This window comes from Ictidomys tridecemlineatus, chromosome 1 (genome assembly GCF_052094955.1).
Source record: "Ictidomys tridecemlineatus isolate mIctTri1 chromosome 1, mIctTri1.hap1, whole genome shotgun sequence".
NCBI classification, from domain to species: Eukaryota; Metazoa; Chordata; class Mammalia; order Rodentia; family Sciuridae; genus Ictidomys; species Ictidomys tridecemlineatus.
In genome coordinates this window covers 150659353-150803193 of record NC_135477.1, presented here as the reverse complement: position 1 = coordinate 150803193, position 143841 = coordinate 150659353, and the positions used below count along the sequence as shown (strand labels likewise).

General features: G+C 42.0%; 2 protein-coding genes, 3 long non-coding RNA genes, 1 other non-coding gene and 2 pseudogenes across 12 annotated transcripts; 6 read left to right on the top strand and 2 right to left on the bottom strand.

Annotated features, from left to right (window-relative positions):
• The first annotated feature begins 39287 nt into the window (after positions 1-39287).
• On the top strand, positions 39288-91806 carry Znf346 (zinc finger protein 346). 6 transcript variants are annotated; one of them, XR_013438723.1, is made up of 9 exons: positions 39288-39531; positions 61102-61205; positions 61977-62069; positions 63778-63922; positions 67903-68136; positions 71785-71817; positions 79465-79543; positions 88764-88857; positions 91521-91561. XR_013438723.1 is itself a non-coding variant. In XM_021731586.3 (7 exons), exons 1-7 carry the CDS (start codon positions 39357-39359, stop codon positions 91606-91608), a joined length of 933 nt encoding a protein of 310 aa, XP_021587261.1. In that variant the 5' UTR covers positions 39288-39356; the 3' UTR covers positions 91609-91806. The 6 variants fall into 6 exon arrangements, 4 of the variants coding, with proteins under 4 accessions (XP_021587261.1, XP_040128442.1, XP_077905524.1 ...); XR_002484791.3 differs by lacking the exon at positions 71785-71817; XM_021731586.3 differs by lacking the exons at positions 71785-71817; positions 79465-79543 and having other exon boundaries at positions 91521-91806.
• On the top strand, positions 42072-45081 carry LOC144377708 (uncharacterized). The gene is made up of 2 exons (XR_013438725.1): positions 42072-43024; positions 43151-45081. It is a non-coding gene; the product is annotated as an uncharacterized LOC144377708 (long non-coding RNA).
• LOC144377709 (uncharacterized) lies at positions 54110-60672 on the bottom strand. The gene is made up of 2 exons (XR_013438727.1): positions 60598-60672; positions 54110-56748 (listed from the first exon to the last, which is right to left on the bottom strand). It is a non-coding gene; the product is annotated as an uncharacterized LOC144377709 (long non-coding RNA).
• LOC144366037 (PR domain zinc finger protein 10 pseudogene) lies at positions 73101-79458 on the top strand (annotated as a pseudogene).
• Positions 74668-74774, top strand: LOC120886057 (U6 spliceosomal RNA). The gene has a single exon (XR_005728830.2). It is a non-coding gene; the product is annotated as a U6 spliceosomal RNA (small nuclear RNA).
• Positions 91807-91833: 27 nt separating the features above from the next.
• LOC110598908 (uncharacterized) lies at positions 91834-94072 on the top strand. Its single transcript, XR_002484792.3, has 2 exons — positions 91834-93153; positions 93881-94072. It is a non-coding gene; the product is annotated as an uncharacterized LOC110598908 (long non-coding RNA).
• Positions 94073-113345: 19273 nt separating this feature from the next.
• Positions 113346-125524, top strand: Fgfr4 (fibroblast growth factor receptor 4). Of its 2 annotated transcripts, none has more exons than XM_021731587.3 (18): positions 113346-113577; positions 116130-116273; positions 116950-117213; positions 117303-117383; positions 117498-117664; positions 118203-118326; positions 119057-119247; positions 119376-119514; positions 119926-120119; positions 120204-120349; positions 120430-120551; positions 121815-121925; positions 122190-122380; positions 122786-122908; positions 123000-123070; positions 124235-124372; positions 124634-124739; positions 124861-125524. In XM_021731587.3, exons 2-18 carry the CDS (start codon positions 116183-116185, stop codon positions 125005-125007), a joined length of 2406 nt encoding a protein of 801 aa, XP_021587262.1. In that variant the 5' UTR covers positions 113346-113577; positions 116130-116182; the 3' UTR covers positions 125008-125524. The 2 variants fall into 2 exon arrangements, with proteins under 2 accessions (XP_021587262.1, XP_077905502.1); XM_078049376.1 differs by lacking the exon at positions 113346-113577 and adding an exon at positions 113948-114131.
• Positions 125525-140319: 14795 nt separating this feature from the next.
• Positions 140320-140420, bottom strand: LOC120885942 (U6 spliceosomal RNA; annotated as a pseudogene).
• Between the last annotated feature and the right edge of the window lie 3421 nt (positions 140421-143841).

Genomic DNA, 143841 nt, shown 5'->3' with positions numbered 1-143841 from the left:
TGGTAGCACTTAGGGAGTTGTGATGGGATTTAAGGTTTTAACATACCTTCAGGGATGTGAGGCAGTCTTTTGTTCTTTTCAGGCCAATATCTAGCTTCTTACCTCCTCCCTTCCATCCTCTGGCTTTTTATAATTAAATTTAAAACACTCGGAATTTTTAAAAATCAAATCTAATCATAGCAAAAAAAAAAAAAAGAGACAAACTCAAACTGAAGGACACTGTACAAAATAACTAGTCTGTGTCAGTTACATCAATACACTAATGACAGAAACTGAGAAATTCTTCCATATTAAAGAAAAACAAAAGGACATGACAATAGCATAAAAGACATGGTCTAGAATCTTTTTTCTTTTCCTTTTTTTATTTTTTAACATGATGCTAAGAATCAAATCCAAGGCCTTAAACATGTTAGCAAGCTCTCTACCACTGATCTATACACCCAGCCCTGGTTTAGAATTTTCTTTTGCTAAAAATGGCATTATTGAAATCATTAACATTTGAATAAATTCTATAGATTAGGTAATATTGTGTTAATGCTAATTTTTACTTTGATAATTTTACTGTGCTTATATATACAAATGCCCTTGTTTTTAAGAAATATACATTAAGGCAACCCCCCCATTGGGTCCCCTCTCACCCTGTGGGAGCTGTCTCTCTTCTCATTTGAATAAATCATACTCTTTTATGCTAAAAGGAAAAGGAGAAGGAGGAGGAGGAGAAGAAATAATACACATCAAAGCTGGGCAAGGCAGCCAGAGCATGGTAATGCCAGTAATCCCAGTGTCCTGGGAGGCTGAGGCAGGAGGATCACAAGTTCAAAGCCAGCCTCAGCTACTTAGCGAGGCCCTAACAAACTTAACAAGACTCTGTCTCTAAATAAAATCATAAAAAGGGACTAGGGATGTAGCTCAATAGTAAAGTGCCCCTGGTTTCCATCCCTAGCAACACACACACACACAGGAAGGAAGAAAAGAAAGAAAAGGAAATATACATTCAAATATTTGTAGTGGCAAAATGACATCATGCAAATATGAAGGAGATACCAGACCTGATTATAAAATTAAATTATATGAATATTACATGGGCTTGGGTTGTGGCACAGTGGTAGTGCGCTTGCCTAGCATGTGTGAGACACTGGGTTCGATTCTCAGCACCACATACAAATAAATAAAATAAAGGTCCATCAACAACTAATTTAAAAAAAAAGAAAAGAAAGAAAGAACATTATGATGAAGAACCAATGCCTAGGGAAAGGGTTAATTTTCCCATACTTTGTAACTTTCTGGACTGTAGAAATGTAGCTACATCTCTTAATTGCTAGGCCTATTAACTGCCTTCTAAACTATGACCTTGTAGGGTTTGTTCTTAGAACTATAGCTCTTAGAGAACAAAACTCAAGTTATCTTGAGTTACTGCTGCCTGTGGTGAAGGCCACTTTGCAATAATACTTGGAGATGTTTTACTGTCTTTGTTCTACACCTGTGAACTACTTATTGTAAATTCCCTGTGCATGGTCTTTAGTCACATAGGCCAAGAATTCAAACCCGCCAATGTTGTAATGGTTAATAAATGATGTCAGACCAGTGAAACTCCACATCATGTACAACCACAAGAATGGGAAGTTATACTCCACAAATGTATGATATATCAAAATACATTCTACTGTCATGTAGAACAAATAAACAAAAAGAACAAATAAATTTTTAAAAAAAGAAAAGGAAATGTCCTGTTTTAGAGATACATATTATATTTCACAGTGAAATTTCATATCTGTATTTAACTTTAAAAAAATTTTTAGGGGCTGGGATTGTGGCTCAGTGGTAGAGTGCTCGCCTAGCACGGGCGGGACCCGGGTTCGATTCTCAGCACCACATAAAAATAAAGGCATTGTGTTGTGTCCATCTACAGCTAAAAAAATAAATATTTTAAAAAAATTTTAAATATTTTTCTTTAGTTGTAGTTGGACACAATACCTTTATTTTATTTATTTATTTTTATGTGGTGCTGAGGATCAAACCCAGCACCTCGCACATACTAGGTGAGCTCTTTATCACTGAGCTATAAACCCAGCCCCTGTATTAAATTTTTAAAAAATCAGTTAAAACAAATATAGCAAAATGTTAAAAGTTATTAAAGTTATGTAATGACAAAAAAAGAAACAATATCAAATTTCCTATAAAAGCCCCAAGTAACCTCAGCTCAGGGGCCAGAACTTCAGAGCACTAACTCATCTGGGTCCACTCTATGAAAATGAACCTGATTTCTCCATACTTCTGAGGGACAAAAGTGACACTTGGTCTCTTGCTGAGCATGATTTCCATAACATTTCATGGAGGCCACCCCCCCACACCAGAGATTCTAACCATGCAGGCCTATGGAGCTGCTGCTTTGGAGTTTTGCCCCACAGGAGGAAGGGAGAGCCAAGATGGATGGGAGAGCACACGGATGGTTTTCCAGGTTCCCTTCAGCTGGCTCTCCAGACCCCCAAAACTGCTGAGCCCCAAGCAGACCCAGAAGAGGAATGAGCCAACTCACCAAGAACCATGGACCACAAGATAAGGGAGGTATCAGGACAAAGTCAAGTATACCCTGTGGAAAGAAGAGTGTGATCAACTCTTAGAGTAGCTCCAGTATATTCCATAGCAGTTTGGAATGGAAACTGCACCTCTAAAGAAGAAAAGGGAAGAAAAGAGTTTGAGTACAGGCTGAACTTCCAGGAAAGGGGACACAAGGGAAGCACTGTTAAAATTCTTAAAAGTAACACGTAAATTCCTGAACGTATGTGTGAGTGAGTGTCAAACTATATGTGGCTCCATAGTGTGTGCTATGGAGTCCAAGTAAGCCCTAACCTGCAGTTCTGTGGTGACTTCATATGGCATAATGGTGATTCACATCCTATAATGGGACCGCTGACCAGGCCCAGGGTTTATACAGGTATGCCTTCAGCCAAGAAGCCCCTAACCTTCCTTCAGAAATGCAGCCAGGTGAGCATTTTGTTTGACCTTCTGTGGAGAGTGGCAAATGAATCCTGATTCTTAAACAGAGGTGACACCTCCCTTGGGAATTTCTCAGTGCAAAGGCACCAAGCAAAAACTGCCCATTTGTATGGTGATGCCTTGTTCAAAGGGAAATTTCTTGCTAGCCAAGGAATTTTATTAGTTCACAACCTTGGGTTCAAACTTCTGCTGCCTGGAGGTAGAGAGTTATGGGGGCAAGGTGGTAAGTTCTAATTGACTGCTTTTATCCTCAGCTTGGTCTTGAAGAATCTTTCTCACAATAAATCCTTTTGATGTTTAAACCTATATAGTAAACTTGCCAAGCTTTCTCGTGTTCAGTCTTCCTCCACCAGAGACAGACTGAACCACCAAGCCCCAGCTTTTTCTCTACTTTTGTGTCTGTTTGTTTTTTTTTCCTAATCCCCTCATCAACAGCTTAGCCCTGAATAAACTGTCATGCAAGATGTGACAACCCTCCTCCTCTTCTCTGTCTTGGGACACTGACACTGGGCTGAAGAGGAAAAGATAAGTGTCACTTTAAATCCAAGCTGCTGTGGGACATAGAAGACTATTTTCTCTTTTCTTATATTCTAGGATTCTGTTCTTTCGATAAGTTCCCCGCTAAATGATTTTCTCTTCTCTCTACATGGGCACTGGGAAGAAAAATAGAAAGATCCCAAATGTGCAAGTTTTCATTTTCTTAAAAACCTTTCCTCTGCCAGGCACAGTGGCATACATCTGTAATCCCAGCAGCTTGGGATGCTGAGCCAGGAGGATCATGAGTTCAAAGCCAACTTCAGCAATGGCAAGGTGCTAAGCAACTTAGTGAGACCCTGTCTCTAAATAAAGTACAAAAAAGGGCTGGGGATGTGGCTCAGTTGGCAAATGCCCCTGAGTTTAATCCCCAGTACCAAGGGTGAGTTAGGGGGAGCCTTTAGTATTTTGACTCAAACTTTAGGCCTCCTTTAGGCCAACACTCCTGGACTTCTGACTCCAGAATGTAAACAATGAGAGGAAAAGAGAATTTGAGCAGGCTGTAGTGGTTCCCACCTCCTTGAATCCTTCACTATCCGAGCTAAGGAAAATTTGTACATGCAAGTTTGTCTGTTTTAAAGGTTTCCACTGTCAGTCCTGGTTTAGTGATCCTCTTGTCTGTTTTTTGTATCTATTACTGGCCCTTTAAGACATGGGCCATACTACATTGATCTTACCGGTAGTCTCTTAAAAATATCTTGGCTGGGGCTGGGGTTGTAGCTCAGTGGTAGAGTGCCTGGCAGGTGTGAGGTAGTGGGTTCAGTTCTCAGCACCACATATAAATAAATTAAATAAAGGTCCATCAACAACTAAAAATAAATTTTAAAAAATCATGGCTGAGTGGGCCCCTTATAGGTATGAGCCTAAGAGAGAGATGTTTCACTATTTGGCCTTTAAATGGTTTTCTGGAAAATTATACACTCTTACGTTAGAGTTGTTCTGTTAGAAGAAAATTATATAGAAGGTTCTGTATGTAGAGATATTTTATACGGTTATATGATAAGGAGTCTGAATAGTCAGAAACTATGCTGAAGGTGCCAAAAGGCACTGCCTCTCATATGCAAAGACAGCAGGACACCAAAAGAAAGGGTTACAAAGAGGTTAAATCCTTTCAACCCAGTGCTGGCAGTCCCAGCACTATTTCTAAGCCTGGCCCTAGGCAGCTACAGATCACCTCACTGGGGTCTCCTTCAATGAATATTGAATATCAATATGCCTAGTTTAAGAAAACGACCCAAAAGAGAAATTCAGGGTATAAATGACAGTGGAAAAACTCACTTAAAGTTGATGACATTATGATAATGATAAGAGAGACAGGTCAGGCTCAAAATATCCTGGGCTCTAACCCTTTGGGTACAATCTCTGAAAAAAAATCATAGTACAGTTTTTGTATATGCTAGACTGACTGATCCTGGGATGAAATTTGTTGTGTAAAATAAATGCATAGATTGCTGAGGGCCATTACCAAGTAGGAATGACGCATCGAAATTTCCTTGCCAAGCGTACCCCATGCTGCTTAGAGGACATTTGATGGAACATTGCATGCATGCTTTAATAAGGTGACCTTGCTCAAGGACCAAGGCGGATTCGGGTTTAGAGCTGATCAGGTTTGAGGAAGTAACCGGCTCCTTGAGTTTAAGGCATTGCCAGTTTAAGATAATGGGTTTTAGGGAAGTTGGCGGTTGAAGATTATTGCCGGGATTAGGGTGTTCCTGCTGCTTGTTCCCGTTGAGTTCTCCTGAGATAAAAATGGGATTGGGAGAGAGCCTCGTGGAGTAGGTGGTTGGTGTGGGAGACAGGAGAACGCGATTGCCCCTGGACCTGTGTGGAGGCGGTGTGAGAGCGGGAATAAAGAATTGCTGTTTGAACCTACAAAGCTGTGAGTGCCTCGTGATTCTGGTGCCAAGCCGAGACATTGGCATTGGCATTATGGTGGCCCGTACTTGGGATGTCTGAAGCTTGGGGGTAAGTGAATTTGCTTGATCCTGAAGGAGAGCAAAAAAATGGGTGACCATTTCAAAAAACAACGTGTTCTTGTTTTGATTTATTTTGTTTTTATTTCAAGTTGCCTGTTCCTAGAACTTTCTCAGGCAAACTGGGGAAAATGGTTGACTCGAGGTTTGAAGTTGTTTGCCTCCAAGGAAGAGAAATTGTTAGAGGAAGGAGGCACCCCAGTGAGACCAAGAACAGCTAGGGCATATGTTGATACAATACAAAAATGTAGCCCATGGCTTTTTAAAGACGGGTTATTAAGTATATCAATGGGACCATCATGGTATCCTGTAGAAGGATTTTTCTTCAACAAGAAAGAGATGGCTAGTTCTGTTTACTATACTTGTCTAAGATCTTGGTTTTTAGAGACATCTGATTAATTTGAAAAGCTACAGTGTTAAAATATCAACCACTAAATATGAAATCAAGTACTCTTTACTTATTAAGTTCCATAAGGTAATATATTTAAACATTATGTGTGTTTTCATAAATTGGTGAATGGAAAAAGGTTTAATATTGCTTTGGTCTGTGTCTTTGCTGAAACAAGGTTACTAAGTGTTAAGATTCTATCATGTGTAATTTATATACAAAGAGTATAAGAAGTTTCAGTTGGGTTTCAATTACAGTATAATAGTACCTTAGAAAACATAAAAGTATTTCATCTTATTAAAGTGGAGTAATTTTATAAGGGTTGTTTCAGAATGTGATTTTATAAAAAGCGTTAACGGTTAAAAAAGGGATATAAAAAGGTTCAAGATGTGGAAATATATTTTAATATAAAAGGTTAAAGGTTAAATAAATGTTTCTAGATGAGATAATCTCTGTATGGTAAAGTAAAAAGTTGTAAATGCCATTTAAAAAGATTTTGAGGAAACTAGACTTACTTTAAAAGCTTGAGAAAGGAAGAAAGAAGAAAAAGGTATTTGTACATGGCAGATTGAGACAAAGCTTCTCAATGGAGTAAAAAAGGGCCTTTGGTTGAAGGGCAGCCATGTAAACTAACATTAAAGCAATTTATACAGAATCTAAGCCTCGTTTAAAAGAGTAAAGCGGTAGGTGGTGAAAAAGTACATTTAAAAGTACAGTATAGATGATAATTAATAGGCTTTAAAAGGTTAAATTGAAGGGGGTCGAGATACCTTCATGGCGGAAAAAAGATTGCTTTACTCATCAAACTATGTACTTATTAAACTAAAAAGAGGGAGATGAGATAATCTTTGTGTGGTAAAGTAAAAAGTTGTAAAATGTCTAAATAAGTTGCAAAAGGGTTTAAAAGGTCAAATTGAAGGTGGTTAAGATGCCTTCATGATGGAGAAAAAAATATAACCCATGAAAATGGGAAGATAATAAGATAAAAGATTTAGATAAAGAAGATTAAAAATTTGAAGTGGAAAACTTCAAAAACAGAAGTACAGGAAGGTAAAAAAAGAGAGAGAGAGAAGATGTAGAAAGATAAAAAAGATATAGGAAGATAAAAAAGATGTAGAAAGACAAGAATTTTAAACCCACAAAATAGGAAACAAAAGAAAACTAGGAGAGAAAAAAAAGCAACTAAGGGTAAATATAAAAACCTTAGAAGAAAAGTAGAAGATAGAAATAAGATAAAAAATGGTTGAAAATGTCAAGTAAAGGTATTTCAGATAGAAAATGCAAAAGGCTAAGACAACTATGGTTTAAAACCACATCTAAAAATTATAAGGACTAAAATAATTCTAAAAACTAAGGCAAAATGCTTTTGAAAGACTTAAATTTAAAAGGATCTTTAAGGGGTACATATCCCCCAAAGATAAACTTAAAATAACCCTTTTTACTCTAAACTTTCTAAATTTGGATTCATCAGGACTTAGTGCTGCGGAAAGACATATGTATCCGAAAAATGTACATAAGCCTAAGGTACTTTGGAAAGATATTCTAACAGGACAATGGAAAGGTCCCGACCCAGTTATTGTCTGGAGTCGGGGTTCCGTTTGTGTGTTCCCACAGGGAGAACAGCAGCCGATTTGGATTCCAGAGAGGTTAACCAAAACAATTTCTACAGAAAAAGAAGATGATTTGACTGAAATCCATAATAGCTGAAATCCAGAGCTCCAGCTTGGCTATTCTTACATCTGCGACAGTGATTAACCACGGTGCTTTTTTTCAATATCTATTTTATTATTGCTTTTTCCCACATCATAAAGTTCTATTTTATTTTTTGAGCTCATACAAACCTAGGTTAATGTTTTTCTGATCAGTTTTGTTTTTTGACTGTTTTTTATTTTTTGACTGTGGAGTTTTTAAACATTGCAATGGAGATTTTACCTAGGTAAAGCTACAAGGCCGTTATTATTGTCTTATATGTTGTATGTTATGTGTACCCTGTTTTGTGTTGCATGTCAGTATGTGTGTATGTCCATATTTTTATATGAGGAGCGCTCATGAAAAAATGGATCCGAATTTTTTTTTATTCACGTGATTTAAGTGGTTTAATCTAATTAGGTAAACAGCTGTTAATGATTGTTTTCAAAGGTGGTTAATAGATCTGTTTGCTTACTATTGTTTTTAAAGGTGATTAACAGATCTGTTTGTTTACTTTCACTTTTCCTTTTCATCATATTTAATAATTCTGTTCAGGATAATGTCTCTTTAACATCATTGCCAGAATTCCCATCTCCATCCCAGTGCCGGTGAAGACAAAGAAAACCAAACTACAGCTTCTATGATAGCTACCACAGTAAACTGTATAAACTGATGCATCAATGAATATAACTCAACAAGTAATGCTCAATCAAGGACTTGATTTACTTTGGGAGGAAATGGACATATTGATAGACTCCTCCGATTTGAACTGCCTGCAGAACTTGCCTGGACTATATATCAGTTGCATGCATTGTGAACTATCGTCTGGTGCAGCGAATTGTGGTACTGCTGGCATATTTTTGCTGATGGTGTCACCAGTGATGCAATTTCCTTGCCAGCGCACCCCATGTTAATTGTGGTAATGCTGACATCTTTGCTGATGGTGTCACCAGTGATGCAATTTTTCCAAAGGAGCCGTCAATTGGCTTGGTGTTGTGGCATTTCTGTATCTTCCTCCCTTCTACTAGTGATGGTCTAAAATTTGGGGGCCAACAGAGGTGAGGCAAGAACCTCACCCCCCCACTGGCACCAAGGTTAAATTTGGGGGCCAACAGAGGTGAGGCAAGAACCTCACCCCCCCACTGGTGCTTAGGCCTATCCACAAGCATGGCTGAATGCTGGACCGGTAGTCAGCGACGGGTTGATCTGATTGCAGTGGATTCAACCTAAGACAGGGGACTGACGCCTAGAGGTCAGTTCATCCGATGACGGGTAAGAACCATATGTTGAATTGGACAACCTACCAGGCACGGTCCTAAGCCGCATTGCTTGTTGTTTAATTAATCAGAAGGGGGGAGATGCTGAGGGCCATTACCAAGTAGGAATGACGCATCGAAATTTCCTTGCCAAGCGTACCCCATGCTGCTTAGAGGACATTTGATGGAACATTGCATGCATGCTTTAATAAGGTGACCTTGCTCAAGGACCAAGGCGGATTCGGGTTTAGAGCTGATCAGGTTTGAGGAAGTAACCGGCTCCTTGAGTTTAAGGCATTGCCAGTTTAAGATAATGGGTTTTAGGGAAGTTGGCGGTTGAAGATTATTGCCGGGATTAGGGTGTTCCTGCTGCTTGTTCCCGTTGAGTTCTCCTGAGATAAAAATGGGATTGGGAGAGAGCCTCGTGGAGTAGGTGGTTGGTGTGGGAGACAGGAGAACGCGATTGCCCCTGGACCTGTGTGGAGGCGGTGTGAGAGCGGGAATAAAGAATTGCTGTTTGAACCTACAAAGCTGTGAGTGCCTCGTGATTCTGGTGCCAAGCCGAGACATTGGCATTGGCAATAGATAACTTTTGATTCATGCAGGTTATGGATGATGAGTCCTGCTTCTTCACATGTTGAAGTTTGAACATTACAGAAGCACGCCAAGGCAATAGGGTTTATTTAAAAAGGGGTAACATAGACTTCTCCTGCAAGGGAGAAGGGGGCCATAGCTGGTATCCTAATGTTCTGCCCTTTTTATATATCCTAGGCTTCCTTTGTTCTCCTGCTCTCTTCCCCTTATCTCTCTCCTTCCTGAGTTCTTGACTAGCCCAGGAATGCTCAATGGGAAGGCCAAAAGGTGGGAAACAGGTGGGCTGAAGGGGGAAGGGCAGGATGGAGCAGCCAAAGACACATTAATTAACAACCTTATAGCTCCCTGTAGGGAGGGGAAATTCCTGGGACAGGTTACCTTGGCAATAGGTTAGAGCAGGGGCAGGTTCTTGATAAGATCCTTCAGGGGACAGTCTCCAACTTCCCAGACTCACTCAAATTGGCCTTCTAGATATGACCTGACTTGATTTACCTATCTACACTGACTGCCTGTCTAATTCTGGCTTCACGTTCATAAAGATTCTTTGAGAATATAAGTTTAAGAAAGGGATCCAAAACTAGAAAAGATGAAGGAAAGTTATAGGTGTGGGAATATATTTTTTATATGAAAAAATTATAGGATAAAGAAAATGTTTCTTGTTAAAAAGGTGTTTTTGGGCTGGGGATGTGGCTCAAGCGGTAGCACGCTCGCCTGGCATGCGCGCCGGCCCGGGTTCAATCCTCAGCACCACATACAAACAAAGATGTTGTGTCTGCCGAAAACTAAAAAATAAATAAATAAATAAATAAATAAATAAAATATTGAAAATTCTCTCTCTCTCTCTCTTTCAAAAAAAAAAAAAAGACTGTAGGGATGGGAATGGGGCTTTAAAAAAAAATGAAGGTGTTTTTGTCTGGCAAAGTGATGTAAAGGTCAGGCGAAAAGACCACCAAGAGACTGTCTCATGCAACAGCAAAGGGTTTATTGGAGGTCCAGCATGCTGGGGCTCAGAGCTCACTTCAGAGGAGCAGAGAACAAAGAGCCCCATGAACAGCTTAAACAGAGCTTATATACATTCTTTGGAAAGGGCAGGGACTTCATATACGTCATAACAATCATCACACGCCGCGGGAAAATCAAACAACAACTCTTAACTATGATTAGTACATTCACTGGCGGGTTCAAGTCGGGTAGGGGTGATTGGTCAGCACAAAGAAGGGTATACATTCAAACTGATTGGCTTAAGCCCTGAGGTGTATACGTGCTGGACTGCATGCTTTCTTTCTGGGAGGGTGGGTTGTTTTTACAGAACAACCAGATAGTCAGGGGAGATTTCAACATACATTTACTGGTCTCTCTGGGAGTTGTTTTAACTGCCATATGAATTTCAGGTTTCAAATGCAACTTAACAGAACTTAAAAACTTTACAGGTCTTGAAACAAACCTTATCCTTTACATTTCAATTTCTTTATCCTTTCAGTAATATTCTTGTGCAAAAGCCCAAGAGGAAAAAAACAGGGATGTAAACAAGTCATAGAACATCTACGTAAGTTACACAAGGTTTGTGGCAGGTAAATCTTAAAGGTTTGTGTGTGATTTAGTTGGCTATAATTAGCACAATTGGTGAAAGTTATTTAAGTTTTTCTTAAGGTCAAATATTAATGTACTGATATGAACCAGAATTTAATTCTTTATATGTTAGAGTAACAAGGATTTCTTGAAACATTGATCTGCTCTTATCTATCAGATAATTTTCTTGTATATCTTATGTATCTATTAGGGAAACTAAATCTTAAAGCAATTAGAGTTTTTACCTGTTTTAAGGTCTTTTAAATGACTGCTTTGTAACTGGTTAAATAAATATCTGTTATTTTAGATTATAACAATATAGTTATAATATAAATATATGTAACTAGGTATATGTATGCATCTGAGATCAATGTCTGTCTAAGCCTTATCTAAATGTTATAGAAAAGTTTATAAAATGAAAGTTTATGTAAGTTTGCCAGCAAGATAACCAATAAGTGTTCTCTTTTATTTTATTGTATCTGACATAGAAGGGCCACACTATCATTTGAAGACCTGACTGTTTGCTTGGACTAAGACTATTTCTGATCATTATCACTGTTTTCTAAATGTAAAAGAGATCTAAAGCTATTCTTTGATTTTTGCTAGTACTGCTAGCCCATGCATACCTGTGATTATAGTTATAGTACACTATAATTTCTAAATTGTACTGAAAAGATAAACTTAGTTAAATGTGAAGCTCAGGAGAGCACTTTATGAAGTTGGTGTTCTCCAAACTAAAATTACCTATAGCAAAAATATCCTTCAAATTGATATAGAAATAACAAATTTGTTTGGTATTTATTCAGGTCATTTAATAGTTTATAGCTGCATAAAGGTAACCTGTTGTCAATAAGTTCTATATAATTTTGTTACTTTTCACACTGGAATAGGAATTTAAATGTATTTTTGGAAAGTAATAAGTAAAGTCTGATCTGTGAGATTGTAAAATATGGAAGCATTTTGCCACATTTTCCACAAAAGAAAAATTAAAAACTCTCTTAGCCTTTGTTTGATTCATATTTCAGATATAATGATGTACTGTGTTGTAAAAAGCCCCACCTTATCTGAGATAAGGCTCTGCCTCTCATCTTACTCCATGTATAAATGGCTACAAAATAGGCTAGACTTCAGATCATTTAAAGTTGTGTACAAAAGATCAATTTTTGTTGTAAAATTACTATGATTTCAAACAGGGGATATAATATATAGCTAAGTAGAAATTTAAAATCATAAAAATAAGTTTTCTTGGTTCATAGCTATTACACAAATTGAATATGTTTTTATTCTTGTTAATTTTATTTTGTTGTTTCCATGTAAACTTTATAACTCTTGTCTATTAGTGCTTGCAGAAGTACATCTTCTAATATAACAACCTAAGTTAATTTAAGACAATAAGCCATCACCTATGGGACAGATGGGCTATAAGGCTGACTTTCAATACTAATACTGACTGACCCCAATTAAATGGAAGGAGTAAATAACTGTAAACCCCAGTACTCCTACTTTTAAGACTGGTAAAACTGCCTTGCTAGATGTTTAAAACCAAAATTTAGGAACTAAACTAAGGAAATAAAAGGGCCAAGGAAAAAATATCCAATAATTGGCTCTTGCCCTATGAGGTCAGCTCAAACTCAGGAGACAAGGGGACTTCTCTAAGGGTTTTACAATTCTGGGCCACATGACCTCCCAATCAGAGGGATCAATGAGACCCTAGAGAATAGAAAGCCAATCAGTGCAGATTCTGCAAAAAGGAGGGTCATTGGAAAGGGATATGTCCCTAATGCTTCCAAGGGAAGCCACATGTGGTCGGCAAGACCTTAATCCATCCAGGAAGATGGCACAACTGGTAAGATAAAGGAGCCAAGAGGCTTCTCCCAATCTCCCAAGAGCTGTCCTTAAGGAAACTCAGCTTACTCTTAACAATAGACAAAAACAAGGTCAGTGTTGAACAACTTAGTCTTAAACACCTGGCAGGAGACTGTGCCTAACCACATGGGCAAAAGGAAAAAAAATGTTTTTTTCAATGTAACTTAAGATGTACACTTGTGTCAGCTCCATCAAGAGTAAGTATGACTGAAGGATATAAAAGAAGGACTCTTAGATTTTTCATTTTAACTTAGAGGTGACACTCATGAAAAATCTGTATTATAAACTAGCTGGCTTTGGATGTTCACATTACAGCTCAGGGTGGCACTTGTGCCATTATCCTGACTAAATGTTGTGTTTATATTCCTAACCACTCTGACAATGGAACTAAACTCCTTAAAGATTTACATTTTCCAAAAGATGCTATGTCCTTGCCACTTTCATCATGGGATCAACTTTTTAGCTCATGATTTTCTGACACTTCCTGGTAGAAGAAACTGCTGATATCTATAGTCATTATCATATCATCAGCATATTTGGATGTTGCTGTGTCTATTGTTTATCAGTCTTTGTCCTCCTGTTTTGTTCATAGGGTATCTGCCTCCCAGATACCTTCACAATCTGTTTCTACTAAATCAGAGAATTACCATGACCCCCTGGATAGGCTTTACTAATAATTTGAAGCACTTCACTGGAAAATAACAAGAATTGGCGATTCCTACCCTATAGGTCTATACCCCTAATCATTAAGAAGTAGCTACTGATTGAACTTCATCACCCCTTATTCCCTGTATGATTCAGGGTCTCCAGTCTTTGAGGGAGAAATGTTAGAAGACAAATAGATAAGGATAGTGATATGAGGTTAATCCAATTTGTCGTGTCACATCTTAAAGTGATAAAATCTATGGGCATCAGATCTGCCATTTTAGGTTGGGAGCCATTTTATCTAGGAACTCCTAAGTTTTGATTTAGGAGCAATTTTATCTAGAGATTCTGAGGCAATGCTGCTTAGCTCCCCATAAGAACATGTGCCTGCTAAAAGGTCAAACCTACCCCAGCCCATAACACAACCCTTTTAGGGTTGTGTGCTTGTGAAATTCCCCTTGCAGGCTATAAAGCTGTTCTGTGAGTGCTAACATGCTGCAGCTCTCCTCAGAGGGATAGCCTTATCAGTTTGCTCCATGCTACTGACAATAAATTCCTTGCATGAGATTCTGGTGTGTGGTGTGGTCCTTGAACTTTGGTGGATTTTGCAAGTGTCCTTTCAGTCTTGACCTCTGAATCTATCCAACCCCACATAAGACAAATCTGTAAGGTTGAGGCCTTATATAAAAATAGGCAAGCTTCAAAAGTGGGAAATGTGACAGGGATACTAGAAATGATAAGAACATTATGATAAAGAACCAATGCCTGGGGAAAGGGTTAGTTTTCCTATACTTTGTAACTTTCTGAACTCTGTAGAAATGTAACTATATCACTTAAATGCTAGGCCAATTAACTGTTGTCTAAATTATAACCTGGTAGGCTTAGATATAGTTTTTAGAACTATATCTCTTAGGGAGGAAAACTCAAGTTCTTGAGTTACTGCTGCCATTTTGCAATAACACTCACAGATGTTTTCTTTTACAATATTTGTTCTACACCTTTGAGCTACTTATTGTAAAATCCCTGTGTATGGTCTTTAGTCATGGGCCAAGAATTCAAACACACCAATGTTGTAATGGTTAAGAAATAATGTCAAATTTCCTATAAAACTCCATGTAACGTCAGCTTGAGGCCCAGAACTTAGAGCACTAGCTCATCTGGGTCCACTCACATAAATAAACTTGAGTTCTCCAACCCTCAGAGTTATGCTTGGTCTCTTGCTGAGCATGATTTCCATAACACTACTACCAATTTTTTTTTCTTTCTGTGGTGCTGGGGATTGAACCCATGGCCTTGTACATGTGAGACAAGCACTCCACCAACTGAACAATATACCCAATGATGAACCCAGCCTAATTCCATCTTAAGTTTGGGAGCCATCTCGTCACAAAGTCATGAAAAGTTCATTTCTGTTTTTCTATAAAATACTAAGATTTCTATTTGGCCTGATCATACTCTGAAACTTGTTTGGAATTCCTGCCCGTGCTCTGAACTCACCCATGCCTGGCTCTCCTTGACCATATACAACCCTCCATAAAACCTAGTGACCCCTCAAAATTCTGGTTCTCCTTGACCAGATAACAACCCTCCCTAAAACCTCAGCCATGCCTCATAAATTCTGATGCTGGAATCTCAATTTACTCCCTACCTTGAAATGTTAAGCCATATAGATCATTAATCTGCTACCTGCCCTTGTATTACGCTCGCCAGAACCCTGTTAGCTGTAAGTTCCCAAGACACCCCACTTTGTAACTTTTTGTGCTATAAAAACCTTTTCTTCCCTGAGAGTTGACGCTGTTCTCTGGCCTGGCTTTCAGGTGAGACAGTTGCTGGCCCACTCTCTTGTGTACACAATATAAGCTTGCTTTAATTTGATTTAAAATTGGAGTTTTAAAATTGGAGTGGTCTTTTCTTTGCATTGTGGTTCGACACCCAGCCCACTATTTCCAATTTTTAACCCCAATGGTTGGGTTCTTTTTCAGCCTTGGAATTATGGAACCAATAATAAGACCAAGCTCCAACTGAACAGTGAACGAGATTTTATTCTTGGCCAACAATAAGAGAAATGCAAGATAAACCCATAAATCAATTTCCCTACCTGTTGAGTGTTGGGAGGTTATAGATATGGGGTAGGGGCTGGGGTTGTGGCTCAGTGGTAGAGCATTTGCCTAGCATGCATGAGGCACAGGGTTCAATTCTCAGCATCACATTAAAAATAAAATAAAGATGTTTTTAAAAGGAATATTTCACCTGTTCAAAATAAATTTTAAAAAATAGATATACGGTAAGAAATGAGGGGAGCCAGGTGTGGTGGTGCTTGCCTGTAATCCCAGAGGCTCAAGAGGCTAAGGCAGGAGGAACACTAGTTCAAAGCCAGCTTCAGCAATTTAGTGAGACCCTGTCTCAAAATTTAAAAAAATAAAAAGGGTTGGGATATGATGCAATGCTTAAGCTCCACTGGGTTTAATCTCTACTATCAAAAAAAATGAGTGGGAAGAATAGGCTAATCAAGATAAGTAATATTCATATAATCATGTTTTTTCTGGGAATTGGCAGGGTATAAATTCAGCTAAATTACTAAAACTGTACAAGATTAAAGCAGAGTAACAATGTATTCATCTTGATTTCAATGTTGCAAAACAATATATATGTATATAGATATGTATAAAGATATATATATATAAAGATATATATAGATATATAAAGATATATATATATAAAGATATGTATAAAGATATATATAGATATATAAGATATATATATAAAGATATATATATACATATATATATTTAAACATATTAAATGTACTGGGGCCTGGGGTTGTGGCTCAGTTGGTACAGTGCTTACCTCTCATGTGCGGGGCACTGGGTTCAATCCTCAGCACTGCATAAAAATAAATAAATAAAATAAAGGTATTATACCTATCTACAACTAAAAAAATATTTTTTTTAAAAAAGTAAATGTTGGGCTGGGGATGTGGCTCAAGCGGTAGCGCGCTCGCCTGGCACGCATGCGGCCCGGGTTTGATCCTCAGCACCACATACAAACAAAGATGTTGAGTCCGCCGAAAACTAAAAAATAAATAAATAAATATTTTTTAAAAAATAAAAAGAAATAAAAAAAGTAAATGTAGGGCTGGGGATGTGGCTCAAGTGGTAACGCGCTTGCCTGGCATGCGCGGGGCGCTGGGTTCAATCCTCAGCACCACATAAAAATAAAATAAAGATGTTGTGTCCCCTGAGAACTAAAAAAAAAAGAAATATCAAAAAAATTATCTCTCTCTCTCTCTCTCAAAAAAAAAAAAGTAAATGTACTACTTGAGAGGCTAAGGTAAGAAAATTGTAAGTTAGAGGCCAGCCTGGGCAATTTAGAAAGATCTTAACTTAAGATAAAATATAAAAAGAGCTGGGAGATGCAGATAAAGGGTAGAGACTGCTGAATTCAAACCCCAATACCAGAAAGAAAAAAAAGTAAATGTAGAAATAATAATAAAATCAACAGAAAAAACTGGGAACCTGGAAATTTTCATTTGGGAAATATGGACAAAGTATGTATGTGAATTCTTTATTCTGTCAACTTTAATGCAAGTCTAAAATTATTTTTTTTTTTTTTTTTTTTTTTTTTTTTTTTTTAAAGAGAGAGTGAGAGAGAGGGGGGGACAGAGAGAGAGAGAGAGAGAGAGAGAGAGAATTTTAACATTTATTTATTTTTTCTTAGTTCTCGGCAGACACAACATCTTTGTTGGTATGTGGTGCTGCTGAGGATCGAACCCGGGCCGCACGCATGCTAGGCGAGCGCGCTACCGCTTGAGCCACATCCCCAGCCCCAAGTCTAAAATTATGCCAAAATAAAAACTTAAACAAACAGGAGTTAACTACGTGATGATTCTGACTCAGGATTTCAATTTCCCAACTTAAAAATTCACCTTTATCTAGATTGCCTCATGGTTCTAATAATTGATTTTATAAATAACATAATTCTGAACTCTTAAAATAACTGTATTAATAATTACCACTTTATCTGTCTTAAACATTAAGAATCTATGTAGGTTCATGCTTGGGGGTTAAAAAAAAAAAAGGTTTTTTATTAAGCAGAGTAAACACTAAGCAGTCCACATTTTACAATTCAGTTTAAGAAACTGAATCACAGGGAGGAAAAGTAATTAGTGTCTTGCCCAAAGCTACACAGTTATAAACAAAGTAAGGATTGTCAAACATAGAATTAACCTACAAAAAAATTTCACTATAAGCAAGCACTAGAAAAAATGTGAAACTATCATTAATGATAAACACAAAAGTTCCACTGCACATTTATTAAATTAGCAAAAATGAATAAAACTGACGGAACTCAATGCTAGCAGGACTGTGAGAAAATAAATACACTTGTGCACTGAGAGTATACTATAAGCAAGTATAATCTTCCCCGAGAGAAACTTGGCAATAGCTGTCAAAAATCATGAAAATGATCATACTCTCAACCTGAGTAATACCACATTGGGGAACACATCTTATGAAGATCATTCAAAGGAGAAAGAACAAATTTGAACAAAGGTGATTATAGTTGAACAGTATGTTACAGCCAAAAACTAGAAACAATTCAAATATTCACCAAGGGGAGAATGGTTAACTTGAAATAGGCCATGTAGAGCAATATAACAACAAATTATTATATTACATTACCACAGGGAGTATCAACTATGTATGACAAGAATCCTATCAAGTAAGAATTAGCTAAAAACTGTGGAATCCCTAGAGACCCATACACAACATGGATGGGTTTATTATATAGGAGCCAAAGAAATCTAGAGTTTGTAATTAGTGATGATTTGGTGTTAGAGTTTTCTCTTTTTTTTTTTTTAATTTTTTTGAAGTTGTTGATGGACCTCTATTTTATTTATTTTTATGTGGTGCTAAGAATCAAATTGAGTGTCTCACACATGCTAGGCAAGCACTCTACCCCTGAACTACAGCTCCAGTCCCTAGAGTCTTCTTTAAAATATGAAATGGGAGGGCTGACTCCTGCCAAAAGCCAATGACTACAACCCCTCAATTCTGACACAACAATGTAAATCGTTCCTTTTTTAAGTAACAACTTAATTGAGAAGTAATTACTACACCATGAAATTTATCTATTTAGCAGATCAACCTCCAGCATGACAGTAGGAAGAATTTCACTGACCTATATTTCCAGTGGAACTAGTGAAAAATATTTTTTAGAAACAATCATTTAGAGCTTCTAGAAATAGCACTAATTAAAAGATGAAACAACTACTCAAGAAAGTCTATAAGCCAGGCCTAGTGGCACATGCATGTAGTCCCAGCTACTAAGGAGGCTGAGGCAGGAGGATCACTTGAGCTCATGAGCTTTGAGATCAGCCTGGGCAATGCAGCAAGACCCATGTCAAAAATGAAACAAAGCCAGGCACTGTGGTGCATACCTGTAATCCCAAAGGCTCAGGAGACTGAGGCAAAAGGATCACAAGTTCAAAGCCAGCCTCAGTAAAAAGCAAGGTCAGGGAGACCCTGTCTCTAAATAATAAAATAGGGCTAAAGATGTGGCTCAGTGGTCCAGTGCTCCTGAGTTTAATCCCCAGTACACACCCAAAATGAAATGAATGTGGAAAAAAAATTGAAATGAAATACAAAAATCACAAATAATTGATAAGAAAGATAAAAGTCTGTGGAATTTGGCTTTGTTTTTTGTATCTTCTTTGTGTCTTTGTTTTTATTCTATTTGTTTGTTTTGTGGCACTGGGGATCAAAACCAGGACCTTGCACATATTAGGAAGCAAGCACTCTGCCACTAACCCACATTCCCAGAAAGTCTATGGAATGTGAACAAATATCATTCCCTCCCAGCTCACTGAGGTGGAGATTCCACTCCAGATTGCTATAGATCAGAGGGCTCCCTCTCCCTCCAGTTCCCAGTTGAAAGGGTTTCTTCCAAGGAAACACAGGACATCAAAGTTCCTCATCCTGTCCCAAACTACCTATTACTAAGTCTAAGTTCCACACAAATGCAGGGCAGAAATGGGAGCTCCCTTCTTCCATCCAGCCCTCACTCATGAAATAGAGACTCTACTTTGGGTGTGGTGTGCTGAGAATACTAAGGCCCTGATCACCCTTGCCCCAACATCAGAAGTGGTAGTTCAACATCAGAATGAGCCAAGAAGACCTCAGGCTACTACTCACATACAGACCCCGAACTCTCAAACACTAAAATAGCTTGTCACTCAGAAAAAAGCTTGCTAACATTTCCATCCCCAGCTCCAAATTCCTGGCTTAGAAATTTTGTCTCAGGGCTAGGTGAGGTGGCACATGTCTGTAATCCCAGTAAGCTCAGGAGGCTGAGGTAGAAGGATTGCAAATGCAAAGCCAGACTCAGCGACTTAGCAAGCCTTTCAGAAACTTAGTGAAACCTTGTATTTAAATAAAATACAAAATACAGCCGGGGATGCGACTCAGTGGCTGAGTTCCCCTGAGTTCAATCCCTGGTAAAAAAAAAAAAAATTTTTTTTTTTCTTTCTCTCTCTCTCTCTCTCTCTCTCTCTTTCCTCTCTCAGTCTCTCTTAATAAAAAAAGAAAAAGAAAAAAAGGAAGAAAGAAAGAAAGAAGAAAGGAAGGAAGGAAGGAAGAAAGGAAGGAAGGAAGAGAGAGAAAGAGAGAAAGAAAGACAGAAAGTGAGAGAGAGAAAAAAAGAAAGAGAAAGAGAGAAAGAAAGAAAAAAAGAAAGAAAGAAGTTCCCCTGAGTTCAATCCCTGGTAAAAAAATTAAAAATTAAAAAGTGCTCCGGCTAGGGATGTGGCTCAAGCGGTAGCGCACTCGCCTGGAATGCATGCTGCCTGGGTTCCATCCTCACCACCACATACAAACAAAGATGTTGTGTCTACCTATAACTAAAAAATAAATATTAAAAAATTCTCTCTCTCTCTCTCTCTCTCTCTCTCCTCTCTCACTCTCTCTTAAAAAAAAGAAAGAAAAAGAAACAAGAAAGAAAGAAGAAAGAAAGAAAAAAAGGAGAAAGAAGAAAGAAAGAAAGAAAGAAAGAAGAGGGGCTGGGGATTTGGCTCAAGCCGTACTGCGCTCCTCTGGCATGCATATGGCCCGAGTTTGATCCTCAGCACCACACACCAACAAAGATGTTTTGTCGGGGAAAAAAAGAAAAGAAAACAAAAGAAAAGAAAGACAGAAAGAAGGAAAGAAAGAAAGAGAGAGAAAAAGAAAGAAAGAAAGAAAGAGAGAAAGAAAGAAAGAAGGAAAGAAAGAGACAAAGAGAGAAAGAAAGAGAGAAAAAGAGAAAGAAAGAAAGAGAAAAAGAAAGAAAGAAAGAAAGAAAGAAAGAAAGAAGAGGGGCTGGGGATGTGGCTCAAGCGGTAGCTCTCTCGCCTGGCATGCATGCAGCCCGGGTTCGATCCTCAGCACCACATACCAACAAAGATGTTGTGTCCCTCGAGAAGTAAAAAATAAATATTTGAAAAATTCTCTCTCTCTCTCTCTCTCTCTCTCTCTCTCTCTCTCTCTCTCTCTTTCCTCTCTCAGTCTCTCTTAATAAAAAAAGAAAAAGAAAAAAAGGAAGAAAGAAAGAAAGAAGAAAGGAAGGAAGGAAGGAAGAAAGGAAGGAAGGAAGAGAGAGAAAGAGAGAAAGAAAGACAGAAAGTGAGAGAGAGAAAGAAAGAAAAAAAGAAAGAGAAAGAGAGAAAGAAAGAAAGAAAGAAAGAAAGAAAGAAAGAAAGAAAGAAAGAAAGAAAGAAAGAAAGAAAGAAGAGGGGCTGGGGATGTGGCTCAAGCGGTAGCTCCCTGGCCTGGCATGCATTTGGCCCGGGTTCGATCCTTAGCACCACATAACAACAAAGATGTTGTGTGCGTCGAGAACTAAAAAATAAATATTTAAAAAATTCTCTCTCTCTCTCTCTCTCTCTCTCTCTCTCTCTCTCTCTCTCTCTCTCTCTCTCCTCTCTCACTATCTCTTAAAAAAAAGAAAAAAGAAAAAAGAAAGAAAGAATGAAGAAAGAAAGAAAGAAGAAAGAAAGAGAGAAAGAAAGAAAGAAAGAAGAAATAAAGAGAGAGAAAGAGAGAGAAAAGAAAGAAGAAAGAAAGAAAGAAAGAAAGAAAGAAAGAAAGAAAGAAAGAAAGAAAGAAAGAAAGAAAGAAAGAAAGAAAGAAAGAAAGAAAAAAGAGGGGCTGGGGATGTGGCTCAAGCGGTAGCTCTCTTGCCTGGCATGCATGCAGCCCGGGTTCGATCCTCAGCACCACATAACAACAAAGATGTTGTGTCCCTCGAGAACTAAAAAATCAATATTGAAAAAATTCTCTCTCTCTCTCTCTCTCTCTCTCTCTCTCTCTCTCTCTCTCTCCCTCTCTCTCTTTCCTCTTTCACTCTCTCTTAAAAAAAAGAAAGAGGAAAGAAACACAGAAGAAAGAAGAAAGAATGAAAGAAAGAAAAATGAAAAAAAAAGAAGAACGGAAAAAAGAAAGAAAGAAAGAAAGCAGAAAGAAAGAAAGAAGAGGAGCTGGGGATGTGGCTCAAAAGGTAGCTCGCTCGACTGGCATGCATGCGGCCCAGGTTCGATCCTCAGCACCACATACCAAAAACGATGTTGTATCCGCCGAGAACTGAAAAATAAATATTTTAAAAATTCTCTCTCTCTCTCTCTCTCTCTCTCTCCTCTCATGAAATAGGTATTCCTGATTTCTTCCCAAAGTAACTTCATTTGCAAGAGTCTCTAGAAGTTCAAACCTAAGGGTACTTGCAAGAACAATGTAGGTGGAGATGAAAAAGTGTTGAACTCTGACTCAAAGAAAAGACCACTGACTCCAATCTTCTTAAACATTTTTTAATATCTTTTATTTATTTATTTTTATGTGGTGCTGAGTATCGAATCCAGTGCCCCATGCATGAGAGGCAAGTGCTCAACCACTGAGCCAGAACCCCACAGCCCCCACTCCAATTTTATCTATTTATTTATTTAAAAATATTTATTAGTTGTAAATGCATCTTTTTATTTTATTTATTTATTTATATGCGGTGCTGAGGATTGACCCAGGACCTCACACATGCCAGGCAAGTGCTCTACCACTGAGCCTCAACTGCAGCCCCCCACTCCAATTTTATTTATTTATTTATTTATTTATTTTTGATTCTTTTTTTTTTTTATTGGTTGTTCACAACATTACAAAGCTCTTGACATATCATACTTCGAACAATAGTTTCAAGTGAGTTATGAACTCCCATTTTTACCCCAAATACAGATTGCAGAATCACATAGGTTACACATTCACATTTTTACATAATGCCATACTAGTGACTGATGTATTCTGCTACCTTTCCTATCCTCTACTATCCCCCTCCCCCCATCTTCTCTTTCTATCCCATCTACTGTAATTCATTTCTCTCCTTATTTTTCTTCCAATTCCCCTCACAACCTCTTTTATGTAGTTTTTTATAACAATGAGGGTCTCTTTCCATTTCCATGCAATTCCACTTTTCTCTCTCTTTCCTTCCCATCTCGTGCCTCTGTTTAATGTCAATCTTTTCTTCCTGCTCTTCCTCCCTACTCTATTCTTAGTTGCTCTCATTATATCAAAGAAGACATTTGGTATTTGTTTTTTAGGGATTGGCTAGCTTCACTGAGCATAATCTGCTCTAATGCCATCCATTTCCCTGCAAATTCCATGATTTTGTCATTTTTTAGTGCTGTGTAATACTCCATAGTGTATAAATGCCACATTTTTTAAATCCATTCATCCATTGAAGGGCATCTGGGTTGGTTCCACAGTCTAGCTATTGTGAATTGTGCTGCTGTGAACATCGATGTGGCAGTATCCCTGTAGTACGCTCTTTTAAGGTCTTCAGGGAATAGACCAAGAAGGGCAATAACTGGGTCAAATGGTGGTTCCATTCCTAGCTTTCCCAGGAATCTCCATACTGCTTTCCAAATTGGCCGAACCAATTTGCAGTCCCACCAGCAATGTATAAGAGTACCCTTTTCCCCACATCCTCGCCAGCACTTGTTATTATTTGACTTCATAATGGCTGCCAATCTTACTGGCCACTCCAATTTTAAATCAAATAAAGCAAGCTTGTATTGTGTACTTAAGAGCTGGCCAGGACTGTCTCACCTGAAACCTTGGGCCAGAGAACAGCTTCCCAGCTCTCTGGGAACAAGGTTTTATAGCACAAAACGTTGCAAAGGGGGGATGTCTTGAGAACTTACAGATAACAGGATTTTGACAAGCATAATACAAAGGCAGATAACAGGTTAATGATCTACATGGCATGATATTTCAAGGTAGGGTGTAAATTCAGGTTAATGATCTACATGGCATGATATTTCAAGGTAGGGTGTAAATTCAGATCCCAACATCAGGATTTATGAGGTATCACTGAGGTTTCAGAGAGGGTTGTTTCCTGGTCAGGGGGAGCCAGGATTTATGAGTTGCTACTAAGGTTTTAGACAGTGTTGTTATCTGGTCAAGAGAGCAAAGCAAGCGGGGCTCTGGGGTTGTGCCTCAATGGTAGAGCACTTGCCTAGCACATGCAAGGCCCTGGGTTCAATTCTTAGCACCACGTAAAAATAAATAAATAAAATAAAGGTATTATGTTCTACAACTAAAAAATAAATATTTTTAAAAATGGAGGGGGGGGCGAGTGGCCAGGCATGGGTGAGTTCAGAGCACAGGCAGGAATTCCAAACAAGTTTAGAAAGCTCAGTAATTTATAGTAAAACGGAAATGAACTTTTTATGACTTTGTGACAAGATGGCTCCCAATCTTAAAATGAAATTAAGTTGGGTTCATCAAAAGAACTGAGAGTTTTGTGTCAAAGAGGCATGAAATTTTCAATTTTCTTCATAAAAATAAAAACTGAGAGAATGTAGATACAGGCTAAATTATAAATCATCTTGTGTACAGGAGCTGAGTGGGGGTGGGGTGAGAAGCAGAGAATAAAATTGCTAGGAGAAGCCCTGCCAGAATTAGAAAAAATATGAAATATAACTTCAGGAACTATTATTTCAAAGGAACCAGAATTTGATTGCACAAGTATGTAGAGCAATTTATTCCTAGGGAATTGTTGAAAACGATAAAGAAATCAGCCCATAATTAGTGGAGTTTAACAGCTGGGTATGGTCAGTAAAAGAGAAAGAGATTGTTACTACCACTATTCTCCCAGGCTGAATTTGGGCATACCTAAACTAAAGCTTGGCCTCCTTGAGGCACAATATCACACTGGGGAAAGAAGAGAATAGATTTTACTGAAATAATACAATCTGTCATAAAGTAAATAAACAAGTAAATCACAGTAATAAGCCCTGGAAGGTTGAGTAGACCAGCATCCAGAGTACTATACATGTTTGGTTCATAGAACTGAGTACAAGGAATTGGCTCACACAATTATGGAGATGGAAAGTTCCAAGACCTTCAGAGTGATTCAGCAATCTTAGGAACTAGGAGAGCCAATGATTTACTACCAGCCCAAGTCTGAAGACCTGAGAACCAGGAGAACCAAGGATGTGTGTGTTCCTGTCTGAAGGCCAGTAGACTTAAGAACCAGGAAGAGCCCATATTGCAAGTCAAATCAGAGACAGGAAAAAAGTTGATGTCCTAGTTTCAAGATAGTCAGGTAGCAAGAATGCTTCTTTTATTTGGGGAAGGGTCAGCTTTTTTATTCTATTCAGGCCTCACACTGATTGACTGGATAGACCTGGCTGCATTAAGGAAGGCAATCTGCTTTACTTACTTGACTAATTTAAATGTAAATTTCAGTCAGGCACAAAGGTGCACTCCTATAATTCCAGCTACTCAAGAGACTGAGACAGGAGGATGGCAAATTCAAAAACCAGCTTTGGTAACTTAGTGAGATCCTGTCTGAAAATTAAAAAATAAAAGTAAAAAGGCTGGGGATGGAGCTCAGTGGTAGAGCATCCCTAGATTCAATACCCAGTACCATAAATAAATAAACATTTATCTCTTCAAAAAATCCCCCTCACAGAAATACCCAGAATAATATTTAACTCAGTACTCCATGGCCCATACATATTGATACAAAAAATTAACCATTACAGTCGTTATATTACAGAGAGCTGGTTGTGCTCTGCTCTGAGATACTCTATGATGTATAGAACAGCAGTGTTCAGGCTGTGCCTAAACTTTTGTTACTCCATTTTGTAAACAGTAGTTTGCTATAAGCTACTCCATTCTGAGTTTGAGGGGCTAAGAGAATGACTCCATGTCTTGTTTGTACGAGTAAACAACCACCATCTGTATGGCACAACCATGCATAAGCATAAACTAATAAATAAATTAATCATTCTGTGAATTTATCAAATTAATCAGAAGGACACGGACACAAGGGCATATGAAGCTCATATGGAAAAAACCTGGCCCATAGGCTTATCAAACACACCACATTACCAATGATGCAACCTCCTCACTTGAGACCACTAAAAGGAAGAGCACCCTGAGACTGGACATGGTGGCACCCTCACCCTGATCACTCAGCATGAGCCTTGCTCAGGAAAACCACCACAGTGACAAACCTCAAATCTCTGTAATAGGGATTTAGCAGAATGTAGTTTCTCCTACCCTTGAAAATCACACAAATCCAACTGTAAGATGATGTCTCAAGCTGACTCTGAAACTACTGCCATCCAGTCCTTGACCTAGAATAAGTTCCTGTGCTTTGACAGCTGAACAAGTTCTTCAGCTGGTTCATAATCTTGTCTGACCACCTATAGAGAGAGACCTCCAACTCATAGCTACTGTAGGCCTTTGTTCTGGGTTCAGCCTTCTGAACCTCTAGGGCTGTCTTAACCCTTTCTTAGCCTAGCATATATAACTATCCCAAGTATGATGTATGACCCGTGTGTTAGAGATATTAGAAATCAAGATTGGAATAAAAGAACCTGTGATTGCCCAGTTTATGACTATCAGATAACCCACAAGTATTCTGTGAACTGCCACTGATGAAAGTGGTGTAGCCTGTGAATTTATTGTTATTCAATAAATTTTGACATTGTGGAAAGACACAAATGTGTTTGGTCTATATTAATGACATAGTAGCCTCATGACATACATCATTTAAAATGTCCAATTTCCATAAGAAATTCAGAAACTTGCAAAGAAAGAGGAAAACATAATCTGTACACTGGCAAAAAATAATAATAACACAGACGCGTACCAAGTACAAATCCATAGGTTTGATCACCCCGCACTACAAAACATAAAAAAGAGCCAGGTGTGGTGGTGCATGTCTATAATCCTATTGGCTCAGGAGGCTGAGGCAGGAGGATTGCAAGTTCAAAGCCAGTATCAGCAACTTGGAGAGGCCCTAAGCAACTCAGTGACAGCCTGTCTCAAAATAAAATTTTAAAAAGGGGTGGGAATGTGGTTTAGTGGTTAAGAACCCCTGAGCTCAATCCCTAGTACCACAAAAATAAATAAATTAAATTAAGGGACTGGGATTGTGGCTCAGTGGTGGAGCGCTCACCTAGCACGGGCAGGACCTGGGTTCGATCCTCAGCATCACATAAAAATTTAAAAAATGCACTGTGTTGTGTCCATCTACAACAAAAAATAAACATTTAAAAAAATAAATTAAAAAGAAAGAAAGTAGAAAACAATTTAACAATTTAATCTTTCACTTAACATACTGGCAAAAGAAAAGCAAACTAAACCTAAACAAACAGAAGGAAGGACAAAATGAAGAATAAAGTAGAAGCAAGCCAGGTACAGTGGCTTGTGTCTACAATCTCAGCTATTCAGGAGACTGAGGAGAGAGGATAGCTTGAGGCAAGGAGTATGAGACCAGCCTGGGCACCAGAGAAAGACATTAGCTAAAACACACACACACAGAAGAATAGAGTAGAAATTAATCAAACAGAAAAATCAGAGAAAGAAACACACACACACACACACACACACACAGAGAAGAATAGAGTAGAAATTAATCAAACAGAGAAAAATCAATGAAATCAAATATTGTTTCTTTGAAAAAAAAACAAACTAGAGAATTTACATTTAGCTAGATTGACCATGATAAAGAGAGAGAATATTCAAATTTTCAAATTACTAGATTCAGAAATGAAAGAGGGGATATTACTACTGACCTTACAGAAATAAAGGGTCATAAAGAAATACAATGGGGCTGGGGATGTGGCTCAAGCGGTAGCGCGCTCGCCTGGCATGCGTGCGGCCCGGGTTTGATCCTCAACACCACATACCAACAAAGATGTTGTATCTGCCAAGAACTAAAAAAATAAATATTAAAAATTCTCTCTCCCTCTCTCCTCTCTCACTCTCTCTTTAAAAAAAAAAAAGAAATACAATGAATAATTGTATGTCAACAAATTTGATATATTAGATGAAACAAACTCCTAAAAAGACATAAACTAGCAAAACGGGTTCAACAGCCAAGCATGTCATCATACATCCACAATCCCAGCTACTTGAGATGAGACTGGAGGATCGAAAGTTCAAGGCCAGATTCAGTCATCAATTTACAAGACCCTGACTCAAAAGAAAAAAGAAAAAAGGGTAAGTGCCGGGTTTCTGTTCTCGAGACTAAAAGGCTCAGGGGTCACTCCAGTTAAACTGGGCTAACCGGGCTGCACGAAATAACCACACAAGAGACACAAATGCCTTTTTCTTTGGGGTCGCTGTGACGGCTCCTCTGACCTTAAGGGTCAGCAGAAAGAGAGAGAGAGAGAGCACATGCTGACCCCTTTTATTGAGAAGTTATTGAAATGAGGCAAGGGGTCAGGTTTCAGGGAGCTGAGTCTATCTTCATGATGTCCAAGAAGGTTGACTTTTTTTTTTTTAAATATTTATTCTTAAGTTTTAGGTGGACATAACATCTTTATTTTACATTTACGGGTTGCTGAGGATCAAACCCAGGGCCTCATGAATGCTAGGCGAGCACTCTACCACTGAGCCACAACCCCAGCCCAGCAGGTTGACTGACACCTGGGTAGGCCACACCCAAGGGCACAGTAAGAGAAGGGGACACACACAAGGCACTTCCATGGAAGATTCTATCCTAAATAGGGCAAGGGGTTATATTACAAAGGAACAGGTGAGCATAGCTTCACCCATGGGGCTATAGCAAGACATACCCATGCATGAGACTCCAACCCTCGAACCCAAGAAGGGTGGGGAAAGCTCTGCCACATTTCTGTGACTGAGCATCTCAGCACCCAGCCAGGGAGTGTGACTCAGTCACGTGTAAGGTTGGTCTCCCACAGGTAAGCATGGTAGAGTGCCTCTGCATTCAATCCCCATTGCCAAAAAAATAAAATAAAATAAAAACCAGGTCCATATGTCTTCATCACTGAATTTCACCAAAGATTTAAAGAGAATTTGTAAGAATTTCTTCATAAATTCTTCTCCAAAAACAGTAGAGAAAAGAATATTTCTCAACTCATTAAATAAGGCCAGTATGACCCTGATACCAAAAAAATACACAAAGATACCACAAAAAAACTATAGACTAATAACTCTTGTGAATATAAGTGAAAAATCCTCAGCAAATGAAATCCTGAATCTCAGAAAAAGAATTTTGCACCAGGACCACATGGTATTTTATTCCATTAATGCCAGGTTGGTTTAACATCTTTAAATCAACTAATACAATATGTCATATCAGTACAAAATGAAATATGATCCAGACATGATGGTGGATGCCTGTAGTCTCATTTACTCAGAAAGCTGAGGCAGGAGGATTACTTTCACTCAAGAGTTCAAGGCCAGCCTGGGCAACCCCATGAGACCCTATCTCAAAAAATTAATTAATTAATTAAAGCATGATCATCTTAACCAGCACCCAGATATCATATTTGTCCAATGTCCAAAAAGGGTGGCTTATATGTGTAAAAGGTATTATATTGACCCAGTGTCTTACTTATAGGACAATCTATTTTCATTCTTTTTTAAAATTTATTTTTTAGTTGTTGGTGGACCTTTATTTTAATCATTTATCTCTATGTGGTGCTGAGAATCGAACCCAGTGTCTCACGAATGTAAGGCAAGCGCTCTACCACTGAGCCACAACCCCAGTCCTATTTTCATTCTTAATGATAAGAAATATAAAAGCTCTAGATTATGATTTCCAGCACCTTTTAACGCACCCATGTTTATTTTGATGAAATATTGGGAGAATTTTAAACTTGGGGCTTATGGGTTAATAGACAAAGAAACAAAATTTTAAAATCATTTTCTTTTTGTTATGGTTAATCTTGGTTGTCAACTTGACTGGATTGAGATGCATAGAAAATTGGTAAAGCACCCTTCCTGGTGTCTCTGTGAAGGTGTTTTTAAAGACAACAGGCATGTGGGTCAGTGAATTGAGGGGGAAAGACCCACCCTAAATGTGGTTGGCAGCATCTGAGGGCCAGATGAAACAAAAAGCAGAAGGAGGAAGCTGGTCCTCAATGCAAAGGTTGATTTTTCTTCTTCTTCTTTTTTTTAATAAATGTTTTTTAGTTGTAGATGGACACAATACCTTTATTTTATTTGTTTATTTTTATGTGGTGCTGAGGATCAAACCCAGTGCCTCACACGTGTGAGGCAAGTGCTCTACCGCTGAGCCACAACCCCAGCCCCTTGATTTTTCTTAAGTAGGTGTGCTATTTGCTGCTGTCATCACCCATAAAACTCAGACTCTAACGTCTTCAGCCTTTGAACATGTAATAGCACCAAGGACTTTCCAGGAATCCACTGGTCCTTCAGCCTTGGACTGGGGCTGCAAATTGTTCTCTTTGTTCTGAAGCTTCCAGTTTCTTGGACTAAGCATCTACTTGTTTCCCCAGCTCCCCAGCTTGCAGACAGCCTGGGTAGGACTATCCAGCCTCTGATCACATAAGCAATCCCAAATCCCCTTTTATAATTATACACATGTTCTATTGGTTCTATTCCTCTAGACAATACACTTTCATGATGAAACAGTCAACAACAGAATATAGAGGATTTTTTTTCTTATCCTCTATGAAAAATCCATGGCTAATGTGCTTATCAGTAAATTAAAAAAAAAACTATGCTTTCTCTCTAAGATCTGGAATAATAAAACAAGGATGTCCAATCTTGCCTCTTTCATTCAACATTATACTGGAGGTTCTAATTAAATAAATTAGGCAAGAAAAATAAATGAAAGGCATCCAGACTGGGAAAGAAGAAGCAAAATTATCTTATTTGCAAAAGATATGATCTTACATATAGAAATTCCTAATGAATCCACTAAAAAACAATTAAAGGCAATAAGTGACCTTAGCAAGGTTATAACATATAAAACCAATATAAAGGTTGAGGAAGGGGGATCGAAAGTTCAAAGCCAGCCTTAGCAACTTAGTAAGACAGTAGGCAACTTAGTGAGACCCTGTCTCAAAATTTCAAAAAAGTTTTAAAAGGGTTGGGGATATAGCCCTGGATTGAGCATCCTGGGTTTAATCCCCAGCATCAAAAAATAAAATAATGAAATAAAATAAAACCAGTGTACAAAAATAAATTGTTGGGGTTGGGGATGTGACTCAAGAGGTAGTGCGCTCGAGTACCTGGCATGCACGGGGCACTGGGTTTGATCCTCAGCACCACATAAAAATAAAAAAATAAAGATGTTGTGTCTACCGAAAACTAAAAATATTAAAAAATTCTCCCCTTACCTCTCTCTCTCTCTCTTTAAAAAAAAATTGTGTTTGAATAACATATGAAAAGAAGCTCAACGTCATGCCATTAGGAGAATGCAAACCAAAATCACAATGAGCCAGATATGGTGACACATACTTCTGACTGCATTGGACTTAGAAGGCTGAGGCAGGAAGCTCACAAGTTCAAGGCCAGCCTCAGCAACTTAGTGAGTCCCTGTCTCAAAATGTAAAAAGAACTAGGAATATAGCTAAGTAAACACCATTGGGTTCAATCCCTAGTATGGGGTTGAGGGGAGGTGATATATCACCTCATCCCCATCAGGATGGCTGAAATTAAAAGAAGTGAAAATAGCAAGCGAGGAGGTACATGTATTGAAACTCCTGTTCACTGCTGGGAAGAATGTAAACAGGGATAGCCCTTATAGAACTATAAAATTTCCTCAAAAATTAGAAATAGAGGTCAGGTGTTTTGGTGCATACCTGTAATCCCTGTGATTTGGGAGGCTGAAGCAAGAGGATCACAAGTTTGAGGCCAGCCTCAGCAATTTAGTAAAACCCTAAGCAACTTAATGAGATCTGACCGCAAAACAAAAATTAAAAAGGACTAGGGGATATATCTCGGTGGTTAGGCACCCTTAGGTTCAATCCCCAATAACCCCCACTGCAAAAAATTAGAAATGAAATATAATCTAGACAATGCTATTTCTGGGTCTATACATATCCAAAAAAAAATCAAAGGAGGATCTCAAAGACATTTGCACACCCATATTTATCACATTATTCATAATAGCCACCAAGTGGAAGCAACCCAAACGTCTATTGATAGATGAAAGGATAAAATTAAAACCTAAGGAATAGGACTGGGCATGATAGCACATACCTTCAATTCCAGCAATTCAGGGGATTGAGGCAGGAGGGCAGGGTAACTTAGCAAGACATTGTCTCAAAAAAAAAAAAAAAAGAATTTACTCAAAGTATATAATTCAATTGTTTTTAGTGTATATATAAATTTGCACAACTATCACAAATCTTAGAATAGTCATTATCACAAAAAACTCTCACCCATTTGCAAGTATTTTAATTTTTTGTTTATTTATATATTCAATTTGATTAAAATATATAATTAGACAAAAATCAATACTATAATACATCAAGAGAAAGCCAAAGCCTAGAGAGGCAATGTATTCACTTCCTATGGCTGCTGCAAACAAATTTCCTCAGATCTAGTGGTTTAAAACAACACAGGGGCTGGGAGTGGGTAGCTCAGTGATAGAGCACTTACCTAGCATGCGTGAGGCCCTGGGCTCAGTCCTCAGTACTGCAATTAAAAAAAAAACACACACACACACACAAATCTATTAATTCATTTCTAGAGGTCAGAAGTCTGAAATCAGTTTCACTAGGTTAAAGTCAAAGTGTGGCAGAGTTGCTTCTTCTGGAGGCTTTCAGAACAGAATCCATTTCCTTACTTCTGGTGGCTGGCTTCATTCCTTGGCTTATAGCCTCTTCCTCCATCTTCAAAGTACAATAATTCAATTTCTTCTTCCATCATCACATCACTTTCTCTTTCTGACTGACTCTTCCTGCATCTCTCTTATAAAGATATAGGATTATTGTAATTACACTTGACTCACCCAGATAACCCAGTTTAGTAAGAGTCTCACTAAACAGCTAGAGGCTAGCTTTAAACTTGCAATCCTCCTGCCTCAGTCTCCGGAACCACTCAGATTGCAGGAATGTGCTACCATGTCTGGCTTGGAAAGACGTTTGAATCCACAATTCCTTTGCTTTTGCATTGGTTCAGGTCCGTATCATTTCACCCCGGGATACTATGATTTGCACACTACCACCAGTATGCAAAATACTGACCCTACCATTTTCCTGCATAAAATCCTACAAGTTCCCACTGCATAAACACAATCTTAATTTCCAAGTTTGGCTCCTACCAATTTTTAGAAAGTAGGCTCCAGCTACTATTCCTTAGTGTCACATATTCTGACACTTTACCATTGTTACAATTTTCTCAGTGTCTAGAACCAATTTTCTCTGCCCTTCCACATGCAGAATTCTTATTCATCCTCCAACGCTGTGAACCAGTGTCTTCTCTCTCTCTCTCTCTCTCTCTCTCCCTCTCCCCCCCATCCCTCCCCCCCCCCCTCTCTCTCTCTCTCTCTCTCTCTCTCTCTCTCTCTCTCTCTCTCTCTCTCTCTCTCTCTCTCTCTCTCTCTCTCTCGGCAGGATAAGAAGGAGTACTAGGGACTGAACTCAGGGGCACTAAGTATTTAGTTAGAGACAGGATCTCACTGGGTTGTTTAGCGCCTCGCTTTTGCTGAGGCTGGCTTTGAATTATAGGTTCTCCTGCCTCAGCTTCCTGAGCCGCTGGGATTTCAGGCGTGCACCACCCTTGCCTCGATAGTGTTTCCTCCTTGACTAGAACAGTGAGTCTCCATTCTAAAACATTGATTGTTTTTCTCAGTAATAACTGAGGGCCAACAATGTGTTTTAACACAAGGCAGTAAAGACACAGTAAATAAGATAGATCCAGGCCCTGCCACTTTAGTACGGAAGAAAAATAATACACAAATAATTACAAGCCTATTGAATGGCAATGAAAATGAAGTACAGAAACTATGGGATATAACCACAGAATTTTGCCAGGGGATATTAGGGAAGGCTTGCCTGAGGAAATACATTTAAGCTGAGAGCTGAAAGATAAGTAGGAGCCTAGGAGCAAAGACCAGTGTTCAACCATATTCATTTACCCAGCTAATGTTTATTGAGTGCCTAATGTGGACCAGGTTTATTTTAAATGTTTGGGATACACCAAAGAACACTCTCTTACCTTCTTAATGCTTATATTTCAGTGGTTACATTCCCCCTAGTTCCTTCATTCATTTACTCAAGAAATACCTATTGAATTTTCTCTGTCAGGCACTATGCCAAGTGGTAGGAACTAAAATATGAATAATCTCCTGTCCTTGCCTAAGCTGATTCTAAAATTTATATGGAATATAATTGCCAAGATTTGTGTGCGTGTGTGTGTGTGTGTGTGTGTGTGTGTGTGTGTGTGTGTATGTTACAGGAACTGAACCCAGGGGTACTCTACCACTGAGCTGTATCAAAGAGCTTTCAGATTAAACTTGCAACAGCTACTATTTATTAAGTGCCATGCAATGCACTAATTTAAGGAAATTATATTGGTTAATCTTCACCACAACTATCTGAGGTGGGTACTATTTCCCCTTTTTACAGATGAAGAAACAAGTTCTCAAACGTTAAGTAAAATCCTTAAGGAAACAGATTATGAGCGCAGAATGAAACAGTTGATGTCCAGCTGAGTACTTACAGCTTTAACTGATAGCCTGTTCATTTCTCAGCGATTAGTAGAGTTAATCCCCTCCTGCTTACCTCAGATACCATTAGAGTTCAAGACACCATGGCCACCCACTGTTCCCGGACTCTCTTCCCTGCATGACTCTGAGCATCCATCCCTCCAGCTAAAAGGGTAGGTAAGTAGGTAGCTGGAATCCCTGGCCCATCACTTGCAGTAGTGAGAAACAGCCTGTTTATACTAATGTACCATAAAGATTATGTTCATTTTCTAAGTGGGATGTAAGGTGGAAAAGCTGGGTTACATTATTGAATATAACCTTATCCTTCTCTTTCCTTGCCTTCTCAAAATGCTCTGGAAATCCCAGTCTATGACCAGCAATTTTCCTATACCCTCAAATCTGTCCTTGAAAAGTCTCTGAATTAAAACTGGCATCTCCTGATGATACTGCTTTCTTGCAGCCCAGAAAGCACTACAAAATTGTCCAGCCGGAGAAGTGAACAAGGATTGTAGCAAAAATGTGCACCCCAATCCCCCATGAGTGTGGTTTTTCCAGTTTTCCTCAAGGGCACTCTTGCTGTTTTGGATCAATCTCAGGTTGAGATTCAAACAATACTTCACATTCCATTAGTAAAAACTAATCTGCAGCTAGGCATGGTGAGGCATGCCTGTAATACTGGCTGCAATCTCAAGTTCGAGACCAGCCTGGGAAACTCAATGAGACTCTGTTACAAAATAAAAAATAAAAAAGGCTGGGGATGTAGTTCAATGCTAGAGTGCCCCTGAGTTCAATCCCTAGTATCACCAAAACAAATACAAAAGCCAAAAGCAAAAAACAACTAGAAAACAACATACCAGATCTGCAATCACCTCTAACAGTTACAGATGTACCTCCAATTAAGAAGTACAAAACACACTAGGAGTTATCATGATGTGGGGTTATCATCATGATCCCCACATTATGGATTCGTTTTCTGTCCCCATCCACTCTAGCCTTCATTGTTAACTCTATTATGGCAGTTAACATCTACCCCCTGATATATTTTTATGTGTTTTATTTTATTTTTTATTTTTTTAGTTGTAGATGGACATAATACCTTTATTTTGTTTATTTTTCTTTTTTTTTTTTGAAAGAGAATTTTAATATTTATTTTTTTAGCTTTCGGCGGACACAACATCTTTGTTTGTATGTGGTGCTGAGGATCGAACCCAGACCACACGCATGCCAGGTGAGCGCGCTACCGCTTGAGCCACATCCCCAGCCCTATTTTATTTATTTTTCTTTATGTAGTGCTGAGGATCAAAATCAGTGCCTCACACATGCTAGGCAAGCGCTCTACCACTGAGCTACAACCCCAGCCCTGATATTATATAGTTTATAAAAACTACAATGCCTAGATAGATATATTACAGTTAGACAAACTAGAGGATAGTTTCCCTGAAAACAGAAACTATATTTTAACTAAATGCTGTAGTGCAGGTTTGTGCCACACACACACACACACACAGACACACAGATGCACACACACAGACACACACACACACACACACACACACATTTATACAACTGAAATGTATGAACTGTACTCAGTTCTTATCCCTTGGTAAAGTCCTTTCTCTGTGATCATTCATCTCCAATGGCAAAAAAACAAAACAGCAGTATGTGCTGGGAAATGAGTCTCCTTTTTTACCCAGAAGAAATAAAAAGTCAGTCCCCAAAATATGAGGCATCACCTGCAATACCAGGTCCCAACAAGGAATCTGAGTCTGGGCCATTCTGGGAAACATGTACACAACGACAAAGCAAAAAACTGGTGACAATGAGGGCTGTTCAGATACTTAGTACTATAGCTCAAGACTCTGCCTCTGTGGCACAGGGGATGAGCCCCGACAGTATTTGTTTGGAGAACAGAAATTATTTTGAGCATCATTTGGATTAAGAGTAGAAGGAAAGTGGCGGGGAGAGTGGGAGGAAGGGTTCTATTTTAATATGCACAGCAATTTAAATATTTCCCTCCCAGGATTAGCTTCATATTGTTCAAAAGTATCCATGTGGGTTCTGGGACTTTGTAAAAAATATCCTTTGTCCCTTGGATATCCAGCTGAATAACTCTTGCTCTTCAAATATGGATAACTAGAACTCTTAAGATAAACAACAGAATACAAGATAAATAAGTATAACCATTGGCTTTTAGGCCAGGTATCTGGTGTTAGCAAAAGGACATGGGTTTGCAGTCAAAGGACTAGCATCCAAGCAAGAGCTCTGTAATTATCTAGGTATTTGACCCTGACAAAATCTTCACCTCTCACAGTCTGTTTTTTTATTGTCAAATATGAAAAAATCCCTCATAGGAGAAATTCCCTGAAGCTTAAAAATTATGATATATGGTAAAGGTCCTCTGTAAACTGTAAAGCACTGCACAAACATCAGTCATCTACTGTGTTGGAAAGTTTGGAGCCTAAGGCCTGACATAGAGCTGGTACTCAATATTGTTAGTATAGTAGTTCCCCTTTATCTGTGGTTTCACTTTTCATGATTTCAGTTGCCCAGGATCAACTATGGTCAGAAAATATTAAATGGGAAATTTCAAAAATAAATAATTCATAAGTTTTAAATAACGTTCATTACAGTATATAATTTTTCTATTCTATTATTATTTATTGTTATTAATCTCTTACTATGTCTAATTTATAAATTAAATTTTATGATAGTTACATAGAGGAAAAAACAGTATATACAGAATTCAGTATGATCTGCATTTTCCTACATTCATGGAACGTTTTGGAATATGTCCCCTGCAGATTAAGAGGGAATTATAAGGGGCTGGGGTTGTGGCTCAGTGGTAGAGTGCTTTCCTAGGTGGATGAGGCACTGGGTTCAAGCCTCAGTACCACATAAAAAAAGAAAAAGAAAGGCATTGTGTCCACCTACAATTTAAAAAAAAATATTTTTAAAAGAGGGAATTATGAATAAGACTTGTAGTGAAAATAGGTAAAGTACAGGGCTGGGGTTGTGGCACAGTGGTAGAGTGCTCACATAGCACGTGTGAAACACTGGGTTCGGTCCCCAGCACCACATTAATAAACAAAATAAAGGTATTGTGAAAATCTGCAACTGAAAATATTCTTTTTTAAAAAACGGGTCAGGTGCCTGTAATCCCAGCAGCTCCGGAGGATGCAGCAGGAGAAGCCAAAGTTCAAAGCCAGCCTCAGCAACCTTGAGGCACTAAGCAACTCAGTGAGACCTGTCTGTGGCTCGGTAGTCAAGGGCCCGAGTGCCCCCCCACCCCTACTGATCTGATGATTTGGGTGATTTCAGGCAAGATTAATCTCTGTCCTCTATGGCCTCCTTTGATACCATTTCCACCTTGGTTCACTAGGTTCCAACCATATTGTCTTTTTTACTGTTCTTCCAATACATTAAGCTCACTCCTGTCTGAGTGGCTTCCTGGAACACTCTTTCCTAGTTCTTCACATGACCATCCCTTTCTTCAAATCAAGTCTTAGCTCAACTGTTTTTCCATGAATATCCTAAGTACCATTCCTCGCTCATCATTTATCCAATATATTTTCTTGTTTTATCTTATTAGTTAATTTTATTATTCTTTCCTGCACTACAATAATTAAAAAAAAAAACTATTAGAGCTTCTGTCTTGTTCATCACAGTATTCCAATGCCCCAAACATATCATTATTCATAATAAATTCTCAATAAGTATTTGAATAAATGAGGTAATTAAAATGAGGTAATTATATTATAAGTTTCATTCATTCAAGAAATATTTTGTATGTACCTAGGAGAGTTCAGGATCTATTTCAAGATGCTGGGGATTCAGCTGTGAACAAAATAGACAAAAATCCCTGTTTTCCAGGGAGTGGGGAGGTAAAAAATAAACAAGATAAAAAGCAAAACATATAACATGTCTGATAAATGTTGAAGAGGAATAAAGGGGAGGAAAGGAGGACATGGAGTGTGTGGAGGGATAAGAAAAGGAAGTAAGAGACAGAACCATGAGAATACATGGGAAAAGTACACTCCAAAAGGTCACTGTAACTGGGAGGGGAATTACAGATTTGAGGATTGAATAATACAATAATAGCTAAGGTCAGAGAAGTTAAGAGAAGTCAGACTGAATAAGGCTTGTTGGTTAAAATAAGGACTTTGGATTTTACTAAGATAGAAAGCCACTGCAGGATTTGAGTATGAGAATGTCATGATCAGACTTGTAGGAGAGTCCCTGGGGCTACTATGCCGGGAACACCCGAGGGGCAAGACCAGGAGCTAGCAAGGATACAACTATAATAAATAACCTAAGAGATGGTGGCTCCGAAAGACTCGGGGAAGAAGCAGGTCAGAAATTGGAAGATAAAACTTGGGATTTGACAGTTACCTTTGGAAAAGCCTACCAAGACATAGGTCCAGAATTTAAAGGAAGGTCTGAACTAGGGGTTGCCACTTAGAATTCAACAAAAGGTAATATTATTAGCAGTAATCGAAACATAATGATGAAATCTAACACTACCACTTTCTTACTAGTAACAAATTTTTTAGGATCTGGATCTTAGTTTCCATAGCAAGACGAATTGAGAAGTGTCAACTGGTGATAGTGAGCAAGGTGAGGACCCTAAGCCAAGAACTGCACGAGCCCATCTCACGCGGGGAACCTTGCTGTGGAAACCGCGATCAGTTTGCGAAACTACCGCAAACACCCCAAACTCCCAAAGACTGCAAAAGGAAACGTGCTCCAGGTCCTACACCTCCTCGCGGTCTGCGGCGTCTAAGCCTCGCGAGATTTGTCAGCCGGGCCCAATTCACGCCCACCCACGTCTCGCGATACCGAGGTGCAGGAGCCGCTCTCGACCGGCGAGGGCTTGCAGGAAAGATGGAGAGTCCCATGTTGGGTACAGTGGAGACTGCGGATAGCGGAGGGGCCGGGCCTTGCACGAACTCGGAGGAGCGGGAGGGCCGGGAACCTGAGGGGGTGCGATTCGACCACGAGAGGGCGCGCCGCCTGTGGGAAGCAGTGTCCGGCACCCAGCCGGTGGGGAGGGAGGAAGGTGAGTCCCAGGTCTCACGGACTGGAAGCCCCTCACCCCTGCTCGGCTCTCAAGGAGTGGCGTAAGCGGCGGGCGGGCGGGACCTCGGACCGGCTCTGGGGTTCTCGTCACACCCACTGGCGCCCGGCCCGCCTCCTGGCGTGTTTCGCCGGAGCGCTCCAGGACTCGTGTCCGCAGCAGGACCCCATTGCACGGAGGTCCAGGACCCCTCACGCTCAGGCCCCGGGTCTTCCTCCCTCATTCCTCAGGCTCCCATCCTCCGTGTACCAGAGCGCACCTTTCCCCAAACTCTCAGAGACCCACAGAACCTTCCTTGCCAAATTCGTGGTCGGCCCAAGTACCATTTCTTATCGTCCCAGTCTCCGGCATTCCCCACTTGTAATGTCTCGTGCCTCCCTTTTTCTCTCAAGCCCTATACTTCTGAGACACGTAGAAGGTTTAACCCTCCCTGTGCCTCCTGCTACCTGAATCCTGGTTTACCCCTGTTTCTAAGGTGTGTGGCTTTTGTCGCCGGGACCTTATTGTTACATGAGGGATAGGAGCCTGAGAAACTGACCCACGTGTACTTTTTACCTCCAGCTTCTTTGTATTTCACACTCCATGCGAAGTTGTGTACCCAAGGCCACTTCAGAGGTCAGCTTGCTCTGTGTTTGACTGGGTAAGATGAGAGAAAGAGGAGGATAGAAGAGTTAGCCTGACCTGGTTGTGTGACTCCCTGCACAGTCCTTTCCAGAGAGGAACTGTATCTGGGCTTCTGTGCTAATTCTATCAGGTATCTTCAGGGAAATCATTTTTCTTTACTGGTTTGTTTGCTTACGGAGCAGACTACTCTTGGAAAGTCTAATATGTTTGTGAACTGAAAAGTCCAATTTTATGAATTTTACTGAATTTTAGTCATATCCAAGGAAGTTATTTGAGTGTATACTTTTCCAGTCTAACAATTAGTCTAGCCTGACTCCTAAATTAATATGTATACTGTTTCTGAGCCTCTCTCTTATACTTCTAAATATGTTTGTAACAAAGTTGCCTCCTCCCCCCAGTTTTCCTTTCATAATAATTCGACAGATGTTCACTGACTATTCCCCAAGACTGAGCATCAAAGTTACAGAGATGAGGAAGATATTTTCTTGCCCTGGAGGGTTTTTTGGTCTAATCCAGAAAACAGTATAAGGGATGGATGAAGGGGGTTGTGTAAGAATTGGGTATGCTGGCCAGGCACAGTGGCGCATGCTTATAATCCTAGTGACTCAAGAACCTGAGGCAGGAGGATACCAAATTTGAGGCTAGCCTGGGCAATTTAACAAGACTCTGTCTCAAAATAAAAAGAGCTGGGTGCTGTCACATATAACTGATTAGAACAAATAAATAAAAAAGGGAGTTGGGGATATAGCTTAGAGATAGAGCACCCCTGGGTTCAAGTTCAATCCCCAGTACCTTAAAAAAAAATGGAAAAAGGAAGTGACTGGGGGAGACAGGGAAGGTATGTCTTGAAGCAGAGAACATAGCAGCTATACTCTGAAGAGTGAGCCATCTGCTTATATGTGTATAAATATATGGTGTCCCTATTATGATCCAGTTCATTGTCCTAACTTCCTCATTTGTTCCATGTTTATATGAAGTCTGGGTAATATGTATACTGTTTCTGAGCCTCTCATACTTTTAAATATGTTTGTAACAAAGTTGCCTCCTCCCCCCAGTTTTCCTTTCATTAATTTGACAGATGTTCACTGACTGTTCCCCAAGACTGAGCATCAAAGTTACAGAGACACATAACACTTAAGTTCTGGCTTTTCTTTTCTCTCTCTCTCTTTCTCTTTCTCTCTCTCTCTCTCTCTCTCTCTCTCTCTCTCTCTTTATTTTAATATTTTTTGTAGTTGTAGATGGACATAATGCCTTTATTTTATTTCTTTATTTTTATGCAATGCTAAGAATCAAACCCAGGGTCTCACACATTTCAGACGAGCACAATGCCACTGAGCTGCAGCCCCAGCCACTGGCTTTCATTTTCTTATAGCACCCTCATTAAGTTATAATTTGTAACCATAATATCCAACCATTTAAAAGTATACCACTCAGTAATTTTTACTGAAAGTGTAGAGTTGTATAGCCATAAAGACAGTCCAATTTTAGAACATATCCATCACCCCCATTAGTTTCTTTGTGTTCCTTCACATTAAATCCTCACTCCCACCTCCTGACCTAATTAACCATTGATCTGTTTTCTGTCTCTTTAAATTTATCTTTTTGGACATTTCATATAAACAGAATCATACAATATGTTATCTTTTGAATTTGACTTCTTTTAGCATGTTTTTGAGGTTTAGCCAAGTCGCAGTATGTATTAGTACCTTATTTTTTTTATTACTAAATAGAATTTCACTGTATAAATACATATACCATATTTTATTTATCCATTCATTAGTTGTTTACATGTGGATTGTTTCCTTTTGGAACTCTTATGAATAATGCTGCTATGAACATTTGTGCTTAAGTGGTTTATTGTTGTTGTTGTTGTTATTTTGTTTTCAAGGTCCTGGGAATTGAGCTCAGGAGTGCTTTACCCCTGAACTACACTGCCAGTCCTTTTATTTTTTGAGAGAGAGTCCTACCAAGTTGCCAAGGCTGGCCTTGAACTTGTGATCCTCCTGCCTCAGCCTTCTGAGAAAACTGGGATTATAAGCATGTGCTACTTCATCTGGCTGTGCTCAATTTTTTGTGTGGGCAAACATTTCTCCCTAGGAATGTAATTGCTGGGTCATATGGTTATTGGCCTTGGTGTATTTAATTTTGGGGGGACCTGTCAAATCTTTTCCAAAATGGTTTTATCCTTTTACAGCTCTTCCATGAATGTATGAGGACTTCCCTTTCTTTATATCCCCCCAGATATTTGTTATTGTTTTATCTTTACCATTCCAGCGTGTAAAGAATTATCTGATTTTCTTTCTTTTTTTTTTTTTTTTTTTTTTTTTTGATGCTAGGAATTGAACCCAGGGACTTGTGCATGCTAGATAAGCACTCTGTGTAATTGGATTATTTGTCTTATTACTGAATCATAAGAGTTATTTTTATATTCTGAATACAAGTTCTTTATCAGGGATATGATTTAAATAAATTTCTTTTCTATGACTTTTTTTTTCTTCCAAACAGTGTCTTCTTTTTTTTTCTTTTGGTACTGTGTATTGAACCCAGGGACTTACACATGCTGGGCAATTACTCTACCACTGAGTTACATCCCCAGCCCTTTTTTATTTTGAGACAGGGTCTCCCTTAATGCCCAGGCTAATCTGGAATTTACATTGCTTTAGCCTCCTGAGGAGCATGTATCACCACACCTGGCTTCTATAAACTGTTTTGAGTTAATATTTTATGTATAGTATAGTGTAAGAATCTAAAATTTTTTTTTGCAGTTGTCTTAGCACAATTTGTTGGAAAGATTATCCTTATACCATTGAATCATCTTGATGCTTACAGTGAAAATCAATTGGCCATAAATGTAAGAGTTTATTTCTGGACTCTCAGTTTTATTCCTTCCATCTATATGCCTATCCTTGAGTCAATATCATACTATCTTGACTACTGTGACTATGTTAAGTTTTTTTTTTTAATATTTATTTTTTAGGTGTAGGTGGACACAACACAATACCTTTATTTTTATGTGGTGCTGAGGATGGAACCCGGGTCCTGCCCGCACTAGGCGAGCGCTCTACCACTGAGCCACAATCCCAGCCCCTATGTTAAGTTTTAATGTGTCAGTGTAAGTCCTCCAACTATGTTTCTTTCCCAAATTGTTTTGCCCATCCTTTTATATTTTTTTCCATTAAAAAATAAATTTTAGGATCAGCCTGTGAGTTTCTTTCTTTTTTCTTTCCCCTTCCTTCCTTGCTTCTTTCCTTCCATCCTTTTTTTTCCTTACAAGTTGGTGATCAAACCCAAGACCATGCTAGGCATGTCCTCAGCCCTTGAGTTCTATACAACCAGTTTGCAATTTCTGCTTTTAAAAGAATCTGCTTGGATTTATACAGAAGTTGCATTGAATTTATAGATCAATTTGCAAGAATTGCTATCAAGACAAAATTGAGTCTCTGATATCTGGAAATAGAATGTTTATTTTTTTATTAACATGTATTGTTACATATTAATGATGTTCAATGTGATATTTCAGCACATGCATGTAGCATGTAATGACCAAATCTAGCCTCCCTTTTTTCTACCTTCCCCCCAGACACCTTTCCTAACTTCTAGTTATCACTATTTCTACATTCAGGTCAACTTTTTTTTTTTAGCTTCCATATATGAGAGAAAAGATGCTGTGCTTATCTTTCTGTGCTTTGGTTATTTCACTTAAGACCTCAGTTCCATAAGTGTTGTCAAGATTTCATGACAAGATTTCATTCTTTTTATGGCTAAATAGTATTCCATTGAGTATATATACCATATTTTCTTTATTCATCTGTTGATGGACACTTAGGTTGTTGCCATTTCTTGGCTCTTGTGACTAGTGCTGCAAGCATACACAAGAGTACAGACATCTCTCCTATATATAATTTAATTTCTTTTGAATATATACCCAGAAGCAGGATTGCTGGATCATATGAAGGTTTTATTTTAATTTTTTGAGTACCACCTTACAGTTTTTCATAATGACTGTACTAATTTACATTCCCACCAACAGTGTACAGGAGTTCCTATGTATCCTCACCAGTACTTGTTAACTTGTTATCTGTTGTCTTTCTTTTTTCTTCTTCTCCTCTTCCTCCTCTTCCCCCCCCCTTCCCCTTCCATCTTCCTGGATTAAATAACAGGCCTCACACATGCTAAATAAGTACACTACCTCTGACCTACATCACCAAACCTTTAGTTTATTTTGAGACAGGGTCCAGGTTGCCCAGGCTGGTTTTCAATCTAATTGTGCCTCAGTCTCCTGAGTAGATAGAATTACAGAGTCTATCTTTGTATTTAGGGTTTGTTTTGTTTTGTTTTGTTTCATGAAGACACATTTATTTAGATCTTGAATTTTTTTAGTAGTATTTTATATTGTAATTAAAAAATTAAAATATATTGTACTGAAATTACATTGCAATTTCAATAGAAGTGGCTGGAGTGAACATTTTATCTCCAGGAAAGGTCATTTGGTCTTTCACCACTGAATATGTTAGCTCTGGCTTTTTCATAGGTGCCTTTATGAGGTTGACTCCTAAATATCAGTCCTCAGAAGAGTTAAGTAGTGTCCACCTTCATCCTCTTTCCTGTGAATTAATCTTCCCTGTTGGATGAGAAAATAAGGAAGAGACTCAAGACAATTGCATTCCTTCTGAAGGAACTTCCCTTGGTCAAATAAGGAAACTTTAGAGGAACAGCCCCTGCCACCATCATCACATACACCCCTCCCCCAACCCCTAGAACACTTTTGGGGAAAAGGATCAAGATATGAAGGGGCTGGGGATGTGGCTCAAGCGGTAGCGCGCTCGCCTGGTATGCGTGCGACCCGGGTTCGATCCTCAGCACCACATACAACAAAGATGTTGTGTCCGCTGAGAACTGAAAAATAAATATTAAAAATTCTCTCTCTCTCTCCTCTCTTACTCTCTCTTTAAAAAAAAAAAAAGATATGAGGGAAGGGTGGAATAGAGGACAGAAGAAGGTTAGTTTTGAGGTCTTTCAAACTGTCTGAACAGATTAGTGATTTGTATTATTCTTCAAATCACTTATTGTGTAGAAGTCACCAGTGAAGTGGAGTATGGTGGTGCATACATGTAATCCCAGCAACTGAGGAGACTGAGTCAGGAGGATCACAAGTTTGAGATCAGGCTCAGCAAGTGAGACCTTGTCCCAAAATAAAAAGGGCTGGGAATGTAGCTTAGTGGAATGTAGCCTTTGGGTTTAATCCCTAGTACTAAATAAATAAATAAATGGGGGCTGGGGTGTAGATCATGGTAGAGTGCTTGTCTAGCATGTGTGAGGCCCTGGGTTCACTCCCTAGTAATGGGGGGGGGGGCAATAAAAAGAAGTCACCAGTGAAGCTTCCTAGGCTTTTCTTTATAAGAAGATATTTAATTATTTATTCAATTTACTTACTTAAGTTTACAGTTGGCCCTTTGTATGTGGAGGTTCCATATCTGCAGATTCAACCAACTGCTAATGGAAAATATTTGGAAAAAAAACATTGTGTCTAGGGGATGGGGCTATAGCTCAGTGGTAGGGTGCTTACCTAGCAAAGGTGAGGCACTGGGCTCAATCCTCAGCACCACATAAAAAGTAAATAAAGTTATAAAAAAAAATTTAATTGTCTGTATTGAACACACAGACTTTTTTTTCTTTATTCCACAAATACGAGTATAACAACTGTTTACTTAGTATTTACATTGTATTAGGTATTATAAGTAATCTAGGAATGATTTAAAATATAAAGGAGAATACGAGTATTTACATTGTATTAGGTATTATAAGTAATCTAGGAATGATTTAAAATATAAAGGAGAATACGTTTCGGTTCTATGTAGATACAGCTGTTACCCAGACCTCTGCCAGGGACCTGACCCTGGGGGTCCCTGTGGACCAAATTAGGCCACCTACTACCTCAAAGAGAGAAAAGTGGTGATGTATGAAAAGAGTTTAATTCAGTGTGGGCCATATTGGGAAGATGGTGAAAGCTATATTCCCCATAATGACAATTGCTCCAGGATTATACAGGGCAAGGACAAAAGCGGGTCGGATGTGGGTGTGCTGTATACTCAGAATGTGGTCTGGTAGATCAGCTGGCACCAGGGAAGCTAGGGAAATTGTTACTGCTTGGGGTTGGGGGAGTTAGTTTCCATTCCAGCCTGCAGACCACTGGAAAGGAGAAATAACTTAAAAAGTGAGAACAGGTTGTAGGGACAAAATGGAGTCAATTAAAATAAGGACTGTGTCCTCCTTCATGAGGAGCAAAAGGCAATGGTATAGTTACACTATGCCATTTTATAAAAGGGACTTGAACATCTGAAGATTTTGGTATTCACCTCTGCAGTTCCTGGTTTGAATTTTGGTGGAGAGGGGCAGGTTTTGAAACTAGTCTTCTGAATACTGAAAAATGATTGTATTCAGATTTTTAAATTTCTTCTTGAGTATTTCTGGTCATTTGCAACTATCTAAAAATCTAAGTTGTCTGATATATTGGAAAAATTGTTCATAATATTCACTAACAATCCCTTAAATTTCTGCAGAATTGTTAGTAACATGCCCATTTTTTTTCCTGACTTTAATATTTATGTCTGTGTGTGTGTGTGTGTGTGTGTGTGTGTGTGTGTGTGTGTGAAGTGAACCCAGGGCCTGCCCCTGAGCACCCCCAGCTTTTGTGAGGGGTTTTTTTTTTTTTGATCATTGTCTTTGTAAATTTAGGTAAGGTTTGCAAGATTTGTTGATCTTTTCTAGTTTCTAAGGTGAAAGTTTGTTGCTAATTTGAGACCTTTCTTTTCTGGTATAGATGTGTAAAATGATAAATTCCTCTCTTAAGCACTTATGGTTTTCATTTATAGTTCCTTCACAGCTCCATTGACCCTTGTAATTTCCTAAGTGACTAAAGGAATAAGAACTGTCTTTGTCAAAATATTTGTCCTTTTGTCCTTGTTTCCTAAAATAGCTCCAGAGCTATAGAGGTGAAAAATACTCTTTTATTTATTTCAACTACATCTGAGTTTATGTTATTAAGGTGATTTTTGGAGAGTCCCTCGATAACCACAGGTTAAAGGACTAATTGCTAGGTGAACCAGCCATATACTCAGAGGGTTAGAATTCACAGCCCCTGCCATCCCCCAGGAAGGGAGAGAGGCTGAAAGTTGGCCAGTGATATAAATTAATCATGCCTACATAATGAAGCCTCCATAAAAACCCCAAAAGACTTTAGAGTTCAAGGGCATACAGGAAGGTGAACCAGAGCACATCCACATGCCAGAGGATGGCACACCCAACTCCACAGAAATGGAAGCTCTGGTGCTTAAGATCCTTTTAGGCTCCCTGTATGTCTTATCTGCCTGTTTATTTGGATCCTTTAAAATATCCCTTATAATTCACCAGTAAACAGTGAGTGTTTTGTGAGCTACCTGAGCAAATTAATCATATCTGAAGAAGGGGTTTGTAGGAATCCCAATTTGTAGTCCAAAGAACTGGTAAAACAACCTGGAGCTTGTGATAAATAGGAATCAGAAGGTGGGGGCATTCTGTAGTAGTACTGAGCCTTCAGTTTTCTGTGAGATATTGTTACCAAAAGCTCAGTCCTTGTCCCCAAGGCCAATCCAATAATGACACAGTTTTGAAAAAAATGAAAAAGATGGTTCATTGCTTTACTAGCAAAGAAGAAGCACTGGGGACTCCTGTTCCACAGGCTGAAATTCTGCTCTTAGGGGAACAGAGGGCTTTTAAAGCTCTTAAAAGGCTGTATTCCAAGTGTGCCCTAGGGTGGGGTGAGAGGGTGGGGTCATCCCAAGTGCACCCTGTTGGTATGTTAAAATTCCTTTGTTACTTTGAGAGATAATCACTTCCTGCATCTTCCTGTGGTGGGTGTGTGCTCAAGCACAGATAACTGAAGGTAATCTTATTCCTCACCCCCAGATTAGGGAGGGGAGAGGGAAAAGTGGAAAAGAAAAACATGTCCCTTTTAAGCAACAAGGGCTATATTTAAAAGGTAAAGTAGACCACTGTTACAATCTGACACCATCTCCAGGTAGAGAGTGTCAGAATTGATTTGAAATAGAGGGCTCAGCTGGTGTATGCGGTATGATTGCTTGTCTGGGGCGAAACTCCCATACATTTCGACACAGAAGCCATATTGTGTTACAGGAGTATAGAAGGAGAAACTGCTTTTGTTTTGTTTTTGTTTTTACAGAACATTGCTGTAGCTAGATCCCATAAATGTTTGTATATTATGTTTTTATTACTGGAGTCCCTTAGGCAAAGGCTCTAGTCTGGTGGTCCCAACAAACCAGGCCTGGACACCTGTCATGGTGTGTCAATCAAAGAGTCTGAGCAGTGGTAAAAGCAAGAGAGGAGCTTTTAGTGGGCATGCTGGGAAGAACAGACATAAGGATCTAATGACCAAAAATCTGTCTTAAAGGGACTAATAGAAACTTTGACATTTTATTGGGAAGAACAAAGAAAAACGTTGGGGGCTTACATGGCTGGGAGATTTGCATTGCTAGCAGAATAAGTCCTCCTAGTCAGGCTGTGATCTGATTGATCATTTGTCTCAGGGATTCTGGGAAGTTCATCATTACTTAAGGGGTGATTCAGTTCCCATCATGACATGCTTGCTTCTGCTTTGGGGCCAGCCTCATTTTGTCTAGTCATGTTTGTGCTTAGGGGGCAGTCTCATCTTGGAGTGATCTGCTCAAGGATCACCTATGTTTGGAGGTAGTTTCACTTCCTTGTCATAAAGATGCTTATCAACCAGACCTCTTGTTCCTGGAATCCAAGTAATTATGGAAGAAGGTGACTCAGTTAAAAAAGCTAATGGAGACAGAGTGACAAAATGGTGTTGGGCCTTCCTTCAGTTTCATTTGTCAGTTCAAAGTAATTTCTAATTTCCCTTGTAATTTGTTCTTTGATACATGTTGTTCAACTTCCAGATATTTGGAGATTTCCAAGATTTCCTTCGATTCTGGATTTTTTATTAAATTCCATTGTGTTCAAAAAACGTACTTAGTGTCTGAATTTAGTTCTTTTAAATATGGTGAGACCTGATATGTCCTATCATGGAGAATGTTCCTTGTTGAAAAATCAACATATATATCAGAGTTGTTGGTCTTTAAATGTCAGTTGGATTGAGTTGATTGATAACATTATTATAGACTCTTAATTGATTTTCCAACTAGTTGTTCTATTGATAATTAAAAATTAGGTATTAAGATGGGTTTTGTGGGCTGGGGACGTGGCTCAAGCGGTAGCGTGCTCACCTGGCATGCGTGCGGCCCGGGTTCGATCCTCAGCACCACATACCAACAAAGATGTTGTGTCCGCCAAGAACTAAAAAATAAATATTAAAAAATTCTCTCTCTCTCTCTCCTCTCTCACTCTCTCTAAAAAAAAAAAAAAAAAAAAAAAAAAAAGATGGGTGTTGTGGCGCACACCTGTAATCCCAGCAATCCCAGCAGCTCAGGAGGCTGAGGCAGGAGGACCACAAGTTCAAAGCCAGCAATTTAGTGAGGTCCTATGCAACTTAGCAAGACCCCATCTCAAAATAAAAACAAAAAATAAGGCTGGAGATGTGGCTTAGTGGGTTAAGCACCTGTGGGTTCAATCCTGGTACCAAAATGAAAAAATAAATAAAAAAGAGGTATTAAGCCAGATGGAGTAACACATACCTATAATCCCAGCTACTCTGGAGGCTGAGGCAGGAAGATCAGAAGTTTGAGATCAGCCTAGGCAACTCAGTGAGACCCTTTCTTGAAATAAATTGAAAAAGAGCTGGAGATGTAGCTGAGGGATAGAGTGCTTGCCTAAAATGTGCATGTGCAAGACCTTGGGTTTGAGTGGACTATTTAGACTATTTACATTTAATTTTTTTTTTTTAAAGAGAAAGGTAGAGAGAGAGAGAGAATTTTAATATATTTTTTTTTTTTTTAGTTATCGGTGGGCACAACATCTTTGTATGTGGTGCTGAGGATCGAACCCAGGCCGCACGGATGCCAGGCGAGCGCGCTACTGCTTGAGCTACATCCCCAGCCCCTACATTTAATTATTTTTAAAAATTTTTTAGCTTTAATCGGGCACAATACCTTTATTTATTTTTATATGTTGCTGAGGATCAAACCTAGGGTCTCACACTTGCTAGGTGAGCGCTCTACCACTAAGCCACAACCCCAGCCTTTAGACTATTTACATTTAATTATTGATATGAAAATTAAATTTTCATTTTATTTATTTTCTTTCTGTTCTCTTCCTCCTTTACTGACTTCTTTTATGTTACTTTTTTTTAATGTGCCATTTTAATTCCTCTGTTGATTTTTTTAAATATTTTTTTTTAGTTGTAGTTGGACACAGTACCTTTATTTTATTTATTTATTTTTATGTGGTGCTGAGGATCGAACCCAACACCTTGCACGCACATGCTAGGCAAGCACTCCATTGCTGAGTCACAACCCCAGCCCCTCCTCTGTGGATTTTTTTCAACTTTTTTATCTTTTAGTTTTTTAATGATACTCCAGTGATTGCAATATGGATCTTGACCCATCCCAGTCTACTTCAAATTAATGCTGACTTAATTCTCGCAAAATATAAAAATATTTCTCTAATATACCTCTATTCTGTATATTATTTTGTTTGTTTTGTTTTTATGATATTGGGCATTAAACTCAGGGGTGCTTTACCACTGAGATACATCCCCAGCCCTTTTTTTTTTTTTTTTGAAGCAGAGTCTCACTACCTTATGTAAATTATTATAATATTTCATAATAAACAACTACATTACAGATTCTTTATCTACTATACTCACATTTTATTGTAAATTCTTATTTTTTAAAAACTCACTATTTGGGGCTGGTGCTATAGCTCAGTTATAAAGCACCTGCCTCGCATGTGTGAGACACTGGGTTCCATCCTGGGTTCCATAAAAATAAGTAAAGACATTTTGTGTCCATCTACACCCCTGACAACTTATCTTCTTTCTATCTCTATGGACTTGCTTATTCTGGATATTTCATGTAAATAAAATTGTATGATACATGGCTCTGTTAGCTTTCATCACTATGACAAAAACTTGAGATAAACAACTTAAAAGGAGGAAGGGTTTGTTTCAGTTCCTAGTTTTGGTTTCAGAGATTTCTGTCCATGGGTGCTTGACCACATTTCTTTGGGCCTGTGGCAGGGCAGAATGTCATGATAGGGAGTACGCAGAGAAAAGCTGTCACCCTATGGCAGCCAGGAAGCAAAAGAAAGACAGGAATGGACCAGGGTCCCAGTATACTCTTTAAGTGAAAACACCCCATCACCTACTTCCTCCAACTAGACTCCACATCTTAAAGTTTCTTCCACCTCCCAGTAGCCCTATCTACTGGGGACCATGCCTTCAGCACATGAGCTTTGGGGGGACATTTAAGATTCAAACCATAACAATGGCCTTTGCGTCTGGCTTCTTGCCCTTAGTGTAATATTTAAAAGTTACATTGGATATGGAGTTCTTGGTTAATAATTTTGTTCTTTTTCGCCACTTTCCATATCCTTCTGTTGCCTTCTATCCTTTGTTCTTTCAGAAGAGAAGTTAAATTATGAATTGAATTATTTTAGTATAAATGAGTTATTTGTCTTTTGCTGCTTTCAAGATTTTCTTTTGTCTCTTGACAGTTTGACTATGATGTATTTAGGTATAGATCTCTTAATTTTTATCCTACTTTGAGTTCCTTGAGATTTTTGGATATGTAGGTTGTTTCTCATGAAATATGGAGAGACTTTTTTTTTTTTATTTTAACCCCTTTCTTTCTCTTCCCTCCTTCTGGCATTCGCCTTATGCATGTATTAGTGTATTTGATGCTTTCTCATAATCTCTGAAGCTTTGTTCATTATTCTTCAGTCTTTTTTCTCCTTGTTCTTATATTTGATATTTCTATTGATCTATCTTGAAGTTCACTGATTCTTTTGCCACTTTTATATTCTGTTGAGCTCCTCTAATTAATTTTTCATTTAATATATTAGACTTTTAACTTCAGAATTTCCATTTGGTTTTCTTTTATTCATATTGTAAGTAGACAACTTTTTTTTTTATTGGTAGTAGACAACTTTTAGTATCATATCATCAATGCCCTTATGTTTGCTTTTTTAACACCTTTTTCATTGAATAAAAATTTGAACTTCCTGACACTATCAACAATATGAATTCACAAAACAAATAGAAGTACCAAGGCTTGGTAGCCTTAATGTGGCCAACTCTCTGGTTTATTCTTGTAAGTTACCCTACCCATTAGACTATATTGCCTAACCATTGTCTCCATGGGTAGGTTATTATTCTAGGAGACAGTTCTCCTAGAATCTTGTGTTATTTGCTGCTTTTAGCTGTAACTAAAAGCCCATTGCCTCTTAATAAGCCATAATAAGTAGGGGTGATAAATAGATTTCATCCCTCTCAGAGAACTACCCTCAGTTGTTGGTAAATTTTCCTTTTTAGAGGGGTTTGAGTAGGATGAGAGGATTGAACCCAGGCCCCACACATGCTAGGCAAGCACTCTGAGCTACATTCCCAATCCTATTTATTTATGTAGATAGATAGCATGCCTTTATTTTATTCGTTTTTAAATGTGGTTCTAAAGATTGAACACAGTACCTCACATGTGCTAGGCAAGCACTCTGCCACTGAGCTATAGCCCCAGCCCTTATTTTTTTCTGACTTAAAATGACCTTTAATGTACAACACAAGTCAGATTTCAGAAATTAATTCACAGTTTCATTTCAATAAATGTAACACCAATTGAAAATATCAGTAGATTAAAAGACATGAATGTATAAAGTGTAACACAAAATTTTATCTTTGCTTTAAATATAGAACACTCAGAGACAATGATATTCATGACATTATTTCTACTAACAAAATCTGAGAAATAACCTAAATGAAAAAAATAAAACAATGGTTAACTAAATTTATGTGCATCTAGTTGAAATTTCCTGTGTTAAAAAGCAAGAATCTGAAGACTTTTTTAGGGAGGAATGAACTGGAAATTGAACTTAGGAGCACTTGACCACTAAGCCACATCCACAGTCCTATTTTTTATTTTATTTATTTATTTTAAAAATTATTTATTCTAATTTGTTATACATGATAGCAGAATGCAATTCATTTCATATTATACATATAAAGCACAATTTTTCAAGTCACTGTACACAAAGTATTTTCACACCATTTGAGTCTTCATACATGTACTTAGGGTAAAGATGTCTAACTCATTCCACCGTCATTCCTACCCACTAGCCCCTTTCTTTCCCCTCCCTCCCGCTTTGCCCTATCTAAAGTTTCTCTATTCCTCCCATGCCCACCCATCGCCATTATTTTTTGAGAGAGAGAAAATTTTTCAAAATTTATTTTCTAGTTTTCGGCGGACACAATATCTTCGTTTATATGTGGTGCTGAGGATCGAACCCTGGCCGCACGCATGCCAGGCGAATGCCGCTTGAGCCACATCCCCAGCCCCCGCCCCATCGCCATAATGAGTCAGCATCCTCATATCAAAGAACACATTTGGCCTTTGGTTTTTTGGGATTGGCTTGCTTCACTTAGCATTATATTCTCCAATTTCATTTACTTACTGCAAATGCCATGATTTTATTCTCTTTTAATGCAGAGTAATGTTCCATTGTGTATATTGTAAGAGGGGTCCGGCGGAGCGTCGGAGGGAGAGGCCTCACAAGAGACTTACTCCATGCAATTGGCAAAAGGGGATTTATTGGGGATCCATTCCAGCGCGCTAGGGCTCCGTGCTTACTCAAGAAGGGAGAGCAGCCCAGAGCCCTGAGCAGAGGTTCAAACAGAGCTTAAGTACACTTTTTGGGGAGGGCGGGAGGCTTTGCATACATCAGAACAAATCATCATGAGGCACGGGAAAATTGAACAAAAACTCTGAGACGTGATTGGCACATTCATTGGCGGGAACAGGTCGGGCGGGGGTGATTGGTCATTCCTAAGCGGGTTACACATTCAAACTGATTGGTTCGGGCCCTGTGACAAACTGCACAGGGCCCTAGGCTAAATGGCCAGTAGGGCGTTGTTTTAACTATCTCAGGAATCTGGGTGTAACAGAGGAATTTAATAATACCTAATCTTTTACATTCAAGCTTTCCAGCTTAGAAACTTTACCCTTTCATTATGTGCCAAAGTTTCCCTATCCATTCATCTACTGAAGGGCATCTAGATTGATTGCATAATTTAGCTATTGTGAATTGTGGTGCTGTAAACATTGATATGGTGTTCCTGAAGTATACTGATTTTAAGTCCTTTGGGTATAAACTGAGGATTGGGTTAGCTGAGTCAAATCCCAGCCCTTATTTTTTATTTTGAGACAGAATCTCTATAAGTTGCCCAGGTTGGCCTTGAACTTGCACTCCTCCCGCCTCAGCTGGGATCATGAGCATGCACCACCATGCCCAGTCATTCCCAGACCTTTTAAATTTTATTTTGAGACAGGACTTTGTTAAATTGCCCAGGTTGACCTTGAGCAATTTATTCCTGCCTCACCCTCTCAAGTAGCTGGGATTAAAGGCATACATCACTGGAACTGGCTGAATTGCATGTTCTAAGGTCACATCAAGGCTCAAGGAATAGCATGCAAAGTTTACTATTAATTGTAATATAGGAGGTGGTTTAATCATTCTGTGACCAATCATCCTAGCTCTAAGTCAACCTAAGGCAACTTAAGGTACCATAGTCACCCAAAGATAGTGATCACTTTGTCTCCCAGATGCCACTTCCCATAAATTTATTAAGTCTTTGAATTATCTTCCTTTGGAGGTGAGGGTACTAGGAGTTGATCCCTGGTCCTCATGCACGGTAAGTACATGCTGTACCCCTAAACTGTTCCATCACCACCACCATAATAAGTAGGGGTGATAAATAGGTGATAATTCACCTTATGAATTATCTTGCTGTCTGTGTTAGTCAACTTTTTGTTGCATCACCAAAATTACCAACAAGAACAACTTAGAGGGGTTGGGGATTTAGCTCAGTGGAAGGGTGTTTGCCTAGTACGTACAAGGCCTTGAGTTTGGTCCTCAGCACTGAAAAAAGAAGAAGAACTTAGAGGGGAGAAAGTTTATTTTAGCTCACAGTCCCAGAAGTTTAGTCCATGGTTGGTCAAGTTCATTGCTCTGGGCCCTAGGTGAAACAGAACATCATGGCTGAAGAGTGTGGCAGAGGAAAACTGCTCACCTCTTGGCTGTCAAAGAGCACAGAGAAAAAGAAGAAAGAAGGAGCCACAGAGAAGATGAACCCTTTCAGAACATGCCCACAGTCATCCACCTCCTCTAGCTTTTCCCACCTGTCTACAGTTACCACCCAGTCCATTCCCACTAAGATGGACTGATTAGGTTTCAGCTCTAACAATCCAATCATGTCACTTCTGAATATGCATTAAGATCGGAGGTTTGGGGGCTGGGATTGTAGTTCAGTGGTAGAGCACTTGCCTCACAGATGTGAGACCCTGGGTTCGATTCTCAGTACCACATAAAAAATAAAGAAATAGAAAGAAAGATTTTTTTTAAAAAAATAGGAAATTTGGGGGAACAATTCATATTCCAAATCATAATACTGTCTCACACTGGTTCTCTCTGTCTCTACTTCATTGACCCTGTGAAAATCTGCCTTATGCTTTATACTTTGATATCCTGTACCCTAACACTTTCTAATTGGCTACAGAATGGATACAAATGAAATCCTATCAATCATAACTATTCATAAGATTTAGAAAGTTGAAATGTAGTAAAGGCCATATTCCTGTGCTTCTTGGCTATTGTTGCTGTAGGGGAAGGCCATGGAACCTTGAGCTCTTCCTTTATCAGTGGTCTAGCATCCATTCTCCAGCTTTGTATGTTGAGGAGTAGGTTCCATTGGTGATGAAAACTGAGAGGGCTGCCTTAGAGACCCTTATTAGCCTATTAGAACATTTATTCGTTATTCTGGAGGTCCAACCCAGTATTGTCAGCCTACCTGGTGATTTTCTAAGCATGTAATTACCTGTGTCAAACCATTTCTGCCTGTTGGATTAGATGCGCATATCAGGGCAACAGGGATGTGCAGTCAGACATCTGTCTCAGAATTCTGATATTTGTGTAGGTTCTTTTCCCTCTGTAGGACTTCGCTTCCTTCAACTTCACAAACCTCTCTCAGTTTTTATGGATCTGGAATTTGGAGAAGGCATGGTTTCATTCAGGGTCTGTTACATATGCTCACTCAGATGGCAGCTGAAGTTGAAATAGCACAAGAATGGAGCTTCTAGGAGTGGCCAGATAGCTCTTTCTTTTTGTATCACCAGAGCCTCCCTGTATAGTCTTCCTGCATGGAATAATTTGGGCTTCTTCACAGCTTGGTGGCTTTAGTAGTCAAATTGTTCACATGATGGCTGAAGATTTCAGAAGCAAATATTCTCAATTTGGCTCTTTTTTATCAGTTTTTACTCCATGTGTTTATGTTGCTTAGTGCTTAGCCACTGATTCCATAGATTTTTCTAAATACCGGAAGTCAGTAAAGCCTTACTTGGTCTTCTGTTGAATCTGTGTGTTGATAGGAAAGCATATTTAAAATTCAGGCCACTTGAAGTTTGTCCTGTCTTTTATTTCCCCCTGGGCCATTTTGCATCTCTTTCAAGTGTTCATAGCCTTATAATGGGCCAGGAGTGTATCTAACATGGGCCCTCTCACAATCTCAGCCAGGGACATGCTTATCCCAACCATGACTACCGCTTCAGGTCAGTAGAGCCCTTGGCTCTTCCTGCCTCTGAGATCACCACTTCCACCAACTGCATGCATTGCAGCATAGAGGCCTCACCCACCATTTAGAACACAAGTGATATTGCCCTTCCCTGGGGAAGTTATTGGTTCTCTTCCTGCTCCTCTCTGATAGGACCTCTGCCCCTACTGAATACATGAGGAAATGAGAGCAGCCCTGAGGGAAAGAAACCCACAGATCCCCACTGTTCTTACCCAAAGTACAACAGTTTTGGCTTTTTTTTTTTTTTTTAGTTGTAGTTAGTCACAATACCTTTATTTTATTTATCTATTTTTTTTAATAATTGTTCCCCCCCCTTTTTTTTTAGAGAGAGAGAGAGAATTTTTTTCCCCCAGCAGACACAACATCTTTGTATGTGGTGCTGAGGATCAAACCTGGGCCATACGCATGCCACGCGAGAGCTACCGCTTGAGCCACATCCCAGCCCCTTTATTTTATTTTTTTATTTTTTTATGTTGTGATGAGGATTGAACCCAGGGCCTCACACTTGCTAGGTGAGTGCTCTACCACTGAGCCACAATTCATTCAAAGTTCAACAGTTTTTTGTTGTTGTTTGGTATGGGGGATGGAACCTGGGGGCACTCTACCACTGAGCTACATCCCCAGCCCTTTTTATTTTTTATTTTGAGACAGAGGACAGAGTCTTGCTAATGTTGCCAAGGCTGACCTCAAACTTGTGAACTCCTGCCTCAGCCTCCCATATGGCTGGGACTACAGGTATGCACCACCACACCCAGCAGAGTAATCTTTCAAAATATAAACCAGGGCTTGTTGCCTCTCATTACACAAAGAATAAAATCTGAAGTTCATAATGCAATTTATGAGGTCTTACATTCATTCAGCATCATCTAGTAGGCTTCATGTTGCCTCTCCAACTTTGTCTCCTACCACTCTTCTTTTACCACACTCTAGCTACACTGGCCTTCTCTCCATTCCTTAAACATGCCACTCACCCCGGCCTCAGAAAGTGGCTCAGGCAGGAACATTCTTTTCCCCTACACCTTCTTGTGGCTGACACTTTCCTGTGAGTCTTCACTAACTATCCTGCCCCCATCATTTTCTACCAATTTACTTCGTTTCCATAGCATTTCTCATTCTCTATCATTATCTTGCTTATTTATTTACTCTTTACCTTGTGTGCTTTATTTATTGTCATGGCCCCAGCACTAAGTCCAGTGCTGTCATGGGCATGGCACTTTGAATACATAATGTGTGCATCATACAAGTGTACTCTCAGGCCAAAGAGTGGGTTCCAGCACAAAGTATATTCATTTAGTAGGTATTAACCAAGTTCCTGCTTGTGGGTACAGTATTATACTAAATAGTGGGGATACAGAGTCATAAATGGTGTGCCCCTTCCCTGTGTAGTCTATGGGAGTCAGATTCTGAATGTCCTCAAAAGGAGACCTCTCCTTTAACAAAACAAAGTCTGGGGCTGGAGGTGTAGAGCAATGTTAGGGCACTTGCCTAGTGTGCCCAAGGTCCTGGTAGGATTCCCTAGCACCCTGTGGGTAGGGAGCAGGATCCAGAATCTCCAGGTGAGGAGGTGGTGGCTGGACTCTGACCCCTGTTTCATCTTTTCATTCTGTGGAGCTTCTTGCCTCTTTTAAAAAGCTGTGGCTCAGGCTATGTGCCATGGTGCATGCTTGTAATCTTAGCAATTCAGGAGGTGAGACAAGAGGATCCTAAGTTCTAGGTCAGCAACTTAGTGAGGCCCTAAGCAACTTGATGAGAACCTGTCTCTAAATCAAATATAAAATAGGGCTGGGGATGTGGCTGAGTTCAATCCCTGGTATCAAAAAAAAAAAAAAAAAAAAGAGAGAGAGAGAGAAAGCTGGGGATGTAGCTTAGTAGTAAAGCAGTAAAGTGCCCTTGTGTTAAATCCCCAGCATCAAAAAAATAAAATGCTTTGGCCCAGCAGTCTTCACAGATACAGCCAACCTTGGTTTCTCTGAACACAGCAAGGCAGGCAAAGTCTTTCAAAAAAATTTACCAAACACTTTAGGAGAAAAATGTGGTAATAGAATTGTAATGCAAAAAAAAAAATGTATAAAGACATTATGTGTATGGTATGAACATACTTTATATACAGAGATATGAAAAATTGTGCTCTATATGTGAAATAAGAATAGTAATGCATTCCACTGCTGTCATGTATTCTAAAAAGATAAAAAAAAATCGCACACTAAAAAAAGAAAAAGAAATATGTGGTAATAAACAAGAGATCCTACAGGACAGAAATATAGCCAGACAAACCTTTCTGCCCTAAAAGATGAGCATAGTTAAGCCTTTGGCATAGAGAGAGAGGCATATTAGATGTTCTCCACCAAGAACCTTCCTGTTGGGCATCTTTTCTTTTTCTTTTTCTTTTTTTTTTTTTTTGTACCAGGGATTGTAACCACTTAGCCACTTTCCTATCTCTTTTTATTTTGAGACAGGGTCTTGATAAGTTGCTTAGGGTCTCACTAAGTTGCTGAGGCTGGCTTTGAACTTGCCATTCTCCTGCCTCAGCCTCCTGAGTTACTGGGATTACAGACATATGCCACCATGCCTGGCTTCTTCTCCTGGGCATTTTGACCACTTTTTGGAACTGGGAGAAAAGAAGCATGGGCTTGTTCTTCCCTCCTAGTTTTCTGGACTTGGCCTCTACTTCTTGTTATTGATGCTATGGTGAAATTCACATCTTGAGTGTGATGGCTCCCTTCTCATAGAGGCAAGTTCTCCATGCCTAACAATTAAGCACAAGCTAAAACCTGTGATATGTCGGGTGATTTTTAGATGTTTCAAAGTTAGATCCAGAACAGTGAGATAATAATTCCCTTTTCAATTATCCTGATTCTATCTGGTAGTAAGCCTCAGTTAGGTATTACCATGCCTTTTTTCTTTTTTTGGTACCAGGGATTGAAACTAGGGTTTCATGCATGCTAGGCAAGTGCTCAACCACTGATCTACATCCCCAGCCATTTTTATTTTTATTTTAAGACAGGGTCTCGGGCTGGGGTTGTGGCTCAGTGGTAGAGTGCTTTCCTAGCACGTGCAAGGTCCTGAGTTCAATCCTAAGCACCACATAAAATTAAAAAAATAAAGGTATTGTGTCCAGCTACACCTAACAAATAAATATTAAAAAAAAAAAAGACAGGGTCTCAACTGCTAAAGCTAGCCTCAAGCTTTTGAATCCTTGCCTCAGACTCCTGAGTTGGTAGGATTACAGGCAAGTACCACCATGCCTAGCTATAAAGATTCTTTTTTTAAAAACAACTTTTTTTTTTAGTTATACATGGACACAATACACTTATTTTGTTTATTTATTTTTATGTAGTGCTGAGGATTGAACCCAGTGCCTCACATGTGTGCGGTAAGCGCTCTGCCACTGAACCACAACCCCAGCCTTAAAGATTCATTTTAAAGAGAAGTTACTAAGGGGGCTGGGGTTGTGGCTCAATGGTAGAGTACTTGCCTAGCATATGCAAACTACTGGGTTTGATCCTCAGCACCACAAAAATAAATAAATAAATAAAGATGTTGTGTTCATCTACAACTAAAAAATATTTTTTTTTTTTAAAAAAAGTTACTTAGTAGGGGCTGGGATTGTGGCTCAGCGGTGGAGCGCTTACCTAGCATGGGTGGGACCCGGGTTTGATCCTCAGCACCACATAAAAATAAAGGCATTGTGTTGTGTCCATCTACACCTAAAAAAAAATAAATAAATATTTTTTTAAAAAGTTACTTAGTAAAAAAGGTTTGTATTTATAAAATTATAAAATAAGTAATAATGCAGATGGTGTGAGATGATAGCATAATAACTAACTACATCATAACTATAGTAGGTGGTAGTAACTAACAACTTTGTATGTATTAGTATGACATTCTATTACTTAGTGCTTGTGTTTAAGACAGGGTTGAAAGACAGTGCTGTTGGGGCTGGGCTTATAGCTCAGTGGTAGAGTGTGTGCCTAGCAAGTGTGAGGCACTGGGTTCAATCCTCAGCACCACATAAAAGTAAATAAATAAAAGGTATTATGGTATTATACCCATCTACAACTAATATATATATATATATTGACAGTGCTATTGCGGTAATATTTGTCAACTCAGATTTTTTCTTTTCCCCTCTGTAGTGGAACACATGATCCAGAAGAACCAATGCCTCTTCACTAATACCCAGTGTAAAGTTTGCTGCGCCTTGCTGATTTCTGAATCCCAGAAGCTGGCACATTACCAGGTACCTTTTCCATTGAACCTTTAGCACTACTTCACTTCTTTGATCCAGTGCCAAATCCTCACTTCTCCCTGGCGTGCACCATGAAATGTAATTCTTAGCACTCAGGCTTTATGTTCATGCATGTTGGCTTGTGACCTGTAGATTGAGGTGATGTCTCAGAGTCTCATCTCTCCCGTTCAAATCAGGATCATTATAGTGTGTCTTCCCTTTCAACTTGGTAGAGTAGAAAGCAGAAACTATGAGTTCGAATTTTAGCTCTGCTACTCATCTTGGGCAAGAAACTTCACCATCTTTAGCCTCAGTTTCTTCTTGCATGAGGAGATGATGATTTTCTCATTGATTATTGTGAAAACTAAATTTTTATTTATTTATTTAGTTAGTTGTTGGTAGACCTTTTTTTGGGTGTTGCTGGGGATTGAACCCAGAACCTTGTGCATGCAAGGCAAGCACTCTACCGACTGAGCTATATCCCCAGCCCCAATGGGCCTTTAATTTATTTATTTATGTGCAGTACTGAGAACTGAACCTAGTCCTCACACATGCCAGGCAAGTGCACTACCACTGAACCACTGCCCCAGCCCCAGAAAATTAAATTTGATAGCATGTAAAGTACCTCTCACAGAGTGGGGTCTCGATAAACTAAGTTTCTTCCCCCACATTCTACACCTCAAAAGTTTTTGTGAAGATGAATCAGATGAAAATCTAGTCTTTAATGCCTTCAATATGAAATGGCAGTTGGCTATCTTTGATCTTTTTCCTGGGTTCTTGCAGAGCAAAAAACATGCCAACAAAGTGAAGAGATACCTAGCAATCCATGGATTGGAGACATTAAAGGGGGAAATGAAGAGACTAGACTCAGATCAGGTAATACAGCTGCCATGTTGAAACCTCTCGCTTCCTGATGAAGCCAGCACACAGGTTGGTGTGGTGAAAGAGCCTGGCCTTTGAGTCAGTTTAACTCGACTACAAATCCTGCTCCTATTTTGTAACTTAGACAGGTTTTATTACTTCTCTGAGCCTCAATTTCTTTCTCTATGAAAATGGATAACACCCTAAATATCTACAGGATTTTCCTTAACTAAAGCAACACAAGGTTTATAAAAAGCACCCAACACAGAACCTGGCATGTAGTAAGGACTCAGTAAATAGAACTATTATTATTCATACTACCCAACAATTTCTTAGAGCAGGACAAGAAACTATCCCAGAGAAAGTAGAGGGAAGAAAGCTGCTTACTTTCTTGAGAGCTGTAAAAAAGAACTGAGTTTAGAATGTTTTGAGTAAGTAAGTAAAACAAATGCCTGCTCTCATTAATTGGTAATTGCATTTATTTTGGGGGTCAGAATTACTGTGAGAATTATGTTGAAATAACCCCTCTCCCTTAGGAATACCTTATTTCTGTTCTGTGGTAAGCTGTACACATAGAATGAGAATTCAGTGAACCAGGCACTGCAGTTTCCTGGGTGGACAACTTTGGGCAAGCACTTCTCTCTGAACTTCACTCATAGAGATGATTCCTATGTCTTAAGGCATTGTGAGGAGAAATTCCAGTTCCTATTCGATGATCTATAAATAAAAGTTTATTTTACAAACTGCTACCTTCTATTTTAGTGGCTAGTGGTTTGAAGGACCTTGCTTGTCCCTTTTGGAAAGTCCCTGAATGTCTCCCCTTGTGGCCTTTCTTATGATTTAAAATTGAAGAAGATAGGATGAACTCTGTGACTGGGCAAGTCACTTCACCTTGTTGTACTTCAGTTTCTTCAACTCTTGGGGTGGCTGAGTAGTTCAAGTGAGATTACAGCACCTACTCCCAACAAAAGTTACTGAGCCCAAAATATCAACAGTGCCAAGGTTCAGAAATGCTAAATGAATACCTTGTTCAGAGATCAGACTTGCTTAGATTGGGACACCTTAATATAGGTTTAAAATATGTCTCCCAGCCTAACCATGATCAAAAAGTAAAATCCAATGATGTGCTTATTCAGAGAACTCTGAGCATCTACTGTGTGCCAGACTCCAGCAGGGTTCAAGGAATAGGAAATAAAATGTGAGTCAAATAGTCCACACCTGAATTTTGCACTTGAGTTCACAGAAGTCTTCTAAGCTGTGACACTGTGAGTTTAGGGTGTTAGCAAGCCATATTACAGAGGTCTACTTAGCTCTCTGGCATTACAGAGGAGGAGTAAGATTCTTCATGGAATGCAGACATGAAGGGGCTTGATAATTATATGCTGAATTATTTTCTTGAGTAAAAGTCTCCTAAAATGAAGAGCAACTATTTCAAGTAGGCCTCAAAGGCTAAGCAGACAAGACATCAGGCAGGAAAGAAAGGAAGAACATTCTAGACAACAGGAATAGTTCAAGCAAAATAAAGAAGCAATAGAGAATAAAGTGGGGTATGATGAGTAGAGACTGGGACAAAATAGTTGGAACAAAATCCAAAAAGGCAGTTTGGGGGTTAATAAGTGAAGGGGGTCTTAAATGCCCAGTGTACTATGGGCACTGGGGAACCACTGAAGATTTTCTGGCCGGGCAGTGGCATGATCAGACCTGTGTTCTTTCTCTCAACCAGAAGAGCAGCAGAAGCAAAGACAAGAACCAGTGCTGCCCCATCTGTAACATGACCTTTTCCTCCCCTGTTGTGGCCCAGTCGCACTACCTGGGGAAGACCCACGCAAAGAACTTAAAGCTGAAGCAGCAATCCACTAAGGTGGAAGGTACTGGTTTTCCTGAGTAGTGCTATATTGGGACCCTTCCTGTCCTCAGGGCATTATTGCCAGGTGCTCCCAGAAATGTTCACTGGGACCACAGAGAGGTTGAACAGCTTTTGAGAGCTCTTATAAATATAAAAAGTAGACTCCCACTTCATTGAAATGCAGCCTCAGAGTTATGCTCACCTAACCTCCCTTTCTTTGGTTCCACCAGTGTTTCCTCAGTAGAAGATTCTTAGCCTGGACTTTTGTCCTGACCAAAAACTGCAACTCAGAAATGCCAAAGTTCTCCAAGACACACATACACACATACACTGTGAGAGTGTTCTGTCTCCTGCTTTTCCCACTTAGTTTTTTCCCTCCCACTACCCACTTGCTCTTATTACCTTGTTCCAAGTTGAAAGCTAAGTCTGTGCCCTTTTCTCATGCTCAGGTTTTGCCCTACTCACTTTAATCCTCAAAAGCTGCCTGTTCTCTACACAAGGACTTGCCTTTCAAAGCAGAATACTTCAGTGCCAACACTACTGCCCAGCAAGCTGTTTGCAGCTGCCATGGATTTGTTCCCAGTGCAGTGACTTCTAAAATAGCCTCTTTTATCTTGTCACCACTGGAGCTCACCCCTTGCTTTCATCTCATTAACTTCTGGTTTGCTGGAGTTTTTAACCTCTGCTAACTGCAGTTAGTTAAGAGGGAAAGTTCTTTGATCTTTGTTTCATTTTTTTCTCGTGAATTTTTGCTTCTGTATTTTGTGCCACAAAGTAGACTACACTATTTGTACTATTTGTTTTACTGTGTTATGAAAACAAGACAATAATATTTGGAAGTTTTGAAGATAGGGTGAAAACGCACTCATAATTATACCTTCTTATCACACCTAAATCTAGTTACTCAATGTATGAAACAATGAAATACGGCCTTTGAAGTCATAGATACCCAGGTTTAAAACCTGGTGCTGCTGTTTATCATTTGTATAACTTCTTTGTGTCTGAGTTTCCTCACCTGTAAAATGTTATTGCTGTCTACTTCATAGATGTGAGGTTAAAATAATGTATGTTAAAAACCTAGGACATAATAGATGCTCAGTAAATGATCATTGTTGTTACCATTAAAATAGCCAGTGGGTAGAATTCCCTCATAAAATGCAATAGTTGATCCAGTATCCACCACTGGGAACATGCCATTGGCCTTGCTTACGATTAATTAATCTTTGACTTGTACTGATTGCTTTTGCTTAAAACCAGTATTGGTACAAATCATGATGCCACAATGTTTAAGCATTAGGCCAAAGGATACTAGCTTAAGAACTGAACTTTATCAAGCCATATTTATCTTTCCACAAATGGGAAAATTCTCAGGAACAAATTTTATCCCAAAACTTCCACACTAAAGAGTTTATTTTCCATATTTACTTTTAGCCTTTGTCACTTGAAGATAATGTTTTTACATAGTTGTCATCATAGTCCATGAATCACTTGTATTGTTTTTACTTTTCATTCGATTTTTGTAATTTAAGCACTTTTCCATGTAATCATGTACGTTTATAACTTCTTGAAATTAAACATTTTTCTAATGTATAAGTAATATGTGCATGTTGTAAAAAACATGGAAAATATAGATAAATAGAAAAATTATCATAATTTCACCCTTGAGCAATAACCACTGTTAACATTTTGGAGTACTGTTTCCTCCTAAAAACTTTTTTTGTTATGTATGTGTTTATGTGTATTTATCTGTTTGTATATTTACTATGTGTATATTTAGGGTAATTGCATATATAGGAGCATATAAACATAGAATACCTTAAAAACTTTGTTTTTTAAAAAAGACACACACTCATTATGAATAATTCCAATTCAAACAGTGCAAAAGTACAAAAAATAAATTAAAATAACACCAAAATCCTACCACCAAGAGAACTACTCTTAATATGTGGATGACATTTCAAAATGCCAGTATATGTAGATAGATGGCACAGTTATTTTTAATAGTGTCATGACTGTATTATATGTATATTTCTCATTTATATTTTTAATTTAACATAACATTTATATTTCCCTGTGTAATTAAAAACTTTTTTTGTAAACATTTACAGTGACTACATTATAACCACATTTAACCATTCCCCTAATGTTAAACATTTGAGTTTTCCTCTTCTGTTTCCTAGTATTATAAATAACACTATAGTGGACATCCCTGTAGAATATTCTTTCCATATGTCCCTTGCACATGCTAGCCAAGCATTCTACTACTAAGCTATATCCCCAGCACTTTTTATTTTTTATTTTGAGACAAAGTCTCACTAAGTTGCCCAGGCTGGCCTCAAACTTACAATCCTCCTTTGTCAGCCTCCTGATTAGCTGGAATTATAGGCTTCCAGCACTGCCCCCAGTTCAATGACCTTTATCTCTTAATGATCAATATTATCTCTTTTCTGATGTCAAAAAATCTACATTCATTGTAGAAGAATTGGAAAATATGGAAAAATACTTTTTGACTTTGTTTTCATACAGTCACTTACCTATGGTTTTTGCTGTTTTAGAAAATTGAGGACACAAGAAACAAATTGCTTTATAACCTGCCTTTTTCTCCCATTCATCACCACAAACAATATTTTCTTATATTCTATAACACGTAGTTTACTTTTTCCATGGCTTGATGAAACAAAAATCAATGGCCAGAGAGATTGAGATTCCTTATACTGGAAAACTATTGTGGGAATAGCCAGCATATTTCTTATGGCTTGAGAAAAATCTCCAAAATGGCCCCAGTTGAAGTGGTACAGAGACAGAATAGCATCTGAGCCATCTCATCTACCTGTGAGTGCTGCTGTGCTCTATCCCTTCTCTACCACTGATGGTGGTTCTGGGATCCACATTTTTATAGCAGTGGTTGCTAGGTTAACATTGTTCCCCATTAGTACTTATTAGCGAGTCATTGTATCCACTTTATAAGGCATCCGCACAGCCTGCAGTCAACATCAGAACCCATGCTGACTCACAGGAAGCTCATACTATGCCCATACCAGGCTCTGCTTCACTGAATCATACCCCAGCACAGTCAGGGAAAGCATCAGTTGTAGCCTTCTTGCCACACTCTGGCAGCTGGGCGTGGCAAAGAGAGCTTGGGCTCTAAGGTCACACAGACCTGGGTTCACTCACTAGCTTAGTGATCTTAGGCAAGCCACTTTACCTATCTGAGCCTCAGTTTTTCTCTGTAATTTGGCAAAATAATACAAACATCATTAGGGTGGTTCTGAAGAACAAAGGGAAAAAAATATGTACAAAATGTGTAACCTGATGTTCACTGTCTTCTCTCTCACACTCAGCCTAGAAAGCAGTGTAGCCTAAAAGGCATCACTGGTGTGGTTTCCTGACCTCGTATGAGCTCAGAACCTCAATGTCTACATCAGTGCAGTGGTCCCAGCTCTGTAACTGGGATACTTTTTTTTTTTTTCAGTTGTAGATGGACACAATACCTTTATTTTGTTTATTTACTTTTTTATGTGGTGCTGAGGATAGAACCCATGCCTCACACATGCTAGGTGAGCACTCTACTACTGAGCCACAACCCCAGCCCCTAACTGAGATATTGTGAAGATGCAAATAAAATACCCAAACTTCTTACCCACTTGCTATGAAAGTCGAGGAAATTCTGAGGGACGAAAAGATTGCAGTATTCACCTCTAGTTTGTAATAGTTAAGCAACTTGATGGCAGAAGTTCAGAGTCTCTTCATGGTATGAGAAAATCAGAACTTAAATGCCTAAAGTAGTTGAAACTGCTGAACAAATTAACTGCTTCTGGGCTATCCCAGATCTTCCCAGTTTTCCCAATTAGAGAAGGTGTTCATTGTTTGATTCACATAGGCAGTGCCACATCTGCCAGTATGATTAAATAGTGACACTGCCTTTCTTTCTCTTCAGCATATTTGAAAGCTTGGCACCTTCTGGGTTTTTTCATTGTTTCTGTTTGAACTCTTTCACCGCAGCTCTGTCGAAACGCCTTACAAATCCTTTCCTTGTGGCCTCCACCTTAGCCTTGCACCAGAATAGAGAGATGATAGACCCAGACAAGTTCTGCAGCCTTTGTCATGCGACTTTCAACGATCCCGCCATGGCTCAACAACATTATGTGGGCAAGAAACACAGGAAACAGGAGACCAAGCTCAAACTCATGGCGCACTATGGGCGGCTAGCGGACCCTGCTGTCACTGACTTATCAGGTGAGAGGGCCCAGCTCCCATTCAGAGCTGGATCAGGTCTTGACCATTGGGGCCAGGTCTGTGCTTCTACTCCTTATGTTTTCTAAAGTAAGATTTGCAAACTTAGATGCCTGTAGAAGTCAGGCTGGAAATTTAAATGAGCGCGAGTGAGAAAGGGATATGGTCAGCTGAAAAGTGTATGCCTCTTCTAGTCAGCTCTAGACTATTCAGTTTTTCAGAAAACTCTGGAAAGCCAGATTTTTATAGGAATTTCTCTTAATTTTTTATTTTTTAGTGCTGGTGATCAAATCCAGGACCTTGTACATACTAGGCAAGTGTTCTATCACTGAACTATGTCCCCTGCCCAGATTTCTCTGAGATTTAAATGTGGGAGTAAATTTTAAAAATTTTAAATCCTGTGTGAGTAAAACCCAGTGTGCAAACCAGATTTGAGCCAAGGGCCACCAGTTTATAACCTCTGATTTAAACTCTCTTGCAAGTTTTGAGCTATATCTCAAAAATTGACTACTGTGTACAAGGCCCTGCAGTCAATCTTCAGTACCGAAAAACAAAAAACTCCCCAAGTGTCATCCACATATGAAGGTCTCAGTAGCTTGTGCTGCCGGATTTTGAGTGTCCTCGGCATACTGCTTTCCTAGGAGCAGGGGCCTATCATACATGTCCTTGGGATAGTGTAGTTAAGGAGACCGTTCTGGCTCAGAGAATATTTTCTACTTCCTTAACCTCAAGGTTTCAATCAAGCCTGTAATCTCAGCTGCTTGGGTAGCTGAGGTGGGAGGATCACAAGTTAAAAGCCAGCTTCAGCAATTTAGCAAAGCCCTAAGCAATTTAGCAAGACCCTGTCTCAAAATACAAATAATGCTGGTGATGTTGCTCAGTGGTTAAAGGCCCCTGGGTTCAGTCCCCAGTACCACCATCCCTCCCTCCACCAAAAAAAAAAAAAAAATTCCACTAGAGTGGGAATTCATAAACAATTAGGGGGTCCCTCCCATTATAGTAACTACTCACAGCCTATAATAAATGTGTGTGTGTATATTAAGGAAATGTTATTATTGTCTCCTTCATTGAGTCAGGAAATATTGTTGAGTGCCTACTGTATTCCCTTATTGAAGAGTAGTAGTAGAGCCTACATGACCATTGGTGTTGGTCCTCATTGCTCCCTCAGGGTAGGTGAATGCTAGGAGGGAAAATTCTAAGTGGAAGAGGTAGAAGATAAAGTGTTCTCATGTTGACCTGGCAAACTTTGGCAAGCCATGGAGGTACAAGTCAACACTTGAGACCTTCTCAGTATCTAGATGTGGAACAGGTTGGCTTCAGAGAGCTTGCTGCTTAGAAGCATCTGTTCTCTTCCCATAATCATAGGGAGGGTGAACAACCCAGTGCCATAGATGTTCCAGATCACATATGGGCACAAGGTGGGAGGGATCATGCTTCTTTAACAACCGTCCAAACACCAAAGGCAGCCATACATATAGGCCATTCCTGAGCCTTGCTGACATGAATGAAACAGGTGCAAAGCAATGATCAGGAAGCAGGGGGAGAAAACTATGGGCCAGGTCCTTTATCTGGGTGCCAGGGATTGTTCATCCAGTACCTGCTGCATAAATTACTTCAAGATAGGGAAGGGGTATCTGATATTTACTTACTGTTCCCTCATACAGGCAGGGTCATTCCCATATGCTTAGGATTCTTTAAATTTAAGAACCAAGAAGCTCAGAGCCTCCCTTTTTTTTTTTTTTTTTTTTTTTTTGAGAGAGAGAGAGAAATTTTTTTTTCCCGGCGAACACAACATCTTTGTATGTGGTGCTGAGGATCGAACCCGGGCCGAACGCATGCCAGGAGAGCGAGCTACCGCTTGAGCCACATCCCCAGCCCCAGAGCCTCTTTTTGGACTGCAATTAATACATATAACATTATGTCCAATGGCCTGACCCAAGATTCCCTTGCAGCAGACCTTTCTTCCTTCACTCCAACCCTGACTCCTTCAATAGTCCTCCCAACTCTTGTCTTTCTTTTTTTGTTGTTATTGTTCATTAGCAGGACTGAGTCATTGCAGTGTTTAGCTGCTTATTTTAACTTGCGTCCATTCTGCTCTTCTGTCTCAAACCAAAGCCGCCTCCTTATCTCTGTCTTCTCCCTCCATTTTTCAGAGGCTAATTACTTAATCCTAGAATCACTAGCTTTGGGTTTTTGGTTTGTTATTTTGCTTGAGGCATCTGAGTACTTTATAGATTAGCCCAGATCCTTACTAAAAACCTAAGCAGAGGACAAGTGTGCTGGCAAATGCTTGTAATCTCAGCTACTGGGGAGGCTGAGGCAGGAGGATCACAAGTTCAAGGTCAGCCTCAGCAACTTAATATGACCCTGTCTCAAAAAGGGTTAGGGATATAACTCAGTGGTAGAGTGCCCCTAGGTTTAATCTCCAGTACCACAAAAAAAAAAAAAAAAAAAAAAAAACATAATCAGGGAAGTAGCAAGGTTGGAAGTTTGATTTCCATCACTCTTAGAGAGAAAAGACCCACTGATTCCATCTTCTTGTTCCCAATGTCATGTTTTTTGTAAAGACACTTTTTGTCGGTCATGAATACAACATGTGGTAGATAGGTCACTGTTCCCTCCCCATGCTGCATTGGTACCCCAGACTTGGAGCTGTTGAGTACAGGAAAAATGGACTTCAAAGTTGAAATCTCATACATGTAATTAAGGTCTGCAGAGCACAAACAAAATGCTGCCCAGGTGTAATTTGTTTCAGACAATGGAACTGTGGCTCAGATGTTTACACTGATAACCAGGTTCACCCACCCCAGCAACTGGTATACATGGCATACGGTGCCTCCTACACTTCATGGATGGTCTGGAGCACATGTTGGTATATATGCACCTTGTGAAAGCCATGTGGACTCTGATTAAAGACTTGAGTAACTTATATCTAACATCCTAGTAGGCCTTATTATTAGTGCATAACCAGGTGCTGCCAGTCTTCTGGCAACCCTGCAGAACATTACAGATAGGAGGCAAAAAAAAAAAAAAAGACAAGCATAGAGAAGAAGATATTGAAGACATGTAGTGACACATACTCTTCAGTGAGCCCAGTGCAATTTCCCTTGTATCCAATCCCTAACCAGTTCTTATTCACTTGACCCAGGGTAAATCTTCCCAGAGTCCTCTACAAAGACAGATTCCTTCCCATGGTCCTCTACAAAGACAGGTTCCTTGGGGTAGTACTTGCCAAAAGGCACATTCCTACGCATACCATGTGGAAGGACCCCTTGTCAATAGGCCTAAGCAGAAAGATTGCAATATCCTCTAAAATTTCCTTTTCTTTTTTTTTTTTTTTTTGGTACTAAGGATTAAACCCAGGGGCACTTAACCACTAATCCTCATCCCCACCCTTTTAAAAATATTTTTTATTTAGAGACAGGGTCTTGCTGAGTTGCTTAGGGCCTTGCTAAATTGCTGAGACTGGCTTTGAACTCAAAATCATCCTGCCTCAGCCTCCAAAGCCACTGGGATGGGGTGTGCATTACCATACCTGGCTAAAAGTTCCTCTTGATAAAGGGGTTGGAAAAGGTAGGGATTTGGTTGAAGACTTATGATTCAAGTTGTTTGATGAGGACCTTTGTAATGGATGATGTTTGTTCATCCTAGAATCACCTGGAGCCAAGCCTGATAGTTGAACAGGTAAGGCCACCATGTAATTATTCAGTGACAAAGAGCATGGAGCCTGGGGATGAAGGTGTAACTCAGTGTAGACAGGTTGCTTATTATACACAAGGTCTTGGGTTCAATCTCCAGCCCCACCAAAAAAAAGAAGGAAAGAAAAGAAATTCTGGAACCCAAGGAGAAACTGAAGGCTTGGTGTGCTGTATCCTATGCTGAGTTTGTGAATCAAAAAACTTCATGACATTTTTGAGGGGGAAAAAAAATTCTTTGAAAGCAAGAAAAGAATTAGTCCTGCTGTGAATGGAACTGCTGATTTATAAACTGAGATGAGTTGCAATGGCATCTCATGACAAGAAACTAGATGTATTTAGCAGAGCAAGAAACTGAAGAAAGCCCAGGTCAACATCCAGGGTGTCCTCTAAAGTTTATCCACTTGGAAATAGCCACAAAAAAATAGGGAAAAGATTGATGAAGGGACACAAAACTTGCTACTTTTTTCCACAGAGAAGGAGTTTGATGAAGCTGAACCAGCAACTGGTTCAGCTGGAAAAAAAGAAAAAAAAAAAACACTATCCCAAGGCCTCAGCTTCTATATGAAACCAGTCTTCTTTAGAACACATGTCAGAAACACCCTGTACCTGTAGCCGCAATACAAAGAGAGCATAGCATGGCACTCATCCAGAGCACTGCAACAGCTAATGACATGTACAGGCCAAATGCATCCAAAACAGACCTCTCAGCATTTGTCTATTTGGAATCCTTCCAGCCTATTGAATCTTTGCAATGTGGGAAAGCCATCAGTGAAAAGGATAACCTCAACCAGTGTCCATGAAAAGGTCAATCTGGACCACCAACAATGACATTTCCATAGATGGGAGAATTGCCCATTTACCTGTGATCTCTATAGCAGTCTTCAGCACCAGTGCTTTCTTGGAAAGCCACATGAGGTTCCATTAAGATGAGAAAACTTGCTCTTGCATTTTTTTTTTTTTTTTTTTTGCCCAGAATCCTTTGACCCCTTTGATTTGTTAAAAGATCAAGTGACCATTCATATCAATTATAGCTGCCTTACCCGCCCAATTTATAAGAAACAATTCTCAGATTTCAGCCACATGAAAAAGCAGACGTACTGCTTCCACTGAGAAAATATTTACCAGTGCACAGAGTGTGACAAGACCTCCTGTCACCCCAGTGAACCGCCAGCTCCATATGCTCCAGCGTTTAAACCACATGCATCCTGTGTACTCCTTCTGGGAAGCAATTTAACCAGAAAAGACAAACTATGGAAACTTATGCAAGGGATGCATAATCCTGAAAAGGAAGCCAAGAAAGCCAATCACAGCAGCTCCCAAATGTTCACACCTCCCATCACATCCATAGCTTATGACAGCTTCATGTTCAAATGCCACCTGTGGGTGACGGGCTTACAGAATAAGTCATGCTGGTAAACCACTTATCAAAGAAGCACCCAGGGGCTGGGGATATGGCTCAAGCGGCCGCATGCCCGTGTTCGACCCTCAGCACCACATACAAACAAAGATGTTGTGTCCGCCGAAAACTAAAAAAAAAAAAAATAGTAAAAAATTTTTTTAAAAAAATGCACCCAGACTTAAATAGGTGCCAGCTGCAATTACATTTGTCAATATTATGATAAGGCTTACACAGGTGTCAGCAAGCTTTAAAGCCCATATTCTGGATTTTTGGTTTTGGGGGGTTTTGTTTGTCTTTGTTTGTTTGGTTTTGTTTTGTTTTTGTTTTGTTTTTTTGAATCTTTGTTGGTTTTTGGTACTAGGGATTGAACTTGGGGCATTTTACCACTGAGCTTTAATCCCTGTCCCTTTTGTTTTTTGAGACAGAGTTTTACTAAGTTGCTGAGATTCTCACTAAGTTGATAAGGCTGGACTCAAACTTGTGATCTTCCTGCTTTAGCCTCCCATGTAGCTAGGATTACAGGTGTGTGCCACGAAGCACAGCTAAAGCCCATATTCTGAAGAAGCATCCAGCAGCTGAGCTCCCATTAAACATTCAGAAATTTTATCCTGCTGGTCCTGGAAAACCAGAACCCCGTGCTTATTACCCATACCCAGCTGAGAAATGTCATAGCTGCCCCTCCTGCCTGCTTCCCTTATTGCTCCAAATAGCACAATAGCAAGACTAGGAAGGCCCGACTCATTCAAAAGAAGCATCCAGAGTATTCCCAGCTCCCTTGTACCATTTCTACCATATTGACGACAGTCATGATCACTTCTGTGCCAGCTGTTTTAACTACAGATAGTGCCATGGTGAGACTGTCCACAACAGACCTGCTAACCTGAACAATGACAGAACTTTACCAAACCTTAGTGGATTAAAGTCAAAGAGACTACCAGTCTGTCCCTGTGTCACACTCTGCATGTGGTCTCCAGCAACCTCAGCATTTGCAACTTCACATGGTTGTGTGGCTCAGCCTACTTTGCCTTACCACTCTCAGCAATCCATTATGGATGTTGGCCAGTTCCATGATCCTCATATGCATACCCAGCATGTTATCCAGGTATAGCACATCCAGGTCACCCTGGTCACCACCTCAACTCCATCTTTATCCAGGGGAGATGGGCAGGTGTTGAGACCCTCTGTCCAGCAGTCTCACTATGGGCTTTGCCTCTCCCATGTAAAAGGCAGTTTCTGTACAAGGGCAGACTATGTATCATCATCAGCAGAATTCCTGTATAACACACATACCTACCTACTGCTTGGAATTCCTTCTGTGTCAGTTTACCTAAGATTCAAATGATGAAGTCCTTGAGGTCATTTTGTGATCACAGATACTGGTTTGACAAGTAAGAGCAGTTACTCTGGGTCATTATATGTTATCAGAAAGTCAACTCAGTACTCACTTCGGCAACACATATACTAAAATTGGAATGATACAAAGAAGATTAGCATGGCCCCTACACAAGGATGACACACAAATTCGTGAAGCATTCCATATTTTTATGTGAATCAGTCAAAAAAAAAAAAAAAGAACGAAAGAAAGAAAGACAACCAAAATTGGAGAAAAAGCAAACTACTTCTCTGGTGTCCAGGTTTAGCCATCTGTCAGCCAACAGATCACATGGTACATTCTTATAACCACCAGCAGCATGAATGGAAACAGGGAAATGAATATTATTACTATTTTTTTCTTTTTATTTATTTATTATTTTTTTGGTCCTGGGGATTGAACCCAAGGACGCTTAATTACTGAGCCACATCCCCAGCCCTTTTTATTTATTTAGATAGATAGTTTTGTTTTGAGACAGGGCCTTGCTAAGTTGCTAAGGCTGGGCTTGAACTTGTTATCCTCTGCCTCAACCTCCCAGGCCACTGGAATTATAGATATATGCTATTATGCTCAGCAGAAGTGTATATTATTAAACCATGATTTCATTCTTGCTCTAGAATCAAGGCATCATGTCTTTTCTCATGCATAAGTCTGAAAGCTTCTGACATTTAAAACTGTTAAGATTTACTGTTCAGCTGGAGTTGTGACTCAGAGGTTGAGCGCTCGCTTAGCATGCATGAGGCTTTGGGTTCAATCCCCAGCACCACCTTAAAAAAATAAATAAAGATATATATACACCTATAACTAAAAAATAAATATTAAAAAAAAAAGATTTATAGGCCTGGGCATATAGCTTAATGGTAGAGTACTTGCCTTAGCAGCCTTGAGGCCCTGGTTCCATCCTCAGGAAATTTACAGTTCACTCAAGATTTGGGAAAATATTTTTTTTGTATCAGGGATTGAACTCTGGGGCACTCGACCACTGAGCCACATCCCCAGCTCTTTTTAGTATTTTATTTAGAGACAAGGTCTCATTGAGTTACATAGTTACTTAGCACCTCACTATTGCTAAGGCTGGCTTTGAACTCACAATCCTCCTGCCTTTGTCTCCCGAGCCACTGGGATTACAGATGTGCATCCCCATGCAAATTACAATTTTGACACTTACACCTGCACTAGGTTATTTTGCCAAGGTCATCTTTACCAAATTGACTATTCAAACACTCTGGGTTTCTGCCAAGGAATAGAGATCATTCAGGGGAAAATAAATTTCAAGATGGAGAAACTACCTTGCTCTTCAAGTTAGGTTTTGCTTTTTGTTTTTGTTTTTTTTAACACATTAATAAGCCTTCTCCTTTTCGGCACATCAAGTGGCATATTGTGTATACCAGAGGTGGAAACAGGATATACCAAAGCCCATGATAATTGAATTTCTTTGTTTTGTTTAGTTCAGTTTTGTTTTTTCCTTTTGCGGTTCTAGGGATTGAACCCAAGGAACCTCTACCACTGAGCTACATCCTCAGCCCTCTTTTTATTTTTTATTTTGAGACAGGTTCTTACTAAGTTGCCCAAACTGGCCTCAAACTTGTAGTCCTGTGGCCATAGCCACCCAAGTAGCTGGGATAGCAGGTATGTGCCATTGTGCCTGGCTCCATAGACATTGGACATAGACATTGGATTTCTCAATTCCAAGCTATGGGAAGAAGCAGCATTTTAATGGAGTATGTTAGGTTGGGGCTGCTTTATCTTGTGCAGTTGAGTTTTCAAAATTTAACAAAAGGAGCCTATTTAAAAAAAAAATTTAGAGGTGAAACAAAAGTTTGACAATGTTCTTAAAAAAAAAAAAAAATGGGGCTGGGGATGTGGCTCAAGCAGTAGCGCGCTCGCCTGGCATGCGTGCGGCCCGGGTTCGATCCTCAGCACCACATACAAACAAAGATGTTGTGTCCACCAAAAACTAAAATAAATAAATAAATATTTTTTTTAAAAAAAAAAGGTTTTAGGCCGGGTTTGGTAGTGCACACCTGTAATCCCAGTGGCTCGGGAGGCTGAAGCAGGTTGATCACAAGTTCAAAGCCAGCCTCAGCAACCACAAGGCATTAAGCAACTCAGTGAGAACCTGTCTCTAAATAAAATACAAATTAAGGCTGGGGATGAGGCTCAGTGGTCGAATGCCCCTGAGTTCAATCTCCAGTACCAAAAAAAAAAAAAAAAAACCACTTGTCTAAATTTTTCTTATTGTTTAATTCTTTTAAATTTAACTTTTTGTTTGTGTGTTTTTTAATTAAAAATTGTTTTCGGTCTTTTGGTAGTGCTTTTCACAGATGCTGACCTTCAACAGATTAGGGCAGAATCTCATGTTCTAGTAGTTCTTTCTTTATTACACCAGAAAGAGAAAAGTTTGCCTTGATGTCAGCAGAATTTAAACCCTGCACTAAAGCTTTGCCTCCCTACCCTGGTTTGGTTACATTAAATAGGAGATATTGATACCAAAAAAAAAAAATTACTAAAACTAGCTAGGTGCAGGGGCATATATGTATAATCCCAGTGACTCGGGAGACTGAGGCAGGAAGGAGGATAGCAAGTTTGAGAATAACCTAGGCAATTTAGCAAGATTCTCAGCAATTTGGCAAAAATCTGTCTCAAAATTAAAATAAATAAAGACTGGAGATGCCTCTGGTTTCCATCCCCAGCATCACAAAAATAAAATAAATAAATATTATTTCCCTTAAGGAAAAAACAAACAATAGCCGGGCACAGTGGTACACACCTGTAATCCCAGTGGCTCGGGAGGCTGAGGCAGGAGGATTGTGAGTTCAAAGGCAGCCTCACAATTTAGCAAGGCCCTAAGAAATCCAGCAATTATTTCCCTTAAAGAAATAATCTTTATTTATTTTGTACTCTTACTAAGTATTCAGCTCACTAAACTCTTGCTCACAAAGTGACCAGCTTCATGCTTGGGGGAAAAATAGAAATATAGGACCATTAATAATGTACTAAAGACCAGGCACAGTGATGCACCTGTAATCCCGGAGTCTGAGGCAGGAGGATCGCAAGTTCAAAGCCAACTTCAGCAAAAGTGAAGCTCTAGGCAACTCAGTGAGACCCTGTCTCTAAACAAAATACATAACAGGACTAGGGATGTGGCTCAGTGGTAGAGTGCTTGCCCAGCATGCTCAAGACCCTTACTACTGCAAAGAAAAAAGGAGGGATATATATAAATTGTAGGTAAATGAATATTTGGGGAAAATGCTCAACATCACAGATCTTCAGGGAAATGCAAATCGAAATCACAGTGACATGTCATCTCACCCCAGTTAGAATGGCTATTATCAAAAAAATGTATAAACTGAGTATGGTGGCTCACACCTGTAATCCCAGTGATTCAGGGGGCTGAGGCAGGAGGATTGCAACCTCAAGGCCAGCCTGGACAGTTTACTAAGACCCTGTTTCAAAATTTTAAAAAACTGGGCTAAAGATGTAGCTCAGTATTAGAGTGCCTGTCTAGCATGCATGGGGCCCTGGGTTCAGTCCCACAAAGTAAATAGGTAAAATATTCATGAAATACCTTAATTTTAAAAATTGCCAGGCATAGTGGTGCATGCCTATAATCTCTGGCTCAGGAGGCTAAGGCAGGAAGATTGCATGTTCAAAGCCAGCTCAGCAATTTGGAGAGGCTCTAAGCAACTTAGCATGACCCTACCTCATAATTAAAGTAAATAAATAAATAAAAGGGGCTGGGGACATGGCTCAGTGGTTAAACACTCCTGGGTTCAATCCCCCACCAAAAAAAAGGACTGTGAATGTAACTCAGTGGTTAAGCATCCCTGAGTTTGAGCCCCAGTACAATTAAAAGGAAAAAACAACAGCCAGGCACAGTAGTGCACACCTGTAATCCCAGTGGCTCGGGAGGCTGAGGCAGGAGGATTATGGGTTCAAAGCCAGCCTCACAATTTAGCAAGGCCGTAAGCAACTCAGCAAACCCTGTCTCTAAATATAATACAAAAAAGGGTTAGGATGTGGTTCAGTGATTGAGCGCCCCTGAGTTCAATCCATGGTACCAAAACAACATCAACAACAACAAAAGTTGAATAGAAGGAATAACTTTTGGTATTCTATACCATACTTCAATAACTATCATGAGCAAGAATTAATAAAATATTTCAAAATAAAAAGAAATGATAATTGTCTGAGATGATAGATAATTACCCTGGTCACATCATTACACTTTATATATGTGTGTTGAAATGTCACAGTATACACAATAATTACGTAAATTCTCTGTGTCAATTAAAAATAAAAAAGTAGACTGGTGGTGTGATAATAAACCTGTAATCACAGCTATTTAGGAGGCTGAGGAAGGACTACAAGTTTGAGGCCAGCCAGACACATTATTGAGACTGTCTCTCTAAGTAAAAAATTTAAAAAGGGGCTAAGGATGTAGTTTAGTGGTAGAGTGCCCCCAGGTTTAATCTCCAGTATCAAACTCAATTTGTTTTTAAATCAATATGGGCTGAGGGGGAAGATCCTGACATCGATCCCTAGCAACACCCCCCCCAAAAAAAAATGTATGTATTTTAGCAACTTTTATAACATATTAACACATTTTTAGAATAACTATTGTACAGTAGAATTTTCTCCCCAGAATAGAAAAACCTAGTTTCATTTCATATGAAACTAACTTATTTTATTTATGTGTCTGGGTAAAAAATGGCTTTATAAATTTAAAAGTGTACTAACTTCTTTATAGTTAAATATACCTTTCTGAAGAGTTAACAATTCTGTAGAAATAACTACTAATATGTAGATTTTTGTGCCTTATTTTTGAGACCTCATTGAAATTGTTATCCCTGAATATTTAGGCACTAAGAGAACTTGAGAAAGTTACTTCATGAATGTGTGGAAACTGAAAATGGACTCTATATCTTTCGTGACAAAAAGGTAACATTGGTTTTGTTTTGTTTTGTTTTGTTTTTTAGCAGCACTTTGAATTAAACCTAGGAACTCCTATCTCTGAGCTATATCCCCAGCCCTTTTATTTTATTTTAAGATAGGGTCTTTCTAAGGTGCCAAGGCTGGCCTCAAACTTGCAATTCCTCTTGCTGCAGCCTTCCAAGTGTCTGGGTTTACAGGTGTGCACTACCACACCTGATAGTATCAATGTTTTCAATAGAAAATATTGACCCCAATTTGCAGAATATAGATTCTGGTTCCTAGAGTCATACAATGTAAAGATTATAAATATCCTGGTGTCCAGTCCAAAGAGGACTTGCTAGGTAAAGAATATTAGACTTATGCAAAGGCTTAGTTTTAATTTTTATAACTTAAATTTGGTGCTTTTGAGGATTTTGTTGTTGTTGTTGTTCAAACCAAAAGATATCTCTTCTAACCTCAGAAATAACTTATTAAAATTAAAACTTTCCATGAATGGAATATTCATTTTATGCATTTGATATTTTGTTTTTATTTTTTGCTTTTGAACCCAGGGCCTTGTGTATGCTAGGCCTACATAGACTACAGTCCTATGCTGATTATTTCAAGTTTAAAATACACAGAGAAAAATATTTTAGAGAAACCTCTTTTTCTCTTTCCCTTCTAAGTTTCTTCTATTCCTTCTCTTCTTCCCCCTCCTTTTCCTTTCCTTCTCCCCTTATTTGAAATAAATTCGAGTCTAAAACTAATTTACCTATTATCAGCTCTAGATGCATGTGGCAGTCAGCCCAGATAACAGTGATTTAAGAATGTTATGCACATTCATTCCAGCATAATGGATTTTCAAAAGAACTCAGATTTGAAGAGGTAGAAGATTATAAATTATCTGAAAACTCAGTCTAGGAGACATAAATATAATCAGTGTTTATACTGTGGCCTTTCTAAAGACATTGACACTTTGTTCAGTGCAGTGTGGATATTTTGGAATAGATAGGATATAGATTTTATATTTGTATTGTTTGATTTATACCTGCAGAATAGACATTTCATTGTGTAAAATTCCCACTATTCTGGGAAAACCTTTTGTTTTGATCTTAAATTGTTTTTTGTTTGTTTGTTGTTACTGCAAATTGAACCCAGAGCTTCATGCATGCTAGGCAAGTGGTCTACCACTGAGCGACATCCCCAGCCCCAACCCTTATTTTAATTTTTTTGATATAGGGTCTTGCTAAGTTGCTGAGGCTGGCCTTGAACTTGTGATCCTCCTGCCTCTGCCTCCCATGTAGCTGGAATTATAGGTGTGCACCACTGTGCCTGACTTTTGGTTTTTTGTTTTGTTTTTCAGTATTTTTTAGTCATAGATGGACACAATATCTTTATTTCCTCATTTATTTTTTTATGGTGTTGGCTTGAACCCAGTGCCTCACACTTGGGAGGCAAGCACTCAACCCCTGAGCTATAAGCCCAGCCCCTTGATTTGCTTTTTGACTTGGAATTTTCCTTTTTAAAAAACTGGTTTTTAGGGCTGGGGATGTGGTTCAAGCGGTAGCGCGCTCGCCTAGCATGCGTGCAGCCCGGGTTCGATCCTCAGCAGCACCACATACCAACAAAGATGTTGTGTCCGCCGAGAACTAAGAAAAAATAAATAAATGTTAAAATTCTCTCTCTCTCTGTCCCCCTCTCTCACTCTCTCTTTAAAAAAAAAAAAAAAAAAAAAACAGTAACTCCTCATATCCCGCAGCCTCTGGTAACTACAAAAAAAAAAAAAAAACTTGTTTTTGATACCAGAGATTGAACCCATTGGTGCGTGACCACTGAGCCACATCCCCAGCCTTTTTTTTTTTTTTTTGAGACAGGGTCTCGAAAATTTGCTTAGGGCTTTGCTAAGTTACTGAGGCTGGCTTTGAACTTGCAATCCTCCTGCCTCAGACTCTTAAGTCACTGGGATTATAGTTGTGCACTATCTCACACAGCTAAAAAGAACTAAGTATCTAGAGCTATAAAGTACTTCATGAGTTTCTAAAGCTGAACTCCTACTTGAAAATCATGACCCTATGTTGACCCTATCCTATTATTAAAATGTGGACATTTATTGTACATTCATTAAATTATAATGTTAATAGTCTTGTCCTACACGGCACATATAAAAATTAATACATTTGTTTTAGTAAACAGAAGTAAACCTAAGTATCATGTTCTTTTTTTTTTTGGCACCAGGGATTGAACCCAGGGGCTCTTAACCACTGAGTCACATCCCCAGCCCTTTTTATATTTTATTTAGAGATAGGGTCTTGCTGTGTTGCTTAGGGCCTTACTAAGTTGCTGAGGCTGGCTTTGAACTCTCGATCCTCCTGCCTCAGCCTCAGCCTCCCGAGCATCTGGGATTACTGATGTGTGCCACCGCACCTAGCTCATGTCCCTTTTTTTTTTTTTTTTTTTTTTTAAGAGAGTGAGAGAGGGTGGGGGACAGAGAGAGAGAGAGGATTTTAACATTTATTTATTTTTTCTTAGTTCTCGGCGGACACAACATCTTTGTTGGTATGTGGTGCTGCTGAGGATCAAACCCGGGCCGCATGCATGCTAGGCGAGCGCACTACCGCTTGAGCCACATCCCCAGCCCAAGCTCATGTCCCTTTTTGATATTAATATATGCATTATGTAGCTTGATTTTTTTTTTTTTGTAGTTGAGGTCAAATAAAAATACAGTCCTTCTTGAAAGGGGGGAGGGCTGGGGGAATTATGAACTGAAATTTAATTCCATGCATGTATGAGTTCGTCAGGATGAATCAAACTACTGTAACTGTAAAAATTATATTGAAAATAAAAATATGCATTATAATTTAATCCCTATGGCATTCCTGTAAATAAGTATGAATTTTCCACTTGAATAAAAGTAAAACTCAGTGACTTATTCAAGGTGATACTGCTGATATTGATAAGTGACAATCATGGATCTCTCTCTAATACCAGAACCTAGTAGAAGTTCATATTAGAGAAGATAGGAGCTTGGACTACAGTAGCAGTGGACAAGTGGACAGAATTAAATAGATTCAAGAGGTGCATAGAAAGTAAAATTGCCGGGCTGGGGATGTGGATCAAGCGATAGCGCGCTCTCCTGTTCGAGTTCAATCCTTAGCACCACATACAAATAAAGATATGTTCGCCGAAAACTAAAAAATAAATATTAAAAATTCTCTCTCTCTCTCTCTCTCTCTCTCTCTCTCTCTCTCTCTCTCTCTCTCTCTCTCTTTAAAAAAATTTTTAAAAAAGAAAGTAAAATTGCCAATGGGAATTGAAGGAAAGTAAGAAGGGTGGTGCCCAGATGTAATCTTAAGATATTAGATCCATTACTATGTTTTGTCAACTTGAGCTTAAGAGGCCTATGAGACATCACAGATACTGAAGAGGCAGTTGGACATACAGTTCTGGAGCTCAAAGGATAGAGAAAGAAAGAAAAGTTTCTCTTCTTATTATGTTAGGTTGAGCCACATGAAGTCACTGTTTCTATAGGTTAGAAACTATCGATAATGTCATGTTTTAGCCTAATAATAATTACAAGTCAGGGGAATAAATGAAATCCCTTATAGAGGTTTTGTTTTGTTTCATTTTGAGTTTTTTTTTTTCTTTGTTTTTATGTTTTGGTGTTTGCTTTTGTTTCGGTACAAGAGATTGACCAGAGGCCTTCTATCACCAAGACACATCCCCAACCCTTTTTAAGATTTTTATATTAAAACAGGGTCTCAGTAAGTTGTTGAGGCTGTTCTCAAAAGTATGATCCTCCTGCCTCAGCCTTCTACCCAAGTGGCTGGAATTACAGGCATGTACCCCAGGTCTTTACAGAGTTTAGACAGAGATCTAACTGAGGATCTAAGATTGAGCCCTTTGGAAATTCTGACGACAACATGGAGGAACCTTGAAGACAGTATGCTAAATGAAATAAGTCAGTCACAAAAGGACAAATATTGTATGATTTCACTTAAGTGAGGCATCTAGAGTAATCAGACTCATGGGAACAAAAGTATATAGAATGGTGGGGGCAGGGGGCAAAGGAAAGTGGGGAGTTGTTTAATGGGTATAGAGCTTCAGTTTTACAAGATGAAAGAGTTTTAGAGATTACTTGAACAACAGTGTGAGTGTGCTTGACACCACAAAACTATACACTTAAAAATGGTTTAGAGGGCTGGGGATATAGCTCAGTTGGTAGAATGCTTGCCTCACATGCACAAGGCCCTGGGTTCAATTCCCAGCACCACACACATATACACACACACACATATGCACAAAATGATTTAGATTACCAAGTGCTGTAGTATACACCTGTAATCCCAGCTACTTAAGAGGCTGAGACAGGAGGATCACAAGTTTGAGGCCATCTTGGGCAACTTAGTGAGATCCTGTCTCAAAATAAAAAGGGCTGGGAATGTAGCTCAAAGGTAGAGGGCTTGCCTAGAATGCATCGGGCCCGGAGTTCAATTCTCAACATTAAAAGGGATGGGGGGGTAGCTAAGTGGGGGAGTGTTAGCTTGTTAGTGCTCATGTGACTTCAAGTTCAATCATAATAAAATCGTAATAATAAAGAAGAAAATGAGAGAAAGAAAGAAAAAGAGGATGGAGCCCTCTGGGATGCCAGTATTAAATGGTAGGTTCAAGAGAAGGTAGCACAGCTGGGAATGTAGCTCAGTGCGGAGCTTTTGTCTAGTATGCACAAGGCCCGGGGTATCATCCCCAGTACTGGAGGGAAGGTGGGAAGATGGAAAAAAGATGCTGAGAAGGAACAACCAGAGGAGAAAATTCAAATGTCAAAAGCCAAAGCTGAGAGAATTTGAAGAAGGGAACAATTGCTAGTTCTGTCAGATATGAGGAGGCCTAATAAGTATTCATTTTGTCCATTAAATTAAGATACACGGAAACCACTATTGACCTCAGAAAGACTATTCATGTCTTTGTATGTAATGGGTAGGTGACAAAGTGGTTGAGAGACAAGGAAATAGAGAAACAAGTACAGAAAAGTATAGACAGCTCTTTCAAGAGGCATGTTAGTAAAGGGCAAGAGAAAATGGGGCTGGGGATGTGGCTCAAGCGGTAGCGTGCTCGCCTGGTAGGCGTGCGGCCCGGGTTCGATCCTCAGCACCATATACAAACAAAGATGTTGTGTCCGCTGAAAACTAAAAAATAAATATTAAAAAATTCTCTCTCTCTCTCAATCTCTCTCTCAATCTCTCTCTTTTAAAAAAAAAAAAGGGCAAGAGAAAATAAAGGTAACAGTAGAGGGCTGGGGTTGTGGCTCAGCGGTACAGCGCTCACCTAACATGTTCGAAGCCCCGGTTCAATCCTCAGCACCACATAAAAATAAATAAATAAATAAAGGTATTGTGTCTGATTACAACTTAAAAAAAAAAAAAAGAAAGAAAGGTAATAGTAGAGAAGGAAGTAGGATGGGAGAAAGACTTCCATTGACTTAAGACAAGTGACATTCTTCTGCTATAGTCTTTTCTAAATAAACCATGTTTAAAAATCAGCTCTAGGGCTGGGGATATAGCTCAGTTGGTAGAGTGCCTGCCTAGCATTCAAAAGACCCTGAGTTCAATTCCCAGCACCACCAAAAAAAAAAAAAATCAGCTCTAGAGCCAGGCATGGTGGTTCACCTTGCAATCCCAGGAGCTCAGGAGGCTGAGGCAAGAGGATCACAAGTTGCAAGCCAGCCTCAGCAATTTAGCAAGTCCCTAAACAACTTAGCCAGACTCTGTCTCAAAATAAAAAACAAAAGGGGATGTAGCTCAGTGAGTCCAATCCCTGGTACCAAAAAAAAAAAGTTACTCTAGCAACTTATACTTCATAAAATCATACAGGTAAACCAGAATATTGGACATGTAAAACAAGCAACTGGAAATTCACTTAATGTATATACTGGGCAAATCTTGTTTTAGAAGTTCTAATAAATTCTACAGTTGCCCCAAATAATAATTTGAATGCAGCTTACAGATAAGTAAATAGTGTGTTGAGATCTTGTTCCTCCAAGGGAACACAGGAGAGTCCAGAGGGGCTTTGCAGAGGGCAAGTTCTGCTCTGACTCCACATAAACCCCTAAACTTCTCTAAGAATGCTTCTTACTCTGGAAAATGGAAATAACCATCTCACTTGCAGGGTATATAAACCCAAAGACATAAATACACAAACTTCTAGCATGGTGTCTAATGTTTAACAGGTAGTAGGCTTTGTGAACTGAGATTGTAGCTAAATGGTCGAGAGCACTTTCCCAGCATGCATGAGGCCCTAGGTTCTATTCCTGGCTCTGAAAAAAAAAAAAAGAAAGAAAGAAAGAGAATGAGCTTTGTAATCTGTGCACCAGTGGTGGTGGTCAACCCCACACCACTCCAGGTCCCATCCCTGACCTTGAGGGAAGAGTAGTTCTGCTAGTCCCTTATATTGTGTTTTCCTTGAAGATGGTGAACCATGATACTGACCTTAAATGTCTAGAAAGGACTTAAATTCTTATTGTAATTGTTTTCTCCTTTGCATACTTTAAAAGGATATGTCTTCCAGGTATGCTTGAAGATATAAAGGAAACAAATGTAACTAGGAACATTGGTTAACTGCTAGAGTAAAGGACATTGTCTATGTTGTCAAGAGCTGCAGCTGCCATGGAAATCTTTTCAGATACTCTCTGGGGGCTGGGGTTGTGGCTCAGTGGTGGAGCGCTTGCCTAGCATGTGCAAGGCACTGGGCTCCATCCTCAGTGCCACATAAAAATAAATAAAGATATTGTGTCCATCTACAACTAAAAGAAAGAAAAAAAAAAGATACCTTCTGCCTCTCCCTCTTTGCCAGCATGACTCACAGAGCCCATAAGAGTAAAACAGTAACAGTGACAAAAGCGTACATTTGGTCCTGGCATGGTGGCACACACCTGTAATCCCAATGACTCAGAAGGCTGGGGCAGAAGGATCACAAGTTCAAGGCTAGCCTTAGCAACTTAATGAGACCCTGTCTCAAAAAACAAGCCAGGTGCAGTGGTGCACACCTGTAATCCCAGTATCTCAGGAGGCTGAGGCAGCAGGATTGCAAGTTCAAAGCCAGCCTCAGCAAAAAGCGAGACACTAGCCACTCAATAAGACCCTATCTCTAAATAAAATATGAAATAGAGCTGAGGATATGGCTTAGTGGTTGAGTGCCTCTGACTTCAATTGCCAGTACCGAAAAATAAAATAAAAAGAGCTGGGGATAGCTCAGAGGAAAAGCATACCTGAGTTCAATCCCCAATACCAAAAGGCAGGGGGAAGCTCAGATTTATTGAGCACTATGTGCCAGATACTTTTATTTAGGTGTTGATGAACCTTTATTTTATTTATTTATTTATATGCAGTGCTGAGAATCAAACCTAATGCCTCACACATGCTAGGCATGTGCTCTACCACTGAGCCACAACTCCAGCCCAGAAAATTTTATTTAAATTATCATAATAACCTTATATAGTTGGTACTAATATCCACCCCATTTTATAGGTCAGGAACCTGAGTCTTAGAGGAGCCTCTCTTATGTATGCATGAGGAAAACAAATCTCAGAGAGGTTAGGTAACTGGCCTATAGTCCCACAGGTAACAAATGGTAGAACTGAAATTTGAACCTAGGTGACCTCACCTCAAAGCTGTGAGACTTCAAGGTAGCAAATGGTATCAGAGCCATAGGGGCCTTCAAGTTGTGTGTACAGCTGCTTGTCTTACAACAGTTAACACCTGGCATTCTAGAATCAGTAAACCTTTGTAATCAACCAAGCCTGTGTTTGCCACTTAACTAACTCTGTGCTCCTGGGCATGTGACTCTGGCTTAATTTTGCCATCTACAAAATGACGGTTATGCCAGGCACAGTGGCACATGCCTATAATCCCAGCAGATTGGGAAATTGAGGCAGGAGGATCACAAGTTTAAGGCCACTTCTATGACTTGTCTCAAAATAAAAAATTAAAAGGACTGGGGAGGCCCTGGGTCTCCTCCAGCACTTTCTGACTGGCGTTGTTTGTGGCTGCTGGAGAGTCATGGTCTGTATTGACCCCTGCACGGAACTAGTAGCCAGAAACAGCTTAGTGGTAAAGCAACTCTGGATTCAATACCTAGTACCATAAAATAAATAAATAAAGTTATAATTCTTTTTTTTAATATTTATTTTTTAGTTTTCAGTAGACACAACATCTTTGTTTGTATGTGGTGCTGAGGATTGAACCCGGGTTGCACTGCCAGGCGAGCGTGCTACCACTTGAGCCACATCCCCAGCCCAGTTATAATTCTTACAGGATCATTATGCAAAGTAAACATTATATAAAATGCATGCCTATGTCAGGCATTTGGTAAAGAGTAGCTATTTTATTGTAAGCACCAGGATTATGAATTGTAATGCAATTGGTTTGCAGTTGAGAAAAGCTAAGGATTAGAGTAAGGAAGGGATTTGGCCAAATCACATAAAGATAGAACCAGGAGTCAAGTAATATCTCGGCTCCTCATTTACTGTTAGGTCATATGGAGGAAGGCCACTCTGTCACTGGAGCAGCCCTGATAAGGAGACAGGGTATCTGTGAGCCCCAAGGTAAAAAGACAGATGGGTTTTCATAACAGATATGCTCATTAATTACTGTTATTGCAAGCTCAAGAAAAGTGGCACCTTCCTGGAGGTCCATGGTAAAGGGCATACTTAAAAAGGCCACTTAGCATAGTCAAGGTAGGAAAAATAGTTAACACCAAGTGTCACCTCTTTGTTCTGTCATTCTTTCATTTACTCAACAGACAGTCTAGGTGGGATTTTTTTTTTTTTTTTTTGATACCAGGGGTTGAACTCAGGAGCACTCAACCACATCCCCAGTCCTACTTTGTATTGTATTTAGAGACAGGGTCTCACTGAGTTGCTTAGCACCTCCCTGAGTTGCTAAGACTGGCTCTGAACTTGTAATCCTCCTGCCTCAGCCTCTCGAGGCACTGTGATCACAGGCATGCACAACCACACCTGAGGTGGGCTTTTTGCTGGAGCTGGCAACATAGGAAAATAAGGTTCTATAGGGAGCACATAGGCACCCAGGCTACCTCCTCCACACTGTGGCCTCTGGGTTTCTCATCTGGGCCACTCTGTTCACTCCCAACCCATCAGTTCTCAGAAGGGCATTTGCACTCCCTCCAAAAAGCAACAGTCCCTAGTCACTTCTTATTGGATAACTAAATATCTTGATTTTGATGTGTGTTTCAGCTGGGAAGGGCTACCCCTGCAAGACGTGTAAGATAGTGCTGAACTCCATAGAACAGTACCAAGCTCACGTCAGCGGCTTCAAACACAAGAACCAGTGAGTAACCATTTTTGAAATTCAAAGGTCTGCAGCAGGAGCCCAGGCTTTTTAAGTCAGAACAAAGCCAAGTAGTCCCAGGTTTAAGCAGAACTCTGGTAATCTCAGTCAACATAAGACAAATCAGTTAACAGGAAAAAGTGTCTCCTCTTCCATCAACTTCTTCTTCCATCAGCTTCTCCCTAGTCTTTGGATCAGCTAAGCTGAAGGATTTTGTAGGGAATCATAGATGATTTCTGTTGTGGTCCCCTAAGAGTACCCTTTTCCTGATCTGTAACAACCGACTACAGAGAAGTGTGATTTTTTTCCCCCCAACTAGCCTGAAAACCCTTGTCTTTACACCATCAATTTTGCAGCAGGAGCTCCCTCTATAGGTTATTACCAGATAGGACTAGATTCTTTCACTAGGTGACCAAGTGTTTATTGAATACCCAAATGGTTGCCCCAAAACAGACTCAGTACCTATTCTTATGACCTTACATTCTAATGGGAGGAGACAAACTAAGCAAATGAACAATCAATAAAAATTGTGCTGAGTGGGGCTAGGGATGTAGTGATAGAGTACTTGACTAGCAAATGTAAGGTTCTGGGTTCTACTCCCAGCTCCACCTCCCCACCCCTCAAATTGTGATAAGCGGGTTGAACAGGTGAACATAGTGATGACCATCTTGAACATGAATAGCATTCATTGAACCTCTTTTCTGTTGTGGGCCATATGCAAAGCAAATTCTCTCATGTTATCCTCATAACAACCTTGGAAGGAAGGAGTTATTACCCTCATTTTACAGATATAGGCAACCAACATTCAAAGTGATGTGGTGAGTCAGGGCCGTGATTCAAACTAAAACCTGTCTGATTCACATTGTGTTCCTCCCAGCACATGATGCTGAGGGAGAAGTCATGGTACCATGCGATATGAAGAGGACAGGTCCTAGCCAGGAATGCCAGTGTGCTTCTGTCCCTCCCCCTCTAAAGGGAAATGTATAGTAAACAATGTGCTATAACATAACCTCGAATGGTCATCATAATCCCCATTTTATACAAGAGGAAATTGAGTGCCAGGCCAGAAAATCTGCTGAAATGATTGCTTTGACTTTGGTGTTGATTGTGCATTGCTCACTGAGCCAAATGAATTAAAGGTAGAAGTAATACAGAGTGTTGGAATAAAAAATATCTTTGGTCCTCTACTCTGCCCAGAATTTCCTCTCCTACACTATAACAGATCTTCCTCCTTATCTGTAGGTAAATCTTTAATTTGGAGAACTCTTGGGACTTATCTTAGATACAGACTTGATACAAGCCCCAGCATCCTAACCTGGCACTCAAATAGTGTTTCAGCATATCTTGCAGTGTGACTAGTGGTAGTTTCAGTAAACAACCTAGAGCCAGCCAGAGGCTTGTCCTGAAGTAACTCAAACTAGAAAATTATGGTTTTATAGTTCTGTTCCTAAACTTCTCAGATGAGTGGCCTTGGGCAAGTCAATAAACCTCTCTGAGTCTCTATTTCTTCTGCAAGTTTAAAGCTCTAATGTGTTGAACAAATAAACACTTACATCTCATTAAATTCTCAACAGCTCAAAAGTAGGACATCCCCTTCATTTTCAACCAGAGGAAGCCAAATATCACTTACCTTAAGTGACTTGCCCAAGATCACATAGTTACTTGGAATTAGACCAAGGATTCATACTTAGTATTTAACTGCAAACCCCATTTGTTTTGCTCCGTCACTACCAAGTGGAACTCACCAGCCTCACATTACTGTCTGGGTGAGGATTAGAAATATGTGAAGTGGCCAGGCATGGTGGCACACACTTGTAATCCCCACAGCTCGGGAGACTGAGACAGGAGGATTGCAAGTTCAAAGCCAGCTTCAGCAAAAAGCAAGGCACTAAGCAACTTAGACCCTGTCTTTAAATAAAATACAAAATAGGGCTGGCTCAGTAGTCAAGTGCCCCTGAGTTCAATCCCCAGTACACAAAAAAAAGGAAGAAATATGTGAAGTGCTAGTGCCAATAAGTTGTATCTATTAAAGGTAGACTTTGATTTATTCAACAAATATTTACTCAACACCTATTATGTGCTGGGCTCTGTTTTAGAGACTGGGGATACAATAGGCACCAGGACCAGTGTTGTCTCTGATACTTTGGTTCCTCCCTCTAGAAATAGAAACAGATCCTAAACAAATCCATAAACAAGTGAGGCAATATCAAATGGTACTATGTCCCTAGAAAATGGGTTAGAGAGTGACAGGAGAGCCACATTTGATTGAATGTGAGGGGGAGAATGGTGTGGAATAAGGTTGGTAGGGTAAGTATCCAGGCCAAGTAGGCAAAGTAAATGGTTTGGTATAGCAGAAGGGCATGGGCTGCAGTCCTGAATCTACCACTAAAAAACTTACTTTGGGCCAGCCCTTTAAATTTTCTGAACTTTAGTTTACTTGTGTGTAAAATGGGGATTCAGAATTACCACAAGAATGAAATAGGATAATGGAAAGTGTGCACCATCCATCCTGTCCTGCATTCAGCAGACCTTGTAGAGGAAAGCCGCCCTGCTTCCTCTTCCCAGGTACTTGAAGAGCCATGCTACCATTAGAATAAGGGACTTGACACCTCATTAACAGCATGCCACACACTGATCCTGTGCTTTGTTGGTTCTCATTTCAGGTCACCAAAAACAATGGTATCACCCTTGGGCCAGATTCCAGTACAAAGGCAACCCACTCAGAAAGACTCAAGCACCTTAGAAGACTAGAGGTTTCTGTCTAGCACTCCACACTGGACCAGCCAAGAGCCAGCTTCCTATGACTGTGGTCAGCCCCTGGCTCCCTCTTCCTCCTTTCTTACAGTAGGAGAATAAGTAGCCCAGAGGAAGAATTGGGCCACAGACAGCCTCTGATAGGTCCAGGCAAACCTGCACCCGCTCCACCCTGTGGTATGGGTCCTGTTGGTCATGACGGGGAAGCAGGGGTCTTGAGATGACGTGGGTGGTAGATTGGAGGATGGCTTTTCCTCTTCCTCAGCCCTACTGGGCCTCACGTCCTGTGGCCCCAGCACCTGCTTTTTCTCTAAAAGTCAGTTTGGGGTCAGTTCTTACAGCTAAAAAACAGAGTTGTCCCTCAGCTCCAGACGACTCCTATAGTCTTCATGCAGATTTGCCAGGGCAGGAGACAGTAGGTGGAAATGGACACCACATGCGAGCTTAGAGCCAATGTGACACTCCCCCTCTCTGCAAAATGTGCAGGCTCTCTTGAGCCTTGAGTCAGATGCTGGCCAACTATACAGGTTTCTGCCAAGTGTGACATCTCCTTCCTGGAGCACTGACACAGTCACAGCAGAGTCTTGCTGTCCCTCCTGCCCATTTCCACAGTTCCTGAATGGTGCTAAGGATTTGTAGCAGCTAATGACAAGCTGAAGCCGGAGGAGGCCTCCATACCCAGTGGGACCATGGAAAGCTCCAATGAGAACCTTCACCTCCCATCAGAGGTGCTCCAACACTCGGTCATGTGGGAAAGTCCCCACCTGCCACCTTCCTTGAGGATTCTGTGCTTTGAAAGGCAAACTGCCTCATGCCAGCCAGCTGATAAGTTCACTGCTGCCCTATGGCCCTGTGGAGCCCATTTCCCCTATAGACCACCCCACACCAGGCGGCTGTGGTGCTATCCTTCCCTCACCCGTGGGGAGATCCTTGAGTACCAGGGAGTCATAGGTCTCCAGGAAAAGAAATGGGGAGCTGATACAGATTTTCTACAGTGAGGAAAATCTACAGATTTTTCCAGGCCTCAAACCCAGATTTCTCTAACTCTGCTGTGACTTGTGGCCTGGAACTTCACTAGGAGTGCATTTTTTCTTATAGCTTTCGAACAAGAATTCCAGGGAGTGTCTCCATCTGAGGCCCCCTTCATTGGGTTAAAGAAGCCTCCAGCTGCTTTTGTGGCCCCCTCTCTCACTTCCTATCCCTTACCTGTGAAATGCCTTTGCATATTGTGCGTGGGTATGTGTGTATGTGTGCTTATGCTCTCTTGGTCACTGAATCATTCAAATAAAGAATCTCTTCTTTGAGCCAGAATACAACTTAACAGACCTGGGGTTTGGGGACATGTTGCTATTGAATCTAGCGTATCCATCTTTTTTTTTTTTGCGGGGAGTAAGGGGGGGGGGGTTGAACCCAGAGGCCCTTTATCACTTTATCTCTTGAGACAGATCCTTGCTAAGTTACTTAGGGCCTTGCTACATTGCTGAGTCTGGCCTTGAACTTGAGATCCTTCTGCCTCATCCTCCAGAGTCACTGGGATTACAGGTATGTGCTATCACACCTGATAAGTATGTCTTAACACCTCTTCCCCCACACTCAGACCCCCAGGGTCCTCAGTCTGATTTTAGGATTGGGATAGAGACAGATATCCAGATTGCTTGGACCACTAAAAGTCTCCCACGTGCCCCAAATTTCATCTACTCATCTACCTCCCCCTTCACATGGGGCTTCCTGGAGGTCTTTGGAGGATTTTGGGTGGTTTTGTCCCACAAGGCTCTCTGAAGTTCTTCTCCACTGCTCTCGTGTTCAGAGTGCCAGGTCATGAGTGTTGGTTGAATGAATGAACAGGAGTGTATAAGGAGAGAGAGCCTTTTCTTGCTTAGCTCTTACCCAGTGATAGTTTTGTTCCATTGGGACTACAGGCTTGGTGGTTCTTAGAAAGACCTTTTCTGTGACCCACAAATGGCGGGGGTGGGGGGAGTGAAAGAGTGTCATGGCCTCAGGAACCTTTTGTCCAACCTTTGTTGCAGACAACCAGAACCAAGCACCCCCAATTCCTATTATTCACTCAGCAAAAAGTCCCTAGGCACCTGCTCCTGGCCAGCTGTGAAAGGCTCTACATATTCCCAGGGTAGATGTTCAACCTCAGACTGCCTCAGCAGTGTCCCCCTAGAGGTCCGTGGGGGCTGCGTGTTTTACCAGGGATTGAATTCAGGATCTTACACACACTAGACAAGCACTCTATTGAGCTGTGTCTTCCTCTCTTCCCCAGAGCTCTTCTGCAATGTCCAGGAAGTTTCCAGGCAGGGAAGTGAAGGGTGAAGGGGTGGAATGGACTGCCCTACCATAAACCCTTGACCTGCGGGACCTCTTTGTCTGAATTCAGGAATCCCTGCCAACTGTGCAACCAGCATTAGTGTGGGGACACCAGAGGTGAACTCTATTAAAGAGCATTATGACAAAATTGTAATGAGTGTTGTGGTAATACCCAAGGATGCAAAAAATAACTCAGCAAGAGTATGAAAAAGCGGAGAAGTTGGGAAACTAGCATTTGATCTACATAACTCTCTTCTTTTTTTCTTTTCTTTTTTTTTTTTTTTTTTTTTTTGCAGGGATGGGAGGGGTACCAGGATTGAACCCAGGGGCATTTAACCACTTAGTCATATCCACATAAGGCCTCAATAAGTTGCTGGGGCTGGCTTTTAACTCTTGATCCTCCTGCCTCAGCCTCCTGAACCTCTGGGATTATAAGTATGTGCCACCACACCCAGCCATAAATACTTCTTGAGTTAGATAATTATATTTCATTTAGAGAAGGAACAAGTCTCAATGAGTTATAATAGTGATTTGCCAAGATCTTACCTCTAAGAAGTAGCTAAATGGGAAATAGAATCCACTTCTAGATTTGTGGTTCAGAATCCTTCTCACATGATCTGTGGCAGTGTCATCGTCTCAGAGCAAGCAGCCACTCATGGCAAGAGCAGCAGCAACATCCACAAATAATTCAGACAAGGCTCAATGTTTATTTTACATTCCAAGACCCCCCCCATACAGCCCAGAATTTTATCTAATATTCAGTGTAGTAGACTACAGTTATAACTAAGAAAATCAAATCAAAGTGGTTAACTAAAAAAAAAAAAAAATTTAATTGGTCCACTTAATGAAAACGCCAAGCCCAATGATAGCTAGATTCAAGTTGTAACACAGTGCACACTTTTTTTTTTTTTGTATCAAGTATTAAACCCAGGGGTGCTTAACCACTGAGCCACATCCCCAAGCTCTTTTTCATATTTTATTTAAAGACAGGGTCTCACTGAGTTATTTAGTGCCTCGCTGAGTTGCTGAGGCTGGCTTTGAACTTGGGATTCTCCTGCCTCAGCCTCCCAAGCTACAGGGATTACAGGCGTGCACCACCATGCCTAGTTGACAGTGCACAGTTTCATCTGGAATATCATTTTTTTCTGTGCAGCCTCTTTCTTGGGCAAACTCTTTCCAAAAGTTGACAAAGTAGCCACTGGGCACTCTAGGTTTATATCCTGATATATCAGTAACAACAGTGGAAAAAATACCTTTACTAGTCAAACTCATTAGACAGCTTAGTCCTGTTTACATTCCTGAACCAGTCACTGGTCAGGGGAATGAGTGCTCTAATTTGGGGCCTGGGTCATATATCTAAAGCCTGGGAAGACAGCAGCTATATCTGAAACACATTGAGAAAGGAAGAGATGTGACCCTAGAAAGAAAATTATAGGGCTCTTACCATGTTAAAAGACAAAAATAGTTCTCCACTAGACCTAGGAATTGTTTTTATTTAATAACCATTCTCTTCCCCACCCTCAGTTTGGGATACAGTATCTGTTTAGTTATGTATGCCAGTTTTTAGAATGACAAGCCCTTACATATATGTTGGCCTCTAGGCAGTTACCTTCCAGGTCAGGATATAGAATGTCAGGCTGGGGTGTAACTCATTGGTAGAGCTCTCAACTAGCATGCCCAAGACCCTAGGTTCAGTCCCCAGAACTGCAAAACAAGATACAGAATATTGCCAACCTTCCAGAGTTTTCCTCATTCCTCTAATTAGTCACAATCCCTCAGAAGTACCATTATTTTGACTTTTATCACTATGGATAAGCCTGCCAGCTCTTGAGTTTTATAAAAATGGAATTTTACATCCTCTTTTGCCCAGTTTTATATCTGAGACTTAAGAATTCATTTTTATGCTATGTAGTAATCCATTATTTAAATCTACTATAGTTTAGCCTTTCTACTGCTGATGGAAATTATGATCATTTTCTGTTTGGGGCTATTACAAATAAAGTTGCCATGAAAAATTCTGTGCATGTTATTTGGTACACATGTGCACTCATGTTCTCAGGAGTAGAATTATAGAGTAGGTTTGGTTTTTGTTATTTGTGTTTATTTTGGGTTTGTTGTTGTTTGGGTTTGGTCTTGGATGTTTTTTGGCTTATATGTGGTTTTTGCTTGTCTAGGTACTGCCAGATGGTTTTTTTTTTTAATCGGACACAATACCTTTATTTTATTTTTATGTGGTGCTGAGGATTGAACCCAGGGCCTCACATGTGCTAGATGAGCACTCTACCGCTGAGCCATAACTCCAGCCCTTGCCAAATGGTTTTTTGAAGTGGTTCTACCAACTTAATATTCCCACCAAGCAATGGTTCCACATCCTTGTCAGCACTGGTATTCTTGATTTTAGCCATTCTGATGATACCCAGGAATTTGAACCCAGTGGTCCTGACTTCAAATCACAGGACCACTTATTCTCAACACCCCTAATATCAGGTTTGAATTTCTCTAGGCTTGGATTATATCAGATGTTAGTGGGCAGGACCCATAATACAGCCTGCAGACATCAGAGGGAGCTCTTGCCCATGGTTCTAGAAGCCAGTGAAGGTCTCAGAGAAGTATCATCCCTGAAGAGGCAGTCTGGTGCAATGGCAAGTTCAGGCTCTCAAACCAGGCAGCCAGGGTTCAGGTCCCAGCACGCACTTTGCAAAGCCATGCATACCTGGTTTAGTCAACTTCTACTTCAGAGTGAAACATGAATATCTATGGATTATTATAAGAATTTAAAAGTTAAATATGAGCCACACCTGGTAGCACGCTCCTGTAATCCTGAAGCTAAGGCAAAGAATCAAGTTCAAATCCAGCCTCAACAACTTAATGCAAGACTCTGTCTCAAAAATCAGAAAGAGCTGGGCTGGGGATGTGGCTCAAGCGGTGGCACGCTCGCCTGGCGTGCGGCCCAGGTTCGATCCTCAGCACCACATACAAACAAAGATGTTGTGTCTGCCAAAAACTAAAAAATAAATATTAAAAATTCTCTCTCACTCTCTCTTTAAAAAAAAAAATCAGAAAGAGCTGGGGATATAGCTTAATGGTGGGGCATCTCTCAGGTAAACCCTCAGTGCCACCAAAACAAACAACAACAAAAATGAAGTCTTAAACACCTGACATGTGACAAATACCATATAATTGACAGCTAATGTCATTTTTATTGTTGGCCTAAAGTAAGTCCTGGGCCCCCAGAGGAAGTGAGGCCATAAGAAGATGACATCTCTCATGGTCCCCTGTGTTAGGATTCAGTGATTTGTGATAAATGCCAGAAACCTAATTCAATCTAACTAAGGAAATCTAACTAAGGGGAAAGGCAATATATTAACCAGAGGTGGGGGCTTTTTGTTTGTTTTGTCATATAGGGGATCAAACCCAGAGGGGCTTTACTCCTGAGCTACATCTACAGCCTTTTATATTTTTGAGACTGGGTCTCACTGTATTCCCAAGGCCGGCCTGGAACTTGAGATTCTTTCACCTCTGATTCCCAAATTGCTGAGATTACAGGCATGTATCCCCATGCCCACAGAAGTTCTTCCCTGAACCCTAAAGTCATCTTCCATAACTAAAGAACCCTGGCTTATCCCAGGCTCTGCAATCAATGACAACTGAGAAGAAATGGAACCATGTGTAAAACATAAACAAGATGAAATGGAGTATAGAATTTTGCCTAGCAGGAGTGAGGCCCTGGGTTCAATTCCCAGTACTGGAAGAAAAAAAAGAAAGAAAGAAAGCCAGGCTCAGTGGCCATGCTTGTAATCCCAGTGGCTTAGGAGGCTGAGGCAGGAGGATCACAAGTTCAAAGTCAGCCTCAGCAACTTAGTGAGCTCTTAAGCAATTTAATAAGACCCTGTCTCCAACTAAAGTATTAAAAAAAAGAGAGCTAGCTAAGCACCCTGGGCCCAATCCCTGGTACCAAAACAAAGATGAATTGGAATGTATCCCATCCCAGAGCTAGATGCAAAGCAAGCATTTATAACCCCCTAGTGCAGACAGACCTATACATGTACCTATGTAGCAACCATGAGGGATGACATAGAAAGACTGACCTGGGATTCAAGAGACCCTCAGTGTTGGTCTGAGTACCACCACTAGCTTCATGAGAGGCCTGATTACAGAATCACTATAAAAGAAACTGGAAGAAATCATAGTTTACACCTGGAGTCTTAAAGTAGGATGGACAGGGTTCTTTCCCAAAGCAGATAAAGCATATGAAGAAGAAACCCCCTTCCCTGACAGCACCCCCTGCCAGATGAGCTGTTCTCCTACTCTACCCTGCCCTGCATGCCACTCAGTGACACATTAGGAAAAAATCTCTCCCCCAACCTAACAACCTCATCTACTCTGCCCTGTTTTAATTCCAGCATTACAAAGAAAGTCCAGATAGTCATTTTCTGACACTCCCCAGTTCACTGTCCATACATGGTGCTTCATCAGTCTGGGAATGTCAATCACTTCTTAAACTGGCCAACTCTACAGCACAGTGACTACAATGGCCACTAGGTGGAGAATGCTCCTTGGCTGTAGGGCAAGGTACACCTGCTTTAGGACCTAGAAGTTTGATTTAATGCCGAAGAGAATAGGGAGATTTTTTTTTTTGAACCTCTGTATTTGATATTTCATTTAACCCTCAAGACAAGTGGAAAACTTTTGATTTCACAGGATGAAGTGGGAGACAAAGTCTTGACAAAGCTTTTGCATCTAAGTAGACTTGGAGATGTTTGACCCCATTCTTTCTTTAAATGTCTGCTATCTCCACTTTCCAAGGATGCTTTGCCCTTCCCCTAGGACATTTTCCTTCAGAGAACATCTTTCTTTTTTTCTTTTTTTTTTTTTACATTTGAATCAGGTGGGGTATAATTTCTCATTTTTCTGAGTGTACAGCAGAGAACATCTTTCTAGGAGGGTTTTCATTTAATCTCCTGCCTAGGAGCAACTTGATGCCTGGCCTGTTCAGCAACTTTTATTGTTTTATTTTAAGGCACTTCTCCATTCTTGTTTCCTTTCATTTGTTGCAATGCTAAAGAGTAAATCCAGAGCCAGGCATAGTGGTGCATGCATGTAATTCCAGTGATTTGGGAGGCCATGGCAAGAAGATCACAATTTCAAGGCCAGCACCAGCAACTTAGCAAGGCCCTAAGCAACTTAACAAGACCCTGTCTTAAAAAATAAAAGATAGGGGATGTAATTCAATGGTAAACCATCTGATAAGTTCAATCCTCAGTATGAGAGAGAGAGAGAGAGGAAGAAAGTAAACCTAGGGCTTTGTGTATTCTAGACAAGCACCTGGACACCAAACTGATTTGGAGGGATTAATCCCACTCCCTGATTCCATAAGGTGAGCATGAATCCCAGCCTGGACAATTAGAATAATAAGTCAGGAGCTATTAGGGCAATCCTTGCCTACCATAAGGACAATCTGCCTGAGAATTAAGCAAACAGAGAAATAATCTGAGAAATGAAAACAGACTATTTGTGATGAATACCTGGATTTAGTCATGCCTGAAGCTGATATTCCTAGGACTTTTCAGTTGTGACTTACTTAAATCAGTTTGAGTTGGATTTCAGTGGCTTCCAATCAAGAGTTCTGCCTAGAGGATGAAGACATAGGTCAGTGGCAGAACACTTGCCTAGCATGCAGGAGGCCCTGAGTTCTATCCATAGCACTGCAACACAATTTTTTTTTTAAGTCCTCTCATCCTAAAATCTTCCTTCCACCTCAAGATGGACTTGGCTGCCCTTCTATGATTCCAGATTAACTTCATCCCCCTCTAGCATTGCCCTTAATACACTGTTAAAATAATCTATTTAATTCCCTGATTTCCTATCCCCTTTTTAGATTAGAAACTTTTGTTTATGTTTTGTTTTTCTGGCAGTACTAGGGATTGAACCCAGGGCTACCCTACTACTGAGCTATATTCACAGCCCCTTTTAATTTATTTTTCCTCTTTCCACTTTTTTAATTGGTGCATTATAATTGTTACAAGCACTTTTGATTTTTTATTTTGAGACAGGGTCTCACTAAGTTTTAGAAGCTGACCTCAAACTTATGATTCTTCTGCCTCAGACTCCCAGGTGATTAGGATTACAGGTGTGTTCTATCAGACTGGCAACATTAGAAGCTCTTTGAGAGTAAGAACTGGGTTTTAAACCCAACATAATGACACAAGCCTGTAATCTCAGCTACTTGGAGGGCTGAGACAGTAGGACTCCAATGTCTGCCTGAGCAACTTAATAAAACTCTATCTCAAAATAAAAAAAATAATAAGGGCTGGAATCCAGGGGTAGTAGCACATGCCTATAATCCCAACAATTCAGGAGGCTGAGGCAGGAGAATCACAACCAAGCTAGCCTTAGCAATTTAGAACCTCGGCAGCTTAGTGAGTTATAAAAAATTAAAAAGGACTGAGGAGGGGCTGGGGTTGTGGCTCAGAGGTACAGTGCACACTAGTATGCCGAGGCCCCGGGTTCCATCCTCAGCACTACATAAAAAAATAAAATATATTGTGTCTATAACTAAAAAAAGTAAATATTAAAAAAAAAGAGGGGGGCGGCGCTGGAGTTGTGGCTCAGCGGTAGAGTGCTTGCTTAGCATGTGCGAGGCCCTGGGTTCGATCCTCAGCACCACATAAAAGTAAATAAAATAAAGGTATTGTGTCCACCTACAACTAAAAAATATTTTTTTAAAAAAAAGGACTGAGGATGTAGCTCAGTGGTAAAGCACCCCTAGGTTTATTCCTCAGTAACACACACACACACACACACACACACACAAATGGGTCTTATTTATCATACTGTGTTCCTAGTACCTAGCATAGGACCATGATTATGTGGTTTTTTGTTTTTGTTTTTGTTTTGTAGTTGTAGTTTTGGTACCACGGATTGAACCTAGGGGTGCTTAACTGCTGAGCCACATCCCTAGCCCTTTTATTTTTTTAAATATATTTTATTTATAGACAAGTTCTAGTTGAGTTGCTTAGGGCCTCACTAAGTTGCTGAGGCTGATTTTGAACTCACTATCCTCCTGCCTCAGCCTTCCGAGCTGCTGGGATTATAGGCAGGCGCCACTGCGCCCAACGATTATGTTTGTTTGTTGTATTTTGTTGCAGAGCTAGGGATCAGACTCAGAGCCACATACATATTAAGCAAGTACTCTACTACCAAATTGTATCCCCAGCCCATTTTTAAATTTTAATTTTAGACAATCTTGCTAAATTGCCCAGGCTGGCCTCAAACTTGGCGATCTTCCTGCTTTAACCTCCTAAGAAACTGGAATTACAGACATGGGCCGCTACGCCCTGCTGCTAGGAAAGACTTCTTGAAGAAGATGAGCCTCTAATGGTTATGGAGGTCAAAGGAACCAGGTTGCTGAGATGGGAAGAGGGTTAGTGAAAGGACTTTGAAGAGGTTAGTTGTGGGGTCAAATAGATTGTTAAAATAATGGCCTTCTAGGAATCTTTTCTCCTTGGGTTCTTTTTCGCAATGTGACTGTCACTACTCTCATCACCCAACATCTGTTTCCTAATCCCTTGAATCTGGGCTGGCCTGGAATTGGTGTTGATCAGAGAATGCAATGACATGATATTAGGTGACTTCGAAGGCTAGGACTTAATAGCCCTTGCAGCTTCTAGTCCTTCCACTCTACCTGAGTGCCACCCAGAAAGGAAATCTAGGTTAGACCATGAAGATATGGTACACCGTGTGGAAACTGATCGCAACAGCTAGTTCCATAGATGTGAAGGAGGCCATGTTAGAGCCTCAGCACAGCCAATCCACAGCACAAGCAGCCCTAGAGGAGAGCAGCAAAACTGCCAAGCTAAACCCAGCTAATCTACAGAATTATAAAAGAGAATAATTTTAGGTCACTAAGTTTGGGAATGATTTATTATGAAGTTAAAGTCTCACAGAATCACCAGCTATCATAATTATAGATTATTTTATCTCACATTATCTATTTTCCCTTCTTCCTGTAGTAGGATTTTCCTTGAAGAACCCCACCCTTAATTTATTTGATCCAGGTAAGGGTGACCTCCACCCTCCTGGCTTTTCCTAGAAGATTTAAGAAGGAATTGCTAGGGGCTGGGGTTGTGGCTCAGTGGTAGAGCGGTTGCCTAGCATGTGTGAGGCACTGTGTTCTATCCTCAGCACCACATAAAAAGAAATAAAATAAAATAAAGATATTATGTCCATCTACAACTAAAAAAATTATTGAAGAAGGAGGAGAAGAAGGCATTGCTAAATGAGAAAATAAGAAGGTCTTGAGCCCATAGCTGGTAGTGGCTTTCTTTCTCACCTATTGAGGAACACCTGCCAGAGAATGGAATCAGGGAAGAAAACAGAAGACAAAATGAGTCTTGACCCCATTTTGGCCTCAGGATCCATCTGTTCCTGAAGCCTAATCTATGTCTGGACTTTAAAATTGCCTAAGTCAGCATGCACAGCAGCGCACATCTGTAATACCAGCATCTCAGGAGACTGAGGCAGGAAGATCATGAGTTCAAAGCCAGCCTCAGCACATATATATATAAATGATGTGGCTCTGTGGTTTGGGTTCAACCACCAGTACCAAAAAAATAAATAAATAAATTCACTATTTTCTGTGAGATTTTATTTGGATATCTGTTATTTACAACTGATGAACATATATTCTGAAGGTCTAAAAGTCTGACTAAGCAGCTCCAGGACTGTTAGGGTAGGACAGAGAATGGGGTTCCTAGGGAGTATGGGAAAATAAATTAATTTTTCCTTGGCTTCTACTATATAGAATGAGACACAGTCCAAAGAAGTCCTGAACACCTGTTACTCATTGTGATTGTGATAAAGTGCTGTAAGGGAAAATACCAGGGCAACCAGAGTGTATTGTTTCCTTCTTGAAGAAGTGACCTTGAAGAAGTGACTCCTCCCCCCCCCAAAGGGATCCATATCCAAGGCCTTGAGCGTGCTAGGCACACATTCTACCAATGAGCTACACTGCCAGCCCAGAAAGTTTCATTTACATTGGGGGTGCGTCTTCCCATAGTTCCTATCTTCCCCTCTAGTATTGGCCTTGATATACGTGTTATGGGCTGGGGTAGTGGCTCAGCTGTAGATTACTTGCCTGGCATGTGTGAGGCACTGAGTTTGATTCTCAGCACTGCATATAAATAAATAAAGGTTTATCGACAAAATTTTTTTAAATATATATACTGTGTTATGATGAACTGTTTAATTTTCTATCTTCTCTTTTTTACACTAGAAGCTCTTTGGGGTCAAGAACTGGGTCTTATTGATCATATTGAGTCCTTGGTACCTAGCGTGAGACCATGATTATGTTTTTTTCTTTTGTTCTGTTTCGGTGCTGGGAATCAAACACAGTGCCACACCCTCACTCTCTCAGCTACCACCCACCTGCATAGCTTAATTCCCAGTTAGCTTTTTTTTTTTTTTTTTTTTTGAAGGTAGTGTTAGGGATGGGACCCATGGCCTCCGGCATGCTAGGTACCCACTCTATTCTGAGCTATAACGCCAGCCCCATCATTATTAATTTATTTGGTACCAGGGATTGAACCCAGGGTGCTTAACCACTGAGCCACATTCCCGGCCCTTTTTTGTATTTGACCTAGAGACAGGGTCTCACTAAGTTGCTTAAGGCCTTGCTAAGTTGCTGAGGCTGAGTTGAACTCTCCATCCCCCTGCCTCAGCCTCTGAGCCATGGGATTACAGGCGTGCGTCACTGTGCCTGTTTCCATATATATTTTTTAATGTCCTCCTTTTAAGATGTCAGGTTTAATCTCCACTCTTCTTCTAAGCATGAGCTATACTTGGTGACTCACCTCTAACAAACAGAACAAGGCAGAGGTGAGTGGAATGTGACTTCTGGCAGTAAATCATGGAAGACATTGCAGCTTCAGTCTTTCTCCCTTGGATCTACAGCTCTGAGGGAAAACATCTGACATGTAGTGGGAATACTCAAACAGCTCTAAAGAAAGACTCTTGAGAGAAATAGACGTCTCCTAACCAAGGACAAAGATTTTTTGCATGGACAAACTTTCAGTCAGGCTCCTGAACCTTCTCCTAGGCCCATGTGTGCTTCTTATAAAATCCAGTTTTAGCAAAGAACCCTGCTAAGTCAGTTTAGCAGGAACTCCCTTCACTCAGTATCTGATCAACCTCAATATCTGATCAGGTTCCTCACCCTCCACCATCCCCCAGGTGATGTCTGATCACCCTGGCCTGTTATAAGCAAGAATCTTGTTAGGTCTGTTTAGCCAGAATCCCCCTCTCCCTGTTGTTTCCTCTTTGTCCTTTTCTATGCCCTGACACTCACCCTGCTCTTTGGCTATAAATTCCCACCTGCCCGTGCTGTACTCAGGGTTAATCCCAATCTCTTTCTCCTACTACAAGACCCCATTGCAGTGATCCCTGTATCAATCATGATTTTTCTAAATAAAGTCCACCTTACTATGCCTTAACAAGTACCTGTGAGTAATTTATTCTGAACTTCATTGGCCAGCCAAATGATTGGGGGTTTTTTGGTGGTTTTTTTGTGTTTTTTTGTTGTTGTTGTTTGTTTGTTTGTTTGTTTTTGCAATGCCAGGGATCAAATCCAGAGACTTCATGTGCTCTCCCACTGAGCTAAATGGTCATTATATAAAGGAATTAAGTTATAGAGTAATCTATTATACTGCAATAAATAATATAGATCTTAATCTTAAAAACAATGAGAATTCTTTGAAAAGTTTTAATGAAATAGGAATGATAACAGGATGACTTTGTTGACATGTAAGCAGATAAGTAATCTGCCCCCTGCCTTAGTAGGTTCAGTTTCCACACAGATCAACCAACTGCATATTGAAATTATTCAAAAAAAATCAGGCTGTGAGGACACAGGTCTGTAATCTTAACCACCTAGGAAGCTGAAGTAGGAAGGTCAAAAATTTCAGGTTGGACTGGGAAACTTAGCAAGACCCTCAGCAACTTGGCAAGGCTTTATCTCAAAATAAGAAATAAAAAGGACTGGGGATTTAGGTCAGTGGCAAATCCCCAGTACAAAAAAAAAAAAAAAAATTAAGGGCTGAGGATGTACCACAGAGGGGAAAAAAGAGAAAAAAATACTCAGAAAAAAATAGTCTATATTTACATGTACACTTTTTTCCTTGTCATTATTCCCTAGACAATACAATAAAATAGCTATTAACATAGCATTTACATTGTGTTGGGTATTATTAGTCATCTAGAAATGATGTAAAGTATAAAGGAGGTTGTGTATAGGTTATATGAAATATCATGCCATTTAATTTATTTATTTATTGCAGTACTGAGAATTGAGCCCAGTGGCACTCTACCACTGAGCTACATCCCCAGCTTTTTAAATTTTTATTTTGAGATAGGGTCTCCCTAATTGCACCAGCTGGTCTCAAACTCATGATCGTCCTATGCTGGCCTCTCAGCTGGGATTACAGGTGTGTGCTGCTGCATCTCACTATTTGTTATATTTTAAAAAATATTTTTAGTTGTAGATGGTCACATTACCTTTATTTTATTTATTTGTTTGTTTATTTGTTTTTTATGTGGTGCTGAAGATCTAACCTAGTGCCTCACATGTGCTAGGCAAGTGCTAGAAGAGACTTGAGCATCTGTGGATTTTGGTATCCACCAGGGTCCTGGAATCAATCCCCTGCAGATACCAAGAGATGACTGTACTAAGGCCAAGGATCCAAAAGAGGATAGTAGAGACACAAAATGTTTTTTTACAGGGGAGGATATTTATAAGGAGCCTTTATAAAGGGGCTTATACAAGGGGTTTTAAAACATTCACATGGGGCTGGGGATGTGGCTCAAGCAGTAGCGCGCTCGCCTGGCATGCGTGCGGCCCGGGTTCGATCCTCAGCACCACATACCAACAAAGATGTTGTGTCCACCGAGAACTAAAAAAAAATAAATATTAAAAATTCTCTCTCTCTCTCTCTCTCTCTCTCTCTCTCTCTCTCTCTCTCTCTCTCCTCAAAAAAAAATAAAAAAATTAAAAAAAAAAATAAAACATTCACGTGCTGGGGCTGGGGCTTAGTGGTAGAACACTTGCTACCATGTGTGAGGCACTGGGTTCAACTCTCAGCACCACCTAAAAATAAATAAATAAAATAAAGGTATTGTGTCCATCTATAACTAAAAAATAAGTAAGTAAGTAAGTAAGCAAATAAATAAATAAATAAAACATTCAAATTAGACTAGAAATAGTGGCACATGTCTTGTAATCCCTGCAACACAGAAGGCTGAGACAGGAGGATCTCCAGTTCAAACCTAGCCTCAGCAACTTAGCAATTCACTAAGCAACTCAGTGAGACCCTATCTCTAATAAAATATAAAAAAGGACTGGAGATGTGTCTCAATGGTCAAGCACCCTAGATTCAATCCCTGATACCAATACAAACAAACAAACAAACCTCTTTTCTTTCCCCACCATCCACAGGCACCTCAGTCTGACATTGAGGGCCCTTTAAACTGAGAATTCTTTTTTTTTTTTTTTTTTTTTTTTAGAGACAGAGTCTGTTTCTAAAAATGCCTTGCATTTGTGCCAGAAAATGCAAGGCACAGAGTCTCTCTCAGTTCCTTTCATTTGCTGAGGCTGGCTTTGAACTCAGGATCTTCCTGCCTCAGCTGCCAGAGCTGGTGGGATTACAGGCTGCGCCACCGTGCCTGGCTTCAGGGCCCTTTAGGACTGGCTTCTGCAGCTCTGTCCAGTCCCATGTCCACACTCCCCAGAAATGTCTGCTGTTTTCCAGCTGCACTGAGCTCCAGGCAGGCCCTCCCCAAAGTGCCTGGTGGATCCCCACCTTGGTACCTTTGCTCCTGATGGTCTTGTGGCTGTGGGTGTCCTTTCTCTGTCCTACCTGCCCCTATTCCAGCCATCCCACGAGATATCTGCCATTCTGCTTTCCAGACCCCTCCCAGGCATTCTCTCTTTAAGATCTGTCATGACCTGAACATCTAAACCCTTTCCTCTCTCTGCTAATGAACAATCCCTCCATTTTTCCTTTCTTTTCTTTTCCTGTCTTTCTTTCTTTTCCCACTTCAGGGGTTAAATCCTACTGGATTCAAGCTGAGGGAGAAGTAACCCTCACAGTCTCTTGACCAAGTTTCTGTGGTCACAGGAATGTGTTCTCTAAGCTTTTGGATGAGTCATGGCCCATAGTTGCTAATATTCAGATTGGTTGTGCTTTACTAATAGGGAGTGAATGCCAGGCATTGGCACTGTGCTTTACACGTGTCATTACATTGAGTCCTGATGGTAGAAGTATTATTCCCATTTCACAGAAAGTGAAACCGAGGCTTAAAGTTTAGTGACTTGACCAAGGTCACAAAGCAGTTTTCAGGATTCAAATCCAGATCTGACTCTAACACCCAACCTCTCATCACTTAGAATCTATCAATTTCTCCTCCTCTTTTTTTTTTTTTCTTTTTCCTTGTACTGGGAATTGAATCCAGAGGCGCTTTACCACTAAGCCACATGCTCAGCCCTTTTTACTTTTTATTTTGAGAAAGTGTCTCACTAAGTTACTTAGGGCCTTGCTAAATTGCTGAGGCTTGACTTTGAACTTGCCATCTTCCTGCCTCAGCCTCCTGAGCTATTGAGATTACAGCGTATGCCATCACACCCAGCTCACCTCCATTTTCACTAGCCAAACTAGACTTCCCGAGAGCACACTGAAGAAGCCTGGGTATAAAAGAGGTATATAAAAATAGCAGGCAAAGTAATAATGATCGCCATCCTGAGTATTGGGTATATGTGTATTTTTTCTATATAGTAATATGTCAATTAACAATGTGGGAAGATGTTGTGAGAACTGCATTGTTAGACAGTTCTGTTTTGTGCAAACATCTTAGTGTTTTTACATAAACCTGAATGATATAGCCTATAACACACGCTATATAGTACAGGTTCCAAGGCATAGCATGGTACTGTATTGATGCTGTACACGAATGTAACAATGCATCTAAACCTTTCTTTTTTTAATATTTATTTTTTTTTAGGTGTAGATGGATACAACACAATGTCTTTATTTTTATGTGATGCTGACAATCGAACCTGGGCTCCGCCTGTGCTAGGCAAGCACTCTACCGCTGAGCCACAATCCCAGCCCTACATCTAAACTTTTCTAAACATAGAAAAGGTACACTAAAGACCACAGGAATTTTTCAGCTATAGTATAATCTCATGGGACCATCATTACCTACATAGTCTATGGCTGACAGAAACATACTATGCAATGTATGACTACATTTTAAAACTTTCTCAAAATAAAAATTGTTAAAAAAGAAAGAGATGATGAAGGAAAGAAGAAACATCAGGACTGGATCAGAGGATGGGGTAAGAGTTGGGGACAGGCCTGAGCTGGAACAGGGCCTGGCCAGGGACCAGGCTGGCTCAGCAGTAGCCCTTCCACACAAGAGCCCCAGTGTTCCCTGGGACCGGCTGCTGTCCAAGAGCAACACCTTTGGCATCAGGCAATGTCTGCCCTCTCCTCCATGACTCTGCTCCCAGGCAGGTGGGGGCGGGTGGGAACTGGCCTCAGGAGACCCTCCTAACCCAGGTTAATACTCCAGGAGCACGGTTTGCAAACCGTACCTAAGGCATGGTATATGTCATGAGTGCCCTGTCAGTACTGGCCAAAAGGGCAGGGAAAGCAGTGTCCAACCCTACATTATACCCCCCTTCCACACAAACATCTTCAGATGAATCTGCACCTTCTGGGGGCCACAATTAAGAATGCTGGGAAATGAGCTGGGGATGTGGTTCAAGTGGTAGCATGCTCACCCGGCATGTGTGAGGCACTGGGTTATATCCTCAACACCACATGAAAGTAAAATAAAGATATCGTGTCCATCTAAAACTAAAAAAAAAAAAAATTTAAAAAGAATGCTGAGAAATAAAATAAATATAAATGAAAGGGATATTTTTAAAAAGAAAAAATTAAAAATAGGGCTGAGTATGTAGCTCAGAAGTAGAGCACTTACCTAGCATGTGTGAGGCCTTGGGTTCTAGCACCACAAAAAACAAATAAATAAATAATAGCTGGGCATGGTGGCACATGCCTGTAATCAATCCTAGCAACTCAGGAGGCTAAGGCCAGAGGATTTAAAGTTCGCAACCAGCCTCAGCAACTGAGAGAGACTCTGTCTCAAAAAATAATAAGGATCAGGGATTTAGCTCAGTGATAGAGTGTCCCTGAGTTCAGTCCCCAGTACCAAAAATAAAAATCAAAAGGACTGAGGATGTAGATCAATGGTAAAGTGCTTCTAGTTCAATCTCCAGGAAAGTAAGAAAAGGAAGGAAGGAAGGATGGTAGGAAGGAAGGCAAACAGGCAGAGGCTGGCCAACCAGCCAGCAGAAAGTGTTTGATGTGGCTGGCTTTGGGGCACATGCCTGCAGACACAACTTCTTGGGAGGCTGAGGCAGGAGTTTCATTTGAGCCCAGGAGTTCAAGGTCAGCCTGGGCAGCATAGGGAGACCCCCCATCTCAAAAAATATATATGTATATCTGATGTGGTAGCATGTCCAGTTATCCTGAAGTCTCCGTCTTTGCCCCAAAAGATCAGAATTTGAGTCTCAATTCTGCCATTCATTTGCTAATTCACCTGAGGAAAGTCATTCCATCTCCTAGAATTTGTTTCCTCATCTGCAAAGCAGACTGAAGGCTACCTAAGCCACTTTGCTTGGTGAAAGGATCAAAGGATATAGTGTATGTGCAACAACTACTGTGGTGCCTGGCACACCCAGTCAAGGAGGAGTCTTTTCCTTATTTCCCATTCCATTTCCAGCTGTGCACAGGGGCACATACCTATAATCCCAGCAACCTGGGAGGCGAAGGCAGGAGGATCACAAATTTAAGGTCAGCTGTGGCAATTTAGAGAGCCCCTGTATCAAAAAAAAAAAAAAGAGCCAGGCTTTGTGGTACATGACTGTAATCCCAGAGTCTCTGGAGGCTGAGGCAGGAGAATCAAAAGTTTAAGGCGAGCCTCAGCAACTCAACGAGGCCCTAAGCAACTTAGCATGACCCTGTTTCAAAATAAATAATAAAAAGAACAGGAGATGTGGCTCTGTGTTTAAGCACCCCTGTTTAAGCACCCCTGAGTTTAATCCCCAAGATCCCTGGAAAGAAAGAAACTAGAGTATGCCCATTTTCTAGATGAAGAAACTGAGGCAGACTGAAGGCATGAATCTTAGACGGAAGGCTTTCGCATCTGAAGAGAGAAAGGAAGAGAGAAAAATGAATGTGTTTGAGAAAGAGACTACAAATATAACTGGCAAGAAGACTGTATGTTATAGAAGTCCAGTAAGGTGGCACATGCCTATAAATCCAGATATTTATAAGGCTGAGATAGGAGAATTTGGGGCCAGACTAGGCAACAACATAGTGAGACTCTTGTCTTTTTTTTTTTTTTTTTTTTTTCAGTTTTCGGTGGACACAACATCTTTATTTTATTTTATATGGTGCTGGGGATTGAACCCAGTGCCCCGTGCATGCCAGGCAAGCGCGTTACCGCTTGAGCCACATCCCCAGCCCCAGAGACTCTTGTCTTTAAAAAAAAAAAAAAAGTCCAGACACAGTGGCACAAACCTGTAATTCTAGCAGCTTGGGAGGCTGAAGCAGGAGGATCGTAAATTCAAAGCCAGACTCAGCAACTTCGAAGCACTAAGCAGCTCAGTGAGACCCTGTCTCTAAATAAAATACAAAATAGGTCTGGGGATGTGGCTCAGTGGTCGAGGGCCCCTGAGTTCAATCCCTAGTACCACCCCCGCCAAAAAAATTTTAAGAAGTCAGCGAGGCCCTAAGCAACTTAGTGAGACCCTGTCTCTAAATAAATTATAACAAAGGGCTGGGGATGTGGCTCAGTAGTTAAATGCCCCTAGGTTAAATCCTCAATACCAAAAAAAAAAAAAAAAGTGTGTTATCAAAAGAGACAAGCTTGGTGCCCTTCCCTGACCCCTCAGTATCTCTCCTTCCCTTCAGTAACTGTTTATCTGCCTACAAGTGGGGTCCAATTCACTGCTTTATCTCTGGGATTTAAAACAGAAAATAAACCTTCAATAAATAATTGTTCATTGAATGAGCAAATGAATGAATGGTCTTGATAGAGAGGTCAGACTGTGCTGAGATTCAGTGTAAGAGTTTGTGAGTTTGGAGCTGGGTCAGAAATGGATGTGCAGAACGTATCCTAGGGCCTTAGAGTTGAGGGTTGCCAGTCTGAGGACTTGGGGATCTCTGCTATGTAAGTCTCTAGTTCACCTTTGATTCAGGTAAACTGGGAAATGACCTCACATTTAATTGAAAACCGTATTGTGGGGGTCCAATTTCTGTGGCAGCTCACCCTGCCCCCCCCCCCCAACAATCATATTCAATAGGGGAATCAGCAAAGAGCTAGAGGTGAAGAGCTGAGCCCCTCTGGCAGTTCGAAAGATCTGGTGAGGCCCCCTCTGGAAGGCAGTTTCCAGGGTCAGTAATCTCATTCTTCCTGGGAGCTCCAGTAAGACAGGACCGTTCAGGAAGGCAGCCAGATAAACTGTTTTTAAAAGTTAACCAGTGATTTTCTGATTTATCTCCAGGTGGAAACCATTCTTTTGTTTGGAAAGAAAAGGAAAAAAAAAGGTTATTGTTGTTGTTTTTAAATCAGCCTTTTAGTTATGCAAAGAAATGCCACCACCCTTTTAAGTGTGAGAGAGCAGAGATATCTCTGCATAACAAAGGGAGAGAAGGGTCTAAAGATGTAGCTCAGTGGTAGATCACTTGTCTAGCATGCGCAAGGCCCTGGGTTTGAGCCCCAGCACTGCAAACACACACACACACACACACACACACACACACACACACACACACACACCGGAAAGGAAGGTGTTTCATAGGCAGGGTCTCCACCCACCAAAGACCATAACCAGGAGCAGAGCCTGAGAGGCCATAATCAGGAACTGAGCCTGGGATTGATCCATGCTGAGAGTTTTTTTCCCAAGGAGACTTTGGAAGAACAGAGGACTCAGGTAAGGAAGGGGTGAGAGTTGGGCAGAGGCTTAACCCTAATCTAGGTGCTCAAGAGAGAAGAGTTTGCAGGTGAGGCAGGCCTGAGCTAGGTGGGGATGAAACTATCAGGAGGGCACCTACTGTGTGTCAGGCACTTGAGATATTAGGGTGAGGTCTGCCGGCACAGTTCCTGCCTTTCAGGAACTTTAACATTTCCCAACTGTTCACATAATTAGCTTTCCAGTTACAATTCTGGCAAGTGTGATGAAGAAATAATGAACTGGGAGCAGTGGCCCACACCTGGAATCCCAGCGGCTCTGAAGGCTGACACAGGAGGATCAGAGCCAGCCTCAGCAAAAAGCAAAAAGTGAGGCGCTAAGCAACTCAGTGAGACTCTGTCTCTAAATAAAATACAAAATAGGGCTGGGGATGTGGCTGAGTGGTTGAGTGCCCCTGAGTTCAAACCCCAGTGTGGAAAAGAAAGAAAAGAAAGGAAGGAAAGAAGGAAGGAAGGAAGAGAAAGAAAGAAAGAAAGAAAGAAAGAAAGAAAGAAAGAAAGAATCGTTTCCAAATAATCATAGCTCACATATTAACATATGAACTCTACTTTTTGCAACAACCTCTTGAGCACAGTACTATCATGTATGCATTTTACTGAGGAAAAAAATGAGGACACAGATGGAGTAAGCTGCCTTGTGTGATGGTACTAAGATTTGAACCATGAGGGGACCCCTGCAATCTGTACCAGGAGCCACTTCACACTCTGTTTTTCTAATTTTATAAGGAAAAAAAAAAAGCATGGAAAAGGAGACCTCGAAAGTCCAGGGGACTTCAGGGAAGAAATCAGCTGAGACCTAAAAATGAGATAGAATTAAGCAGACCAAGAGGGGAAAGGGCATTCCAGGAAACGGAAATGTCATGAGCAAAAGCCAAGAGATAGGATGAGAGTAAGGGAATGAAGATTCCAGCTGTAGATGTGGACAGGGACCAAGTCATGTCGAAATCAACATAAAGAGCTATGAGAAATTATTAAGAAATTCAAGGGGTTAATACAAGCCGATTTGTATTTGGATATCACTCTGAAGGTTGTTCAGAGAACTAATGAAGTGAATTGATGATGATGATTACACAGAAGAATCAGCTGGGTCAAGGTCTCCTTCCCTGAATGGTGTGAATGGTGAAGAGCAGGGAATAGAGCAGGTAGCGCACTAGATCTCAGAAGCCTGGCCAGGAACCTTAAAGGCGCAAATGAGGTGGAATCTGAGGGGGTGCTTGGTAGGCTGGCGGGGTCCCAAGATTGGGTGACCTTGTCCGTCTAGGATTCGGGGGCGGGGCTCCAGATGGGCGGGATCTGGTCCGTGCCGGACCCCGCCTCTGAGGATAGAGCTGGTCCAGGCAGGGCGGGGCTCGGGGCGGGCTGGCCAGGAGGTGGGCACCCGCGGCCACGCCGCGCTAGCGGGTACATTCCTGGCTCTCCCGCCTGGGGCGGAGGAGCTCGCGCGCTGAGTCTTCGGACCCCGCCAGGCGCGGGGGTCGTGGACGGCCCGAGCTGGGAGCAGGACGGCGAAGGAGTCAGGTGAACCGGGACCCTGTGCCGGGAACTGAGCCACACAGGATCTAGGTGAGCTGAGCTCCCGGGATGCGCTCCCAGCCGCCAGGGGGCGAGCCGCGGCGGGGCTCGGGGGACTGCCCCCTCCCAGCACAGGGGACCTGGGAGTCCACTCGGCGGGGGTGGGTGGTGGAGGGGGCGGTAAATCAGTAACCCGCAGGGCACACAGGGCCTTTTGTCCCTTTCCGTCCAAAGAGCACCCTGGCCGCGGAGCTGGTTACTTATTGCTCACCGGGGTGGGGGCGGGCCAGCTGTCTCCACTGCTGCAGATGGGGACCCGCTGACTTGCACCTCCCCCCGAGGCTGACCAGGTGTGGGAGGGCGGGGGTGAGAGCGCGCTCGTCCTTGAGCCTCTGACCGTCTGCGCACTGGGCGGAGAGATGAGGAAACCAACGCTCCTAGAGGTGCAGTCATTTACCCAGGCGCCTCCAGCGCGGGAGTGCGAGGCTGAGGGAAAACCCAAGACCGCCTTCCTGCCAGAGTCCTGTCACCCAGCTGCACGTGCCGGGCAATGGGTCAGAGGCCGGCAACCCCGGTGACCCGGCTAAGGACTCTGAGGTTGTAAGGTCAGAGCAGTCTTGAGAGTGGGAATAAAGCTCAAGGAGCAACCCTACCCGACTCCGAGCCGCAGCTTGAGACCAGGACAACTACTTTGCCTGGTTATCAGAGTATGGTGGCTCGGGGTGTACAGAGGAGGGAGAAACTGAACTTGGGGGTGGGCTGGGCTCCTGGCATCTGAGACAGTTGGCCAAGAAGAATGAGAGGCATAAAGATATAAGCAAGACAGCAAATGTCTCCAGTTCTGAAAGCGCCTGAAGGGGCTGAAGGGATAGATAGTGGAACAAAAAGGTGGACAAGGACAGAGAAGGAGGCCTAGGATGCTGGGTGAACAGTGTGGACTGGATCTGCTTCAGAGATGACATGATTGATTTGTATTTGTTTAAATCCCTGCTTGAGGGTGAAGGCTGAAGAGCCCAGGAAGAATATTTGCAAAGTCCGCAAGCTAGAAACACCATGACCAGGGACATGGGATAGACTGGAAAGGGATTGTGGTTAAGGAAAAGCCAGTGTGATGGGCTTCCTGGACAGGTTCCCAGTTGAGAAGAGTGTGGAAGGCATCTAAGAATCATGCTCAGGCCAGGAACAGTGAGACGCATCTGTGTCCCAGCTCCTCCAGAGGCTAAAGCAGAAGGATTCAAGTTTGAGGTCAGCCTTGGCAACTTAGTGAGACCATCTCAAAATAAAAAGGCTGGTGATGTCACTCAGGGTAGAGCACTTGCCTATCAAGTGTGAGTTCCTCAGTTCAATCTCCAGCACCACAAAAATGTAAAAAAAATAAATAAATAGAATTATGCTCTGCTACAGAAACCCTAGTACCACCTGGGTGTTATCCAGCCCCAGGAAGCAGCCAATAAGTAGTCCCTGAAACTACACTGGTCACCACATCCCCCGATCAAGCTGAGACTCAGTTCTGAGTCTTATTTTTGGTAGATAGAGATATCTTCTGAAGCATTTGGAAGAGGTTAACAAGATGGGGTGGATGTGTATATCACACCTGACAGGAGGAGTTTCAGAACCAGACAAGACTGGCTGAGGCAGACCTACAGTGATGGATGAACATTCATAGGGAGAGGAATGGGGAGAACATTGCATGCACATTCTGTGTGCCCGGTCCCTACATACATTATCTCTTTTATCTTCAGACCAGTCCTGTGAGGATTGTGGCTCAGAGAGGGACAAAGACAGGGACTTACAAATTGGTAAAAATCAGGATTACAGCTTGGCACTGTCTGACACCTAAAGTCTACCTTCTTTACAAGACCAGGCTGAAGATGTAGCTCAGTGGTAAAATACTTGTTTAGCATTCACGAGGCCCTGGGTTCCACCCCCAGCACAACCACCACCACCACCACCACAACAACAACAACAAAAAAACTATGTTGCCTCAGATAGAGTTGTAGGGCTCAAAAAGCAGAAGTATCCCTAAAATGCATTTCTGGTTCAGCATGAGCAAGAATGTCCTGCTTGACCTGGAATGTGCTGCCTTGTTAGCTGTGAGCGCCCAGCCATTGGAGGGTTCCAAAGCTGGATGTGGCTCTGTCAATCATGCTATTAGGAGTAAGTCAGATTAGATAGCATCCACATGCTGAAGTTTGCCCTTGTGTTATATTTTACTTCCCCCCACTTTGGCTTTTCAGCAATAAATTCCTTTATTCAGCAAAAAAGAAAAAATAGATAATGGATGCTGAGAGCAAGCATAAGATATGTCTCCATCTCTGCTTCCCTCCAAGCAAAGAATTCCCAAACTGTTCTTTCTGTGAACTCATGCCAGGGTCTCAGCAGGACCCAAGGAGAGCAGGAAGCCCAGCTCAGCCCCCCTGCAGAACTTCTTGGACTCTGTCAATGACAGAACTTTTCCCCCTCTCTGCCCAGCTCCCCAAGCCTGACTAGGGACTTAGATGAGTCTGTGGACCATTTTCTGTCTCAGTTTCCTCATCTGCAAAATAAGGGAATTGTGCCAACAAAGTCTGATGGAGTAACAGCTCTTTTTCCTCCTGTTTTAGGAAGACAGTTGGTGGAAAGTCCAGCCTGGGTCCCTGAGAGTAGCAGGAAGGAGATGCAGCTGCTGTTGGCCCTGTTTGGAGTCCTGCTGGGGGCACCCAGGGCTCCAGCCTTGAACCTAGAGGCCTCTGAGGAAACGGAGCTGGGTATGACCTCTAAAGTGGGTGAGGGTGGCAGGATACGTGGGCAATAGGAGGGGACTGCTGACTGAGTAAAACTGGAGAGGATCCTGGCCCTGGCCCTGAAAAGGTGGCGCAGGGCAGGGCTCAACTACTGAGACTCAGAATCTGGCTCCCAGCAAGCATCCATCTATCTCTGTCTCCAAGAGAGGACTGGCCTTGCTGGGCTGCAGAGCCAGTGGTGAGCCCCTTGGCTGTGTGTGTGTGTGTTTGTGTGTATGTGTGTGTTTTCTGTGTACTTGGGTATGGTTTGGAACATACAGGCAGCATGTGTGCTGTATGCACCGAGTGTGATATGCTCCAGAAGTGTGATGTGTGTGTGCCCTGTATATGGCACCTATAGCATGTGCCCATGTGTGTGTATGTCTTGTATAGTGGCATATGTAGCATGTGTGCCAAGTACTTTGTGTATGACATGCCCTAGAAATGTGGCATTTACTCTATGCATAGCATCTGTAGCATGTGGTCATGTGTGTGTGTGTGTGTGTGTGTGTGTGTGTGTGTGTGTGTGTGTGTAGAGGCAGCAGCTTGACCAGCATGTATCCAAGGTGCTTTTGTCCCATGTGTGCAGCATGTTCTTCATATGCAGGGGCTGCCTAGGGTGGCACTGTGGGGCTCACTGGCTTTTACCCTCTGCCCTCAGAGCCCTGCCTGGCCCCCAACCTGGAGCAGAAAGAGCAGGAGCTGACAGTGGCACTTGGGCAGCCTCTGAGGCTGTGCTGTGGGAGGGCCGAGCGTGGTGGCCACTGGTATAAGGAGGGTAGTCGCCTGGCACCTGCTGGCCGAGTACGGGGCTGGAGGGGCCGCCTGGAGATTGCCAGCTTTCTACCAAAGGATGCTGGCCACTACCTCTGCCTAGCACGTGGCTCTATGACTGTCCTGCACAATCTCACCTTGGTTGCAGATGGTAAGAGGGTCTGGCAGGGGTTAAAAGGTACATGGGGACTAAAACCTCCCTTCTTGGATCTCAGAAGCTTTCCTCTGTCCATGAAACAGACTCCTTGACCTCCAGCAATGATGACAAGGACCCCACGGCCCACAGGGACTCCTTGAATGTGCACATTTACCACCAGCAAGGTTGGTATGAGTCCTTAAGGATTCATGTCCCCACTGTGGCCCATTCCTTACTGTGTGGGTGCTAGTGATCATCACAGGGGCACAAACTACTACCTCCCTCCCTTTCTCCTCCAGCACCCTACTGGACACACCCCCAACGCATGGAGAAGAAACTGCATGCAGTGCCTGCTGGGAACACAGTCAAGTTCCGCTGTCCAGCTGCAGGCAACCCCGTGCCCACCATCCGCTGGCTCAAGGATGGACAGGATTTCCATGGGGAAAATCGCATAGGAGGCATTCGAGTGAGTCTTCTGGCATCCAAGGCCATCTGCTCCCCCATTTTCATCCCCTCATCATCCCTCATGTATAAATAAATCTCACAGGGAAGATAATTGTAAGGCCTCAGTTCTGGTTCAAGTTCCTACTCTGCTATTTTCTGCCAAGTGATTTGACCTTTTAGCCTTAGCAACTCCATCTGTAAAGTGGGAAGACTTGTTGACCAGTAGGTATCAATAAGCCTTAGCATCTCATTCTCAGGATGAGACCATCCAGAGTCAGTTCTGTGCTCTGATAGGAAGCTGAGACTCCCATCAGACAAAGACTGGCACTGGGTAGGAGAGGTTGAGAAAGGTAGAGCTAAAACTCAAAAAGATTCAAATCCAGGGCTCCGATATTTCTCAGACTCTCTTTGTTCCAAGGGTCCCTGTCCTTGGCTTGACCCTCCTCAGGGCCTAGGAGGCTCAAGAACAGCCCTGTGGACAGGATTAGCTTTCTCATGCCCTGGCCCTCCAGGGTGGATATTGTTTAACGGTCTCATATGAGTATTTCCTTTGCCTTCAGCTGCGCCACCAGCACTGGAGCCTGGTGATGGAAAGTGTGGTGCCCTCGGACCGTGGCACATACACTTGCCTCGTAGAGAACTCTCTGGGCAGCATCCGCTACAGCTATTTGCTGGATGTACTGGGTGAGTGACTGGGCTGGGAAGGTGTGTGTTGAGAGGGGGTGTTGACTGCCTTAGGTTTAGTCCTGTCCTTGGGGAAACCCAGGCTAGCAGACAAATTGGGCTCAGTCTTAGATGAGTCAAGTAGCTCAAAGTGACTGGTGGGCCAGAGAGAAGCACAAGGATTATGCAGGCCTGACTTGCCTAGAGGAAAAGTGAGAAAGACATTCAGGGAGAGGGCATGTGCTGAGTTAAGGACCTGAGTGCAGACGGGTGCAGTGGTGCATGTCTATAATCCCAGCAGTCTGGGAGGATGAGATAGGAGGATCACAGAGTTCAAAGCCAGCCTCAGCAATGGCAAGGTGCTAAGCAACTCAGTGAGACCCTGTCTCGAAATAAAATACAAAATAGGGCTGGGGATATGTGGCTCAGAGGTTGAGTGCCCCTGAGTTTCAGTCCCCAGTACACTAAAAAAAAGGGCCTGAGTGCCAACAAGGCAGTGCCTTGTGAGGAAGTCTATCTCTGGGGTATAGCATTGCATAGGGAGGCAGATTAGAAGGTTCTCAAAGTTAGGCTGAGAAGTTATCCTGGACCCAAAGGAAAAAGGAAACCATGGAAGGTTTCAGGAGATAGACCAGGTGTGAGCTGCGTGTCAGGAAGGTTGTCCTCTTAAGCTCTGGGAAGGATTGAGGAAGATAAACAGGGTGATTCTAGGTGCCACTGGTCAGGGTTGACGTCCCGGCCTGGCCCCCAGAGCGGTCCCCGCACCGGCCCATCCTGCAGGCGGGGCTCCCAGCCAACACCACAGCTGTGGCGGGCAGTGACGTGGAGCTGTTGTGCAAGGTGTACAGCGATGCCCAGCCCCACATCCAGTGGCTGAAGCACATCGTCATCAATGGCAGCAGCTTCGGAGCTGACGGCTTCCCCTATGTGCAAGTCCTCAAGGTGCAATTCCTACCAGTATCTGGACCCTGTCCTCCTACCACCTGGGGTGGTGAGATCCCCAGTTGCCCTCTCAGTTACAGTGTGGGCCCAGGCCTGCTGTGACCCCTGATTGTGTCTCCTGACCCCAGACAGCAGACATTAACAGCTCAGAGGTGGAGGTCCTTTACCTCCGGAATGTGTCAGCTGAGGACGCAGGCGAGTACACCTGCTTGGCAGGCAACTCCATTGGCCTCTCCTACCAGTCAGCCTGGCTCACGGTGCTGCCAGGTAAGCTCCTGAGGGAGTTGGGAGTTCCTGCAGAATCCCACTGTGATCCCAGAGTAGGCTCTGGACTTTTGGGTGGGCAATCTGTCTTGGTTTGTGGGATCTGGGCTTGGGATGCAGTGTGCGGATTTCTGTTTGCTTGCAGTGTTGGGGATGGACCCCAGGGCCTTGTACAAGTGTTCTACCACTAAGCCACACCCAGAGCCAAGATTTGTGTGTTTAATTTTACTGCATATGACTGTGTGGCCCTCGGGGGTTTGGGTCACATATACCTACACCTGACATAACTGCAGCTTTCTCAGTATATCCCTATATGTATTGGCAGCCATGAGGACCCGAGTTGGGCTCAGGGTTTGGTCAGTCTGACTTCTGACCAGTCATCTTCTCTGTGTGTTTGTCCATCTGTGAGGGTAGAAGAGGACCTCACGTGGACAGCAACAGTGCCAGAGGCCAGGTATACAGACATCATCCTGTATGCATCAGGCTCCCTGGCTTTAGCTGTGCTCCTGCTGCTGGCCGGGCTGTATCGCGGACAGGCACTCCACAGCCAGCACTCCCGCCAGCCTGCCACCGTGCAAAAGCTGTCCCGTTTCCCTTTGGGCCGACAGGTACCATTGCCCGTCCCCCATTCCCATTCTCCTAAGGCTCTCAGCCTGACCCCAGGAAACAAGGCCAAGTCTCCCACTTTGCAGTTCTCCCTGGAGTCAGGCTCCTCAGGCAAATCAAGCTCATCCCTGGTGCGAGGCGTCCGGCTCTCCTCCAGCGGCCCTCCCTTGCTCGCTGGCCTCGTGAATCTAGACCTTCCTCTTGATCCGCTGTGGGAGTTCCCCCGAGACAGGTACATGAGTAGAGTGAGGATGGGGGTGTAGGCTCCAGAGTGACGCCCAGGGTCTGAGGCTGGGCTTTCTTGATCTCCAGGCTGGTGCTCGGGAAGCCCCTAGGCGAGGGCTGCTTTGGGCAGGTGGTGCGCGCAGAAGCCTTCGGCATGGACCCTGCCCAGCCTGACCAAACCAGCACTGTGGCTGTCAAGATGCTCAAAGGTGCATGTGGCAGCCTGTCGGGGGGAGGTACTATGGTGCTGGGACTAACAGAAGGAGCTCACAGTGCTACCTGTGAGCACTGGGGCCCCTGGGATCCTGGTATCCAAGTGACTCTGGCAAGTCATTTCCCCCTAGTGTTACGTTGTTTCCTTAGGTTCATGGAAAAGTGCCTGCAACATAGTCAGGTCTCAGTAAATCTTTACCACTGGGGTGAGAGGGGCTTGATATCCCCCTTGAGCTCTGACCTGTGTCAGTCATCCTTGACCTCATGTCTCATTTCCCATGGGTCCCCTAAAAATACCCTTAGTACCTCCAGACTATTTCTAGGTCTGTCTCCTTTAGGACAGGGGAATAGCTTCTCTGCTTAAAAGTCCCGGACCTCAAAGAGGAGCCTTAGATGTTTTGCAGGGCCCACTTGGAACTTGCCCACTTAGGCCTTTTCCTGCTGTCTCCTAACCCCCTCTGCAAGAATGACCCAAATCACTCACTGCTGCTCCCTCCTCCTCTCTGCACAGCTGGGGCCACCTGGTACTTTCTGGGAGGCAGAGATTGAGAAATATGTCTTATGATATTATTGTGTATGTTGTTGGAAGGAGTGTCATGTCATTGTCGCAGGGCCACAGGTCAGCCTGGGGGCCCAGGCCCTGGTCCTCAGCCTCCTTAAGAAAAGCTGGAACAGCCTTCTTCCCAGCTTTCCCTAGCTGCATCCTGCCAGCAGTTCCCTGAATTCCTAGGCCAGATGAACGCTAGGTCCTGGTCAGACAGACCTCAGGGCGCCAGCCTGCTTCCCACCCCCAGGAGCTCTCACCCTGTTTAGGGACCAGTGCCAACCCCTCCAGACACAGCTTCCTTCCTGTTTGGCGCTTTCCACACACTCTCCCATTTCCTGGGTCTGCTCACTAGAAAGCCTGCCTCTTTCAAATCCTTGATCTTGTTGCATCCTCGAAACTACTGTGAGAGGTGGGGTGTGATCTATTCTTCTGTTTCATACAAGACAAACCTGACATACAGAGTGGTACTGGGGATTGAACCCAGGCCATGCACATGCTAGGCAAGTGCTCAATGAATGTGTTACATCCACAACCTGGGAGACTTGGTCAAGGCCATGTAGCCTAGTGGGGATTCAGGCCCAGATCCCACCTGAGCTCTGGTCCAATGCTCCTTGATGTGGCTCAGTGGCCAAGTGCCCCATAGTTCCCAGCCCGGTAGCCTCACTTGCATAGTGGCAGGGTACCTGCCTCACCCCAACTGTTGCCCTTGCAGACAATGCCTCCGACAAGGACTTGGCGGACCTGGTCTCTGAGATGGAAGTGATGAAGCTGATCGGCCGACACAAGAACATCATAAATCTGCTGGGTGTCTGCACCCAGGAAGGTGGGGCAGGGGCCAGGCAAGTTCGAGACCAGCCTGGGCAATTAGTGAGACCCTGTCCCAAAATACAAAATAAAATGGACTGGAGACATAGCTCAGTGGTAGAGTACTTTGCATAGCACAGTGAGGCCCTGGGTTCCATCCCCAGTTCTGCAGGGAAAAAACCAACCTGCCGGAGTCTGTGCCCAGGAGGGTGGGGCATTTGGGAAACGCAGCCATAGCTTTTGCAGCCCTTCCGTCCCCTCACCATTTGCCTTTCCTCGGCAGGTCCCCTATATGTGATCGTGGAGTGTGCTGCCAAAGGAAACCTTCGGGAGTTCCTCCGGGCCCGACGCCCCCCAGGCCCTGACCTCAGCCCTGATGGGCCCCGGAGCAGTGAGGGGCCTCTCTCCTTCCCAGCTCTGGTCTCCTGCGCCTATCAGGTGGCCCGAGGCATGCAGTATTTGGAGTCTCGGAAGGTGCGAGCTACAATCAGAGCTCTGGACCCCTCTAACTTCACCTCCACTCTCTCATGCTGCTGACATTAAATGTGCCCAACTTCCAACCACTTCCTCCTTCTCATGACCCTGTCTAAATGACTGCAAGTCCTTCACAACCTTCCCCGTTCATATACAGTTGCCCTGCAGGCCCACATTCATTCCTCCCTCACCTGTTCCCTATCCCACAGGTGAGGGAGGGAAGCAGTGATGCAGAGAGAAGGTGTGGCCCTGAGTTGGATGCTTTAGGTTCCCTTCCTTGAATTTTGACTTCTTTCTCTATAAATTGGGTGGGCAAGCCCAGCCCCAGGCTTACTGTGAGATAGCACATGCACAAGTTTCCAGCCGTTCATCCTGATAAAGCTAAGTCCCCTGTCCTATCCCCAGTGCATCCACCGGGACCTAGCTGCCCGTAATGTTCTGGTAACTGAGGACAATGTGATGAAGATTGCCGACTTTGGGCTAGCCCGCGGTGTGCACCACATTGACTACTATAAGAAAACCAGCAATGTAAGGAAGGCTGGGGTGGGGGGGCTTGAGCCTGGTGGCAAGCATAGGGACCCATGGTACTTACACCATGCTTTCCTCCTTTCCCCTCCAGGGCCGCCTGCCAGTAAAGTGGATGGCACCAGAGGCCTTATTTGACCGAGTATACACGCACCAGAGTGATGTGTGAGTTCTAGAAGCTGGGGTGGCGGGGCCCAGGCCCAGATATCTAACAGTGATCTCTGTCCTACCCCATAATCAAGACAAGGTTCCAGGCCTGGTAGCACATGCCTATAATCTCAGCAACTTAACAAGACCCTCTCTCAAAAAATAAAAGGGGGGCCAGGTGCCTGTAATCCCAGCAGCTCGGGAGGCCGAGACAGGAGAATCGTGAGTTCAAAGCCAGCCTCAGCAACAGCAAAGTGCTTAGCAGCTCAGTGAGACTCTGTCTCTAAATAAAATACAAAATGGGGCTGGGGATGTGGCTCAGTGGCCAAGTGCCCCATAGTTCAAACCCCAGAACAAAAAAAGGAGAGGGGCTGGAGTTGTGGCTCAGAGGTAGAACACTTGCCTCACACATGAGAGACCCTAGGTTCAGTCCTCAGCACCACACATCAAAAAAATAAATAAAGTTATTATGTCCAACTAAAAATTTTTTTAATACTTATTTTATAGTTGGACACAATACCTTTATTTCCCTCATTTATTTTTTACATAGTGCTGAGAATCGAGCTCAGGGTCCCACGAGTGAGAGACGAGCGCTCTACCGCTGAGCCACAACCCTAGCCCCTAAAAATTTTTTAAAATAGATAAATAGAAAAAATAAAAGGGACTGGGGATATAGCTCAGTGGTAGTGTGCTTCACTAGTACACATGAGTTGTTGGGTTCCATCCCCAGCACTATATATACACATATACACACAAATGGATAAGGCACTTGCCAAAGTCAGTCAGAAGAACTTGGATGTCCTATACTCAAGAATTTCTTCTGATCGGACCTGGGAACTGAGTGGGACCAGACTCCAAAAGAAGCCTACTCCAACTGGGCACAGTGACACATATCTATAATCCCAGTAACTCAGAAGACTGAGGCAGAAGGATCATAAGTTTGATGCCAATATTGGCTATTTTATGAGACCCTCTCTCCAAATAAAAAATAAAAAGGGCTATGGGTGTAGCTCATTGGTAGAGCACCCCTGGATTCAATCCTCAGCACAAAAATAATAAAAAATAAAGCCCAGAATCCAATTCCCACCCTGAGTGGTGGGTCATTCCTGCAGTGTCCCCCAACCCAGTTTCCAGGAACAGCAAGGAAAGCTGTGCCCCACTGAGCCCTGGTCCTTCCTCCAGGTGGTCATTCGGGATCCTGCTGTGGGAGATCTTCACACTTGGAGGCTCCCCGTATCCTGGTATCCCTGTAGAAGAATTGTTCTCGTTGCTACGGGAAGGACATCGAATGGACCGGCCCCCAAACTGCCCCCCAGAGCTGTGAGACCTGGCACTGCCCTTCCCCACTTTGCAGTCCTCATCTTACCTAACACTGGCCAAGAGGGCAGCATGGACTCTTATGGCTGCTGTTGCCTCCTCTCCCTCCCTGACCCCTTAGCCTGATTGGGATCCCGGGCCTAGATTCTGTACCCTCCCACTGAATGGCTCTACCTACCCTGCATCCACCCCAGGAGCTCCATAGTTCTCCCCTCCCTGGGGTGTGGGGCTTCTCTGACTCTCTCTGTACCCCACCTCTTCCAGGTATGGACTGATGCGTGAGTGCTGGCACGCAGCACCTTCTCAGAGGCCCACTTTCAAGCAGCTGGTGGAAGCACTGGATAAGGTCCTACTGGCCGTCTCTGAGGAGGTACTGCTCCTATCCTGTCTCATGATCTCCCTCTGCTCCCTCCCCTCTGGGCCTCACCCACATGAATACATGGACATGTGTTTCCAGTGGCTATGGGACTGACTAGCTCTGTTCCCCACAGTACCTAGACCTTCGTCTGACCTTTGGACCCTACTCCCCCTCCAGTGGGGATGCCAGCAGCACCTGCTCCTCCAATGACTCTGTTTTCAGCCACGAACCCCTGCCACTGGAACCGAGCCCCTTCTCCTTCCCTGGAGTGCAGACATGAACAATGGCCCAGGACCCCCTGGCTTAGCCACAATCAGACACAGCTTTTGACTTTGGCTACTCCAGTCCCCTTCTTTAGGGTGCTGTCCCAGATCTCTAGTTCCACTTTGGGAAGGTCCATCTGGTCCTGGGGTTCCTATTTAAGGCTTTCTGCTCTGCCTTGGTCTCCCAGTCCAGAGTTCAACCCTAGTCTCAGGTCCTGTCCTTGCCCTTAGAGTATGACGCCACTATCCTAATGGCCTGAGTGTCAGGATGCTGCTCAGCCTCCTGGGCCTTGGCACTCAGTTCCTGTCTCTGGGTTGGCTGTGCCTGGCTACAGAGCTGTTGTCACACCTCCCTCCTCCCTGGCAACAACTGAGAGATTAGATGCCTCTGAACCCCATTTCCCCAAGTACCCCCACCCCCTGCTGCTTGTCCCAGCATCTTGGTGGAACTATTGACTTTGGTGCCCCCAAGAGACTGAGAGCCTGCCAAAAACAGGAGCAAATGTTCTTTTATAAATTATTTTTTGAAATAAACCTCTGTGTGCCTGATGTCTTCCCTAAGGGTATGAATAGGGAATAGCGTGGAGGGGTCCCCCAAGCTGGGAGTTCTGTCTAAGGGAAGTAGACTAAGGGCTCTGTGCCAGGGCTTGGATTTGCCTCCACTTCTGCCCCGGGAGCCCAGGAGCTCACCCACTTGCTTAAGCCCAGGTGTGCCTCTGTCTTTGGGTGTCCTCTGAGCACCATCTTGTGTATGCAATGGTGTGAAAAAGCATTCATGAGCAAAGGAGCCTGACTGTCTCATCCATAGGGCGGGACCCTTGTATCCTCTGCACACACACATATGCCTGCATGCATCATGGCTATCCCCCAGGAAGCTGGCATGCTCCCTCCCATTTGCTCCGCTCCCTCATCTGCTCAACATTAACCAAGCTGACCGTTAACACAGCATGAAAACCTGAAACCAAGCTCCTGCCGCTGCCTGCTCCCACGCTTTGCTGGCTCAGGCTTGGGGCTTGCAGGGGCTGTGCCCACCCCACCTCACCCTGGCCAGTCTTAGGGGAAGCAGCTGGTTGCTGCCCGACTAGATTGCAGCTGTCCCTGCCTGCATCGTCCTTCACAGGGAAGGCTGTCATAGCCCTGCTCTCAGACCCCTTTCTCAGAGGGATCGACTTCCCAGACCTCTAAGCCTAGAATCTTCCTTGGCTTCACTCTGACAGTTACTGTTGCTCCCCAGCCCCTGAAGCTCAAGGAGGGCTACGGGGAGGCCAGAGACAGTGCCTGATGGAGTGGGTGGTGCTTTCCTGCCCTGTTCCTGCAGGCTCAGGCCTGGGACAATACTGCCCAACTAAGACAGCCTTTATGGAGCCTGCCTGGATTGCTCCCAGGGTTCTCAGGAAATGTAGCTGAAAATACACTTAGTTTCTTTCTTTTTTTTTTTTTTTTAAGAGAGAGAGAATTTTTTTTTTTTTTAGTTTTCGGCAGACACAACATCTCTGTATGTGGTGCTGAGGATCGAACCCGGGCCGCACGCATGCCAGGAGAGCGCACTACCACTTGAGCCACATCCCCAGCCCGAGAGAGAATTTTTTAATATTTATTTTTTAGTTTTCAGCGGACACAACATCTTTGTTTGTATGTGGTGCTAAGGATCGAACCCAGGCCACACACATGCCAGGCGAGCACGCTACCACTTGAGCCACATCCCCAGCCCAACACTTAGTTTCTAAGGAATTGAATATCCGAATTTGGGGCTGCCCTGGAAGACTGAGCAACAGTGCATAAAGGGAGCAGCTTTTCTTGCTGTTCGGGATTTCCCCCATACCCTCTCTGGCTCACCATGTCCCAAACTGCACTACCCATCTTCCCCTGAAAACTCTTTTCTCCTCCAGGCTACCCCATATCACAGATGACACCAGCCCAGAAAACCAGAAGTCACCTTGACCACCTTCCTTCCTCCAGGAATTATATTCCCTAACAGGATGTAAAGACACTGGACTTGGAGCCAGGATGATGAAATCCTGCCACTTCAAGCACCCACTTGTGGTATTGAGGCCAGCACTGTTACTTATCTGATGGCCACTTTTTTTATCCAGAATAGGCAGGACAGGAGCTGCCCACTATCTCTAGGGATTGGGTTTCAGATGAAACATGGATGGATATACTTACTCTTGGGGACAGTCCTCATAGGTTATGCTATAGTATTTCACTGGCTTTATGTCCCTGAGCATCCCTCTCCCTAAATGAAGGTCTCCAGGATTCCTTTTGCTCACCATTTCCCTGCTGGTGGCTTCAGGGGCAGCATCCCAAAGCAGCACTTGGTTTATGCTCCTCCCTGCACTGGCTCCCTGGACGCCCCCCCACACACACTTTCTGACCGAGCCCTATATCCAGACTTTGAATCTCTCTTTGGAGGCTCTTGGCCAGTATCTGTGTCCTTCACTAACACAGCCCCTCACAGTGCAGGAGAAGCTCATTCCTCAGACTTGCCTGGGGAAGGAAAGGGTGGGGAGGTTAGAATGGGACAAGAGGATGTGGATAGAGACCCCATTACAACAAAACAAAAAAAAACAAACAAAAAAAACTTTGGAGTTGGGGTTATAACTCAGTGGTAGAGCACCCGAATAGCATGTCCACGCACAAAGCCCTCATTGCAATCCTCAACAGTGAAGAACAACAACAACAAAAAAGAATAGGTCTCGATAAAGAAGCTGGGCCAACACCCTTTGTTCCCAGCGGGCTGTGTGTACATTGGAGACCAGACCAGGTCACTCAGAGTGACAGGGGCAGCTGCTGCCTGGTAGTTCCTAGAGGCCAGGAGGGACCCAGCTGCCTACCCTGTGCCCCTTCCCTGGCAGGCACACACTCTGGGACTCTTCCACATTCCTGACATCCCATGTCAGGAGACAGATGCTGCTAATTCCCTGGTGCAAGCTTTGCTCCTCCATCTCGCCTGCCCTCTCCAGCATGGCTACAGCTGGGGCCTGGCCCCCTTGGTCTGCCTGAGTTCTGAGCGGCTTCCAAGCCAGTGAAAAGCACTGGGCCTCCTTCCAGATTCTGATACTTGCTGGCTGCTTGTATCTGTCAGGGATCTGAGGAGAACAAGAGAGAGACAGTCACCCTGATGTGGAAAGCCCCTGCCAAGGGACAGGAGACAGCTGGCTGGTGAATGGGCACCTGGGAGGAAGGGTCAGATTGTGCATGGGGTGAGAGGAATGATACTGTGACAGAAGTTACCCTCCCTGAGCCTCCATTTTCCTACCCGAAACAGGAATGAATGACGACACCCGCTCAGAGTGCTTGTAAGTACTTAGTAAACAACAGCTGTTATTGCACGGAGATTAGGAGGGAATGGCCTCCAGGACCCTGCGGCTGGCTGTGCAGAGCTGGTGATCTCATTCCCTTCTCATGGCTGCCCTTCCAGAAAGGCATGGTTGTTCCCATTTCCCAGATGAGGACACTGAGGCTTAAAAGGAGGAAGTAACTAGCTGAAGGACACATGGCAAGGGGAGTAGGAGGATTGGTGCTCAGAGCCACTGCAAAGCTCATTCCAACTCCCTGGGTAGGTACAAAATAGGGGAGGTCTATTTGCAGGATGCCCACACATGGGGTACATGGACAGTCCAAATGCTCAAGCACATATGTGCCTAGCCTTATGACCTTCAGCCCCTGTCATCTCAGAGCCCTCACACAGGCTTTTTTTTTTTTCCTGGGGACACTTTTCCTCTTAACACCAAACCTACTCTTTCCAGAGCTCATATAAACCTCAGTCCTCAGGGCAGCCTCCTCGGGTCTTCCCCTCATTCCAGATCAGCTTCTAGACTGAGTCTCCCTCACTCAGGGGCTCTTATCAGTGTAATGAAAGCATCGCCCAGGGGGCTGGGGTTGTGGCTTGGTGGTATAGCACTAGCCTAGCACATGTGAGGCCCTGGGTTCGATCCTCAGCACCACATAAGAATAAATAAAATAAAGGTATTGTCTAACTACAACTCAAAAACAAATATTAAAAAAATAAAAAGATTCCCCAAATTGCACCTACCAGGAAACAAGCACTGTTCAGACAGAGGATGTGTGTTTTTTGTGTGGTGCTAAGAAACCCTGGGCCTCACACATGCTTATCTTCTGCTCTACCACAGACCTAAAGCCCAGCCACTAGATAGTGATTTTTTTTAATATTTATTCTTAAGTTTTAGGTGAACACAATATCTTTATTTTACATTTATGTGGTGCTGAGGATGGAACCCAGTGCCTCGTGCATGCTAGGCAAGCACTGTATCATGAGCCACAACCCCAGCCTGGTGATTTTGGTTTTTTTTTTTTTTTTTTTCAAGCATTCATTCTGAAACTGTAGTATATATCTTAATGACCCAGAGGGCCCCACCTCACAAGTTTATATATAGTACCTCTGGAGAGAAGTTTAGGAATTTGTACTTCTAACCAGTTCCTGGGTGATACAGATGTTACTGGAGACATGGGGGCTTTGCACTTTGGGAACAAGTTGGATTTTAAGCACCAAAATAAATTAATTAATTAATTTAAAATTTTAAAGTAAGTCGGATGCAGTGGTATACACCTGTAATCCCAGCAACTTGGAGAAATGAAGCAGGAGAATTGCAAGTTCAAAGCCAGCCTCAACAACTTAGTAAGGCCCTGATCAACTTAACAAAAAAAGGACTGAGACTGTGCTCAGTGGTTATGTGCCCCTGGGTTCAATCCCCAGTGCAAAAAAAAAGAAGAAGAGTTTTGAAGTAAAAATAAAAAAGAATTCATTGTCCAAAAATGTTTTCAATGAAGAGCAGGATGCAGCTCAGTGGGTAGAGCACTTGCCTGGCATGCATGAAGGCCCTGGGTTTGATCCCCAGCACTAGGAAAATAAAAATGTTCTCAATGAAAATAAACCCAAACCCTTGCTCCTCCTCTCTTCCTTCCCCAAGAGAAACTCTCTCCATTTTCTCAGTCTTCCTGCCAGGTTCCTCCTCTAAACCTCAGTGTCCTCATCTGGAAATGGGGGACAAAAATGCCTTCCTGTAAGGACAGCCATGAGAAGAGCATGAAATCTCATCCAGTTTAGTTGTCACTGTCCTTGCCCACCCCCCCCCCAGACCCTCATCCAGGTATGTGGTAGCACACACCTGTAATCCCAGTGACTTGGGAGGCTGAGGCAGGAGGATCACAAACTCTAGACCAGCCTCAGCAACTTAGCAAGACCCTCTACCACTGAGCTATAAAAAAAATAAAAAGGACTGGGGATGGTGCTTCTTTGGTTTAGTGCCCTGAATTCAATCCCCAGTACCCAAAAAAGAGTGTCTGTTGACAAAAGGGATGAAGGTGACCCATTCCCAGGTCCAGGCACAGTTAGAAGCACAGTCAAGACTATACATACTTGGGCTGGGGTTGTAGCTCAGTGGTAGAGCCTTGCCTAGCACGTGTGAGGCATTGGGTTTAATCTTCTGCACCACATAAAAGTAAATAAATAAAACATACAAATAAACAAAGGCACTGTGTCCATCTACCAAAAAAAAAAAAAAAAAGACTATACGTACTAGACCCCAATTGCCCACTGCTTCCCACACTCCCAGGACCCTCACCGGGAGGCCCTCCCACCCCTCCACCTGCTGTAGGATTTGGCCTAATCCTGGAGTATGTGTGGGAGGCAGCTGCAGCTCTCTCAGGGGGAGAGGGCTCTCCCCTCCAGAGGAAATCTCCTTTTTATTCCCTTGCTACCGAAATCTGACCTTCATCAGCACCTGGGCCCCCCGCCCAGGGCCTGGCCTCAAGAAATGACTGAGGAGGGGGCATGAAATTGCCAGCAGCTGAACTCTTCCAACGCTCCCCACATCCTCTCCAACTCCATCTCTGTTCACATTCCACAGCGCAGTTCTTACTGGGTCCCCTGTGCCAGGCTCCCACTGGTACTCTTGACAGCCTGGCCTGGCTTTCCTGACCTCACCACTCGGCCCTAAGTGGGATGGCTGGGGGTCTCTTGCAGGTCTGGAACCCTTGTACCCTTCAGGACTCAGCTCAGTTGTCCCTTCTCCAACAAGCCCACCCTGTCTAACCTCACAGCACAATCTAGGCATTACACTTCTATGCACCCATTATTGTCTCTGTCCCACCTAGGGTAGGGGTCTCAGGGGACCCACCTCTTGAGAACTCAGCTCAGGGCAGAGTGGGCCACCTTGAGACCTGTCAAATGACCAAATGATCTGGCCAGGGGGATGATGAGGCTCCTGCCAGGGAAGTACTTTGGGGAGGCTCTGCCGAGGCTTCCAGGAAATCGGGGGTCCCAGTCCTCTTTCCTGAGGGGAAGAGAAGGGCTGGCTAGCAGAAAGATAAAAAGAAAATTTTTTTTTCTAAGAAGAGAAAAGCTGGGTGTGGTGGAGCACGATTGTAATCCCAGCTGAGGCAGGAGGATCAAGAGTTCAAAGCCAGCCTCAGCAACATCGAGGCACTAAGCAACTCAGTGAGATGAGACCTTGTCTCTAGTAAAATACAAGATAGGGCTGGGGATGTGGCTCAGTGGTCAAGTGGCCCTGAGTTCAATCCCTGGCGCATATATATATATATATATATATATATATATATATATATATATATATATATATATATAGAGAGAGAGAGAGAGAGAGAGGAAGAAGAAGAAGAAGAGGAGGAGGAGGAGGAGGAGGAGGAGGAGGAGGAGGAAAAAGAGGAGGAAGAAAAAATTAGGGAAAACAAATAGTTCCTCTGGGTCTACAACAAAACTCTCCAGCCTAAACCTTAGAGCACCCCAAGTTTCAGAAACTTCAGGGCACAGTACCCTACAAAGCAGCCACATGCTGAGGCTAAACTGTCCTCCTGTCTACTTCACACACCAACCAGCCTGAACCTGCTCCTGCTGGCTGCAGCCTGACCAGGCCCCTAACCACTAACCAACACTCTGCTTGCCTTTCACCCATCTAGTCTCCAGCCCCTGTGACCTTCTTTCTGTTTTTTCATCACCCCAAGCTCACTTTTACCTCAGGGCCTTTACACTTGTGGGTCCCTCTGACTATAATGCTGTTCAGGTTCTTTTGGCTGGCTCTCAGAACAAAGGTCACCTCCTAAGGGTGGCCTCTCCTGATCACCCTGGCTAAAGTTCTGCCTCTGTATTCTGTATTTTATCCCCTTGTTTGTTTTCTGGGCCAATTGCCTTATTTGTTCACTCTTTATTGGCTGACACCTCACTAGAAGGTGATTTCTGAGAAGCCAAGGACTTGTCCACAGGTGTACCTTAAGTGTCCACAACCAGAGTAGTAGCTTGGTGATAATGCCTGTGCTTAGCAAGGTCCAGAGTTCAATCCTTGGCACAAAAGGGGGAGGAAGTGTTTATAAGTAGGCTCTGGTATATAGTAAGTACTCATAGATGTTCATGGAATTAATAGATGTTGAATGAATTTCCCAAATTCAAAATTCAAATCTTAGGCTGGAGAGCTGATCTCCAAGAGGCTCCAAAAACCTTTGAGAGCTTAAACAGGCCTCCTGAAATATACATATTATGTGCTAGAGGACCACAATGATAAGCCTTGGGCTCCCAACCCCCTGCCCATCCTCTGACCCTGGGTCCCCACTGTAATATGGGGCTGAGGACCCTGAGATGGCTCAGCCTTTGAAGGAACCTCTAGGCTGAAGGCTTCTGTTTGTAGAACAGGATTTCCTCAATCTGTGTTGAGGCTGGTATAGGGGATAAGGGACCAATATCTAAGGTACTCTTGAAAAGTCTCAAGGAAAAAGATACCGTAAAATGATACAAATGCAGGGTAGAAACAGACAACTGACTGATGAGGAAACCCAGAGGCTAACAAGTACATGAGAAGATCCTTAAACTTCACAATACTCAGATGCTCTCATTTGTACCTATTAAACCAGCAAAAATCGGAAAGCTGGAGAATGACAGTTGCCTTCAGAAGGCTATGAGCCTTCCTGGGCTATGCCTAAACTATTCCAGAGCTGTCTAGAAACACTCAGCTAAAAAAAAATATACACACACACACACACACACACACAAACACACACACACCCTAGTATTTGGCAATTTGGCCCAGAACTTAGAACCCCTCCCCCACCCCAAAATATTTTCACACATGACCTTCCAGGGAAGATGGGGAAAAGGTTAGAGGCAATCTGAAGTCCCTTACTTGGAGGTTTATCAATAAAATATGCAGAGGGGCTGGGGATGTGGCTCAGTGGTAGAGCACATGCGTATCATGCACAGGGCCCTGGGTTTCATTCCCAGCACCACACACTTACACACACACACACACACACACACACACACACACACACACACACAAAGTGAAAAAGATCCAACAGTATGCACAGCCACATGGAGGGACCTCAGCAATCTAGTGCTGACTGGAATAGGTAAGAAACAGAATGATGACTGGAGGTGTATGTCAGTGGTAGAGAACTTGCACAAGGCCCTCCTGGGTTCCATCCATACTATAGGGAAAAAAAAAAACTTGTAGATGAAAAAGGGTAAAGGTGAACAGGTAGACTATCCCTGCTCATAGTTTCCACTAGTGTTCCAGGGGCCTGAGGATGCAGTGCAGAACAAATAATGGTGAAAATGGGAGTCAAACTCAAACACGATATTGCTTGATCCTAAGGAAAAATAATAGGGAACCAAAACCATCCAAATTCCCCAAGCATCCCCAGTCCTATCAGGTCTATCCCCTGGCCCCTTCCTCTCCTTTCCTCACCCACCTTTTTCCTCCCTGGCCTCTGCCCCTTGAGGGTTCTCCTAGCACAGAGTTCATGGAGACACACTGTGGTGTTGGTGCCACCTCCTGGCATCCATGGGAAGTGCAGCACTCCACTTCGACCTGGCATGGAGTGGAGGTTTTTAAGTTGGGGACCCAGTGAAGTGACATCTTCCCCTGCTGGTACCTACAGGTCACTTTTCTTTCTTTCTTTTAAATGTATTTTTTAAAATTTATTTTTAATTGTAGTTGGACACAATACCTTTATTTCACTTATTTATTTTTATATGGTGCTGAGGATGGAACCCAGGGTCTCGCACGTGGGAGGTGAGCACTCTACCGCTGAGCCACAATCCCAGCCCTATAGGTCACTTTTCTATTTTTGTACAGGGCCTAAACCCAGGGGTGCTTAGCCACTGAACTGCATCCCCAGACCTTTTTTATATTTTCTTTAGAGACAGGGTCTTGCTGAGTTGCTTAGGGCCTCACTCATTTGCTGAAGCTGGCCTTGAACTTGTGATCCTCCTACCTCAGCCTCCCAAGTCACTGGAATTATAACCATGTGCCACTATTTCCAGCTTCTTACAGGTCATTCTTGGAGGACTGTTCAGTTCTGGGTGCTATACTTTTCAGAACGGTGCTGATAAGCCACTTTCTACCTTACTTGGAGAAACACTAAAGGGCAAAACTGTTATTATCCCTGCTCATAGTTTCCACTGACCAAAGGATTGCATCCAAGTTCCTTAACACAGAAGGCCTTCAGGACTCTGCTTCCTTCTCATTCCAGTCTCCCTTCTGGGCCCGCTCTACTGCATGGGCACTTCCTCCCATCAGTTGTTTCCTCTTTTGCAATACTATCTCCCTCCCTGTTGATCTATTGATTCTCCAATCTCTCTCTCTCTCTCTCTCTCTCTCTCTCTCTCTCTCTCTCTCTCTCTCTAACACTGAGCCATATCCCCAGCCCTATTTTTGTATTTTATTTAGAGTCAGGGTCTCACAGAGTAGCTTAGCGCCTCACTGTTGCTAAAGCTGGCTTTGTACTCACAATACTCCTGCCTCAGTCTCCCCAGCTGCTGGGATTGCAGGCGTATGCCACTGTGCCCAGTGGATTCTCCAAACTCTTATTCCTCCTTCAGGTCTCAATTTCCCCACTCCCAGGAGAACTTCCAGTACCACTGCATTAACCAACAGAAGGAAAGAATGTCTCAGACAATGGGAACAGCATGTGCAAAGGCTCAATGTGACTTCAAGGAGATAGAAGAAGGCCAAAGACCAGAGATGGGTATTGGAGCAGGCGGGGTTGCTGCAACAGATTTCATGGGCCCTGGCTGGTGTTCAATCTCTGGTGAACAGAGGAAGGTCAAGGTTTTCAGCAGCAAAGGACTCAGTCAGATGTGTGTTTGAAAGGCTCACATAAGTTGTCAAGTGGTGAATTTAAGGGTAGGTTTGGACTTCCTCACCTCTGGCCCAGAGCAATGGAGTTGGCCTTCTGTGGACTGAGACCTCTAAAACCGTGAGTACCAAATATATTTTACTCCTCTTAGAAAAAAAATAGTGGGTTTGGAAAGAAGAGGCAAGGGCTGCTTAGGAGAGCAATGATGAGGTTTGGTCACTTCAGCCCCTACTTCATGTTGGTCAGATGCTAAATTGGGGTTCCCAGTCTTTGACCCTATCTTTCTGAATAGGGGACAGACCTATAGGATGCCAGACCAATGCTTCCGCCTGACCTCACTGAGGGGGTCCTAGTTACCCTAGTGTGCCCTCACTAGCTCTGGCTAATTTTTGTGACACCCTCCCTCTGTGTTAGGCCCCCAAATACCACCTGCCCCTCCCAGTCAGCACCTCTGGCCTATGGGAGCTGCCATCCCATTTCACATAAGAGGAAGCTTGGGCTCAAAGTTGAAAAGTAAATTGTGGCTGGGGATGTGGCTCAAGCGGTAGTGCGCTCACCTGGCATGCGTGCGGCCCGGGTTCAATCCTCAGCACCACATACAAACAAAGATGTTGTGTCAGCTGAAAACTAAAAAATAAATGTTAAAAAAAAATTCTCTCTCTTTAAAAAAAAAAAGAAAGAAAGAAAAGTAAATTGTGATCCAGGTGCAGTGGTGCCTGTAATCCCAGGAACTCAGGAGGCTGAGGCAAGAGGATCTCAAGTTTAAGGCCAGCCTGAGCAAATCTGTAAGACCCTATCTCAAAATTTAACATTTTTTAAAGGACTGAGAATATAACTCTGGGTAAAAAGCCCCTGGGTTCAATCCCCAGGAAATGGAAAAAAAAGAAAGTCAGTTGTGAGCAACACAGATAGGATTTGAATGGGGGTCTGTCTGCCTTTCTCATCATACTAGGTAGTCCACCTATTAGGCAGGTGGTATTTGGGGGCCTAACACGGAGAGGGGTGTTACTGTGATGACTGTTTGATTTTGGGTGGGCAGCTTTATCTTTCTCTGACTCAGTGTACTTTTCTGCAGAATGGGGGCAATCATAATAACCTGCCTAAGAGAGACTGTGAAGAGTAAATGGAATGAATGTCCTTAAAGACCCTGCATAGCACACAGCAAGTGCTCAAAAAAATGGTTGCCATTTCCATCACTACAGGAACTTAACATGTTCACTAGGGAAATGTGTTTTGGGGCCCTAAATTAGGGGAAGAAGGAGCTTCAGGAAAGCCAAGAAATAAGGAGAGAGCAGAGTGTATCGCATGGCAGCTCTGGAGGAAGTCATGCTGAGTTCCAAGCACAGAGGAGGTATTAAGGGCACCCACTATAAGGAGCTTTTAATACCACAGTCAGAAATCACCACAGGCTCTAGAGTCTTAGATAGTACAGCCAGTGCCCTGTGACCAGAATTGGAATGGCTTCCCCCAAATATGACAGATAGTACTGGGTTTAGAGACTTGAGGGACCCTAGACAGTGGAGAAGGGCACTAGCATCAGGCAGCCCATTTGCAGTCTTTGGAGTCCAGCTAACTTTCGGAGCAACAATCCCACTATGTAATTCCTCTGCCAATCACACAGTGGCGTTAGTACACCATGAAAGCTCTGCCTTCCTGTCTTTTGCAGCCAAAAGTACTAGTCACTACTAAGATATTTGAGCAGAATCTTTACAATATCCCTAATGAGGTAGAGTCCATTCATATCCCCAAATTACAGGTGGAAATAATAGTTCAGAGATGTCAAACAGTAGCCCAACATCACCCAATCAGAATTTGAATTTGTTGTTGTTGATGATTGAACCTGGGGCCTTGCACGTTTGGAAAGCACTCTACCAACTGCCCTACATCCCCAGCCCACACAACCAAGATCAGTATACATCCCAGCCTGGCTGCAGCAGCTGTCAGTTCTAGGCTAATGTCCTGATGCAGCCTCCTGCCCCCATCTGGGGTAATGCTGTCTTGGCTGAGTTGATGGATCTGAGGTTTGCCATGGCAGAAGAATGTTAGAAAAAACTAAGAAAATTTTTACTTTTGCATTCTCTCCCTCTCTTTCCAAAGCTTTTAGGTCACTGATGTAGCTTTTGCAATGGGGATGAGGTGATCTGACAGTTCCTAACTCTGGGATAGAGCGGCTGGTCTGAGGGATAAGGCCTCCCTCCCTCCCCACCCCCCATACCAGCCTAGGCTCCAGAGACTGAATTCCCAGGCCCTCTTAGCTTCCAAAGAGGAAGGGAGCTAAATTTGATTGAGCACTTCCTCTGTACCAGGCACTATGCCAGACATTCCTTATACATGCATTTAACACCCTTTTGGTGCTGGTCATGAGAGGCACAGTATTTCAAGTGCTTGGCATATATCAATAAATATTGATATATTGATATAAAAATATACATTAGGCTGTAATCCCAGCGGCTCAGGAGGCTAAGGCAGGAATTCAAAAATATACGTTAGGGGCTGGAGATATAGTCTAAGGGCATGCACAAGGCCCCAGGTTCAATCACCAGTACCAAAACAAACAAATAAACAAACAAACAAACCTGCACCAAAATGAATGAATGAATGAATGAATAAATAAATAAATAAATAGAAAGAAAGAAAATATATATACTTTAAAGCTAGGTGTGGTGATTCAAGCCGATGAGCCCAGCTATTCAGGAAGCAAAGGCAAGTTAAAGGTCAGTCTTAGCATATTAGCAACTCTGTCTAAAAATTTTAAAAAGTGCCCAAAATTTATTTTTTTAAAGTAAAGAAGTCTGGGAATATAGCTCAGTGGCAAATTGCCCCTGGGGTCAATCCCCAGTATGTGGCAGAAGCGGGATATATCTCTCTCCAAACCTACTCTTGCCCTTCCCACTTATACATACATACATGTATTAAATATAATTTAATTATAAATAAGCACACAGTTTAATGTTTCCCTGTCCCCCTCCCCCCCAGTGCTGGGGATGGAACCCAAGGCCGACAGGATACTAGGCTAGCACTCTGCCTCTGGAGTTCCACTCCCAACTCCCATACATATTTACTGAATAAAGGACTATGATAAGCTTGTGGTATCTGTGAGATAGTGAACTTGGAGCTCTGGAACAAATCTGGGTTAGAGACTGAGGTTCAGGTATTGCTGACATTCTGGGGATGTAGGCCATGAGTAGATCAGATACCTCAGGGAGATGGCTTAAATGATAAGCAAACTGTACCTGGATGGGGCACTGGGACAGCTGTTTGCTAGGCCAGAGAAGGAAAGGCATGCCCGTGACGTGGAAGTATAGAGAATAGCTTGTCACAAAGCTTAGGAGGGGACCAGGAAATATGAGGATACCCTGGAAACATTGCTGGTTTCAAAGAGACAAATAGGCAAATGCTGCCAGAATTGAAGCAGAAAAGATTGTGAAATGCCAACAGACTTGCTATAGAGGCGCTGTTAGGGATCTGAAGCCAGACTGCAGTGGGATGAGGGAAATGAGGGCAGCAGAGGTTCGGAGATGCAGTCAAGCGGGAGAGAAACTTGAGACTTCTCTTAAAAAAGGAGAGAGACTGATGCTATCCACTTTTTTGGGCTTCCAGGAAGGAGTAAGAAGACAGGGAAAGGTTGAAGTTTTGGAGAAAGAAGAGGAAAAAGAGGCACAAAATCCCGAAGAAGCATCAGGGTGGCACTTAAAGCCCCGAGGGAGACTGGAGAACCAGCTCAGTCCTCATCTATTTCTCGGTGGCAAATTCAGTTAAATGGGCACCAAGCGCCAGCTGGACTTGGTGCACGCTAGCTGTTAACAGGATCTGGCGACACTGTCCCGGCGTGGCCCAGGGCACAAAGAACTCCTGTCGGAGAGTCCACCACTTCGGAGCGGATCCCAGGGCCCACGTCATGGGCCGCCGCTAATTGGCCCGTGGAGGCCACCTGACCTAACTAGCCAATCAGAGGCTGTCTCCTTGGAATGCTGGCCCCTGTGTGGCCCAGAGCGGAAACCCGCCGGCCCAGAGGCGCTTCAGGCCACGTGCGCCTGCTTGTTAAGGCCAGCGCTGGACTGGAAGCTGAGGCTCGGTCTCCCACGGCCCTCTTCTGCTGGCTGGAGGAGGATGACCCAGCCCACGCCGAGAGCCCACACATAGCGTCCTCTTGCAAAATCATTGTTTTCTCTCTGTTTTCTGTGGCTGTGTCCCCATCCCTCACTCTTCCCTGATCCAAAATAGTATTTTGTTTATCTTTTTTACAATGCTGGGGACTGAATCCAGGTGCCTCACGTTCTGCAAGCGCTCTACTACTAGGTTATATCCTCAGCTCAGTCAAAGGAGTTTTGTAGAAGATTCAAAGGTGAACAACCAACTTGAAATCACTCGCTAGGGCAGCTTTGTGTGTGTGTGTTGTACCGAGGATTTGAACACGGGAGCTAGAACCACAGAGCCACATCCCCAGCCCTTTTTTATTTTTTACTTTTAGACAAACTCACTAAGTTCCTCAGAGCCACGCTAAATTGCCGAGAGTGACTTCAAATTTGCGATCCTCCTGCCTCTGGGATTACAGGCAGGAGCCATTGTGCCCAGCATGAATTAACTTTCAAGAAATGAACTCAGGCCTGGCAGGGTGGCACACTGGGTTCAATCTCCAGTTCCAAACAGGGAAATAGAGAGAAAGACATGAACTCAGCCAGATGCATGGGGCTCACCTGTAATTCCAGCCACTCAGAAGGCTGAAGTAGGAGGGTGAGAGTTTCGGGCCAGCCTGGACCACTTAGGGGAGACTCTCAAAATAAAAAATAATTTTTAATAAGGGGTTGGGGGTATAACTCAGTGGTAAACCACCCCTGGGCTTAATCCAGTTACAGCCAAAAAAAGCAGGTGTGGGGGGTGTGGGGGGGTGTTGGAGTTATAGCAAGGGGTAGAGATTGACCATGTACCAGCCCTGTGGTGGAATGCCTAGTTCCACCCCCCCCCCAAAAAAAAGAGAACTCCTGAGGTAAATCGATCATCTTCATATCAGCCTCCAGATGCTCAGCTTCAATTCCTTGCCTAAAATATATTACACTTTGCTTTGTAGTGGAGCTGATTCTTCAGCTGATTCTTCATACCTTCATTTAAAATGTCTCTAGTCTGGACTCAAACAAGCCATCTAGATAGAAATATGTAAACAGCAGTTTAAAAAAAAGATAAAACTGGTCCAGACAAGTTGGAGTCCATTTCAACTTCTGAAAAATATGGAATACTTCATAAATTTTCATGTCATCTTTGTGAAGGGATCATACTAATCTCCGTATTGTTCCAGTTTTAGTTATGTGCTAATGAAGTGAGCACTTATTTTATATATAATATTTATACATAAAATATGTTAATTTTATATCTAAATATATAAGTATTTAACATTTAAATGTTTTATATAAAATAATGCATACATATGGTATGTAAATACTAAATATTATATATAAATAATATGTAAATATGTATAAAATAAAATAATATGTTCAATTCATGGTTCAATCCCTAGTACCCAAAACAAATATACATATATATATTAAACTATTAAACTCAGAGTCACTTTATTGCTAAACTTCCCTCCCACCCCAGACTTTTTTTTTTTTTTTTTTTTTTTTTTTTTAGTTGTAGATGGACACAATACCTTTATTTTGTTTATTTATTTTTATTTGGTGCTGAGGCTGGAATCCAGTGCCTTACATGTGCTAGGCAATCACTCCACCACTGAGCTGCAATTCCAGCCACCCTCCCAGGCCCTTTTTATTTTATATTTTGACATAGGGTCTTGCTAAACTGCTGAGGCTAACCTTGAATTTGAGATCCTCCTGCCTCCCAAGACTCTCAAGATTACAGATGATCAGATGATCACCACCACCGCGCTCAGTTTGGAATTTTTTTTTTTCCCTACAGGGATTGAACCCAGGAGCACTTAACTACTGAGCCACATCTCCACTTCTTTTTATTTTTTGTAGCACAGTGGTAGAGGGTCTTGCTAAATTGCTTAGGCCCTTGCTAAATTGCTGAGGTTGGCCTTGAACTTGCAATACTCCTGCCTCAGCCACCCAGTCATTGGAATTATAGGTGTGTACCACCATACCCAGCAGCTTGGAAATAAATCTTGTTAGAAGGCAGCCATGAACCAGCTCTGTGAGCTCAGACAGATCTTGACCTCCTTGACTCTTACTAATAACCACAACTACAACCATTGTAGGGTTTACCAGGCACTGTTCTAAACTCATATCACCTCTCAGCAACTCCACATTACAGAGAAAGCACACAGGTACCAAGAGGTTCTATTGCTTGTCTGGTATTACACAGCATGTGTGTGTGTGTGTGTGTGTGTTGCTGGAGATTGAACTCATGGCCTTGTGCATGCAAGGCAAGCATTCTACCAACTGAGCTATATCTCCAGCCTGCCTCACCCCGCCTCCCCAGCTCTTAAGTGGAAGAAACTAAGGGTTCAATTTAGGTTTTCTGGGTCAGATTAAATGACCAGAACTTCACCATGCGGTGTCTCTCTAACACTGGCATAGGTAATCAGCACACTGAAGACCCACCACTCAGAACTCAGGAGAAGGCCAGGCTAACAGATTTGTGGCCCTGGACCAAAGGAGGCCAGTGTGACTGGAGGGTGGAGAGGGATAGGGTACTTGATAGGGGTTGAGCCTGAATGTATAGGTAGGAACAGATGCTCCAGGTCTCCTAGGCCACAATGAGACAATGGGGATGGATTCATGCATCTGGGTATTCCAGGGGTATTTCTGACCTCTCCTTGCCGCAGACATGTGATCCCTCATTAATGCTTAGCTTTAGTCCCTACAGAGCCTAGACACTAGGAGCTATCATAGTCCTAAACTCCCTGACTGATTTTTGAACTCTCTCCCTGGGCAGGACTGAAAAGGCATCACCCCAATACCTGGTCTCATCCTTTGCCTCGGGTTTATTAACACAAGTAATTAGACAAGACCTTGTCTCAAATTTTTAAATAAATAAATAAACATATATATATATTATCCATTTCCTGTACTTCCATTTTGATTTTGGAGATGTCCTGTTATTTAAGGTCTCTGCACCAAGGTGCTTGTTATGAACTGTAGATACACCAACTGATTATTCAAGTTGGGGACCCTGGATTCTTCAGGGGAGGGAGAAGAGAGCAGGGCTTTGCCGTAGTCTGGCTGAGCACAAATCACGAGCCACTCAAGCAGAAACAAACTTTATTTCCAAACTCACGCAAACGCCACCCATGCGGCCCTTCCAGGAACTCCACACCAACTGGAACTCTCTCCACCGGAACTTTTCTAACCAACGAGAACTCTCCAGGAATCCCTGCAAGAACTCAACTGGAACTCCGAGAGAACTCAAAAGTAGCGGGTGCCCAAGGCAGCAGGAGCCGCCCTATAGCCAGACAGCAGGGGTCTAATACAACAGAATACACAGCCTGTTTCAATCCAGCATCATCCAGTCACAGCAATTATACATAGCTTAACTTAATTATCATCATCTTAATAGCTCGCTGGCGTCACCTCTCAACCACTCCTTCTGGCAGAATGCTAGGCGCTATCCCAACTCGGCTGTGACTCTCAATAGGGACTTTGTAGGCTTCTCAGGGCTCAGGTGGTCATATGGATGTCCAACCACTGACCCATCTGGAAATGCCCATCACCTGAGTTTTTACCATCTTTCTCTCCTCTGCAAAGGCTTCAGGTCCCTTCTCCTCTATGACACTTGTGGGAGTCTTTCTCCCCTGGTTCTTTTTCCAGATTTTTATTTTTTTATTTTGCAGGGCTTCCACATGGTAGGCAAGTGCTCTACCTCTGAACTATATTCTTTTTCCGGATTTTCAAATCACATGTATGTCCAACCACTAGTATGTCTGTCCTGAATTTTCCTCAAGGCCTCTCCAAGCCTAACATGCAGAATACAATCACCTGCCTTGCATAAGAAGCATCTTTCCAAAAACTTTCATCCAAATCTAATGAAGCCCCTAATCTAATGTCCATTTTACAGGAAAAGCAGGGCAGAAGGAGAAGTTAAATGACAGCATGAGGAAGCATCAGCTGGCTATAGTACATGGGACATTCTCAGGATAACTGACCTAATCACTTTAGAAATCAAATGCTGCTGGGCGTGGTGACACATGCCTATAATTCCAGTGAGTCAGGAGACTGAGGCAGGAGGAACACAGGTTTGAGGCCAGCATCAACAATTAGTGAGGCCTAAACAACTTAGCATGACCTTGTCTCAAAATTTAAAATAAATAAATAAATAAATAAAGATAGGTTAGTGATGTAGCTCAGGAGTAAAGCATCCATGGATTTAATCCCCAGTACCAAAAAATAAATAAAAGCTTTGTGTGTGTGTGTGTGTGTGTGTGTGTGTGTGTGTGTGTGTGTGGTGTTGGGGATCAAATCTAGGACCTTGCACATGTTAGGTAAATGCTGTACCACTAAGCTACAGACATAGCTAAAACTTTCATATTTCAAGTGACACTATTAAAGTAGTGAAAAGGTAGCACACAGAATAGGAGAAAACACTTGTAAATTTAGTTCTTTTATTTTATTAGGTAATAGGGATTGAATCCAAGGGAAATTTACCACTGAGCAACATTATTAGGGATTAAGCTCAGGGGCACTTTACCACTGAGTTCCATCCTAAGCTTTTTATTTTTATTTTAGTTTTTAGTTTTGAGACAGGTTCTTGCTAAGTTGCCCAGGCTAGCCGCAAATTTGTGATTCTCC

Excerpts from the sequence above, each read along its gene's own strand:
- Znf346 (XM_021731586.3), top strand. The coding sequence starts at position 39,357 with ATGGAGAGTCCCATGTTGGGTACAGTGGAGACTGCGGATAGCGGAGGG. Across the intron at positions 39,532-61,101 it reads GCCGGTGGGGAGGGAGGAAG|TGGAACACATGATCCAGAAG; the intron begins GTGAGTCCCAGG and ends TCCCCTCTGTAG. Across the intron at positions 62,070-63,777 it reads AGAGACTAGACTCAGATCAG|AAGAGCAGCAGAAGCAAAGA; the intron begins GTAATACAGCTG and ends TCTCTCAACCAG.
- Fgfr4 (XM_021731587.3), top strand. The coding sequence starts at position 116,183 with ATGCAGCTGCTGTTGGCCCTGTTTGGAGTCCTGCTGGGGGCACCCAGG. Across the intron at positions 120,552-121,814 it reads GGCTGTCAAGATGCTCAAAG|ACAATGCCTCCGACAAGGAC; the intron begins GTGCATGTGGCA and ends TTGCCCTTGCAG. Across the intron at positions 122,381-122,785 it reads AGTATTTGGAGTCTCGGAAG|TGCATCCACCGGGACCTAGC; the intron begins GTGCGAGCTACA and ends TCCTATCCCCAG.